We start from the raw sequence: 131,289 nt of genomic DNA, 5'->3' as shown, positions 1-131,289 counted from the left end.
GTTAAGTATCAAAGTTATGCAATAATATTTATTTTCTCAGTCTTTTTCCGTTTAAATCATTGTGAAGATCAGGTAGTAAAAAGCACAAAGCATACGCACTGTGAAAAACAAGTAATTCATTGCACTGTCCAGCCACGATAGCATCAGCCCTGTGGGAGAAACAGCAGCTTGGTCCGGGCATGCTCAGAGCCAGGCTGCGCACTGGGCTCGGTGTCGGAGGGGAGAGTGAATTATCATGAGCAGAAATCCTGGTCCAGGTAGTGAGAGGGGTCAAAGCTGTGTGTGGGTGAGATGACGCACCTTCCTGGGCTAACACAGCCCTCTGCTGCCCCTTAGGGGTGAGACACGGTGCCGTGGGGTGCACAGTACAAATACCTTTTGGTTGTGTAAGAGATATAATTTGTGGCGACAGAGTTTAATATTTTGAGAGTTGAGTTGGTAGGATGTCATTCATAGAATAGGCAGAATGAATAATAGCAGAGGTGAATGTGTTAAATGTTTGACCGGTGAAGGAGAAGAAGAGGAAGTGAGGAAAAGGAGAGGGGGGCTTTTTGGAGGGAAAAGGAGGAGAGAAGGTTGTTCATAAAATGTCTGAAGAGAAGAAAAATATATGGATTGTTAAATGGAATCTACGTTCATTTTTTTTCTTTTAATAACACCCACTAGTGTTATAGGCTAGTTGAAATTGTAGAATTATTTTTGCACATAAGGTGTTCTGTTTTAGGCCTATCTTGAATACTGTAGGTAAACAGTAGACTGTAATTTATAATGTAATGTAGTATACTGATTATTTCAAATTGAAAGGTGTTTTTCCGTGTCAGAGTGAGAGAGCAGAGTGTCCCGGGTCACCGTGCCTGGTTCTAATCCCATTAGTCCTGCCGACCCTGAGGTCCAGACACCTGTGTCTCTATCAGACCCTCTGACCCTGCTCTACGTCTCACCTCACTCTGCTCTGTACTTTAGAAAGGAGGAGGTGAATTCGGGTGACAATATTATGTGATTATATCATACCTTCCCAAGCCACTGGGAGATGTGATTCTAAAGCACCTTCTTAAAGGCCTTTAATGGGCTGGTGAGTACTGGTCTTTGTTTGATTTAAGAAATCATGGTGTTGTGGACGAATCCATTGTGGCCAACACTGCCCCCAAGAGGAAATAGAGAATACTGCAGTTGGTTATCTACTGGTTAATGATAAGTGCAAGTAAAAAATGTACATCCATGATGATTCCTTTTATTTTGATAATTTCCTTTACTAGCTACCTCCTGTTTTGGGGTGGATGACCGCACGACCGCACGACACATCTGTCTATTTTACCTGGGTGGGGGGTGGAGTTCAGAAGGAAACGCTGAGTATAAATATACATGTATCTCAGATTTAGCTCAAGCTATCCTTTTACAGGGTGCTAGCCTGGTGCACTTAACCCCCCACCCCCTTCCCCCCCCCGGAACCTGGACTAGTGAGGCCACCTTGGTCTTATTACCTGTGAAATATGTCTCCTTGTTTCTCCTCTCATCTGGCTTCTCCTGGAGGTTGTCAAAGAGACAATGAGTTAGGAAGCAGGAGATTGAGTTGCCGGCCTCTTGTCTCTCTGCTGTGTTTATTTGCTGTGTCAGGGATTGAGAGATTACAGCGTTTCTTAGTGATAAGGCAGGAATCTGCACAAACGTCTCCTCAGGCTAAAACGCCACCTGAAGAGGATGGGGAAGGATTATTGACACTTGCATCAAGAATGAAAGTCCTGGCTTAGGTGGCCTTGAGTAAGTGCTGACCATCAATCTTCTACTCTGGGCAAGGGAAGAGGCATTCGGTCTGCGGGAGAGCGTGTCTTGAGAGGATATTCTCTCGGTAAACTTCATGAATAAAATGAAAATATTCCTCAATTCATAATTGCTTCCTTTAAACTAGTTTCATATACTGTATGCTATGTAGACTGATAAATATTGCTGTAAGCGTAAGCAAATCTGTTTAATTAAAGCATATATTTTTCCATTTCCATGTAAATACATTCAAATTGCAGTTTGAACGATAACTAAATAAAAAAACAACTTGAATACACAGTGATTCAGATATTTTGTAAAATGTAAAAACAAAAAAAAATCAATGCATGCATAATACAATTTAGCTAATGAATCAGTATGACTATAATTCTAGAAAAACAACATACTTTGTGAATAACTTCATATGCTGATTTTTCTACCTCATAAAATGTCCAACAGAGCCAGGATTTGTATCTCACTCAAATCATGTTTGTGAGGATGAAGTACAGAGACTCACTCATCATCAGCTGGGCCAGAGGAAACTCTACCCACATCCCCTGTCAGGGCTGTGTGATTGATCACTGGCAGATAAACATCTGATTGCTCAGAGAACAGAGCACATCGATCGTGGGAGCAGAGGAGTTGACTAGAGGCAGCCAGCATACACAAACCTCTCAGAAACATCTGTCAAAATACCACATGAAGACGCCCACAGAGAGCAGTGATACCGCGGTGACTAACAAACACACCAAACAGGTACACTTGTACATGAGAGAAAAACAAGTTTGTTTGCCTCAAAAAATTCAGCAATTTGAAATACCTGAGAACTCTAAAATAACTTGTACTAAGTTAAGTAAGCTCGTGAAGAACAAAAATCCTAATAAACAGCTTGCGATAGTTAACATCGACGTCAAATGCAATTTGAGAACGCTTCCTGTGGTACTGGAGGGGTTAACTCCTAGTGTCCTGGGGCACCACCAACACCAGCGCAGACAGGAAGTAAGCTACGCCCTGTCATTCCCTGACGACCATCCTCTACTGTCTGTCCGTCTGACGGCCAGAGATGAGGGCTGCTGTGGCAGATGTGAGAGATAGCAGGAACAAATGCGTGTGTGTTTACAAACAGTCAAACCTCACCGCTCGTCAGAGGAGGCCGCCTCACCTGGGTAGCTTTCTCATGCTGTTAGCCACAGGCTTGTGTGCAACGCCAGAAATGTGCCACCCCCTCATACACCAGTGAATAAAAGAAAATGAAAAGAAAATAGGTGTGAATGGGCAGTTTGACACAAAGAGGGCTGGGTCTCGCGTCGACGGGAACAAAAGCATTAGTGGCTTTTATGTGTAGGGCAGGGAGGCAGGGGGTTTCCGTCTGCTACACTGTTAGCGTAGCAACTTCCTCCTTTAATTAAACTAGTCACAAGTTTCATTGAGTGGGGAATCAAAGGTCAGCCACGGACTCAATGGTGTGTCTGTGTGCGTGTGTGTGTGTGTGTGTGTGTGTGTGCGTGTACTGTACATGTGCACGTGTGCATACGTGTGTGTGTGCACACGTGCATGCGTGTGTGTTTGGACTAAGAGGGTGAAACCTTGGGAATCCCTCCGGCTCCCAGAGAGAGGCAGGGGGATGAGAGGAAGTTAAGCCTCTGATATTCCCATGATCGGCGGATCAGAGCTGGCCGCTACCCCGCCGCTGGAGGTGGACACACTAATTAGGACTGGACCTGGGTGGAAACGTGACTAGGCCCCCCCCCCCCCCCCCCTGGGCTCTCACTCAGAGGAGTCATGATTTGGACAGTCTAACATGGCTGAGCAGCACGCACTAGCTGCTCCCCTTCATGTTTAATAATGAGACAAATTGCAGCGTGGCCCACCAGGACCACAGACAACAGAACGGCGCTCTCCAGTGTCCTAGCTCCAGCAGAGCTTCGCAGAGAGACAATAGCGTGGGGGGGGGGGGGGGGGGGACTCTCCCCCTGTAAGACAAAGTGACACCGCTGGCTCCACTTCAGCCGGCGTACGGGATCACCTCTCTGCGGCTTTTGTCATTCCGTACCAGGACTGTAATAGGTCAGGAGGAGATGACCGCTCTCTCCTGAAGGTCTAATGACCCGGGGCTATCCATGCCTTTTCACGCCGCCCGCTTGGCCGCACCGGGGCAAGCCCTCACCTCCTCTCCCCACGAACAACAACACCCCCCCCCCCCCCCCACACACACACACACACACCCACACACACACACACACACACACACTCCGCCCCATGAATTATACAGCAGCCTACGGTGGGACGATTAAAAATGCAACGTGCTTTTTATTTTATTTTCATTGGGGCTAAGAGAGCGGCCTGTCAGGGACCAGGGTGGGATCCCCCGCCTCTCCGGTTCCCTGGAGGAGAGAGCTGAAGAGAACGTAGATCCGTTACCGTGGACATGAATATTGCACGAGGAGGACAAACAATGGTTGAAATGACTAATCATAGTTCAGGCAACTCTAGAAGGCTGGCCTATCGGGGTGATTGGCAGGGTGGGGGTAGAGATAGGGTAACACCGGCCATATTAAAGACTGTTATTAGTGTTGGCAATGAGCTGACCTCAGCAGCTCCTCTGGCTGAAAGGAGGGGCACCGGAACACCCTGATATTGGCGTTAGCAGAGGAAAGACTGACGTCATCGTATTGTTACCGTCTGTGTGTGTGTGTGACCGGGTTTGTGTGTGTGTGTGTGACCGGGCCTGTGTGTGTGTGTGTGACCGGGTCTGTGTGTGTGTGTGTGACCGGGCCTGTGTGTGTGTGTGACCGGGTCTGTGTGTGTGTGTGACCGGGTTTGTGTGTGTGTGTGACCGGGTCTGTGTGTGTGTGTGACTGGGTCTGTGTGTGTGTGTGACCGGGCCTGTGTGTGTGTGACTGGGTCTGTGTGTGTGTGTGACCGGGTCTGTGTGTGTGTGTGACCGGGCCTGCGTGCGTGTGTGTGACCGGGCCTGCGTGTGTGTGTGTGACCGGGCCTGCGTGTGTGTGTGTGACCGGGTCTGTGTGTGTGTGTGTGACCGGGCCTGTGTGTGTGTGACCGAGTCTGTGTGTGTGTGACCGGGCCTGTGTGTGTGTGTGTGTGACCAGGCCTGTGTGTGTGTGTGTGTGTGACCAGGCCTGTGTGTGTGTGTGTGTGTGTGAGCGGGCCTGGTGACGGAAGCTGCTCGGCGGGTTTGGACCAGTGTACCAGCGAGGTGGGCTTGTGTTCCCTTCCCATGATGCCGTGTTGATAACAAACACACGAGCGGAGACATGGGAAAGCAACACCGCTGCTTCTCGTATTGTTGTGGTGTAGCTCGGGGGGATAGTAACCAATCTCTCTGTGGTCGCTATGAAAGTTTAATGGGTCAATGGTGCGTGAAGGTGTTGGTCATAGTGTGACTCTGTCTCTGACAAAGCTGACATTCCCTGTGTGAGTGCCCTGCTTAATCCCTAACGCTGGCACAGCCGGCCCAGCAGCCCGAGAGATAGCCGCTCCCCTGGACGTGGGAAACATTCATTAGGACTCTGTCGTCTTCACCGCTACGTCAGGGCCACAGACCAGCAGGGCCACAGACCAGCAGGGCCACAGACCAGCAGGGCCACAGACCAGCAGGCTACGTCCATCCACACAGTAAAGAGAGAATGGAGCAGGGTCCTTTTGCAATTTTACCTATTGACTTGTGTAAAACACACAAGCAAACACTCAAACACACACAAACACAGATACACACAAACACACACACACACACACACAGAAATAAACACTTATCATTGTCTACGTCCTGTGGTAGAATGGTGCCAATAAAAGAGTAACACAGTTAACAGTCACTCATTCACTCAATTTACAAGCGCATAAATAACCCCCATAATGTGGGTTTGTCTGTGAGGATCCCAGAGTCCTTAGGCTCTGTTGTCTCTCCTCACTTCTGTCACAATGATGAATGTCCCTCTGACAGGCTCTGTGATTGCACCTGACCCCATTGTATTCAAACAGCACAGGCCCCTCACACAGGAAGAGCCAGGGAACACAATAGTCCAGGTGAGTCTGGAGGCACCGCGCCCCCGAGGGACATTCACCTCAGGTTCGGGCAGAGGGGAGACCGCCGCAACAAAACGGTGCTTATTCCCATTCATTCATTCACTGGATGACAATGAAAACCAGTCACGACTCACTCCTGCGTTTGTATCTGATGACTTGTGGACTGGATCTTTATGAGTGCGTCCACCCCAGTAGCAATACCTCACCACTAGAGGGGGCCCCGCCTGTGTTCTACTAGTCTCCACTACTTACACTAGCGGCGTTCTGGCGAAATGGAAATGGTCGTAAGCAGTTTACACATACAGTATGCAGAGGAAGTGTTAAGCTGTCTCTGGATCTTCAGCATCTCTCTGCTCATCCTTCTGTTCGCTGCCACCCTTGCGCCCCCCCCCCCCCCACACACACACACACACACACACACACACACACACACACACACACACACTCATTATATCCAGAGCTGAGGTTATGTATGTGCTGTGGGACCCAGGGATTATTTTTTTCTCTAGCACCCTGGGTAATCAGACGGAGGGACTTGTGAAGGTCAAGCCAGTCTGTCATTATTTGGGGATTAGTGCTGGGCCTGCAGCCTCTTTGATGTGAAGATCCTCCACACATCCGTTCTGAGGAGCGTCGGGAGGCAGTGAGGGGGACAGAGACAGACTACAACACTCGTTTGTTTTCTGTTCCGTCTTCAGAACTGTAAGGAAGCTTCCTGTTAATGAGTTTGAGGAAACGCCAGGGTAATTATCGCTGCATATGTGAGCGCTCACCTGGACGACGCCTGACGCACGCACACGCACACACAAAAGACACACATACAAAAGAAAAACACACAAACACACATGAAACAGCAGGGAGAGTAGAGGATGAGTGATTCAAAGACTTGTGGGAAAAATTGTATGGTACACACTGCCCCCTGTGGGTCATGTGAGGCATTATAAACACATGCTGTACGCCTCACCAAGAAAACATCTTTAGGAAATCTTTTCTCCACTATTATCACCTCATTTTTTTGGTTTCTAATGATAATATCTCTAGCAACATTACATTACAAGAAACCGTTAGGTAAGCCCAAGTCTACATCAGTCACACAGTCCTCATGCAGGGTCCATTTGAACTGCACATAAGTGCGTCTATTCAATCCCATAGCCGGTCCATGGCTGAGTGGCCATCTTGGAAGGGCTAACAAGGCTTCTTTGAGCAGCGTGGCCCGGGAGACGTCAGAGGGCGCCCTGTGTTCTGACCCAACCACAGGATCTATTTACCTTCCAGTGAGAGAGGCCTTGCCAGAAAGAGAGGGAGTGTGTTAGAGGGGGAGAGAGGAACGGGGGGGAGGGTCGAGGGGGAGGCAGGGTGAAAGAGAGGGTCTCAGTGTTCCTATAGCCTAATCACATGTGGTTTATTTATCCGTGATGCCAACGAGGCCGCAGTTTAGTCCCAGTGTACACGCACGCGCACACACACACACGCACACACACACACACACACACACACAACCACACACACACACACACACACACACACACACATCAAAACTGAACAATACAGTGAGCATGAGGACTTCTTTGCAACAGTAACATCTCTTGCCAAACGTTAAGACAACCAACCCTCAAGTAAGTTAGCAGGAAGGCTAGAAATCCGCTGAGGGGGAGGAGCCAGAGAGGGAAGACGGCCGCTGAGGGGGAGGAGCCAGAGAGAGAAGACGGCCGCTGAGGGGGAGGAGAGCTTCAGAGTGAAGAGTGAAGAGTGAAGAGCACCTTGTGGAGGCGTCCCTGAGCAGGAGTTGAGACCAAAGTGTCGGGCAGGGCAGATAAGAGAGGAGGGGGGCGGGGGGAGGGTTTCCTGTTCCTCAGCTCTCTCCCCCTTCCCATACAAATCAGAGATTGTGTGTGTGTGTGTGTGTGTGTGTGTGTGTTTGTGTGAGTGCTTCACACATGACACAACCTCTCTTGGGCATTTGCAGTGAATAAACCACGTGTTCGCCATACAGTACATACAGTACATACAGTACAGTATAGAACTGAGGAGGACAGGAAGGGGATTCCAGCTCCGTCAGACGAGCAAAAATAGGAGACAGTTGACTGGAACCACAGCGACAGGACACAGGCCAGAGGAGACGAGGGCTACTGAGATAAGACATCAAGAAACTATGTCCCTCATTGGTCTATACAGGCAGACTTGATGGTCTATACCAGGGGTCGGCAACCTTTACTATCAAAAGAGCCATTTTTGGCCAAATAATTTATACAAAATCTGACTGGAGCCGCAAAACATATTTGAGCTTAAAATGAAGGTAGTGCTTCCCCTTAGATGTGTTTTCAGGCGTGGTGGTATATGCACCCAGGGGGGACACATAAAGGGGGGCGTCTGGGGGTCCAAGGGGGAAATTTTGAGCACCAAACACTACATTTCCTGCATTCTGGTGAATTTCTATGCAGTCTGCTGCTATCTAACCTGACGTGCCAGATAGTTTGCTTCACATAATCATCTGGGAAATCTCCTTTGGTATTGCTTGGAAAAGGGCAGACGCTTTCAAAATTAAATGGCAGGTGATTGGATGAACCATCTGTGTATCACCATCTATCACTTCAACTGCTCCTCACTGTCGTCACACTTAAACCCACCCTGCCTGTTTGTATTTCAAATTCCTCACAACCAACGCTGATTGGCGACATCGTTTTCTGATCTGGCACAAACGGATCTTTATGGAGAGTATCCAGACTGATTTGCGAAAGAAACACAATGTGAGATCACAAAATCAGGATGGTGTCACGAGGCTAGCTGCTATCTAGATAGTTAGCTAACTTGAATGCCAACATGACCCTTTATTTTAGTAATAAATAAATGTATTTAATAGTAATATATTTATTTAGTTATTAATTTCCATATAATGTTTGTCAAAGCCAGTGAGCCCCTGTAGAGGGGCTCCAGAGCTGCAGGTTGCACACCCCTGGTCTATACAGGCAGACTTGGTGGTCTATACAGGCAGAATTGATGGTCTATACAGGCAGACGTGATGGTCTATACAGGCAGACTTGACGGTATATACAGGCAGACATTGTGGTCTATACAGGCAGAATTGGTGGTCTATACTGGCAGACATTGTGGTCTATACAGGCAGACTTCATGGTCTATACAGGCAGAATTGATGGTCTATACAGGCAGACTTGATGGTCTATACAGGCAGATGTGATCGTCTATACAGGCAGACTTGATGGTATATACAGGCAGACCTGATGGTGTATACAGGCAGACCTGATGGTCTATACAGGCAGACTTGATGGTCTATACAGGCAGACTGATGGTCTATACAGGCAGACATTGTGGTCTATACAGGCAGACTGATGGTCTATACAGGCAGACTTGATGGTCTATACAGGCAGACGTGATGGTCTATACAGGCAGACCTGGTGGTCTATACAGGCAGACTTGATGGTCTATACAGGCAGACTTGGTGGTCTATACAGGCAGACTTGATGGTCTATACAGGCAGACTTGATGGTCTATACAGGCAGACTTGGTGGTCTATACTGGCAGACATTGTGGTCTATACAGGCAGATGTGATCGTCTATACAGGCAGAATTGATGGTCTATACAGGCAGATGTGATGGTCTATACAGGCAGACTTGGTGGTCTATACAGGCAGACATATGATGGGGGTGTACTTCACAAAAAAGCATGTGGAATCTAGTGGATAAGATATTGCGCTATAGTCTCCTGACTATCTCCTTGTTAAGGAACGCTAAGAATGACGACCTTCCTCAGGTCCTGCAGTCAGAGAGGAAGGAGGAGTGTGAGTTAAGTTACAAGGTAAAGATGCCTCCCCCTTGGGTCTCCTGACTCGGCCTGTCTGTCCCCTTGCCCAGAAATTAACCCTGACGATGACTTACAAGTGCACTGTATTTCAAATGCACAATCTTCTTGTGGAACAGAACTTCAAGGAGGCCAAATACGTCGAATCATCACTTTATTGAGCAAGCCTTTTACACAGGGTCGAATCTTTAGGCAAATACTACTTTCTCATACGAGGTGGCGAGCTTATATCCTGGCTTCAGACCACGAATCACATGACAAACAAATTTGCATACAAGGAATACAAATATGGTCACAAACGGTCAACTAGTATTCTAAATGGTCAGTGTGTCAGCTGGTCTTTGCATCAGCTGAGCTCTTGCCCCCCTTCCTCGGACAATGGGGCTGGTTGGGTTCTTCCTGTGTCCTCCTAGGATCATGTTACAAACTATAGGTTACTGACTTCAGAGGTCAACTTTAGGTCACGCTGACCCAGAGACAGGAATGCTGACTCAGGACAGGACATCTGTTGTAACTAACCTGTTAAACTCCTTAAGTTAACACAGTTCCACCTAAAGTGAAGTTTATTCATTCTTCTTAATAAAACGATTACTACATGAGAGTAATACAAATGTATTGATGTAATACAGTATAATACAGTATAAAAATATACTACACAAGTGCTGGTGCATGTGTGCCCAGCCTGTAGCCATGCTGCTAGACTGGAAGGTACGAACTGTACTCAGGTACATACTGGAAACAGTGAATGACTGATCTTGTGTGGCGCTTAGAGCACTTTTGAGTGTGTAAATGATTTTGTGTGTGTGTGCGAGTGTGTGTTTGTGTGTGTGCATGAGAGAGAGAAGGAGAGGGAGAGAGAAAGAGAGAGTGTGTGTGTGTGTGTGTGTGTGTTTGTGTGTGTGTGTGTGTGTGTGTGTTTGTGTGTGTGTGTGTGTGTGTGTGTGTGTGTGTGTGTGTGTGTGTGTGTGTGTGTGTGTGTGTGTGTGTGTGTGTGTGTATGGGGTAGATACTGAGTGTGGGATGAGAGGGTGAATGGTTGTACAGGGAAAAGGGACACGCTGAGGATTCTGGGTGAGCTGGATTGAGATGATCCGTTTTATCCACTACTCGTGGGTCTGATTCTGGGTTTACACTTCAACGTGGCGTCTTTGGCACCTGGCCTTGTTAGCAATTAGCATTCATCTGTGCATTCTTAAGAATCCTAGCAAAGTTCAGCTTCCTAAAAATACAATTTGGAGCTGAAGAAAGAGATTTTGTCTGAGTACCACTTATCACAATGCAAAGCATAGATCTGACCGCCCAATCACAGAGCACTGAGTACCATGTGTTTCCATGGTGATGGTGTGCAACAAGGAAGTGGTCTGTGGGCAAGTGACTAGTTACGACCTGCAGCTGTGAACTCTGGCCGCTGGGGCGTTAAGCTGGGATGCAGCCCAGACTCCCTGTTACTCACTGGCTCGCTGTTCTAGTCATTCCCACTCAACCCTCTGGGATTCCTAGCAACCCACTGTAATGTAACATGTGCTGTATAGTCACTCAAGAGGAATGCGACAGGACAAACAATCAATCAATCAGATAGGCTGTAAATTGGTTGTTTCCCCATGGCTGACTGGCTTTCAGAAAACCACATACTACAGAGGGGATGCTAAACCCACGCTTGAAAAGAACATTCCAAGAATACTATGAGCTTGTCGCAATATAGTGAGTCAAGAGGAGAGCTATAGGACACGCAGTTTCAGAAGCAAAACCCACACTGTGGAGGAGTATTATGAGTCAGTCTGAGGAGAACGCATGTGGGGTGGAGAGAGAGACCAAGACATATCCTGAGATACTGCAACAGCTCAGCGCTGCTACTCATTCTACTTTCATTTACTGGGATGCACTTTAGCTCTTACTAACAGCTTCTCCTCCTGGGGTCCACAAAAAAACTATATACAAACAAACACAGAACGTAAAATACATGAAAAGATACTGGAAGATATGATGAGGGGAGCAGACAGTACTCTCACTGAGTCTTCTGGTCATAGTCAGATGGTCTGTGACTTGTTTAGCTTGCGTTTATTAGGATCCCCATTACCTGACGCCAAAGTGACTCTTCCATCCTAAATGATGTACGGTATGCGTTTCTGAATAGTTCTGGTTATGCACACACACAGGCAATATTTCAGTTGACTGAATTCTGTTACAGTAATGCAAATACCATGCCTCTGTTTTCCCCAGGGCTCCGAGATCCAGCTGTGAACATAATGTAGTCACAAACGCTTCCCCCACATGCCGCTGTTCCTGACTCCACCAGGAGGAGGCGTCCACAGATTCACTCTTTGTTCTCTCTTTAAACGCTGAGTGAAGTCTGCTTCAGATGACCCAGACGGCTCACTACAGAGGACAGTATCTCCAGAACCCAGACGACAGTAGATCCAAGTTAAGCTGCGCTGTCGAATCATCAAACACAGCTGATCGGACCTCCTCATTTCATAGCAGGACTCCACGGTCCTCCGCAGCGCTCGGGCATCGTCTAACCCTGACAGCAGAGCTAGTCATACTTTCAAAGCAGCTCAGGGCAGGCGGCCATGTTGGGCGAGGAGAGAAGGTGTTAGTCACAGAATGTTTGTCCAGAGGAAACAAGCCGGTCATTAAGATGGATAACCTGTGCTGAGGCACTGTAAACACGCTTTCAGGGATGAAGGAGCCTGAAACGCTTGTGTCATAGAGGTTATATATATATATATCTATATATCTATATATATATTTTATCTTCCTTGGTCATAGGTGAAATTAACACTCTTATCCTGAACCAGATTTCTTAGCAGCACAAGAATTAGAATGGCAAGAATGGCGAGAATGACACTGCCCTCTGACATCACCCTTTACCTGGAGACAGATAGTGACCAGCCAAGAGACTAGAGAGGGGAAAGATGGACATGATGTTCAGAGAGAGAGAGAGAGAGGAGAGGGAGAACAAGAGAGAGGAAGAGAGAGTGGGGGGGGTGAGAGAGAGAGGAAGAGATAGAGGGAGAGAGAGGAGGGGAGAGAGAGAGAGGAAGAGATAGAGGGAGAGAGAGGGGGGGAGAGAGAGAGAGGGATACCAGCTGAATTATTCTATAATGTGATACCCTTCCCATGTTACAACCACCATGACGGAGAGACCAGCGTGGTGATCTCAGGCCGCTGGACCAGTCCCATGTCAGAGTATTTACCACTTCACAATTTCCACGGCCATTACATTATAACAGTGTTACCATCACACAAAACCAACAGCTATATATGAACCCATAACTAATATATTTTTTGAAGGGTGTGGGCCGTTTCAACTGCGCTTCAGCTACTGCAGTATAATGCAGTCATTGTACTGGAGGCACAGTGCCTACCTTCATATTCCTTGAGGGGTCATGGCGTGGCTGGATGCCATTTCCCACTCTCAAGGCTACATTTTCCAGGAGCTGATTTTAAGCTGCTGTAAATTCACCAGCAGAACCATCTCTGTTCATCCAAGATACTCATCTTAATGTTCCAGACTGAGAATATCAAAACACACTTGATTCAATGATACCAGACGAACAGTTTTAATTTGATACGTGTTCCCTTTTGATGCTACATAGGAATGGCACAAGATAAATAGGGTAACTTTACATGACTTTCAGTTAATGACAACCAGAGCCCTTTACTTTCTCACAAGATCCTTTTAGGTACAGTTAAAATATGGCCTCAGACATCACCTCCAAATGTTCACATTCACTTCACCTGAGTAGAACATGTACAGTTAAGCCCTGTCAAGGCAAACTCGACTAAACTAAACATAGATTACATGTGCTTTCTGTCAACTACGGAAATTAGTGCACATCTAGCTACAGACGATACAGAACTGATTCAACAAGCTAGCGTTATGCCAAAAAGACACGCTCGTACACACACATACTGTACACACAGATAAAACACACAGCAAAACATAAAACATCAATCTCAAGGTATCATGGTTTAGCCCTGGTATTTTAATCTGAAGGCCAACTATAGATATAATCTATAGAATACTCATACTAAATATAATAATATAAATCAAAGCTTGCCATCCAGGCGTCTTTTAATCCTAAGAAATATATAACATTGTTAACAAACAATTTGCCAGCAAATAAATATTTCTTACAAGTGATGTTTGATATGAAAATGTTTGAATGAATTCAGCATGGTATATTTTCCCTTTAATCTCCTGAAAATGGTGCTGACAGGTCCAGGTACATCCGAGTGAGGCCCAGAGGACCGCCTACAGCATGTCCCCTTCACCAGAAACACTGAGACAACACCTTTGGCAAAGCCCACCAGTATATTCCATTGGCATATTCAGCTTTGGTCATTTTGATGCAACCACATCGTCATCGTCCAAAGCTTCAACTAAAGGTCTCCTAGAAGCGAAACTGCTTCTCCTCCAGTAAGCTGACTGACTTGTTCTGCAGTGTGAGTTCGTCGTCCACAAACCTGTACCCAAACAGCTTCATGGTGGGCCCGCACACCCTCTGCACCACCTGTGCCAGTTTGAAGGGTATACTGTACCTCCACTTCTCCGCCTGCTGCGAGGAGTTCTTCTGGGTGGAGTACACCCCGCTGGCCCCCTCGGTGGTCTGGGTGTTCCTCAGGATCCACTCCCGGGCCTGGGGGCTGAACGGTATCCCGGTGAACCTGTACATCTCCTCCGCCTTCTGCATGGGGTAGCGGGCGATGTCCTCGTACCGCACCAGCATGTACCGCCTCCTCAGCCACCTGGGCCGCCTCAGGCCCGCCTCCGCCGACATCCTCACGTGGTCGCAGTTCCCCTTCAGCCGCTTGACCTCCTCGTCGTCCTCGGGCACCTCGCCGTCCTGCGCCCAGGTCTTCCACGTCTGGTACTTGGAGGAGAAGGCCACCATGCGCGACGCCAGGATGGCGCGGGGGTCCCTGACCAGCTGGATCACCCGGAGGTCCAGGCGGGGGTCCTCCACCAGGGGGCGCAGCGTGTCCAGCTGGCGGACGCGCACCGTCTTGATGGCGCGGTGCTCCTTGGTCAGGCAGGACTCGGACGCCATGGTCAGGTTGAGAGGGCCGCAGCGGCGCGTTTTGCAGTGGTACCTGGGAGGGGAGAAGGACACAGCGGCAACAACGTTTACAGCACCTGAAGACGGGGAGCGACAAAGCTGCGTCCAACAGGACCCGGCGTCTCGCTCTACCTCTCGAAGACGTCCCTGTTCACGGGGGAGCAGACGGGCTCGTCACACAGCGAGAGGCTGGACTCCCGGCGGAACAGGGCCGGGGTCACGTGCTCCAGCGGCGCCGGGGAGATGTACTTCTCCAGCGGGGTGAAGTCACACAGGAACAGCCCCTGGAGGACGTCCCTGTAGGCCACCCCGGACACGGACCCGTTGGTGCCGCCGGAGGCCAGCGTCAGCATGCGCTCCACGTGCCACAGCGGCTCGAACAGGTAGAACATGTTCTCGCCGCCGTGCTGGTTGAAGAACTCCCCGACGAACGAGGAGCCCGTGCGAGTGGTAGCCATGAGCAGGATGTGCTTGTGGCCTGTGCTGTAGTTGTAGCCGTAGGCCTCCGTGTCGTCGTCGTCGTCGTAGTCGTCCTCCTCGTCCTCCGGCCCCTGGGAGGAATCCGAGTAGTTCAGCCTCATGCCGGTCAGCGCGGAGAGCAGCTGAGTGAGCATGGACAGGCTGCCATTTTGTGTCAAGGGAATGGGGATGGAGGCGTTGCTGTAGTCCAGCGGAGTCTGTGTGCTCTGCTGTGGGGTCTGTCTCTGGATCAGCTTGTCAGAGACCCTGAGGAGAAATTAAGACTTGGATCATTCCGCCCATCGTATCTTTGCACACGCACTTTGCACATCGGTCAAAGCACCTGAATGTGTCTAAACGTTGAGAATATCTGGACTACTATTGTATTTATTGAGTGTTTGAATATCTGTGCTTATATAGACATACATGTTGTTATTTGGGTTTTAATGTATTTGGCTGTTTTGACGATTGAATTTCCCTTCGGGGATCAATAAAGTCAACTATATTTATCTATCTATTACAGTAAAATTACCTCAGGTCTTCCCATACCTTGATAGGATGTTGCTTTCCTTTTCGATGATGACCAGTGCCACAATACAGATGAAGATTATCGCATACTTGGTCCTCATTCTCGACTGCGGAGCTGTGAGGAGACCCTTTGCACTGGCTGTGTGTTGGTCAACGGTGCCCGTTTGAGGAGGTCGCTGGTCATCGCATGTCCTGGGGAGGATGCAGCCTCATTCTGTGAAAGCAAAGGATGGTTAACTGAGAAAACTTTACGGAGGAAGAGAGCACTCTATTTCAGAGGATCAGAAGAGAGAAAAGTGAGGAGATGAAGAAAGGGAGGAGAGATCTATATAGAAGAGAAAGGGGTGATTATTGACTCTGATATGCTGATCAAGCCAGAAGGAAAATTCAAGATGATAGAATAACACCTATATTCACATATCTTGCCGATGATGTTATTACATCTCCTTATCTTCCTCCCACAAAGTAGACAGACAAACAGACAGACAGACCGACAGACAGACAGACAGACAGACAGATAGATAGATAGATAGATAGATAGATAGATAGATAGATAGATAGATAGATAGATAGATAGATAGATAGATAGATAGATAGATAGATAGAAAGATAGATAGATTGATAGAGATGGACTTTATTTATCCCTTAAAGGAAATTCACTGTGTTGCAGTGAAGTGGAAGCTGAAATGAGTAAGTAAAATGATGAGTGGAAACATTAATTCAACCACATATGCAGTCAGGCGCTACAAAGAAAATCCTCATGACTTGTTTTTGGATTGCATGTGCTCAGTTGTGAGATTCGAGTTTCAACCAATGTAGGCCGAGACATCAGCCTGACTATTAGACATCAGATTATGATCTTATATGTTGCGACATATCTTCCTTCACAAATACCTATCACGAGAACCAACGTGTGAGATACCTTTGAGCCAAGTAATATTTTGATGTCTGTCTTATTAAGGAAGTGTTGGGTGTTTCTATACTGGCAGAGAAAACATGGGCCTGTGTGGACTTGGTGAATCCAGGGCAACATCTCAGCTGTATCACTCTACCCTGCCAACATACTTCACTCTGGATGGTCTGGTTTATCTTTGGTTATGCAGGCAGGGCATGTTCCAAAGAGCACATCAGGCTGAGGCCAGGGTTACCTGAATCCATCAAGGCTGCGCCGGCTAACATCTGGTGAATCAATCATCATCCCTGAGTGCTGAACTGAGTCCAAGCTGCTCACCACACCAGCTACAGCAGCCAGACAATGTTTTTCTTTGCCACAACGGTGCCACATAGCGCCTCCCTAAGAATCTTGAATACCTGTGCAAACCACGTTTACTTTTCTCTCATTCCTTGGCTTTCTCAAATTAAAATGCAACTCAATCTAGTGAGACAGAGGAGAAATTAATATTTCTGAAAAATGTTGCCTGTGCCCTTAGGTTCTTTTTCCCACTTTTTCTTCAATATTCCCTCATTTGGACCTGTCAAGAAAATGAATCATCTGTACAAAGCATATCATTATGGAAAAGCACACTTTTCTAGTGGTCTCAGAATGATCGTGTGCTCTGGAAGTAAATATCAACCAATTATCTGAGCTTATTATGCCATAGCTGTCAAACTGTCAGGATAACTGTCAGGACTGAGCAGAGCTTTTTACATATTCAAGAGTCACTGAGGCGTTTGACAAATCTGACTATCTGCTCAAGCAGAAATGCACATCATTCTGTTTATCATCTCACAACAAATTACATTAATGGCTGCCCTCAAAAGCCTGCATATGTCTCCTGCAGGCTAAATATCCCAGGAAGGCTGTGTGGTATGTGCATTGATCCACTGAGTCAAAATGTTTTAAAACTAATGTGATCTGTACTCATAGCAAATATTGTAAAATGTAGTATAGCTCTTCATGTGGCACTCGTTGGTATTTCAAATGCCTTGCCTTTAATTCACAAACACCCCTGGGGAAAAGAGAGAGATCTGTGTGAGAGGATTATGTGTGAGTGTGTCAGAGAGGAAGAGTTGCTCCAGTGTGTGGGTGGGGTGGAGAAGAGTGGGGTTACAAAATTGTCCAGGCGGCCTGGTGGAATAAAGAGACTACTCATACTACTCATACCACTCAACTGATGAGAAATCAAACACATCGTCATTAGACTACCTCTATGTTCCTTATGAAACCTGCCGAGAGAAACCACGACATCAAATTAGAAGAATATAGCCTAAATCAAACATTCAGCATTTCATGATTCACAAACACCAAGAACCTATAGGGAATGGGAAAGCAATACAGCTATGTTATTGATTAGTGGTGTTCAGAGAGCACATATCTACAAAAAGAACCCTGTATATTCGCTAGTAGCCGAGTTAATAGTCAATATCAACCGTTACAGTACATTCATGGTGTAGGCCTAACAAATACCCGATCTATCCATGCATTAGAGATCAATTCTTTATTATGGCAGATCTCGACACCATCACTGATTTTCGAGCACAAGGCTGCGTCTCCCGATGTAAAGAACATGCTGGTCAACATGGTCTCTTCTACCCGACGCTCACATCAACAGCATCCTTCAAGAGAGAAGAAACCAGGACAAAACACAGACACGGCGCTGCGTAACGAACACAAACCTTTCAGCGCGTTTTCTCCTCGATATTCAGCCTCAGGTCGGGTTAATACACACACACTCGTAGCATCGGTCATTGTCCTGTGCCAGCACACACTGCTTCACACACTGCTTCACACACTGCTTCATTGTGTCCACGGATACAAGTTCCCCTCCACCAAATGAATGAAACGCATCCGCAGAAAGCGAGGGTTACTAGAGGGTTTGCTAGGGTAAAAAATGCATTTCTACAAAAAATGAAGCTGAAGTCCTAGTCCAACACGACTAGGATAAGCAAGAAATAAAAGATAAACATCAAATTGTGAAAATAAAAAATATTTTTGGTGTAGGCTATTCAAGCCGTATATTCCACCATAATGTATTTTAATCCGGATTCAGCATTGTAAATAAGGATATTTCAGTTTCTAAACTTTCCTCAACTTTCTCTTTGTTCACCTCCACTGAGCATGTGGGTCTGAGCGCTCATCAGTCTGCCCTCCTTGCGTGGGACATCCTGCAGACCAGGTCACGTGGTCCTGGAGAGCCCAATCTCACAAGGACCTGACTGTTCAGGACGGAGTGTCCCAGGAGAGATGCTTAATGAGAACTATTCACACCAAACTTCTCGTGTTTACACTCTAGGTCAATATATGCGTTTTAGGCTACCTGTCACTTTAGCTATACGTAGGCTAATTAACATGGTAGGCCCAGTTTGATTTAAAGTTCTGGGAGTGTCCTAGACTAAACATGAGATTAGATTAGTTTATAAACTTTGTTACTGAGATTGTACATGATAGGGCCTACTCTGCCCTCTGCTGAATACAATCTGGTCACAGAGATCTCATTTACAAATAGTAATAGGCTCTGTAGGGATATAGGGATAAAATAATGATGACGCTGATGATGAAGATGATGATACAACAATAACAACAATAATAATAACAATCATTATTGTGTATTAACTATATATATATACTGCTAAAATGAGGCTAAGGGAACATACTCACACTTAATTACAGCCAGCCCTAAATGGGTTAAGGATTTTGGTTTCCATTGACCGTCATTTTGTTCTCGTCTTGGTCTTGGTAAACTTTTATATATAAACAAATACATTTTGTTCATGTTCTGTAGATCCGCGATGATTGACGACTGGCGTTCCCCTAATTTCTTTGAGCAGTGTATAGAGATAGATAGATTTTTTCGTTTTTAAGTATTAGAATTGGTTCAGGTCTTGTCTGCATTTATGTATGATTGATGTGGATCATTTACTGTAGGTGAACTGTCTTTATTTATTTTATTTCGTGCTAATGACACTTTTAGTAGGCATATGTGTAGTGAAGGGAATCAATGCTGTTCATAAAGTCCACTACCCATTTATGACCACATGGGGGCAGCAGCGTAAAAGGTTTCGATGCAAGCAGGCTACATTATTTATAGGCTCAATTGGTCGCTTTGATAGAAAACCTCGCAGAGTAACTGAAGACTGGTACATGTGCTATCTTTGTTTTGCTTTCAAACATAATGCAGACCTCGACTTCCTATTCCTGAATCTTATTTTTAAAATAGGCTGTACTTCAGGAATAGGAAATCGAGGTTGGTGTATGTTTTAAATAATGTTGACAGTGTATTTGAATGTATTAATGTGATTGGTGATTATATGTTATTTTATATTGTTTATGATTCTGCATGCTGTGTGGCCAGGGCTCCATTGTAAATGAGAGTGGTATCAACGGGCTCCCTTGGCTAAATAAAAAAACAAAAGTAACAACAACAACAAATCTTCGTGTCTTGGTATTTTCTGTTCAGTACCATTTCTTTTTAAACTCTCAGGGGGAAATGGCTCTATCATACTAGTGCAATACCTTAACTAAACACCAGGATGAAGTATAATTGTGGTTGCATCACCTCACCCATGAGCAGCACCACAAAAACAGCTTTCATTTTCAAGTGTTAATACTTTACGTTGATTTTAAACCAATTGTCATGTTGAGATTGGGATCCATGTATGTCCTGACCATGGCAGGACCATGACTGACCCAGGGCAGTGTGTGAGATTAGATATCCAACAGTCAGGTCAGCAGCGGGTTCCTGTTAAAGAGAATATTTATGATACAACACCAATCCTATTTAACCAAGGGTTCTCATTGTCTTTTTCGGTGCATAATCCGCATCTCATGATGTACGCAGCCATGGGCTGACGCATCGGGCGTCTTCCTGAACATTTCCCCTGGGACGTCTGCTGGTTGTGTGGCTGGGAGGAGATACGCGGTCTACCTCTGAGGCTGCGCTTGAACTCGCAGGATCAGAAACTCAGGAGATGACTGCTGTTGAGCTGAGGGGCCTCTGAGCGTTTCATATTGCACTCGGATGGTTATTCAGTTTGGAAAAGTGGAGCCAAAGGCTCACACGCCCAGCAAAGCTGTGTGAGTGGCAAGGAAGCCTACTGCATCTATAGATCAAGATTGAATTCTTCATTGCTTCAGTGAGTTCAAACCAAGGGCCTCAGATCGACTGATGTGCAGAATACAGACGTCCTGCTAATTGAGCCTGAGTAAATGGTAAATGGACTGCACTTTTATAGCGCTTTTCCACCTTAACGGCACTCAAAGTGCTTTACAATGGCCTCTCATTCACCCATACACACACACATTCACACACCAATGGCGGTAGCTGCCATGCAAGGTGCTAACCTGCTCATTGGGAGCAATTGGGGGTTAGGTGTCTTGATCAAGGACACTTCGACATGTGGACAGTCGGAGCTGGGATTCGAACCGATGACCCTTCGATCACTGAACGACCCGCTCTACCAACTGAGCAACAGCCGCCCAGAGTGTCTGATGGTCTCCCCATAGGCAGGCCTGGTGCACGATGAGGAGGGATGAGAGTACGGTGGGTTAATCTGTAGGGCCTGTCTGCCATCTGCCCTGCTCCACTAGAGCAGAGAGCAGGCCTGGGCAGTGACCTGGTTCAGGATGCGGAGGCCTGTGGGTAGAAGCTCCTCCTGCACCTCTCTGACTGGGCCTTCTGCTTCCCAACCAGATGATAGGAGAGGCCATAGTCCGCGTGGTTGGGGATCCTTCATGATTCTCCTGTCCTTGGTCTTGCACTGTGTGTGTGTGTGTGTGCGTGTGTGTGTGTGTGTGCGTGTGTGTGTGTGTGTGTGTGTGTGTGCGCGTGCTTGTGTGCGTGCGTGCGTGCGTGCGTGCGTGCGTGCGTGTGTGTGTGTATGTGTGTGTGCGTGCTTGCGTGCGTGTGTGTGTGTGTGTGTGCGTGTGTGTATGTGTCCTCTAGACTGACAGCTGATTATGTGGAACATGTACAGTATGCTGGACAATGGGCAAATACTGATCAGTCTATAAAGGAACTGTTTTGCGCACTTTTAGATTTAGAGTCCATTGAGGTAAGGTTCCAGGTAGAGAACTTAAGTCCATTTCAACATACAGATGTATCACATACTCACACCCCAACAGGCTGCAGTTGGTTGCAAACCCAGCAGTTCAGATGACCTAGCGAGCACACATTGAGGTCATATAGGCTACATTTGACTAACAGCCTACAGTACCACTCGGATTATGTATTGTAGATTTAATTTCAATATATGAAAAAGCACTAGAGAAGGTTTATTCCTGTGTGTAAGTAAATCCATTTGCACGCAGCATGTTTGCATTAACCATCCAACAATTGCACTGCAGCTTAAATCCTTTGCATTGTTGGTACTGCATACACTTCACTAATGTAGCCTTGAGCAGTGTTGTCCGTTCCTTTAAAAACCAATTGTTGCACTGAGCCAAATAAGTTGTGTTTAGTGGTAGGCCTACTTACAGTGAGTGAGATTTGTCTCATTTTTTCAGACATGCTTTGCTTACAGATGTTTATCAAATAAAATGTTGCATACTGCTGTGCGGTATCCACATTTCTTCTTTTTTTTTTAAAGTGAGTGACGCACCAGCCACTAGGGGGCATCGTTGAGCACCTGGCAAACTGCGGTGTGTGACGACCTATCCGATATTATATATATATATATATATATATATATATATATATATATATAATTATGGCTTGGAAAATCACTCTTTGATAAATTGAGTGATTTTCCAAGCCATAACTACGTAGGCCTAGCCTGGGCTCATCAGGAACACTTCTCTTGAGGTTAGGTCAGGACCTACTGACCAGCTAGCCATGTAATGTACAGCCTAGTGTGTGAATACTAGCTACTGCTCTACATACAGCACAGCGTTGCGTTAGGTGGTTGAAGGTTTTGTGGTAGCTGCCAGGATATGTCCTCTAGGTCACACGGTCACACCTGACAGGAACCAGTGCTGTGACCCTCCAGAGTGGTTCATTTCCAGGTCACTGTCCCTGTCCACCTCACACTCAAGGAAAAAAGATCAAAGGGGTAATATTATATAACCACTGCCTGCTAGAGTACCTCCTAGAGGAAAATAGGATTATCAATCAAGTAGATTAGCTCAGTCGCCCAAAATACCCTACGATTCACAAAGTCCTGGAAAGACTCATTTTATCTGAGTAGTTAGATGAGCTAATTTTATTTGAGTTGAGATGAGATGATTACAGTACGGTTTATCTAATATCTATAATAATATAATATAATAATATAATTACATCAATCGTTTGATTTATTCAGCCCTGTTAACAAGTGTAACCAAGTGAAACATGGAGTAGCTGGTGAGACTCACTCCTCAAAGGAGCGCTGACAGTCCCTCCAAGAGGGACGTCCCTATTGGTGCAACTGTCAGTGTGTCCGCCTTACAATTGGGGAAGCTTGTGGAACATGGGTTTGAATCCCGCCCTGCATGGGCAAGCCCTAATATGTTAAACACAATGCAGAAGAGAGAACGAAGGTTATACACGCGTGAGCACGCACACACACACACACACCCACACATACACACACACACATGTTAAATGGAGGCATGTTTTAAGAGAAGGGAGTTTACAGAGGGTGAATGTCTAGACATGAGATTTACATCAGCTCTCCTCACACAGACATTTAATAGTGGATTAATTAACAGACATACTGTACTTCACTCTCCATTGCACCCAAACAAACAGATCTAACAGATTATTCACTGCATATCTCTGCTTTATCCCCTGTAGTGTTTAATCCATTGATTCTAACAGCTCTCTGTGTTTTGTTTGGCCTGTGGGAAAGAGGAGGCCACATGTCCAATCAAGTTCAAGTTCAACTTGATTGTCATGTGTATGAGGAATATGATAACATGCTCCAGTGCTCTGTCTCTCTCCGCCTGACTGCCTGTGGAAAGAAACTGTTTCAAAATGAAATCTTCAACACGTGTCTCTGTGGAGGGGGTGGGTCCTGGGTCCTGGTCTGGACCCCACAAAGCAGGTGTAAAGGCTCTGTGGAGGGGTGGGTCCTGGGTCCTGGTCTGGACCCCACAAAGCAGGTTGAAGGGCTCTGTGGAGGGGGTGGGTCCTGGGTCTGGGCCCCACAAAGCAGGTTGAAAGGCTCTGTGGAGGGGGTGGGTCCTGGGTCCTGGTCTGGTCCCCACAAAGCAGGTTGAAAGGCTAAGTCGGCAGGTATAGCTCTGCTGCCGTACTTCCACAGAGAAAATAGATCCGCATAAATTAAAGGATTTGACGATAGTTTTACTTTTTTTATGCTATGAACACTCAAATTAACCCTGATAGACTGTCGTCGTAATTTATTTGCTTTGGGTGCACTGGGGAGTGTTTAAGCTAGTTTGGTAGTGGATGATACCCGGTACCATTGCGTTGAGCATGGTATGCATTAGCAAAATGTGTTTTCTCACGAGAAGGACAGAATCACCTGAACATTAAAAAGAAGAAGTCCAAGTAAATACAAGTAAATATAAAATATAAAAAACAAATGCACAATATGCAAGAATGGGATGAGGTGAACTAATGAAGAATAAAAATATGAAGATAATAGGCTAATTTACAGTCGAGTTAAATAGATAAGTATAGGCTATGTATTATATGGGAATATATGCAGGTATGTATATTATGTATGGTATATATAGCCTACTTGCATGTTCACAGATATTATATGTATATTCTACCGAGTAATCTGTCATAAATAAAATGTGCTGTAGTGCTGACTATAGTACTGAGTTCAGTAGGCCCACAATAGAGTGTGTGTGGGGGGGGGGGGGGTGAGGGTAGTGTGTGTGTGTGTGTGTTTGAGGGGGGCTCCTGAGATACGGCCCTTCAAGACTCTCCTGGCCTTGGTCTTGCTCCGCCTAGATGTCCCCCCCCCCAACGTGATGATACCAAAATGCAAAAAATTGCAAAATTACAACGCATTTTGGGGCATAATTATTACACGCTTTTAATCGAGAATTGATCGATGTCACCATGGGCCACATACAGTAGGCCTACACTGTAAAAAAAAAGAAAAAAAAGAAGTAACTTTCAAAAGGGCACTTGCCTTGTCCAGAGGGCAAAGGGCAGGTGCTCTAGCATCACCTCGTGTCTATCTGTGCATGTCCCTGGTGATGATTGATAGATCAGTCCATGCTTATACATTCCTGAATGGTTATCCTATTAATGGATGAATGAAAATATTGGTTCATAATTATGACATGTGAGAATTAAAAATGTGAAATAATCCAAAACAGTTATTAAACAACCATTTACCCTGCTGGCCGATGTTCGTCTTCCTCTGTCCTGCCTCTTTCTCAGTGACAACACTCACAGCTCCATCAGCCCCCTCTCCTGTGGGGGTTAATTGTCATAAATGACCTGGTAGGAGCAGAGAGCTCCAGTCTCTCTCCAGGCTTAAGACATATCATTGGATTAGCATGGGAGAGCATCTGCCTTCCCCCAGTTGGCCTGCCTCACACACCTTGAGAAGGACAGCTAGCTAGCGTAGCCTACCCCTCCGCACTGTACCGCTCTCTTCATGGTGCACCCGCATGGCTTGGCAGGATGAAGAATGTCAAGAAACTACACTTTCCGCTGGTTCTTGTTTTAGCCCATCTCTGTTTGGGTAAGTCTGGTTTCTGCTCATGTCTTTAAGCTCACTGTGTCTGATTAGCCTTCGTGGCTTTCCTCTCGTGGATTGTCAATGCTTTTCAGAGCATCCAAGATGGTGGTTGTTGGTAAATATTAACATTTATAGTGCTTACAATTTTCTGTTGTAACCGCACATCCTGTTTCTGTTTATAATTCATGCCTTTCTTTGCTTCACCTGCTTGCCTGCTCACATAGTTGCATCATGTGAGTCCATACTTTAAATGAAGAAGCTTGGCCATACATATGTTTACTTCAAAGGCCTGAATGTTTTTGTGGTGTGTGACGGATCATACTGTAGTGTGGGTTAGGTTGGGTTATAGGCATTGCAACTACAGTAATGATTTAAAGGGCTCGAGATCACTAGGCTATAGATTAAGAGTGTGGTGGGTATTTTTGGCCTTGTTGACTTAACCTCACCAGTAATCCTAGTCAAGGGGATTGAGAAAGTAGGGGAGCTTCGTACAATATGCTCAGTTTGTGTCACTGGTCAGTGAAATAATGTTACAATATAACAACAAACATTTGCACGCTGGAGTGAATACATAAAGATGCTAAATCGTTGTTGTTCCATCTCTCGTAGCACAAGCTGACTACGCTCCACATTTCTTTGACAATGGGCCCTACAGTAACCACGGAAACCTGGCTCTCTTCAGCCTATCAGAGGACACCCCTGTCGGTGAGATCCACCACCGGAACATGACACAGGACCCAATCAGTCTTAACTGCTAATATACAACGTGTGATAAAACAACTACAGGACACAATGGCCCATTTGTTAAAGTTACAGTAATCTATATCTACAAGATGAACAGTATCCTGGTGCAGGAGGCTTAAATCCTGTTGACTGTGTGGATATTTACTGACTGTGAGGAACGTTAGCTACAGCTGTCCTTTTCTCCACACTTTCCATCAGACAAAGCCTTGCCATCTGTTTACCTTACTGTAGGATGCACAGCTGGTGCCACAACAGTGTCAGTCAGACTCAACCTCATACTGTAGTACAGTACGTCATGCTGTAACTGCTACCCTGCGGGGACTGATAGTTAAGATGGGTCATTGCGCCTAAATCATCACTCACTGGTCCACAGCACAATGGCCTCCCTTGACTTGTCCACTCAACTAAACTAAAGTAAGATTATCAGTTGTTAAATGCCGGTTATCCCCTTTCAGGCACACATATCTACACTCTCAATGGCACTGACCCAGAAGGCCAGGAAGTGAGGTACGGGTTGGCCTTTGAACCAAGATCCAGAGAGTACTTCGGAGTAGATCCCAAATCTGGCAAAATTACCCTGGTGGAGCAACTGGACAGAGAGGTAACCCTTACACTGGCAACACGTTCCAGTCTTCTGTTCTTTAACTTCAATTTGAAATCAAACTTTATTTAACCTGGAAATTGTATGCACTGGATATTTAGAGTCTCTTTTCTGTCGCATCTGTCACACAGAACCAAGATTCAATTGAAGTTTATGTCAGTATCACAGATGGACGAAACAAGGTGCAGTATGTGTACACATCAGAATGACACTTTTATAGTTCCTAGTTATCAACACTTTTTTTTTTACACATACAGGAATTTAAAGAACACATACACATAAGTAAAGCTGGACTGCTGTGAAGCCATAACTGGGACAGTATAATTTGATAATCTGCGTGCCCTCTTGTTTTTGTAGGTCACTGAAAAAGTCACAGTGTTTGTAATGGACACCAACGATGAAAGACCAGAGTTCCAGAACATGCCGTCCATCGTAGATGTCCCAGAGGTAAGTCCCATGACATTCCTCTCTCAGGCTGTAGTGAACCATTCACACAGTGTAAACATGCTTAAATCACACGTGCCCACGAGATGCTTTTACCACAAAACAAATGGATAAACTGAGACTACAACGCAACGGTAGATCAAGTGCAGCAAAATAGGACACTAGGTCCTTATAGGACAATAGGTCCTAATATGTTTCCTCAGGCTTTTCCAGTCTGCCCTAGAAGCAGTGTTTCATACGTTCTCTGTGTGCGTCTCTCCCCAGACTGCGGAGTCCGGTAGCAGCGTCTATCAAGTGCAGGCTGTGGACCGGGACACGGGCTCCGGAGGGTCCGTCACCTACTACCTCCAGGTAATGACCGGCAGGGCTTCAGCCCCACGGCTCAACCCGACCCCGGCTCCAGAGAAGCGCTGCGCTGAGTGGTCATATGACTGAAAAAAAGGACACTTTGCGAAAATCCCAGTAAAAAAAAAAGGGCCAGGTTGCAAGGTTAATCTGGACATGATGGGGGAAAATAAAAGGGATAAAAGTCATGAAAGTGACACCAGTGTCATTTAGAATTCAGTCGGTGTGGTGTGTGTGGGTACTCATTTTACTATACTTGTGAGGACCCCATAAGTATCCCCACAAGAACAGTAAAACAAGGACAATGCTCACTTGTGTGTTTGCGTGTCTGTGCGCACACGTAAACACACACGTAAACACGAGTCTACGTGTGAGAGTGGTTATGGGGCAGGGGATTAAATCACAATTACATTTGTATGAGGTATTGGAGGCTTAGAGGGCTGCTTTGGCGATGGGGTGTGGGCAATATTAGTTTGCACTTTGGGCTATTAGGCACAAGGAACATCTGGGCCAGAGTGAGCCTGATGCACATCTGGACACGAGGGCTTTGACCTCTGCCTGCATGCGGACGCTGCTGTAGGACATGAGGTCTTTACAGCCGCCCAGACATGTATGTCCTACGCTATAGATGCCCTGATTGGGATGACAGCAGAGTGGTGTTAGTGTATCCGTCTGACCGTGAGCGTGTCATCTCTGAGCGTGTTCACGTGAGCGGCCGCCTCACATGATGGGGCGAGGTGACCTCGCTGTGTCTGTGTTTAGTGGTGCTTTGAAAACGTCGCCTTTTGTCGCCTGTTGCAGCAGAGCACCCAGGACAGTAAGTTCGCCGTAGACAGACACAGCGGCGTCCTCCGGATCAAGCCCGGGGAGAACCTGGACTACGAGAAGTCCAGGACCCACTTTGTGACCGTGGTGGCCAAGGTAAAGGTCACAGACTTACTCCTGTCCGCTTATTTACTCTCAGTAATTACTCCTCCACTCAACTCAGTAATCACCAGTCCTTTATCACCAGTCCTTAATCACCAGTCCAGGCTTCCTTGTAGATTCACTCCATAAACAACCTGTAAAACAACACCCACCACTAAAGCACTCACAGAAGGGGGTTGCATCTCAGAAACCAAGATGTTTCGCCTCGTAAACCCCCTTGTAAACCCATTGTAAACCCATCGTAAACCCATTGTAAACCCATTTTAACCCATTGTAAACCCATTGTAAACCCCTTTTAAACCCCTTGTGACTGTTACTAACTACCCTGGGGTCCAACCAGAAGGAGGCCTGTCTGGAGAGTACAGGCTCTTACAGGTCAACACCATCCCTAAACACGCTCTCGTTCGCCTCAGGACGGTGGCGGGAATTTCAACGGAAAGGAGCAGGTGCTGTCGTCCTCAGCCACCCTGACGATCAATGTGATCGATATCCAGGACACGCCGCCCACCTTCATCGGGACGCCATATTTTGCCTTCGTCTACGAAGTCTCTGTGCCAGTGAGTAGGCCTACATCTGCAGCTCTCAGTGACTGACTGATGTCACAAACTCTCTTTATATACATACTTAAGAAGGATATTCATGTACTATGTTAATGTCTGTATCCTGAGATAGCCATACAGTACTTCCCACATAGGAGCATACCGGCAGTACAGTTTTTTAGTTTATATGTTCAGTTGCAAACAGACTTTTAGTTCTAAATCCAAATTTGAGACACTGGGTTTATCTTTTTGTTCAATTTCCGTTGAAAATCTCTGTCTTTGATTCATGACTTATGGGAAGCATGAGTTATGCGCGCGTGTTTCTCACGTCAGGGTTAGGGTTAGGGTTCTGTGTGCGCAGGCTGACCCAGGACTGTTCAACTCCTGGGTCGTTTGATGATGGGTGATTGGCTGGAATGCTGCTGATCTCTTTTCCTCATTCTCCGGAGTGTCCTCTCTCCGCGGGGCTGAAAAGCCCATCCTAAGATCAGTGGATCTGCACAGATGCCCCATTGTTCCATCGCAGAGTGGAACAGCCTGAATTACAAGATGTGATTATGGAGCGCAGAGTGATGCTGCATCTGTGGCAAGAACACACAGAATGAACAGTAGAGACTTATAGTACTCTATTCATGGTTTATTAACCGCACATCCTGTTCACTATAGCCCTGTGGTTAACTTGTTTCTGCCTGGGCCAGCTGTATTTACCCTGGCCGCCCCTAATGCTTCTAAAGCTGATTACCCATCCCGTTTCACCACTTACATTGATTTGCTTAATGGCTCAACCAATCATGACGAAAGTTATGATGTGTTCTCAGGGAACTGAAATATACACGGTCGTGGCCCAAGACGGGGATGTGGGGAACCCCAACCCCATCCAGTACTCCATCGAAAGTGGTAAGCATGATGTCAACCCGCGTTACCCACAAGGCTTTGCTGCTTGTTTACCCGCGTCACCCACAAGGCTTTGCTGTGTGTTTGTTCTTTTGAAGGTAGTGCTTACAGAGCTCTGTGTGGTTCCCTCTGCAGGTGCAGACGGCGTTTTTGGCATCAACAAAACCAGCGGGTGTGTGCGCCTGCTTACTCACCCAGACAATCTGAGGAGAGAGATATTCAACATCAAAGTCAAGGTAGGACCACATTCTCCCAGGCATAGCTGCACAGTCTGCTTGCACCTTCCATATACGGAGGTGTATGTATTTGACCTTTAAAGCGGGTCGTGGATATTTCCCCACAGTAGCAGCGCTGAAAGATTGAAAGTTCATGTCAGTTCATGTGAGTCAGTGCTACTTTTCCTATAAGGGAATGAAGCTCTATGATCCTCACTACACACACAAGAAAACTCTGTGTCCAGTACTTGTTTGACCTTACAAGGTGTTGCGGTCGAATGCAATGGATGGTTTATTCTCTTTAAGAGCATTGCTTTTAGGGTTGAATCTTTGAACCAACACATTGCTGTGAGTCTTTCTCTTTCTGAACAGGCCTCGGAGGTGGGCCCTGATGGACAGCTCATGGACTTCGGGCTGACCACGGTTGTGATCCGTGTGGTCGACCTCAACAACCATCCCCCCACATTCTTCGGAGAGAATGGACCCCAGAACATGTTTGAGATGACCATGTATGAACACCCGCCAGAGGGCGAGATCCTGAGGGGTCTGAAGATCACCGTCAATGACTCAGACCAGGTGTGGCGAGCTGTCATGGTGGGCTAGCTGTAGACCGTCAATGACTCAGACCAGGTGTGGCTAGCTGTCATGGTGGGCTGCTGTAGACCGTCAATGACTCAGACCAGGTGTGGCTGGCTAGCTGTCATGGTGGGCTAGCTGTAGACCGTCAATGACTCAGACCAGGTGTGGCTCGCTGTCATGGTGGGCTAGCTGTAGACCGTCAATGACTCAGACCAGGTGTGGCTAGCTGTCATGGTGGGCTACTGTAGACCGTCAATGACTCAGACCAGGTGTGGCTAGCTGTCATGGTGGGCTACTGTAGACCGTCAATGACTCAGACCAGGTGTGGCTAGCTGTCATGGTGGGCTACTCAGACCAGGTGTGGCTAGCTGTCATGGTGGGCTACTCAGACCAGGTGTGGCTAGCTGTCATGGTGGGCTACTCAGACCAGGTGTGGCTAGCTGTCATGGTGGGCTACTGTAGACCTCTCACCAGGCAGGCAAAAAAAACACATGTACTTCCTCATCTCTACAGAGATACACAACACTAATCTGTGTTTGAAAGCTCTTCAACTGAGATCTGATTGCTTATTATGTAATATAATTTATCTAATGTGTTGTTTACGCTTTCTATTTGAACATTTGAATTATATGATTGTGCAACAAGCAATTTCCCTTCCCTGAATAGGATCAAAAGAGCAGATATTGGCTGAGTGCCTGGCTTACTGCCTGCACGGTGATATAAAACCTCCAGCCATTATTACAAATGCTTATTGATATTACATAAACCAGCCCAAATAACCGGGTTTCCCTCCACAAGCTGTTTGTCAGATTACGCAAGCCTTTTGTGTTCCAAATCTGACGTCAGTTAAATGGAGCAATAGTACAAATTCACCTCATACGAACCCCCTGTTATAACACTGGAGCCTGTTACAAAATATGTGTGTGCTTCCAGGATGTTATGTTAGAGCATAAATAAAGGTTTGAAATTAAATTAAATATACCAGGTGAGTTTCGAGTATACAGTCATACCTACGGAAGAGCATAAGGGCCAACAACTGAGTTTATTATTTTTTTAAGCTTCTGAGTTTAAAGTCAGAATTTCTGACTTTAAAGTCAGAATTTCTGAGAAAAAAGTCAGAAATAACTTCTGAGATTAAAGTCAGAATTTCTGAGAAAAAAGTCAGAAATAACTTCTGAGAAAAAAGTCAGAATTTCTGACTTTAAACTCAGAAGCTTAAAAAAAAAAAACTCAGTTGTTGGCCCCAATGCTCTTCCGTACATACCAGACTCATGGGAAACATCACATGCAAATAAATGACATATAAACGTGCTGTGTTAGATGTGGGTCTGTCTCTTAGCGGTGAAGAGAGCGTATTATCCTGTGTGTGCTGCAGGGGTCGAATGCTAAGTTCAACCTGAGACTGATCGGCCCGGGCAGAATGTTACGAGTGGTCCCTCAAACAGTCCTCAACGAAGCCCAGGTCACCATCCTAGTGGAGGACTCTGCTGCTATGGACTACGAGAAGAACCAGTTCCTCACCTACAAGGTCAGCACATGGCACTCTTCCCTCACTCTCACTCACACACTAGTCATGTGGTGAGACATGAATGATACCAATATGAGGGTACAGGCTACGTTTATGTTAGGGTTACGGCTATTATTTGACTACTATTTGACTAACTCTTTTTCCTGACTTCATCCCGTCAGCTCCTTGCTGTGGAGATCGATACCCCTGAGAGATTCAGTGCCACCGCCGACATCGTCATTCACCTGCTGGACACCAACGACAACGCGCCCAAGTTCTCCTCTGACTACTACATAGCCAGGATCCCCGAAAACTCCCCGGGCGGCTCCAATGTGGTGTCAGTGACGGTGAGTCTGCATGTTCATCCCTCACTAAAAATACATCCCAAAGCCAAAGCAGGCTACGTCATCCACTCTGGGTTAAGAGGTATGATGATTTTAATAGAATGCTGATGCTGTGAGCCATTAATTCCCTAAATGTGTGTGTGTGTGGGGGGGGGGGGGATAAATATGTAAAAACATGTTGATAAAAGCTAGAGAAGGTAAGCTGCCAGATGGCTATCACTTTCATTTTGTTGTGTAGCTCCAAATTCCCAGATTTTTTTTTCTTCTCCCGTTATGTTGCACATGCAGCTGCAATCCAGAGAAATGTGCATAGAATCTACTTTCACATTTTATTTCAATGGCAGTAATCAGGGAGAATGCTGTTGTGAGTGGGTTTAGGCTGTATTGTAGGATCATGTATGGATGCGTAGCTTACCTTTGTATCGCTAAGAGAGCAGAGAGCATTATACTCTCCATCTACAATATCATCTATGTAATCTATCTCACATAGAGAAACTATAAGATTTGAATTGTATGCTAGTTCTCTACCACTGTACCCTGTATGAGCTGGGAGCCACACCTACAGTATGGATGGGGACTGTACCCTGTATGAGCTGGGAGCCACACCTACAGTATGGATGGGGACTGTACCCTGTATGAGCTGGGAGCCACACCTACAGTATGGATGGGGACTGTACCCTGTATGAGCTGGGAGCCACACCTACAGTATGGATGAGGACTGTACAGGACCTCTTCTCTAAGATCACAAAGTACATCTATTATTATGCACCTCCTTGATGAGCATAGCACAGAGCAGGCTAGGTCAGGAGAGGGTAGAGCAGGCTAGGACAGGACAGAGGGGTTAGGACAGGACATAGGGGCTAGGACAGGACAGAGGGGCTAGGACAGGACAGAGGGGCTAGGTCAGGAGAGGGTAGAGCAGGCTAGGACAGGAGAGGGTAGAGCAGGCTAGGACAGGACAGAGGGGCTAGGACAGGACAGAGAGGGTAGAGCAGGTTAGGACAGGACAGAGGGGCTAGGACAGGACAGAGGGGCTAGGACAGGACAGAGAGGGTAGAGCAGGTTAGGACAGGACAGAGGGGCTAGGACAGGACAGAGGGGCTAGGACAGGACAGAGGGGCTAGGACAGGACAGAGAGGGTATAGCAGGCTAGGACAGGACAGAGGGGCTAGGACAGGACAGAGAGGGTATAGCAGGGTAGGACAGGACAGAGGGGCTAGGACAGGACAGAGAGGGCAGAGCAGGCTGGGACAGGCCAGAGGGGCTAGGACAGGACAGAGAGGGTAGAGCAGGCTAGGACAGGTGTGACCACCCGTGGCATCTCTGTTTGTGGCTGACTTCAGCAGTTGTGCTGGACTGAGAGCAGCGGGGCTCAGGGGGGCTCTGTTTTAACCCCCCCCCCCCCCTCCCCTCCTAGGATGTTATTGTGACCTCAAGAGACATGCTTTCATTCATTCATTCAACTCAGTCAATTCAGTAAAGGAATTGATGTTGACATGAATAATTAAACCCTCCTGTAAACAGAGTGTAGATACTACCTGTCGGGGAGTTCTAACTAACTCTGATTTTATCGTTGCCGTGGTGACCAAACCAACTGTTTTTATTACGCTCCCTCTTTTTCTCCGTCTCCCAGGCGACAGATCCAGACTCTGGGCTTTGGGGTGAAGTCAAATACTCCATCTACGGTTCTGGGGCTGACCTGTGAGTATCCGCCTGCTTCTCCTGCATCACACACCTCTCCCTCCCAGCCACCACCTCCCTCTCCTCTCCTCTCCTCTCCTCTCCTCTCCTCTCCTCTCCTCTCCTCTCCTCTCCTCTCCTCTCCTCTCCTCTCCTCTCCTCTCCTCTCCTCTCCTCTCCTACCCAGCCACCATCCTCTCCTCTCCTCTCCTCTCCTCTCCTCTCCTCTCCTCTCCTCTCCTCTCCTCTCCTCTCCTCTCCTCTCCTCTCCTCTCCTCTCCTCTCCTCTCCCTCCCAGCCATCATCCTCTAACCCCATCTCCCTCTCCTCTCCTCTCCTCTCCCTCCCAGCCACCATCTCCCTCTCCTCTCCTCTCCCTCCCAGCCACCATCCTCTAACCCCATCTCCCTCTCCTCTCCTCTCCTCTCCTAACTAGCCATCATCCTCTAACCCCATCTCCCTCTCCTCTCCTCTCCTCTCCTCTCCTCTCCTCTCCTCTCCTCTCCTCTCCTCTCCTCTCCCTCCCAGCCACCATCCTCTAACCCCATCTCCCTCTCCTCTCCTCTCCTCTCCTCTCCTCTCCTCTCCTCTCCTCTCCTCTCCTCTCCTCTCCTCTCCTAACCAGCCATCATCCTCTCCTCTCCTCTCCTCTCCTCTCCTCTCCTCTCCTCTCCTCTCCTCTCCTCTCCTCTCCTCTCCTCTCCTCTCCTCTCCTCCCTGCTCTGTTTCTCTGTATACTATGTGTGACAGGGTCTAGTGAAACGTGACCCACGTCGGGGTCAGCTACTGTACTTGCTGCAGCTAGTTTTTTATGTTTTTTTAATGGGTTTTCGCTGCATAAGGCTGCATAACATAAGGCCCAAACACATTACATTACATTACAATCATTTAGAAGATGGTTTTATCTATAACAACTTAATAATTGCATTCAAGAGTAGCAATATATAAATACAACAGGTGAACTCCAGTCCCTGTCACATATCCCATCCATCCCTCCCTCCCTCCATCCCTCCCTCCCTCCCTCCCTCCCTCCCTCCCTCCCTCCCTCCCTCCCTCCATCCCTCCATCCCTCCCTCCTTCCCTCCCTCCATCCATCCCTCTATCCCTCCCTCCCTCCATCCATCCCTCCCTCCCTCCATCCCTCCATCCCTCCATCCCTCCCTCCCTCCCTCCCTCCCTCCATCCATCCCTCCCTCCCTCCCTCCCTCGCTCCCTCCCTCCCTCCCTCCCTCCCTCCCTCCCTCCCTCCCTCCCTCCATCCCTCCATCCATCCCTATATCCCTCCCTCCCTCCATCCCTCCCCCCTCCCTCCCTCCCTCCCTCTATCCCTCCATCCATCCCTATATCCCTCCCTCCCTCCATCCCTCCCCCCTCCCTCCCTCCCTCCCTCCCTCCCTCCCTCCCTCTATCCCTCCCTCCCTCTGCCAGGCCAGGTGGTCTGTGTGAGTTGGGGTGACTGGAGTGGAGCAGTACTTTCTACTGTTATTTTCTATTTACAAATAAAGTATGACTGTGTAGAATCAAATTAGTCACATTTATTTAATGTTTTTTTTGTTTTTTTTTAACTAAGAAGGATGTATAGGTTGCTATGCTGGTTAACTGTGTGAGGGCACAACAACACAATGTACAATATAAGGTAAATCAAGCAAACACAAATCTTAGAGAGGCCCAGTTCACTTGGCGGGCAGCCCAAACCCATCCAGCCTGGTAGAGATACTATCTACCTCCCTGTAAGCTGGGAGAAATATAACAGCATGGGATTTCCATCATACCGTTTTTATACTACTGTAATTCTTGTTCTGTCATTTCGTCCTTTTTACGGATTTGCCGGCATTTTCTTTCAACTATCTTTTATTGGATTTAAAATGGATAGGAGTGCAGTAATACCTCAAATATTCTAAAACAGGGTCATGCCACTTTGGGGAAAAACAGACTCACATTTCTGTCATTCCTCTCCATCGGGAGGCCAACGAAACCTCTTTCTGTCCTCAAACAGCCCTTAACCCTCTCTCAAAACCTCTTTCTGTCCTCAAACAGCCCTCAACCCTCTCTCAAAACCTCTTTCTGTCCTCAAACAGCCCTCAACCCTCTCTCAAAACCTCCTTCTGTCCTCAAACAGCCCTCAACCCTCTCTCAAAACCTCTTTCTGTCCTCAAACAGCCCTCAACCCTCTCTCAAAACCTCCTTCTGTCCTCAAACAGCCCTCAACCCTCTCTCAAAACCTCCTTCTGTCCTCAAACAGCCCTCAACCCTCTCTCAAAACCTCTTTCTGTCCTCAAACAGCCCTCAACCCTCTCTCAAAACCTCTCTCTGTCCTCAAACAGCCCTCAACCCTCTCTCAAAACCTCTTTCTGTCCTCAAACAGCCCTCAACCTTCTCTCAAAACCTCTTTCTGTCCTCAAACAGCCCTCAACCCTCTTTCAAAACCTCTTTCTGTCCTCAAACAGCCCTCAACCTTCTCTCAAAACCTCTTTCTGTCCTCAAACAGCCCTCAACCCTCTCTCAAAACCTCTTTCTGTCCTCAAACAGCCCTCAACCCTCTCTCAAAATGTTGCACCGTGCTCTTTATGTTCCAGCTCAGCACTGACTGGATAGGAAGAGGGTCATACAGTATAACTCAAAACCTCTCATCCAATCCCATAGTGTTACAATACACACCCTACTGTACCAGCACAGTCTGTGGTCGTGAGGTGCTGTGCTCTAGTTAGAGCTGTTGGTTAGAGCACGCATGCTAAATCTGTCTACCAAGTCCCTTTCACAGCAACACTGCTGCTTTCAGTCGAAGACCCACTTGGTGCCAAGGGCATTGTGGGTGGATTTTGAGTATTTGCGGATATCCTGCTTCCAGATGTGGAGCATTGCAGTTGATCTTAGGCAGGAATGTATGGTATTTGACCAAAAGATGGAGAGTGTGAGAAGTAAAATAAACCACAGAGGGAAAGGTTGGGAATGTGTATGTTATTATTTACCTCAGAGTGATGCTTTACGTAACTATATTACACATGCAAGACATACCTGTACAAACAAAATCAGAAAATCATCAATTTGGCTGATGGGTTTTCTTGTATCTCCTATAATCATCAGTGCTTCCTCATTAATACTGTACATTATAACATAGCTACTCTATTTGATAAAAAGCACCAGACAATCACGGTTTTCCTAAGACCCTAACTAGACATCTCTAATGGTCTCACATAGAAACATTGCCCCCTCCACTACTGTAAGTCTTCTCTGTGTGGATTAACAGAACATGTTCAAACTTTTTCACCCAACTAAACACACCCATTTCCCCTGTGTTGAAAAGTTCAAACTTGCTTTATTTTCTGGTCCCATCTTCACCCCTTCTACAGGTTAATCCCTCCTCACTGTACAGTAGGCTGCTGTGTTGTGTGGTGTTGTATGTATGTTTTCTGTGTTGTATATCCACGGCAGCTAATCCTATCATGAGATTTGGTCGAGGAAATAGACTGTCCTTTACTTCCTGAAGCACCAACCAATTATTTCACGTGACACAATGACAGCAGGGTAGTTCCTGGTTCAGAAACATCCGATTGGATCCAGGCTTTATGAGTGCAAATGTTTTAACTGATTTACTTTATTGTCAATTCTACTGTATGTTATGTATTTGTGTCTATGAAACTGTATGTGCTGCCTTTCTTGGCCAGGTCTCCCTTGCAAAAGAGATCTTTGATCTAAATGAGACAAACCTGGTTAAACAATGGTTAAATAAAAATAAATCTCACATTGTTGTGTTGGTACTGTTTAGATTAGAATAACCCAGGAGGCCAGATTGTGTGACCAGAATGTATGTATTGTAATACACACTCATTTTGTGGAAAGCAGCAAAGGACAGTACTAGCCTACTGTACTTGGCACTACTCTAAAGCAGAGGATCAAGATTTAGAGGGTGAAAAATTGAAAGGTTGAAAAATGATAAAAGGGCTGTTATTCTGGGATTGAGGACTGTGTATAAAACACCACCGCTTTTCCACGGAAAAAGCCCAGCATGGATTTTCAAAGAATCATGGTTTTATACAGAATAATCTTTCCCAGAACCCTAAGCTAGTTAAAGAAGACGTTTTCTTCCCCATATACCTACTGTAAGTGATTGTACATGTGTCAAAACACCACTTCTTCAACACACTATGCTTGGTGTGTCCTTCAGTTGTATTGTGATGAAAGACTGTGATGCAACACTAATTGCCTCTCTGGGGACATACAAGTTTTCTAAGTTCCTATCTCATGTTATTAAGATTTGATTTCTTTGAATTTGAATACTTCTTCTCTAAATTAGAATCAATGGATACAGCACAGATTAACAATACAGTCCTATATAAACCATATAGACGTAAAACAACAACAACAACACTGTCAAATATGTTTTTCCCCAGGTTCCTGATCCAGCCCGGCTCTGGGATCATCTACACCCAGCCGTGGGCCAGCCTGGACGCAGAGGTCAAGTCCAAATACAACTTCTACGTCAAGGCTGAGGACACGGAGGGGAAGTACAGCCTGGCTGAGGTGTTCGTCACCATACTGGACCTCAATGACCACCCCCCAGAGTTCAACGACAACTTCCTGGAAAAGACCATGGTCATCGGAGCACCAGTGAAGATCGAGGTCTGCGCTGACACCTGGTTCATGAGACATTATATCTTGTCATCTAAAACTTTTGTTTGTACGTCACCTGTGGATATATCTTAAATGCGATCCAGAATAATATATGTGTGAGGTGTTGGATAATGTCGTCCTTGTGTCTGGCCTCCGCAGGCAGTGGACGATGACGCAGAGGAACCTAACAACGTCATCGAGTACTCCATCATGAAGGCCGAGCCGGACAACATCTTTGACATCAACGCGGACACGGGCGAGATCAAGCTCAAGCCCTACATCAAGTCCATGGACATCGTCCAGAACATCACCAAGCAGAAGGACTGCACCTGGTCCGTCGTGGTCCAGGCCCGGGACCGCGGCTCGCCATCCTTCAGCACCACTGCCGTGGTCAAGATTGACATCACGGAGGCGGTAAGAGAGAGAGAGAGAGTGTGTGTGTGTGTGTGTGTGTGTGTGTGTGTGTGTGTGTGTGTGTGTGTGTGTGTGCGTGTGTGTGGCTGTATCCCCAATGAAAACACCCAGTATAGTATATTTCCTTTAACTATACAGTAGGTAGAAATAGTCCACTCCGGGGGAATAGGGCACTATGTAGCATCAGTCCTGTCTGTTAGCATCAGTCCTGTCTGTTAGCATCGGTCCTGTCTGTTAGCATCAGTCCTGTCTGTTAGCATCAGTCCTGTCTGTTAGCATCAGTCCTGTCTGTTAGCATCAGTCCTGTCTGTTAGCATCAGTCCTGTCTGTTAGCATCAGTCCTGTCTGTTAGCATCATTCCTGTCTGTTAGCATCAGTCCTGTCTGTTAGCATCAGTCCTGTCTGTTAGCATCAGTCCTGTCTGTTAGCATCAGTCCTGTCTGTTAGCATCAGTCCTGTCTGTTAGCATCAGTCCTGTCTGTTAGCATCAGTTCTGTCTGTAAGCATCAGTCCTGTCTGTTAGCATCAGTCCTGTCTGTTAGCATCAGTCCTGTCTGTTAGCATCAGTCCTGTCTGTTAGCATCAGTCCTGTCTGTTAGCATCAGTCCTGTCTGTTAGCATCAGTCCTGTCTGTTAGCATCAGTTCTGTCTGTTAGCATCAGTCCTTTCTGTTAGCATCAGTCCTGTCTGTTAGCATCAGTCCTGTCTGTTAGCATCAGTCCTGTCTGTTAGCATCAGTCCTGTCTGTTAGCATCAGTCCTGTCTGTTAGCATCAGTCCTGTCTGTTAGCATCAGTCCTGTCTGTTAGCATCAGTCCTGTCTGTTAGCATCAGTCCTGTCTGTTAGCATCAGTCCTGTCTGTTAGCATCAGTCCTGTCTGTTAGCATCAGTCCTGTCTGTTAGCATCAGTCCTGTCTGTTAGCCCCTTGTGTGTCTATAAGATTATCTCAATGTTCAACTTTTTTTTTATCATGATCAAATGCCAAAACTGTATCAACAACAAAGACATGAGCATTGGACTTAAACTTAACATTGGCCTTAACAACTGGTAGCTGTAGTCATGGAGTCTTGTTTGATCAGACACCCTTGTCCCTAGCCTACTCTCTAGCTAGTTTACACTAGCTTTGTAGTGAATGTCCGCCGTATGGTGTTGTCACAGTCGTGTGCTCATCACTGGTCACAATCTCTGGGTAGAGCAGTCCCTTCTCCCTGGTCAAGTAGTAGTAAGTAGTTGTAAGACTAAATCCTAGATTTCACTCTGGTTGTCTGGTTCATAGATTAGAACAACCACAGCCCCAAATGATCCAATCTCATCGCAATGTTGTGTTTTCAGATCAGATCCAGAGTACTCTCATACTTCATGGGCCTCAGGAAGCGCCCGTGGGCTGTTTTGGGGATATATTTGAGCGTAATCGGCGTTGCCATTTTACTGACAATCATCATTTCAACACTTATATACTGGAACTCTGTGAAAAAGATGCGTATCCAGCATCATGGCAAGATCAGAAAGATAACTCGGAGGGCTGTGCCCTAGACGATCATCCAACTCGTGTTTTCTCCGCATCTCCACATTGGGATTCACTGGCAATCATTGTATTTTGTTTTTGGAGAGACACTTCTATTTCTATGTGGTTGTATTAGGGCCAGATTTGTGTCTGTAAAAGAGTACGGGAGCACAATATACTGTAAACTGTCATTTATTTTTTATTTTTTTTAACAGTTAACCTTTTTCATGTTTATACACAAACTATCAGTAGGCTACCCATGATATGATGATGTATTTCGTTTTGCAAACAAAACCAATAGAAATTCATGGTTAAATGCATGAATGAATAGTGACGTCATGCCATTTCATTTGCACGTGCGATGCTGCATGGTCTCAGCCATGGGTGCCCCTCGAACCCTTCTGATCTTGTCTTGATTAGATAACAAAAGCAGTCTATTCAATTGTAATTAGCATTCAAAAAGGTATTCCTTTACCAGGATCACACAAGCAAAACATGATTAGGCTCATACAAATAGGCTACTCTCATCATGTCGTAAGCGGTGGTCACTTAACAGGTTTTCATACAGTGAAGTGTAATATTTACACACTGTAGTGGCAGTAACAGACACAGGGTGATCGTTTGGCTGGGGTCCCCTACTATAGCAGTGCAAATGTCTTGCAGTAGACTCAAATTATGTCAATAGCCAAATGATAACACATGCAGTACTACACGGCTGACGGTTGTCTGATTGGTTAGTAAGTGTGTGTACAGCAGTCTCTGATTGCTGTCCCATGACAGACTTCTCTCTCTTTTACAGACTCAACTCAGGGGGGGGCCTTTGGCGGCCTTTTTAATGCAGAGTAGAGACAACCCCTTGCAAATCCTATGCGCGATTGCCGGTGTCATTAGTGTCATGGTCGTAGTCACAGTCTTCATCTCCACCGTCATGTTCTTGCGCAACAAAAAGTCCAACAAGATCCTGCCCAGCCGCCGCGTCCGGAGGCGTCCTCCCCGGCAGCGCCAGTCCTGGACCTTCCAGAACCCCTTCAGGACCCGCCGGAGCCCCGGGGAGGCGTTCGCCCGCAAAGACGAGCCGGAGGCGGCGGAGAACGTCAACTGCAATAACAACGTGGTGGACGGCCACCGCCACCACTACCAGCCCCCGCCACCGCCGCCCTGCGCCCCCGCCCTCCCCCCTCCCGGCTACGGCTGCCCCAGGCCGGGGGACAGGTCGGGGGACAGGTCGCGGGCGGTGCCCTCCGTGTCGGCCGCGGTGGCCGCCAAGCCGAAGAGGAAGACCTTCAGGGACAGAGAGGACAGTCTGAACGTGGCGCTAGTGTCAGAGCTCAAAATGAGACTGGAGCAGAAGAGGATGCAAAACCGCTACTAGGGGTGTATTTGTCTTTCTGTCTGCGTGTGTGTGTGCGTGTGCGTGTGTGTCTTGGTTCGACTGTGTATAGTAATTGTAAAGCTTTGCAATGTATTGGGAGAACTCACCTCACCACTCATTTATTTTGCGTTAACATGTGTGACATGCATGCATATTCAGTATGTGTACGTGCTCGTATTGTTTAATGTATATTTTGTATTTGTTCCAATGTATGCTGATGTGTCATTCTGTGAATCCAACATTCTTTTGTTAATAGTTGTTTACAATCCCTCACCTGACACCTTTGTAGTTCATAAGATGAAGTCATGGACAACACCTTACCATCCAAGCTCCTTACAAGGGCTTAAACTGACTAAAGAGATCAAACTAGCAAGGTGGACTCAACTGATCACCTGACGAAGACTTAATCCTCCTGCTTTGGTGTGAGCCAACGTGCATGCTAGCACAGACACGCCAACAACTGCTAGAAATGTTTATTTAAATCATGTTTGACGTCAGTTGCCATCTCATGTATTTCACCCGTTTATGTAATACAGTACATCTGTTTCAAACTGGTAGATGAACAACAGGGTCAAGCTTTCAAAACTCTCGTTTTTAATACTGACAAGTAACAAGTGACAAATAAACTCACAGTGGACTTGTACAGAACAGTAGGTGAACTGATTACTTAAATCAGAGGAGTCTTGTACAGAAGCAAATCAAGCCAGGTCATACGGCCTTCATTCAGCCCTGTTATCCTCTCTAATAACACACAATATGTTCACACAGGATAGAGGGTTATGGGGGCTCACCTACTGTACTTAACCACAACCGCTCTGGAAAAAGGCATCCGCAGTACTGAGCATCTGAAATGTGAACACCTGTTTATTATCTAGTGGCCCAAAGCTTATCCAGGATTGATACTTTGCTGATCAGCCCATAACTGTGCTCTCCACTGCCCCCTGCTGGACAGGAGGGGGATGAATACTCCAGATAGTCCCACTGTTGGACTGGGACCAGGTAACCAAGGTCAGCGGTTCAGGGGTTGGCTCATGAAGACATCAATGGTTTATAATCTTGTCCGAGTTAGGGTTAGGATTTGTCCGAGTTCTGGTATGTTTGTGTTCATAAGATCTTTAATACAACCACAATGTTTCTGGTCTGGTTTTCATCTGACCTTAAAAATGAACCCCTTGTTATGAATATCGGTTAAGAAGCTACACCAGACCACCTGTTAGACATTACTGTACCCCTCAAGCCAATATGTCGGCTGCTCTGTAGATTGAGCACAAAAGCACATCCCCCTCTGTCTAGTTCAAGGAAAGACTTGTTTTTGTGCAGCACTGCATCAGTGGATAAACCAGAGCCATGTGTTTGATGTGTGTTCTAGCTTGGCCTGACAATATGGGAACAGCATGAAACAACCTGGCAACCGTACAGGTCCTCGTCTGGAACATTCTAGATGTCTGTGCAGAAATAGCAAATGCTTTTAGGATTTCAAGACTTGGTAGGCAGGTATATAGTCATGTACTGCCGATGTCTGATATACTAAGACATAGATAGTACTTCACATCACATGATATTCAATATCATAATTGTGTACCGTCTTGTTTGCAGTCACACTGCAAATCTGTCAGTGTGTGTTGACATCCTGTTCATTTTCAATTAGTGAATCAAGTCTCTCTTTCTTTCTCTCTCTCTATTCAGTAAATGATATGTTTAGACAGCTGGAGTCAAACGGTGTGAGGAACAGCCCAAAAGAGCATGCATTACAGTCTGTCATGTAAGAGGCAGAGGGGATTACCCGGCTCTGTGGGGGAGGATTACCCAGTTGCAAAGTGCATTGATGCACCAGGATAAAAGAAAACCATGCACAAAAAATCTAAACAAATATATGCATACATATGTATTTATTCAACAGTTTGCTTGTAACTAATTCTATGAGGTCAAATATAGTAAATAATTATAATAATAACATGATCTTAAAGGAATAGTGTGATATTTTGGACATTTAGCCCTATTTCCGATGTCTAACATCAAACATAGAGACCATGATTTCATTGATCCCTCAAGTATTGAGCTACAGTAGATCGAGATTTTCGTCTGACTCAAATTTCTTTCCAATGGAAGTGGGCAGGGCATGTTAATACGCATTGAAAAGCTCAAGCAAATCTAGTAGGAAGCTCAGTGTGTCATCTTACCTGTCTCAATATGCTGTACTGTGAAATGTATCACAATCCGTTGTGTTCAGCATTGCTCCAGCCTCGTTTTCACCGCCCCCATGGAGAGGTTCGGGGGACAGATGAGGCTGGAGCAGTATATCCAAGCCTTGCCATGCATGTAAACACAACGGATTGTGATACATTTCACAGTACAGCACACTGAGACGGGTAAGATCACACACTGAGCTTCGTGCTAGTTTTTCTTGAGTTCTTCAACGCATATTAACATGCCCTGCCCACTTCCATTGTAAAGAAATTTGAGTAAGACGAAAATCTCGATCTAGCTCAATATTCTAGCGATGAATGAAATGATGGTCTCTATGTTTCAGATTGATGTTAGACATATCATAAATGTCCAGAATAGCACGCTACCCCTTTAAAGCACCGCTGACTCTTTCATGCAACTCTCAATTGATTTCATTTGTATTTGCCCCCAACATCCCCCAGCCATGAGGATTTCATCTTTTACAGCCCAAAATGTCACACGGTAGGAAAACGGTCCATAAGCCTCATGTAAAATCAACAACATGCCTTCTAGAACATTCTGTTGACTGCTGAAGCACGTGAGGAATATTACACAGACTACAAGTGACAGACAGTAACTCAAAAAACGTTAGTCAGTACAAAAATGTACAGTATGTGGTCTTACGTCATACTCTAACGCTAAGGACTCAGACATCGGAAGGGAATTGCAAGACAACGCAGGCTCAGCCTGTCAGCTAAAGAGTAAAGAGACAAGACCAACATGAGCAAAGCGGATGCAGACAGATTTGTTTAATCTAAACCCAGTGGGAATGGCGGCAGATGACCTGATCTTCTTGCATCACAGTGGGCAGGGCAGGACCGTGGGGGGAGGGCGGTATGATTGTCAGGGAAGCGAGCATTAGAGGGACAGCCAGTGTTTGGGTATTATGTCAAATGGACAATGCTACTGGCCACCACAACAGAGCCATCTGTTTGTGTCATTCAGCCCCAGATCACGTCATGTGTGACGCAAGGCTGCTGACGGTCTCCGTCACTGGCGGCGCTGGAGCTGTGCCTCATTGCTGCTGCTGGGAGGTTTGGATCTGATGATGTGCACCAAAGGATCTTAATCTGCTTTTAAAACGTGCGTGCTTCAGTTTTGTTTGCATTTAAGCAAATGCACTGTTACGTAAAGGGTCCAAATTCCTGTTATTTTTGAATGGAAGCCAACCCAGAGTGGCAGATAGATGTAACTACTGTACTCTCAGAGGCCAACATCCTGGCATCTACAGTATGGCATTTGACAATCACACTAATCTACTGGTTTAGTTTAGTGCACTTTCTATGATTTAGGATACATTGCATCAGCATTCTCCTTTTGGGACCCTTAAAGTCTTAACAATATACACTCAAATGTTACATGACTACATGGACTAAAATGTAAAATAATTTTAAATGACTTTTCAGTGTCTTTCCATACATTTTGCATGCATTTTATTTTTCAGATATTGGCCATTATTTAACAAAAACAAATACACAACATATCTTGTATTATCTCATATTTGAACATCTGTAATTCACACGTGAGTTAATAGTAATGAAAATAATGTAAATGATAGACATATACAGTATGAACATATTGCACGTTTTAAGTCCTACAGTATAAAGTATCACCAAAAAACAGTTTTAAGTTGGATAAAAAGCACATATTCATGTAAGTATGTTCAAGGACACAATCTTAAAGTGCTCTGGTCACATTTAAGTCATACACTCTAGGTTATTTTATAAAAATAGAAGTAAAAGAAATCCTAACATAGATTTTCTCTATCTGGATCGTATCTGAATCTGGATAGTTGTGACTGTTAAAAGATAAAGACTGATTAGAACATTATTTTCTATCTATATATCAGTCAATGAGTCATCTGTAGTTCCCTTGCATTGAAGTCACCACATAAAACAGCACTGTGTGACAATAGCAGTAATTAAAAAGAGGATTAATCATCTTAATTGTATGTCTGAATCTAAATGCATAATCATTACAAGCATGTGCCCGTCAGGGGCTCTGTAATGGGGGAGGCGGGAGAACAATTCCAAGGGCCCTGCACTAACAGGGGCCCCCATAAACCACTGTTATTATTTTTATTATGATAAGGTCTAGGTTTGGGCGGCCCAATATGATTCTTTCATAGGGAAGTACTACAACAATCCTCCCTCCTAAGCACATATTGTATTTTATTTTATTGTATTGTATTGCACTGTACTTTAGATTGCTATTCCTGCACTTTGCCTTCAGCACTAGATTATGCTCTTAGTCACTTGTTTTAGAGAGAAGATGCACTTGTGAGTTCTGGCAAGTAGTAGTACATTGGCTTTTCCTACGTTAAATGCAATTATTGTTAGTCGCTTTGGATAAAAGCGTCTGCTAAATGACTGTAATGTAATGTAATGTAATGTAATGGACCAACAATAGGCTATGTTGTAACATAGCACAAAGTATGAAGAAGTTATAAAGCGGCAAAAAACTGAGGAGAATAGAAAGAAAGAAAGAAAGAAAGAAAGAAAGAAAGAAAGAAAGAAAGAAAGAAAGAAAGAAAGAAAGAAATAGTGGGAATATCACAAGTTGGGCTAGCTTCTACAAGCTAGCCCACCTAATTACTTCTGTAATGACTTGCCTGACGAAATAGAGGTTAAATAAAGATGGCCGTTCAGAACAGCACTGTTCAGTTAATAGAGTTCAGCTGTGATTATACTTTGGTCAGCTTTGGCCTTGTGTGATTTGTCGTCAGATCTCCTCCGGACCTTCTTGTTTTCACTGGAGTCCCTCACCAGCCCCTCGTCGCTGGCGGCCTGCAGGCTGTCGAAGGTGCACTGCCTGTCCCCCGGCCGGCCCAGCCCCTCCCCCTCGTCCCGCCTGCTCTTCCAGAACTTCATGAAGCGCTCTGGGCAGGAGAAGCTAGCATCTGTGGTGCAGGCGTACATGCCCACTGGTACAGCCAGCACCATGGCTAAAACTATCACAACGATGTGGATCAGCTTCTGCCGCTGCTCCAGCTCACTGATGTCACTTCCTGTCACAAAGACAATGCACTGGCCGGGTCGAGGTGCCTGGTTCTTCATGGTGACGCAGATCTCATATTTAGTGGCAGGCATCAGGTCAGAGACGGTGTAGGAGTTGATGCCTGGTCCGATGTAGATCAGCTCCTTCTTGGTGGAGCCGGCCAGCCCGAAGTGGACGGTGAACCAGGTCTCGGACGGACGGTCCATGACGGCGTACCACTCGATGCTGATGCCGTAGACCGTCTGCTTGGCGATGCGGATGTCGATGTAGATGTACTCCTCGGAGGCGACGGCGGGGGCCGGGAGGGCCGACCAGGAGCCGCCAGGAGAGCGGACGTCCAGGTGGACGCTGACGGACGAGTTGCCGATGAAGTTGGCGGCGGTGCAGGTGTAGACGCCGCGGTCGGCCGGCTGGAGGGAGGGGATCACCAGCTGGCTGCTGACGGTGTTATCGTCCACTCTCTCCAGCGATTCTGAGAGGAGCGAGTGACCCACACGTTACAGAACACAGCCTCCCAGTACGTATCGTGACTGTACGTCTACAACAGTCTGTGTGCTGTCATGTGGAGGGCCTGACAGGAGATGGGGAAATACTAAAGATAAGCTCCTTAACAACAAAAGGGGACATTTTACTGAAGTCCACTCTGGAGGCCTACATACATTCTTTGCCTGCATGTAACTGGTGGGGATCTAATCCCAGTCTCCTTTTTGCCAACTATTGGTTTTACAAGTCTCTGAAAGTGTGATGTCACAACCTCTGGAAGTTTTGATTTAGACTGTTACAAATGTTGAAAGCAACAGGCACATGGTCAGATTTTAAGTTCGGTATTTACTGTGTCTAGAAGAACATGCATAGAGATCAGAAAAAAATCTTACCACGATACCCTCTGATCATCTTTAGACCATAAGTCCACCAGACTGCCGGATCAGGCCTGCCCCAGGCTAAGCAGCGGAGAGTGACGTTCGTCCCTAGGGACATGTTGAGGTTAGTCGCTGGGGTGGTGGCAGCAGGCTTTATGCACGGTTGCAGCTTGACCTCATGGAAGAATTTGCCGGCCTTTAAATCAGGCCCTGCGCAGGTCAAGTAAGAGTTCATTAGAATAATGGGGGGGCTGAGAGATCTCACAAACTCTACAAAGCCCTTCAGGCGACAGTCACAAAGCCAGGCATTGTCGTGAAGCCCCAGGACAGCATTAGCTGTGAATCCCGCTATTTCCCGCTCGTCCCTGTTCTGTATCTTTTGGTAAAGAGGCCAATTTAGAAAGACATCCTTTGAAACTACCGTAAGCTGGTTGAAGGATAAGTCTAAGTAGGTGAGACCTGGCAAACATTTTAATGCGTATTCTGGAAGAACGTCAAGTCGGTTGTGCTTGAAGTCTAGAATCTTTAATGCCGGGGTGTCCTCGAACGCTGTCCACGGGACTGACCGGAGCTGGTTTCCTTGAAGCCGCAGCTCCGTGAGATTCCGCAAGCCCTCCAAACACTTCAGATTCAGAACAGTAATGTCATTGAAGTTCAGCCACAGACTTTCCAGTGAAACCAACTGTAAGAATGCACCATGAGGTATCTCTCTGAACAATGATTTCTCTATTCGAATTTTTGTCATATATTTGGGGATGTTTTCTGGTATGCGCTGGAATGCGTTCTCCATACATATCAGTGACCTATGGATGGAAAAGATAGCTGCTGTAAAAACTGACTGAGTGAAAAACAAAGCTGAAGTCATGGGATTTATTAATTAAATACAAGCTAGGGTTATATGATATTTCACACACAAAAAATTAACAACAATTTAATTTCAAATTGATAATTCAAAATTCTGTAAAATAAGGCTATTCCTAAAGGGAACCAAAACAGCTACAGCATAGGCTATAGTTTAACCTACTGACACATTGACAGCAACGTACGTAAATGCCTTTTGATTTGAATAATAAAGGCATGGCTTACCTTACATGTCGGTCTGACACACAGCTGCATCCAGGTAAACATTGTGGATATATTTCAAACGCCTGAATAATCACCAAAACTAAAAGTAAAATGTTACGAAATGTGTCCATAGCCATAAAGTCACAACATGGAGCCCCAGTGGGGTATAGGTGTTCAGGGCATCAAGTCGCGCAGACAAGCCTATTAGTGTTAATCCTTGACGTACTGCGTAAAACAGCACTGGCAGAGGGCGGAAGAACACGACACACATAATTAACACTCAGCAGTGCCAACAGGTGTAGGACAACTCCCATGAGGAGCCCTGGTACTGTAGGCTACAGTAATTAGGGCAGAAGCACACATTTCTATTATCTTCATAACTTTACTTCAGTCACACTGTAAATGGTAAAACTTCAAACTGGGTGAAACATGAATGAGTACAATATAAAAGTTTATTTCAATCTAATAAGATATATCATAAAAGGGAAAAAAAAGATATCCTACATAGGTGGATGATGCATTTAGGTGACACCACAAGTAAACATTTGGCAGGTGGTTTGTAGCAATACATTTCTCTGTCCAGGGAATACATACATACATTTCTCTGTCCAGGGAATATATACATACATTTTCAACATTTTTGCAGCGTTTCCATCATACAGTATTTACATGTTTGTGGCATACCTAAGTTAGTTCTGTACTTCTGTCCAGCTCCAGCATTCTCCTTTAATTGTAATGAACCATGTGTGCTGTATATCTCTTCCAGATATACTATAGAAATACACAGATCTGTAAATCATACAGAACAGTATTTACAAATTGTACAGATACATATCTGACCATGAAAAAGTAGCAACATGTTCACTGTAAAACATCCGAATGGGTCAGGTTCGAAGGGCTGTTGTTTGAGTTAAAATAGTCGTGAGGCAAGCTAATTAATTAAACCACCCAGTATGATTGCACCCTGCTTGTGCCAGCTAAATGTCCTCTATTAACTTCTTATCAGTTAATAAACTGTATTACAGTATCTGTATGACTATTCAGTTTCCCAAAGCCTGAAGTTATCTTGAAAACACACAGGAAGCATTCCTCAAACGTGTTCAAATGTCTATTGACTTTGCCATTAAAACATTTAATACGTTAAGGTATCTAGAAAATGCCTTTAAACAGATATTTCCATGATGGTGCAGCGTCCCAGAGCCCTGTAGATGCCTCGGCGTGGGGGTGGGGGCGGGGTCCACTGAGGGGGGGGGGGCTCGGGTATGTGTGCGCGTGTGTACGGGGCGGGGCTGAAGTGAGGAGGAGGAGGGTGAGGAGGGTAGAGGCATGGGTGAGGATAGGGGCGAGCGCGGGGGAGAGGGCGGGGGGGCGGGGGCGGGAGCTGGAGCTGGAGCGTGATGTCAGCAGAAGTACTCGTCGGGCTGTCCCTCGGTCTTAGCCGTGGCCTCAGATTCCAGGCTGGAGCGGGCCGACAGCAGTCTGTTGGACTCCTCCAGGTTCAGTCTGGTCAGGTACTCGCTCTCCAGGCCCCTGGCCTTGGTGCCCGGCGACAACGTCTCGAAGGTCACATACGAGTCCTGGATGTCCTTGGACTTCTTCCCCCAGTACTTCTTGATCCGCCTCTTCAGCGCCCCACAGCACACGATGACAGTGAGCGGGACGGCGATGACGCACGCCACCGCGATGACGATCACGTTGATGAGCTTCTGGGTGCCGGTGGCGCTGGCCGCCTCGTCGGTGGAAAATATCACACACTGCTCTTTCTTGGGGATCAGTCCCCTCACGCACACGCAGGCGATGTACTTGGTCTTGGGCACCAGACCGTTGATGTTGACGCGATTCTTGCCCGCCCCCACGTTGATCTTCCTCATGTCCCTCTCTCCGAACACGGCGTAGAGCACGCTGAAGGCCGTGGTGTTCTTGGCGGTGGGGGCCCTCCAGTTCAGGGAGATGGTGCTGTCCGTGTCCCCCACCACCTTCACCGAGCGGACCACCCTGTTGGGGTCCTGCTGCAGGGACGAGGTGTTGGCAGCCAGGCTGCTCAGGTTGGTCTTCTCCAGCAGGCCGTCGAGGTCGGGGGCCGTAGGGGGCCCGGACGTGGCTTTGTCCGCCACGCTGCGGCCGACCGCCCCGGGCCCAGCGCCGGGCTCCAGGGTGGGCGGGGTCGGAGGCCCCTGGGTGGGAGGAGCCACGTATCTGGCCACCAGCTTCTCCTGGTAAGCGGCCTTGACAGCCCCATTGGTCTTTTTGGCTTTGGGCTTCTTAGCGCCGGCCGCGCTGGTTTGGGTGGTCGGGGGTCTCGGCGAGTCAGAGACCACCAGAGAGACGACGGCCTCGGCGCTGCCGGCGTAGTTTGCCGCCTTGCAGACGTACTTCCCGGAATCGCGGAAGGACACGGCGGGGACACTCAGGATGGACCAGATGATCCCCTCCTTGGAGGTCTCCTGCTGGACTGTGAGAGACAGAGAGAGACAGAGAGAGAGAGAGAGACAGAGAAAAAGACAGAGAGAGACAGAGAAAAAGACAGAGAGAGACAGAGAGAGAGAGATACAGAGAGAGAGAGAGAGACAGAGAGAGAGAGAGAGAGACAGAGAGAGAGAGAGAGAGAGAGAGAGACAGAGAGAGAGAGAGAGACAGAGAGAGAGAGAGACAGAGAGAGACAGAGAGAGAGAGAGACAGAGAGAGAGAGAGACAGAGAGAGAGAGAGAGAGACAGAGAGAGAGAGAGACAGAGAGAGAGAGACAGAGAGAGAGAGAGAGAGAGACAGAGAGAGAGAGAGAGAGAGAGAGAGAGAGACACACAGAGAGAGAGAGAGAGAGAGAGAGACAGAGAGAGCGAGAGACAGAGAGAGAGAGAGACAGAGAGAGAGAGAGAGAGAGAGAGAGCAATCAGCTATTAGACTGTGTAAACATAAGTAATGGCAGGTTATAAATAGGATTATAGAGGATTAAAAAAGTAAAAACCATATGTTGGTCTTTGAGCCTATACTTATATCACATAGATGTACACTGACTCCCTGTTACTGCTTTATGATCATTGTATAAGTGATGTCATTTTTCCATTTCCTACATACAGAAAGGGAAACCAAACACAGGACTGACATGTGAAGCAAGGCTGCATGACACCTTCCACTGTGTTCCTCCCAGAGCTGTGGAGGGTCTTACAGTACATCCACACATCCTGTAGCACTCTCTGTAATTACCATCAGCATTACAGAGAACACTAAAACATCTTATCTCAATCACCCCCCACACATCCACACAAGATCAAACACACACACACACACACAGGCTACACACCGACCAACTCCGCCCCCCCCCCCCCCATACTCTTACTGACTCACCTGTCCCGTTCAGAGACTTCCCATCAGCCCTCCGCCAGGACAGATCGGGGATGGGGACGCCGGTGGCCCCGCAGCGCAACAGCACGTTATTCCCGACGGCGCTGCGAACGCGCGCCACCGCCGTGTGCACGCGCGGCGTCATGCACCGCCGCAGGTCGGCGTCGCTGAACAAGACGCCCGAGAGGCTGTCGGGGGCGGAGCACCGCAGCTGGATGTCGATGAACGCCAGCGACAGCGTCTGAGCCTTCTGGAACTGAACCAGGTCGTATAGCCGGCAGTCGCACACCCAGGGGTTGTCGTGGAGACCTAAAAGTAGACGCGGAGTATGATGACACTTCAGTGATTAGAGGAGGCAGTGACACACACCTGCACTCTGGCCAACAGATGTCTGGTGGGGATGTCTGTGATACAGTAAGTCATGTAAGAGGATTAACAATTCATTCATAAAGTCAGCCACAATGATGATGATAACGAAGATGATGAAGTTGAAGGTTGAATATTTCAGTAGGCTTTTCAATTTACATGAAAACACATGAATGACTCAGGCATCCAAACATCACTAATAAATTAACAATCTATTAGTTTGTCTAAACACATCTTCAAAACGTTATGAATAGATAAAAATAAAAAGGCCAGTGCCGTCTCCCTTACCAAGTATCATTTTGGAGCTGTCCGTGCCCTGCGCCGGTTTGACCGCTAGCCAGCTTGAAAGCAACTCTGGCGGGAGTGTCAGGAGGTTGTTACTGGACAAATCCAGGTAGGTGATGTTCTTGATATAGACCGTGGCCTCAGCTGGCATCGAGCTCAGCTGGTTGTTGTGCAAATCGAGCAGCCCGAGGCTGGGCATGTCCATGACAGACTCCCAGGGAAACGCTGTGAGCTCGTTCCCGTCCAGGCGCAGCTCCTCCAGGTTCGACAGTCCGCGGAAACTCTCCGGGTCCAGAGCGCTCAGCGCGTTGAAAGACATCCAGAGAAACTCCAGACTGGAGAGGTAGCTGAAGGCTTCACCTGGAATCCGCTGGATGGCCGTTTTCTCGATGCGTAACTTGGAAGTGTCCACGGGGAAACCCGCAGGCAAGAGGGAGATTTCAGGGTCATTGCAAATTACGCTCCTGAGGAGAAATCACAGGGTTAAGATGTTTAATACAATTCGTTCATTTCCATGCGTAAATTAAAGAAAATACACCTGGCGTGGAACTCAACTTAGTGTAAATTTTAAAAATAGAAAAGGGGTAAGATAACTGTATTTTCAAATTAAAACTATTCGTCAGATTCCATCCAAACACGCATAAACGGCACACCGATGGGTAGGTGACTTTGGGAGATAATCCCACATTAAATCAAATTGGACAAGCATGTACTCCCTGGATTAACTTGTGCACGCGTTAACCTACCGCTGCAAACATCTGTAATAATTGGGGTAGACTATTCAATCAAACGACAGGCGTAGCCTACATGTATACGCACGAGTGCGCAAATAGACACAAAAGGCGTTCCGGTTGAAACGTGCCCTGATCATTCGGTTTCCGTACCTGGCCTTCGATCCGTCGCTAAGGTTGTGATAAAAACAGCTGCACAGCGATGGGCAGGCGCTCACCGTGGAGGGAACAGCCCCCGTGGCCAGGTAGAGTCCCAGGATGAACACGAAGAACATTTTGGTCCGCACTTTTACGCGCACAGCTCGCCTACATGCGCCCAACAGTCTGCGCCCAGGCGCAGTCATACAGACCTGCTTTTCTTAATATCATCCGCATGGCTTTGTCCCACCGCTTCGCTGTCCCATAGTGACCAGACGGCTATGAGTCCAGAGATAAAAAAGGATGGACCAGGATTAGTGAAAGGAATGGCGTCCTTTTCATTTGGATGCTTATTGCATCCCGGAATCCGATAGGCTAGAGACGTCCGTATTTATTATCACAGAAGATACTTCCGAAATGGTCATAATCCAGTGTGATGTCAGGCTGTTTTCCCCTTTCAGCAGGTTGTTCATTTGAGCCCTAGCTGTCGTGACTGGTAATCTGCTGGAGGACAACGAAGCGTCCACGGCTCTTTGCTTGATTTTGAAATGCTTGACTGCCACAAAGTCAGGACATTATTCATTATTTCTTTCCTAGACTGACGGCTACACAACATCACCGAAGTAGTTGATTCTAGAAAAAAGTGACGCATGCCCTGCATTGTATATGATAATGATTTGAACAAAATCTCACACCAAAGTCTGAAGATTAACAAAGCAGTTGGTAATAATAAGATGAACTGAAGATTTTGATATCTGTAATATGTATTTTTGAAGTACAAAATATTGCTGACTGAGTGTAATGGTCCAATACTCGTTTCAAGTAAATTATGTTATCATGTTGCATAAACATAAGCATATGCTCACACAAGTCTACCGAATACAAATAAAGCATCATTCAGCAGAAGCAAAGTTCGCAAGTTCTAGGCTAATTGATGTAGACATATTTATCTACAATTGTGTTCATCTCCAACACGTTTTAGGACCTTTATCCATATCACATTTTAAAATATGCATATCGTCCACAATGTTAAATCCAGTGGCTACAGGGCTACAATGCCATAAGCTCTGCAAATCTATATGCATCAGTATTATATTATTGCATTCGTAATAGGCTGTATCCCAGGTATGCAGAACAAAGAGTAGGCCTGGTCTGCTTTAGAATATAACTAAAATGGCACTACTGTTGCCCTCAGTAACGTATGTGCATAGACGGATCACGAAAGAATGGGCCCCTGGGTCTGGACGTGTAGAGGGGCCCCCCTCCCTACCAACCCCCACCCCCCCACCCCCTACAGCCTCCCCCTCCCTACCAGCCCCCCCCCCCCCTCCCTACCAGCTCCCCTCCACCCCCCTCTACAGCCTCCCCCTCCCTACCAGCTCCCCCCCCACACTCCCTACCAGCTCCCCCCCCCCCCTCCCTACCAGCTCCCCCCACCCCCCTACAGCCTCCCCCTCCCTACCAGCTCCCCCCCCCCTACAGCCTCCCCCTCCCTACCAGCTCCCCCCCCCCCTACAGCCTCCCCCTCTCTACCAGCTCCCCCCCACCCCCCTACAGCCTCCCCCTCCCTACCAGCCCCTCTCACCCCCCCACAGCCTCCCCCTCCCTACCAGCTCCCCCCCCCCCCACAGCCTCCCCCTCCCTACCAGCTCCACCCCCCACCCCCCCTACAGCCTCCCCCTCCCTACCAGCTCCCCCCCCACCCCCCCTACAGCCTCCCCCTCCCTACCAGCTCCCCCCCCCACCCCCCCTACAGCCTCCCCCTCCCTACCAGCCCCCCCCCCCTACAGCCTCCCCCTCCCTACCAGCTCCACCCCCCACCCCCCCTACAGCCTCCCCCTCCCTACCAGCCCCCCCCCCTCCCTACCAGCTCCCCCCACCCACAGCCTCCGCCTCAACACTGTTGTTCTCAGTTTGTTTTCTTTAAAAAAAACTGGAAATGTGAGGAAACTGCTGTTAAGCATCTGACTGCCTTGACTCTTTTTTTGTTTTTCAAGATCAAACAGATGGAACCAATTGACCTTGTGACCTGATCTGTCTCGAGTTCACAAACTTAAATAGTGCCCTTTACAGACTAGTTTTATAACGTACTCATTTATCTATGGAAAGGTGGCCTACATTCCCACCCATTAGATGAACGAGTAGGCTATAGAAAATATGTAGCCCACACAAGCTTCTCTTTTTCTTTTTTTTTTAAAGATGTGGGCCCTTATAAACTGTTCAAAATATTCATATTTTTTATGTTTGTGTAAGGAATCTCACCCTACATTTCTATCTGTCCCTGCAACAAGAAATGCAAAGGGCCCCTGAGGTCTTGGGCCCCTGAGGTCTTGGGCCCCTGAGGTCTTGGGCCCCTGGGCCTGGGCCCGGTAGGTCTGGGGCCCCTGGGCCTGGGCCCGGTCGGCCCATTCAGTAATATGTATTTGCGTATGTGAACATAATCCCATTGACTTGGGAAAATAACCCAAACGTATCGGATTCTGTTTTGCAAGGTTTGTAATACGACATATTTTGCATCTTGGCCTCCCGTGTGCTTCCCCTGGTCTGAGCCATGATTAGAACAGGGTGGTGTTATTCTTGGCTCTTTCTTGGTTTGCAACACAAAGGTGTGTCGGTTCTTTGGTCTGGATTTTAAGGCTGAATACTCTGAACAGGAAGTACAGGATCAACACCTCCCTCTGCTACACTGTGTGCTGGCTTACATGTACATCAAATACAAATAATCAAGGGAGTAATTAAATGAACGAGTCCTTCGTGTGTGTGTGTGTGTGTGTGTGTGTGTGTGTGTGTGTGTGTGTTGGTGTGTGTGTGTGTGTGTGTGTGTGTGTGTGTGTGTGTGTGTGTGTGTGCGCGCGTGTCTGTGTGCATGTTCATGCTCCACTGAAATGGTCTGTCTTATAGCCTTTACACTCTTTAACCTTGCATGTATATCTTAACTCTTCAATTCACTTCTTCAACAATCTCTGAATACCACAGTGTTCCCTTTTGTTGAACATCTTAATCATTCTATTATCGTTCTGGGAGCAGTTCATCTAATTTGCCTGGAAAATGGTTAGACTCTGAGTTTAGCACTCCTATAGTTAATGCTTAGTAGTTCTATGGAACCTGATAGAGTAGTCTATGCACATTTTCCAGTACAAAATCAATAAGGGGGTAGAGACCTAAACGAAAGGGAAAATATGAATGCAATACGTTTAATTAAATATTTACCAGTCAGTTTAGGAGAATACTTTGAGGTTCAACCTCAAAAACATAGGCCTACCTAATGTCAGCCAGTGCAGAGGGTTTTTATTACTAGACAACTCAGAGCAATTGTGTAATCAGGTCACGTAGGCCTACTACAAGTGTGCCTGCCTTCACATCTGAGTCATGCCAGACGTTTAACTAATATTAAATATAATATAATTTAACAATATTTAATAAACACACACTTCACATCAACAATAACCTCTTATCTGAATATGTTTTTCTAACATACTAAAAATAGGGTGTATATAACTCCAAATTGGTTCTTTCAAAGTTCGAATTAAAACATTGCTAAGCCATCAGTGAGGATTCAGTCATATGACTTTGCACTTTCTGAAAATTCATGTTGTCGGTCATTTTTCCCAAGGTTCCCAATCGTATAATCTGGTGGCTGAAACATTGTGTAACAATTTGACCCTTGTTCCAGATTGAGCTCTTTGGTATGAAAAGCTGCTGTGTGTTCTGAGGAATGGATGTGGAGTATACATTATTCCAAATGGTGACAGCTTGCCTCTGAACTAACACCAAGACATTTTGAAGATCAAAGTAAAGAAACTCATTCAAAGAGAGGCAGTAGTGCACAGAACAGCACAACTGTGTAATCGTGTTCTTTGAGGTCAAATGTTTGTGTGAAAATGAATGATGTTGAGTAGGCTACAATACAAAGTGAGTGAAATATTGGTAACACTTCACAATAAGGTACACACAAAATGAGTAGTCACTCAATAACTAATGAGGAACCAATGATTAGTTAATGAGTAGTTACTAATTAACTCTGAGATTAGTTAATGATTAGTTACTGATGATTAGTTACTACTATAGTAGTTAGTGAGGAACTAGAGAACAGACTGGGGACTACTATAGTAGTTACTGAGGAACAAGTGATTAGTTAATGAGTACTTTCTGATTAACTCTGAATCCATGGCTGTATAGTAGATAATGATGGGTTACTAGAGAACAGACTGGGGATAGACTATAGTAGTGACCTTATTAGGGGTCAAGCACAGAAGGTGCATATAGAACCCTGTTGTAATTGTTGGTTGTCTCAGTATTTTCCTTGACGCCTTGAAGTTCTCAACCAAAAATGCTGTAACTTGGCATGTCGCAACTACAGACCATGAGTAACTACGCCACAAAGACTCACCATGATTCACCTATAGGTGACGCTATAATAAGCAATTTAGCGTACAATGCTCCCATGTCCACCCCAATAGACGAAAATGTATGAAACTTGGTAGACGTAAGTCATTCCTTATGAGGAACAACTTTGCAATTTAGACCTATGATCTCTGCCATGATGGATTTGGCTGCAGGTTAAAAATTTGGCTAAACCTACAAAAAGTTTCTTCTCATAAACCGTAAGTCCGATGGGTCTGAAATTTCACACGTATGTTTAGGGTGCATGTCTCCCCATGGCCGGATTATGGGGTGTGTGGGCCCCTGGGCCAGGCGTCCATGGGAATTTGATCTATTCTTAGCTGAACACCTTATTGCTGTGGTGGACAGTCTGGGGCTGGACCTGTCCAACTGTAGGGGCAGTCATATGATTATGCGAGTAACATGTCTGGAAAGTACAATGGGGTCCAAGCACATCTTAAACAAAAAAAAACACTGATCTATTATTACATTACATTACATTACAGTCATTTAGCAGACGCTTTTACCCAAAGCGACTAACAATAATTGCATTTAACGTAGGAAAAGCCGATGTAGGCCTACAGTAGCTACAGTAGGCTACATGGTCAGTAGGCCTAGCCTAAACGCGCTGGTGGTGGGGGTGCAGGCGGGACGGGAGTACATTATGCACTATGTGCAAAGCTATGCCCATCACGCTTTCGTTATATTTTCATGGATGTTATAACTCAAATGTGCTGTAATAGTAGGCTAGGGCCTTTTGATGGGCTTGTTGCTGCGCTCGCTCGTTGCTGGGTGCTCATCTGCAGGGTGCTCATCTGCAGGGTGCTCATTGCAGGGTGGTCATTGCAGGGTGCTCATTGCAGGGCGGTCATTGCAGGGTGCTCATTGCAGGGTGCTCATTGCAGGGTGGTCGCTTGAAGCTTGACCACGAATAATTGTAAATTGTTACCGAAATATAATTGTTTTTGTTGATAGGCCTGCCTCTGCCTTACCTCCGGCGGTGGATAGCTCTCTTTCTTTTCTGTAGGCCTGTTTGTTTATTTTCCCTGAGGAGAATATGTGACACCCCTACATAACTTGAGACATTGTATGTCTCACGATCGCCTGTTCGCTGCGATTCAAGGTTCTCTTCTCACTATCACTCACTGTTATTCAATTATGTTGGAGTCTATGGTAAATGTAGTTTGCTTTTCGTTGCTATTATAACTACAGTAAGCCTATAGTCTAAAGTCTACATGTCGGGAATCGATAAAATACATGCTGTTTTTCTTTTTAAGTACAAAGGGAAACTGACAGTGACAGTCATGTGTGAATAAGAATTGAAGTCATACAATATAGCCCAAAATGTAATAGCTGTGCATAATGCATCAAGGAAAGACATCGGACACCTGTTGTTTATTCACAACAATATCACACATCAAACGCGGCGCCCTGTTGACATCACGGAAATCCTTTTTAGGATTGGGGTAGTAGCAGAGAGACACAAAGGCTTGTTGTGTAACTCACGGTGTAAATAGGCTAATTGAGTTGGGTAAATACTAGGCTACGTATGGGGGCAGTGGCCTGTGATATGTTCATTAAGACATTCTTGAACGGATTGAGGCAAAAGAGAGGGGCTTTCCATATTACGGGTGCCTTTTCATGCGAAATGCCCCTTTAAAAGCAGCCTTCGTTCAGGTCGTATTCAGGCACAACGTCAGTGAGCAGAGTGAGTGAGTGGTCTGTGATTTCTGCACTTTATAGTGTGAAATCGCATTCAAAATGGTGTCTTCATATCCTTTACCGGAGGGCTTTACCGACTTCGACGTGTTCTCCCTGGGATCTTGTCTGCTGGTGGAGGGTGAGTGTTTTGTTTTAGGGAACAGAACCTGCGTATGTTCCCCATGCCATAGCCTATTTGACTACTCCGTAGTCGTGGGTGGATATTTGGCGAGCAGGTTGAATAGAACACGGGGGACCAGTTGACTATAGATCAAATATTGGATTTGAACATAGTCTGGAACTTATCCTACTATTATGTGAAAATACAGATGTATAAAACACATGCGTTGGTGCAGGACCGGAGATTTTGCGCATTGCATTTATTCATACGTTACTTCTCTAAGGTCTTCTTGGGTTCTTCCTGAACGCTGTGACAGTCGCTGCGTTCCTCAATGTGAAACAACTGAGAACCCCCGGGAATTTCCTCGTCTTTAGTTTGGCATTGGCTGATATGGGAATCTCCTCCAACGCCACTATTGCCGCTTTCTCCAGCTTCTTGAGGTGAGTAGCAGACAAAATCTACCCATACCTGTAAACCCATCATCACTTGAACAAATGCAGTTTCTACTAGGTCAGTAGGCTATGTCGGTGCGCTGCCATCGCTTTCAGATTGAAATAGTCCACTATTAAAGAGCAGTTTCGCCCTGTTATAAGGTTATTTACGAGCATATAGCCCATATAAACATGTTGACACACTCTTGAGACATCAGTGCTCGTTGCTCACATCTGTTACACATCTATTGTGTACATAGCCTAATGGATGTGCGCATTTATTGTGTTAGTACACAATGGAATGTGCCCTTAGAGATCCATTTTGTAACCTACTTAGCTGTGACATGAGCAATGAGCACTGATATCTCAAGAATACAAAGTCTTTCAGAATGTTTATATGGACTGTTGTATATGATCATAAATAACCTTATAACAGGGCTGATGTTAATAACTCATTGTGTTATGCAAGCGGTATGAGTTTGTCACTGTAGACCTATTGATTGTTCTCAGAAACAACAAACCCAGTACCCTGTCGACTCGGCTGTCGATCACCTCCAGCATGATTAGGCCCAGGTGAACAGTAGACTAGCAGTTTTATAGGTGATAATGGTGATCACCTCCAGCATGATTAGGCCCAGGTGAACAGTAGACTAGCAGTTTTATAGGTGATAATGGTGTTGCATCAGAGACAACATCAGAGGGCGAAGCCTGTGTTGTGATGCGTAAGACAGGATTGAGGGTTGATAATCGGGTATGCGAGAATTCATTCACCTCCTAATCTAATGAGTACAGGTAAGCACTAACAGATGAACTGTAAACAGATCAGACAAAAGGTCTGAATCAATCAAGGGCAGGACGTGTGGTACATCAACAAGGCTTGTGTCCCCCTCTGACCCCCCCCCAAAAGGTCTGAATCAAGGGCAGGGCGTGTGGTACATCAACAAGGCTTGTGTCCCCCTCTGACCCCCCCCCCAAAAGGTCTGAATCAAGCAAGGGCAGGGTGTGTGGTACATCAAGCAAGGGCAGGGTGTGTGGTACATCAAGCAAGGGCAGGGTGTGTGGTACATCAAGCAAGGGCAGGGTGTGTGGTACATCAAGCAAGGGCAGGGTGTGTGGTACATGTGTAGTGACGTGTGGTACATGTGTAGTGACGTGTGGTACATGTGTAGTGACGTGTGGTACATGTGTAGTGACGTGTGGTACATGTGTAGTGACGTGTGGTACATGTGTAGTGACGTGTGGTACATGTGTAGTGACGTGTGGTTCATGTGTAGTGACGTGTGGTACATGTGTAGTGAGGTTTTATGGTGCACCCCTCCAGGTACTGGCCCTACGGCTCTGATGGGTGCCAGACGCACGGTTTCCAGGGTTTCATGACGGCTCTCGCCAGCCTCAACTTCATCGCTGCCATTGCATGGGACAGATACCACCAGTACTGCACCAGTAAGTGACCTGGGTCTCACCCCCCCCCCCCCCCAACTCTAACCCACACACTACACACACTACACACAGAGACTAAAGAGCGAGACTAGGTCCTATAGCATTTCAGAAAACCCTGTCTCTTTGGGCAGCACCAGCCTCTGACAGAAAGCCATCTTTTGGATTGCAGTATTTCAGCATAGAAAACAAACTTGTTTGACTAAATGGATCAGTTACACACTTTCGGATACTCTCCTCGCCCCCCACCCCGAGTTCCCTCCTCCCCCTCTCATGGCTTATCCTCTCTGTCTCTCATAGCAGTTGTGTTTCATCCCTTTATTTTGGTAAAAACAGATAAACAGCGCACTCTGTCTCTAGATGGAAGTGATTTCACTTCACTTGCATCCCTGAGAAAACACACCGTAGGCTTTCTCTGCTCTGCAAACCAGCCCTTTATTTGACCTTTTATTTGACCTCTCTGACCTCTCTGATCAACATATCCAAGGAGAAGGGGAAATGTTTCCATTCATTGTGTTTTCGCCCCTGTAATAACCATGTACTTACTCTCTGGTTGAATCCAGATGCACTTAGTAGCCTAATCTCATCCTTACCTCATTTTTATTATTTTTATTATTAACAGTATATTGTAATTTGTACATTGCAGTCTTGTCCTGTCCTACACCGTCTTGTGTCATCTACAACGGCGTATGCCTGACCCCTAGTCAAATTCCTAGTATGTGTGAATCATATACAGTAGGACCCCACTTATCCGAACCCAACGGGACCGAAGGTCGTTCGTATCTCTGAAATGTCCGGATGACTGAAACATATGTTAAAATGCACCAAATTCAATAAGAGGTATACTTGTTTCATATAGACTCATAATAGACCGATAAATACCCTTAATTACTTGTGAAAATGCATCAAAATTGCAATCAAATAGCCAACTAAACTCATATAGCCTAGCCTATAATAGACCTACAGTAGCCTATAATAAGATAAGATAAACAAATTTCCACTTGAGTGTGTGCTTTGATCAAATACAGTACTTTATTCTCAAATGAGGCCTACGCTGCATCGATAGGCTACTGTATTTGCAGAACAAAATGGTATAGCCTAAAAACAAACCAACATTAGAAGCAAAATATAATCAATAAATAAATAAATGAAATGACAGACAAGTTGCCGTGAAAAAAATGACTCGATGCTCCTCTGCTTCAGGTTGCTGACGCGCTTTCTGGCTGCCAAGGAATGCAGCTCTCGCAGCAGACTCGTTTGCATTTTGCGCTCGACATTAGAGCAAAGAAATGAAACGTGACAGTAGGCTACAGCCTACAGGCAACATGTAGGTCTACATACAGTTCTGTTTTTATTCACAGTAGGATACAGTACTGTAATGAAAATCCCACCAGTAACCAGATAGCAGGCTCAAAAAAGTTTCTTAAGCCTGTCCGGTAGACCGGGAGGTTCGGATCTCTGAAGTTCGGATGAGTGGGGTCCTACTGTACATGGCAATAAACAGATCTTGAGTCTTGAGTCTTACCGGTCACATTACTGTCTGGTGCTCCTCTCTGTTGCTGACGGTGATTGCCGGGCGGCTGTGGCTCTGGAGGTAGAGCGGGTCGTCCAATGATCGCAGGGTCGGTGGTTCGAATCCTGCCTCCTCCTGTCCACATGTCGAAGTGTCCTTGGACAAGACATTGAATAGCAAACTTCATTGTAAAGCGCTTTGGATAAACCATTTACCGTGTGAATCTCTGTGGTCTCTGTGTGTGTGAATGTCTGTGTGAATGTCTGTGCTCGTCTGTGTGAATGTCTGTGCTCGTCTGTGAATGTCTGTGCTCGTCTGTGTGAATGTCTGTGCTTGTCTGTGCTCATCTGTGCTTGTCTGTGTGAATGTCTGTGCTTGTCTGTGCTCGTCAGGGACAAAGCTGCAGTGGAGCAGCGTCATCTCCCTGGCGCTGTTCATCTGGCTCTTCAGCGCCTTCTGGGCCGCCATGCCCCTCCTTGGCTGGGGGGAGTACGACTACGAGCCCCTCAGGACCTGCTGCACCCTGGACTACAGCAAGGGAGACAGGTAACACACACACACACACACACAGAGACACACACACATTCTCTCCTCCCCCTTGCTCTATCTTTCTCTTTCTCTCTCCATCTTGGGTGACCACAGATCCTGCTTACATAAAGTGTGTTCTCCTCTCTGGACAGGAACTACGTTTCCTACCTGATCCCCATGAGTATCTTCAACATGGCCGTCCAGACCTTGGTTGTCTTGTCCTCCTACCAGTCCATCGGAAAGAAATTCAAGAAGACTGGCGACCCCAGGGTAAGGAGCCTGCTTATATAGGGCTACAGTGCTTATATAGGACTACAGTGCTTATATAGGGCTACAGTGCTTATATAGGACTACAGTGCTTATATAGGGCTACAGTGCTTATATAGGGCTACAGTGCTTATATAGGACTACAGTGCTTATATAGGGCTACAGTGCTTATATAGGACTACAGTGCTTATATAGGGCTACAGTGCTTATATAGGACTACAGTGCTTATATAGGACTACAGTGCTTATATAGGGCTACAGTGCTTATATAGGACTACAGTGCTTATATAGGACTACAGTGCTTATATAGGACTACAGTGCTCATATAGGACTACAGTGCTTATATAGGGCTACAGTGCTTATATAGGACTACAGTGCTTATATAGGGCTACAGTGCTTATATAGGACTACAGTGCTTATATAGGGCTACAGTGCTTATATAGGACTACAGTGCTTATATAGGGCTACAGTGCTTATATAGGGCTACAGTGCTTATATAGGGCTACAGTGCTTATATAGGACTACAGTGCTTATATAGGGCTACAGTGGTCCCCTAGGATTTTTTTCAGGTGTGGTGGTAGGCCCCCCGAAACTACTAGTGCTGTCACGGGGTGGGCGTGTCACGGATACACGGTGTCGACAGTTACATCACATTACAGTCATTTAGCAGACACTTTTATCAAAAGGGACTAACAATAATTGCATTTAACGTAGGAAAAGCCAATTTACTACTACTTGCCAGAACTCACAAGTGCATCTTCTCTCTAAAACAAGTGACTAAGAGCATAATCTAGTGCTGGAGGCAAAGTGCAAGAATAGCAATCTAAAATAAAATACAATACAATACAATATGTGCTTAGGAGGGAGGATTGTTGTAGTACTTCTTGAAGAGATGAGTTTTGAGACTGCGACGAAAGATGGGCAGCGACTCTGCTGTCCTGACATCAGTGGGCAGTTCATTCCACCACTGCGGGGCCAGGACAGAGAAGAGCCGTGACCGTGTCGATCGACCGCAGGGGCCTCGGAGTGACGGGGCAGCCAGTCGCCCCAAGGTAGCAGAGCGTAGCGGTCGGGAGGGGGGAGCAGCAGCTCAGTCTTGTCCAGATTGAGCTTGAAGTGATGTGTTGTCATCCACTCCGAGATGTCAGCCAAGCACCCAGCTATGTGTGTCTCCACTTGTGTATCAGAAGGGGGAAATGACAGGGCCAGTTGGGTGTCATCAGCATAGCAGTGATAGGAGAAGCCATGCAAGCAAATGACAGAGCCCAGAGATGTAGTGTAGAGGGAAAACAGGAGAGGACCCAGGACAGACCCTTGTGGAACCCCCATAGTCAGACTACGCGGTTCCGACATCGACCGTCTCCATGTCACCTGGTAGGAGCGGCCCGTCAGGTAGGATGCAAACAGGGAGTGTGCAGAGCCAGCGACGCCCTTCTCCTCGAGGGTGGAGAGGAGGATCTGGTGGTCTACCAGTGTCGTCATAGTAACGTGTTTATCTGTGCATTTCTCTACACAGAGCTGAAATAAAACGAGTGCACATAACCTAGGTAAATAAATACTAACAATGTTGATTTACAAAAAAAATAAAAACATATTACTAGAACCAGGCCAGGTCCAGCCTGGCTTATGTGTGTGGCTGGCTTGTTTCTGTTCAGGACTGGTAGGACGGAAGCTAGTCACGCCACTGAAATAGCTGTGAATTGAAATGACATGAAATAAGGTTTAATAAATTAAAGGACAATGCTCGTTTTTGACAACCTGGACCTTATTTACGACATATTATAAGACGTTTGACTCACCGAGATCACTTTGGTGTAGTTCGGCATGTAGAAGAAATGTAAAATCCAGCTTGAGCCAAGTATATCCATGTAATGGCGGTGGTCGGGGCACTTAGAATGCAGTTTCTAAAAATCTATTTTCTGCCGCGAAACGGTTGTTTTCATCAATCTGTCTTGATGAATCGCTAGTTGTGCTTACATAGAGCATAGGCCTGTTGTGGTTTTTCACATGCCTCTGTAATATGATCTTTAGAAACGTCTTTAGACACGAAATAGCTTCTTCACTTGCTCAAGCACGCATGCGCACAGCTCGTTTGAACCCACGAGCTTTGAACTCACAACAATCAGCATGGGAGACAAGCTCCTTAACCACTAGGCCACCGGTACTCTTGAAAATCTATCGTGTCATAGTCTTTTGTTTGATGTTCTGGGACCACTGCTTCTTGTGGTAGCAACATAGAACTGCAGGTCAACAAGGGAAGGGAGCCAGGGAGGGACAACCCGACATTTGTTATTCATGGTGCGCTGGCTTACAGCCACACACAAAAATAACATTTCCTGCAGAAAATGTGTGTGAATGCTGGACAACTGAAATGAAATTGCAAAAGCATTGCTGAGAATGCATAGTCTAAATGGGGAAAATGAACTAGCCCATTTAGTCCACAAGACAGCTAATGTTAGCCTACAATATGCCCTACTGTAGTTACTAACATCAGAAGACATAGACTAAACCAGGGGTTCTCAACCTTTTGTAACGGCCCACTTTTGGGCCTTAAAGCAATACATAGCGTTTTCTCAAGTTTTCTCGGAACAGCGCCCCCACAGGCTCTGCGAGTAAGTGCACTGTCGTAACGTTATCAGATTGTCTTTTTTTTTCTGGCTTCCTCCGTGATGTTTCGCTTCGGTTTTCTCACCTCCGCCATGATATCATTGAGCTAAAAAACGCATGATATCCATAGACGCCGGAATAGTTAGCTAATACTGTGTTGTTTAAGCACAACGTTGCGCATGCGCACTTCGACTGAATGCTGCGTCCCGGGGGCGCGAGTTTTAAAAGGTAATAAATGTCAATGTATTATCTTTCTGAGTAGACTGTTTGGAAGATTCATCTTACTTTTAGTAAATCTAATTGGAGAATTAGCACCAGACATGTTTGTAAAGGTCCAAATATTGTGATGTATTGCTTTAAGTGAATTCTTGAGTACATTTATGTATAAAAATAACTAGCTTTGTATTTATTTTTTTCGAACCATTTGGCAGTTGGCTACTGCATCTGCGGCCCACTTGATGGCGCTCTGCTCGACCAGCAGTGGGCCGCGGACCACTGGTTGAGAATGGCTGGACTAAACTGTGGTTATATAACTTACTGTATGTAGCTAGCTACATCAACAGAAAATATTGTCATTTCATCCCTACTAACACATTACGTAAAGCTGACGTGGCACATTGGTCATGTGTTTGGTAAATTGCGACGTTGTGACAACAGGCCTATATGGTCGCAAAATAATCTATCCTCATGGAGACTGTACAGCAATATTGCTGTAACGTTGTAGAAATATGTAACTACGATGTAATTAAATAACGTGACAATAATGTTATATTACAGTCCTCATCCTTACTTTATTGGAAACATACATTTCTAGCATTGCTGGTGAGTTGTCATAACGTTTGTAAATTACGTACTGTAGTACAACGTAATAAATAACTTGTTCAATGTAATAAAAACTGAAGTCGTACAATTAGTACAGAAGCAATGGCATTAGGTAGGATAATATCAACATCAATTCATTTACACCAAAGTAGGAAGTAAACGGTCAGTTAGCGTAAATGGAAGTTATATTGGGGTGATGATGTTCTAACAAACCGACCAATAGGTGGCCCATTTCAAACCTGTAACGTCTTTCGAACGGAAGATAGAGTGGAGGGGGGAGCAGACAAGAGGAAACAGCAGCCTGCTCAGTAGGTTAAGGATAGGACACGTCTGAACAGTACACTATTCATGATAGGGAAACATCCAACAGGGAGAGGTGCCAAGGACCAGAGACGGTGGAGCATGTGATGATCAGATGTGGGAAATGCAACATAGAGAGAGGTGGAATGATGGAGGGAATGAGGAGAGCAGGAGACGCCACACTGAATCATCATCTCTCACTCCCAGTCACAAAATGTCCGCTAGCCGCAATGCTTAATTTTCACCATGTTAAACTCCATTGACGTATGCTAAACATGTTAGCGATCTAAAAGTCTGCTTTTTTTTTTTGCTTTTTGGGTCTTTCAGGAGGGGCATGGGGTCCCGTTGGGTGGGCGGACCGCCCCCCCCCCCCCCCAAGGCAATGTTAGGGGAAACACTGCGGCTAGATCTGGTTCAATTGTTTTCAAGATACAATCTTTCCACTTCACATACTTGGAATATTCACTGAACTCAAAAGCTAGACCAACGTTACCTCATTTTCACCTCTAAATTACTGAAGCAATTGATGGGCTTGGAGGGGCCATCGCAATAATGCCAAGCCGGCGCCTCCAGATCTGAAACAAAAGATTGGGTCACGAGGGCTGGAGGGCAAGTGTTTTGGTTTGGAATGCGGCCACTCTGATATTGAATAGATGCATTAGTGTCAGCTTCATCCCTAGAGGTATTAGCTTCCCTCTCTGTATTTTGCATAAGCCCATTACTCACAGTAGTCTGGGCAGGAATGAGGAGACCCTGCTTGCCCCCACAGACAACACAGCTGACACTGTAGCCAGCAACTAGAATAATTCACAATATTACAGCGAGACATGACACCAGGCCTTTAGAAGTAGGGTAAAAGTCTAAAAGACTTCTCCTCAGATGCCCCTGAGCTAAAATGATACCAACACGCAGAGGTGTAGCTGTGCATTGGGGGACCCTGAAAAACACTGTCTGGTTTGTGAAGTATGGGATTGCAGCAAACAGCTCTACTCTGTTTTTATGCATGAGTTTGTTTTAATTATTGAGTTTAGTTGATTAAGAAATGATCTTAAGGCAGATATTGTTTTGATCCCAGACATTATGCCAGGCTTATGACTAGCACGTCACATGCATGCTAGCCTCATGACTGAGACTTTCCTTCATCCAGACCTCCCCTTTATCCAGACCTCCCCTTTATCCAGACTTGGATGGTCTAGCAGTAACAACTCCTTCATTTCCTCTGCTCTTTCATGTCATCTGCTCTCTACCCCCCCCCCCCCCCCCCTCTCTCTACTGTATCTCTCTCTCTCTCTCTCTCTCTCTCTCTCTCAGTTCAACGCTAGCACTCCTCTGAAGGCCCTGCTGTTCTGCTGGGGTCCCTATGGAATCCTGGCTTACTATGCTGCTGTGCAGAACGCCAACCTGGTTTCACCCAAGCTGAGGATGGTGCGGACAACACACACACACACACACAAACACACATCTGGATCTCACTTCAAATGTATACATATTACACTGATGCATACATAAAATTTCAGTGAAATTGTCAGTTTTCAGTCATGGTCATATTGATGACCTTCTTTTTCTCCTCCCCGTCTCTCCAGATCGCTCCTATCCTGGCTAAGACCTCTCCCACCTTCAACGTGTTCCTGTACGCACTGGGAAATGAGAACTACAGGGGAGGCATCTGGCAGTTCCTCACCGGGGAAAAGATTGAAGTGCCTCCGATTGAGAACAAGAACAAGTCCAAAATAAACTAATAATCACACACCCTTACTGTTCTTGGTGGTTTCTCACAGGTACAACATCGTAGGTCCACGGACCTTGTGTGTGTTACATGTCAGTGTGTTGTGCAGGTGAATGTGATTGGTACGTTTCAGTGGAGGTCAGCATGGAGATCAGTATTGTGTTTGCTGTGACACTGGGATATTATCCTGTATTTTTGGGATATTATGCTGTGTTTTGGGGATATTATGTTGTTTTGGGGATATTATGCTGTATTTTGGAGATGTTATCCTGTATTTTGGGGATATTATGTTGTATTTTGACTTGAGGATTCCACTTGTTTGCCATAGACACACATACTTCCACATCCCATGTAGTCAATGTGTTCTTGTAGAGTTTTGAGGCGACTGTTGAGCTGAGTGAAAAGAATACACCCGTTCACACTGTGGTGTACGTCTCTATAGACCCGTTCACACTGTGATGTACGTCTCTATAGACCCATTCACACTTTGGTGTACGTCTCTATAGACCCGTTCACACTGTGGTGTACGTCTCTATAGACCCGTTCACACTGTGGTGTACGTCTCTATAGACCCGTTCACACTGTGGTGTACGTCTCTATAGACCCGCTCACACTGTGGTGTACGTCTCTATAGACCCGTTCACACTGTGGTGTACATCTCTATAGACCCGTTCACACTGTGGTGTACGTCTCTATAGACCCATTCACACTGTGGTGTACGTCTCTATAGACCCGTTCACACTGTGGTGTACGTCTCTATAGACCCGTTCACACTGGTGTACGTCTCTATAGACCCGTTCACACTGGTGTACGTCTCTATAGACCCGTTCACACTGTGGTGTACGTCTCTATAGACCCATTCACACTGGTGTACGTCTCTATAGACCCGTTCACACTGTGGTGTACGTCTCTATAGACCCGTTCACACTGTGGTGTACGTCTCAATAGACCCGTTCACACTGTGGTGTACGTCTCTATAGACCCGTTCACACTGTGGTGTACGTCTCTATAGACCCGTTCACACTGTGGTGTACGTCTCTATAGACCCATTCACACTGTGGTGTACGTCTCTATAGATCCGTTCACACTGTGGTGTACGTCTCTATAGACCCATTCACACTGTGGTGTACGTCTTGGTCATTTTCGCCCCACAATCGTATGTTTTCCATCAAAACATCACAACAGTAAAATGTGTCCTAGTTTCATATGTCAATCAGTTAATCCTTTCCACATGCAATTATTTCTTCAAAGCCGATTGGTTGAATGTACAGTATGGTTAATAACTCGAATGTAATAATGCAGTAGAAATGCTATCTGTCTATAGAGGAGACCATATGGCTCCAGACTGTCTACGGTATCTTACCTTCTATGGTGGAAGGTCTGGCCTGAGCTGTGTAAAGGTCTTGGTTGAGCCAGCAAACAGAGCAATGCTGGTGCTGCATAATCCTACAAACACGAGGGCTTTTCATGAAAACACTCTGGCTCCTCCCCTCCAGACCTGGGTCTTGAGATTAGTACAGATCTCGCCACCAGATCTCACTTTAAAGTCTGAAAATTGTGCCCCCCCATCCCCCCAACGCTAGATGCGTGTCTTCAACCTGGTATGGAGAATGCATCAGTTTACATGTACTGCCTTTAAAACATATTACCTCAAAAAATAGTGCAGAGTAGGCGATTTCAGTTTTACTCACTGAAAGTCATCAATGTTGGACCCTAAGGCCTTATGACCGTAACATAACAGAGAGCTGGTTATCATATAATCAATACTTTAAACAAACTCAGCTAGCATTTTGGGACAACTTGACAAATACCAATCTATTTGGCATTGTCAAATGGATGTCATTAGTGACATCACAATATGTTCTGAATGCAAACCGATGCCCATTCACATTCATCTGTAACCCCTACAAACACCTGAGATTTTGCACAAGATCAGAATTCCTAAACAACAAACTCTATTTAAGTAAACACAACAGTGGTGTTAATACACAGCTAGATGAATGCAGAGGTTCAGCTTCTGCAGATAATGTCCAAAACATGCATTTAAACTCGAAGGTTAATCTGTGATATTGTGGATCATATTAATATTAAAAAAGCACACTTTGTATATGTCATTTTAGATCTATGAGAAGTACTTTAGAATATAAACAAGCAGAATGTAGTGATTTGTTCTTTTGCCAGTGAAAAGTGATTTGTGTGAAGCAAAGAAAATTGTAATGTTTTAAATGTGAGAAACATGTTGATTGTCAACCTCTTGCCTTGTGAAGAACCACTGGTTTTGTATTTGACAATAAATCAATCAAAACACCCAAGAACCAAGTTGTTCTTCCCACTCCTCCTAAGACTCTTATGTTTTCTTTTTCTCTCAATTAACAATCTTCTGGTTCTGGTAACAGGCCCCACATTCTGAGAAACCAGCTTGACTCGTGCCATGTGTGGAATCTCACCCACTGCCGCTGAAAAGACTGTCTCAGTCTCTGTAATCTCAATCAATCAATCAATCAAAGCTTTATTTGTATAGCGCATTTCATACCCAGAGGCAACACAATGCGCTTTACAGAGAACAAGGGAGGTGGGCATACGACCCACCCCTACATATTCCAGAGGGAAGAAAAAAAAAACAGTATCACCCGGGGGCCAGATAAGTGAGCTGTAAAAAATTCTTCCCTGACCCCTCTCAACAAGGCGATCGAGCAAGCTCCTGGAGTATGTTTGTCTACCGGCTAAGAACATTTATAAAGCAATAAATAACATTGAATTACATTTCAGAGTAAGAGAGGCTAATAACATCATAGGAGAGACATGGCAAACACTGGTGTATGTCTGTGTGTGTGTGAATGTGCCTGGGCCCAGATAGAGTCAGGGGTAGGGAGGGGGTAGGACAAGGATATGGACCCGGGTTAGGGTGAGGGGAAGGGGATCTGAGCCCAGGACTGGTGTATGTCTGTGTGTGTGTGAGTGTGCCTGGGTCCAGGTAGAGGCAGGGGTCAGGGGTAGGGTGGGGGTAGGAAGAGGATACGGACCCGGGTGAGGGGAAGGGGGTACTGGGCCCAGGCCTAAAGCCGGAAGTGGACTGGTGTATGTCTGTGTGTAAGTGTGTGTGTGTTAACTAATTGCTACGACATCTACAGCAGACACGGGGGTATCTATCGGACTCAGGGTGGTCTGCGGGTGACAGTGGGGCATCCACTGGACCTGGTTAGAAGATAGGAGGGAGAGAGAGAGGCACTAGGGAGAGGGAAAGCAGAACAGGATTAGTAGCACACAGAGCCATATATAGAGCAATAAATTACGTCAAATTACATTTTCAGAGCAAGAAAGGCTAAGAGCATCATGGGAGAGGTGCGGCAAACACTGTAACTTATCACTCTGTCACTTGTCAATGAGCAAGTCCACTAGTTTCAAGGCACTCCAATCTGAAGTGTCCCTCAGTAGAATAGACTATACTTTTACTGAAATACATAGCATTCTAGTTTCAAAGTAGTCTTCAAATCTTAATGTACTGGCAATGGGAAAAACAACTTATAACGAGTACTATTATGTGAGCTCTTACCAGCTCATGTGGTTGATGATACTGGTCAAGCTAAAAAGGCCCCTGGGTAGACTGGACTGTGGGTACACTGAAACACTTACAGCTTTTGTGTAGAAAGCAACGACGGACGAGCGCCATTTTAATAGCTAAAAATTCCATGCACCTGTATGGTCAAAAGTCCCATAATGGATGTTGAAATACAAACATATCTGGCGCTACTAATGTCACATCATGTGTATCAATGATTGACCAAAGTAAGCTCTCTACAAACCCTGGGAGAGTGAGTAAGAGGACAATAACGTCTCCATCTAGTGGGCAAACAAGTCCATGCACCTGTATGGTCTAAAGCAGGGGTCTGCAACCTGGATCTGGAGCCCCTCTACAGGGGCTCACTGGCTTTGACAAACATTATATGGAAATGAATAACTAAATAAATATATTACTATTAAATACATTTATTTATTACTAAAATAAATGGTCATGTTGGCATTCAAATTAGCTAACTAGCTAGATAGCAGCTAGCCTCGTGAGACCATCCTGATTTTGTGAGCTCACATTGTGTTTCTTTCGCAAAACAGTCTGGATACTCTCCATAAAGATCCGTTTGTGCCAGATCAGAAAACGATCTCGCCAATCAGCGTTGGTTGTGAGGAATTTGAAATACAAACAGGCAGGGTGGGTTTAAGTGTGACGACAGTGAGGAGCAGTTGAAGTGATAGATGGTGATACACAGATGGTTCATCCAATCACCTGCCAAGTAATTTTGAAAGTGTCTGCCCTTTTCCAAACAATACCAAAGGAGATTTCCCAGATGATTATGTGAAGCAAACTATCTGGCACATCAGGTTAGATAGCAGCAGACTGCATAGAAATTAACCAGAATGCAGGAAATGTAGTGTTTGGTGCTCAAAATTTCCTCCTTGGACCCCCAGACACCCCTGCCCCCCTTTATGTGTCCCCCCTGGGTGCATATACCACCACGCCTGAAAATAAATTTAAGGGGAAGCATTACCTTCATTTTAAGCTCAAATATGTTTTGCTCCAGACAGATTCATTCATTTTTGGCCAAAAATGGCTCTTTTTATAGTAAAGGTTGCCGACCCCTGGTCTAAAGTCTTATAATGAATGTTGAAATACAGACATATCTAGCTCTACTAAACACCTCAAGCTCTACTCTCTGAGGATGTAGAAAGTACATGGTTTCCTGAGTAAACTTGTCTGAGACTATACTGAGACACCAAGCATAGGTTTTGATGTAAAAATCTAAATGTACTTGTCAATGGAAAAATGCATTGGAAGGGCGCCCCTTTTGTGGTGGGTTCTGGTAGTACGGGGGGAACAGGAAACAAACAAATAACATCCAGGAGATAGCACAGGGTACCCTGCAAGTGTGAGTGCAAACCCAGCTGTGAATCTCATCCATTGTGGAGACATTGCTCTGAGAAACACAACTGGGGGGAATGTTAATCTGACCAATCTGGTGGATGTCCCTTCTGATCTCCTCTGGCTGAGCAATGTAGGCAACACAATGGCCTGGTTACTAGCATTGAGATACTGGAGCTGAGCAGTTTGTAACCGGTGGGGGGAAACGTGGTGTCCTCTGGGCTCTCCCCCCCCTCTCACACCCCAGTCCAACCTCCTTGTCTCTATCACACAGGTAGCTGGCTTCATTCTTAGTTTGGTTTTCATTTTGTGTAATACTAGTCCAAAAAATGACTGGAGGTGAATGGGTGGCACCCCTCCACCGCGTTTCATAAAAATCAGTTGGTAGTTTTTGAGTAATTATAGTCCAAAAAATTAATGGAGGTGAATGGGCAGTCAAACAAAGGCATGCACGCACCCACACACCCACCTACACTCACTTCCTGCGCTGTCGCTGGGGTGGAGGTAATAATGATTCATCCATTTGCCTCTGTACACACAGCCATGTATTCACGGCTAATGATTTATCAGAACAGTGCTTAGAAAAATGTAAACATGACAAAACTGAAAATGATTCAAAGATTTGTTCCATGAAAAAAGAAAGCAATAGGACACACTTGTATTTGTACTAAATCACAGGATTACTTTCCCAGCGAAGCTTATTTTACTGTTGCCATTGCAGTGACTAAGCCTTGAGATCAGCCCCAACCATCCGGGTGAAAGGTCAAGTGGTTGTCCAGGCTCTCTCTCTCTCTCTCTCTCTGTCACACACATACACACACAATAATAATCATAATCATAATAATAACAATTCTATGCTTTACATAAAAAAGAACAAACAAAAATATATAAATTAACTATCATATAGCAAGGTAAAAAATAACAGCAGAAAAATATGATAAAAGCATGATCAGGTAAGAGCAATAAAAGAGATAAAAGCAAGATCAAGTAAAATGAAAAGCAACACAACATAAAACAACATTAAGATAGAAACGTGATCAAATAAGAGCAACAAAACAACACTGAAATCTCTCTCACACACACTCTCTCACACACACACACAATTTCTCAAACACACACTCTCACTTTCTTTCTCTCTCTCCCTCACTCTCTCTCTCACACACACACTCTCACTATATATTAATATTATTATATTATAATATTTCAGATTGTGTTTTTAAGTGGTGCTGCCACTTCTATATGTGACGTGTGTCCGTGTGTATCTGTGCATCCATTTGTAGAATGGGATTTAGACCAATCAGGAGTCACCAATACCATTGCACACCAGCACTAGAGGGCAGGCATGATGAAAGCATGGCTGGCTTCAGATGAACATGAACATTTTGACCTATAATATATCCGTGTAGCTTAAAAACTGTAGGCGTGCCGACGGGTATTAATTTAAAATTAGCAACTCAAAGCTAGAATGGAGCACAATCAGTTTCAATGGTGAGCATGCTTGTCAAATAAATGGTCATAACGTGAAAACTATACATCACACAGCTTAGATAATTACATTGTACGGATCAGCGGAATCACAAAAAACACAACTCATAACGTTCAGGCTGTAGGTACTGTACCTAAAACATTGCCTGACACATTAAAGGTGCCATGAAAACAAAACGTTTTTTTCTACTCCCGCCCCCCCCCCCAAAGTCAATGTCATTTTATTTCTATTGCACCATTCATACATGTCAATGTAGCACATAGTGCTTTAGATAAAAAGAGATAAAAACATAAATAATGTAAACACAGCAAGAACATATTTAAAAGAATCAATACAATTAAAATAATTTTAAAAATAAAAAATTATATAAAATAGAATAAAAAATAGAATTACAGCTGTTGCACTGGATTGGGGATGGGCGTTTTGAGGAGGAAGAGGAATTATTTAAAAATGTAAAAATATTCAAAATCATGTGTCTGAAATCCAAACAGTACAATGCCTGAGTAGGCAAGCATGTTTATTCTGCATATTTTGCATCACCCGGGGCTTGAACTCACATATCAAAAAAATATCAAAAAAATCAAAAAGATTCCAACATTCCAACACTTCCTGAAAACTGAGAAATTGTGCTTTCTAGTAATATAGGCAAAATCCAATTAATATTCTGATTGTTGACCGTGTACTTTCAGGGTTAATAGGCCTACATACTGAGATGAGATTGATTGATTGATTGATTGATTGATTGATTGATTGATTGATTGATTGATTGATTGATTGATTGATTGATTGATTGATTGATTGATTGATTGATTGATTGATTGATTGATTGATTGATTGCTCGAATGATCGATTGATTGATTGATTGAGTGATTGATTGATTGATTGATTGATTGATTGATTGGTTGATTGGTTGATTGGTTGATTGGTTGGTTGTTTGGTTGTTTGGTTGATTGGTTGATTGATTGATTGATTGATTGATTGATTGATTGATTGATTGATTGATTGATTGATTGATTGATTGATTGGATTGAACACAGGTGGGACTGATTGAGATGTACAGTAAGCAGACAAAAGACTGGTCAGAGAAGAAATGTAAACAAGATGAAGAAACAGTAACAGCTACACATTAAAAATATAATTTAAAAAATCATGTCACACATGGCTGAGTATGCGTTAGCATTTTTATTTTGCATTCCCCTTGAACTCTTGTTGAGTTACCTGCCATGTGAGAAGCCATAGACGGTTTCACACTTACTTAAACATCACAATCACAAGGGTTGCAAGTAAATGTCACAGGTGCATGTAACATCGAGATTTCAGCAGTTTCCACAAAATGTTTTTTTAAATAAAGGCACCACGAGGGGCAGAAACCAAAACCAAAGATTAACCAATAAAACAAAAGATACACTCAACAAGTGGAGAACAAAAGACAAAGCTTACAAGCTTATAGATTTACAAGCGCACAACTACAGCAAATAATGAACAAAGAAGAAAAGCGGAGCTACATGTAGGCTGGCTATATACTGTACACACACAGACGAACAAAACAGGTGGAAACCAATCCAACAATCAGTGGCACATGTCTCCTCTGAAGCAGAGTCAATTTAGCCAGTTGTAGTCCTAGGTAGTACTAAAAGTTATGAAAATGTTGTCATTTTTTTCATGAACATTGGAGATTTATAGAGCAAGTATTTGCAGTAGCTGCATACAGTACTGTTTACAGTCAAACATTTTGATGCACTGTAGGCTCAGTTTTTGATATTTCAAAAATCTGTGAAGATCGTTTGTGGAGGACAGTCTGAAGATGCAGTGTAGCAATTGGGGTGTCAATTGTCCAAAAAATGTGGGAGTAGGGTTTGATAGTTTTACAGTTTTTGAGACAGTGATGGGCTTCATAATTCCTGCCAGCTCAAATCATATGGAAGTTTCTACTGATTGAGATGTAAGCAGACAAAATACTGGTCAGATTGAGATGTAAGCAGACAAAATACTGGTCAGATTGAGATGTAAGCAGACAAAATACTGGTCAGATGAAGAAATGCAAACAATGCAACAGTAACAGCTATAAATTAAAAAATATTGTTTAAAAAATCCTGTCACACAGCACAATGCCTGAGTATGCATTAGCATTTTTACTCTGCATATCCCTGGGCTTCAAATCTGGTTGAGCTACCTGCCATGTGAGCACTAGGACTTGGGTGCTCAGCGAGCACAGCCCAGATAGCAAGCGGATGTGTAATGATTCTGGGCCATATATGGGCCGGCACTAAGCCACAAGGGCCAGATCTGGCCTGTGTATGGCCCATATCCGCTTGCTATCTGGGAGGGCTCTGCCCATTAATGCATTTTGTTGGTGTAATCGAGTTGAAATGGTTGAACTCACTCCTCAGTATAAATAAACCATTGAAGGTATTGATGGTGTAGAGCTTTTTGGTGGTGTAACTGATTGTGGTGTTTATGAGAGGTGGTCATGTATGGACACAACTGAACATACTTGTGTACTTGTGTATTTTTTTTAAATCAGCCATTATAGACAATAACAGAAGACATAATTTACAAAACTATATACAGAAATTAAGTCCAGTCTTCATTCCTCACGGGGGTAAAAAGGACGGTCACTAGCCCAGTGTCCATGCCTCTGGGAGGGGTAGGGCACTAGCCCAATATACATGTCTCTGGGAGGGGTAGAAGGGCACTAGCCCAATATACATGCCTCTGGGAGGGGTAGAGGGGCACTAGCCCAGTGTCCATGTCTCTGGGAGGGGTAGAGGGGCACTAGCCCAATATACATGTCTCTGGGAGGGGTAGAGGGGCACTAGCCCAGTGTCCATGCCTCTGGGAGGGGTAGGGCACTAGCCCAGTGTCCATGTCTCTGGGAGGGGTAGGGCACTAGCCCAGTGTCCATGCCTCTGGGAGGGGTAGGGCACTAGCCCAGTGTCCATGTCTCTGGGAGGGGTAGAGGGGCACTAGCCCAGTGTCCATGTCTCTGGGAGGGGTAGAGGGGCACTAGCCCAGTGTCCATGTCTCTGGGAGGGGTAGGGCACTAGCCCAGTGTCCATGCCTCTGGGAGGGGTAGGGCACTAGCCCAGTGTCCATGTCTCTGGGATGGGTTCTAAGTTGGCTTATGCTCCACCCCTCCATCGAGTTTCATGAAAATCGTTCTGGTAGTTTTTGTGTAATCCTCAGATATTATTTTGTTTTACATGCATAGAAACATAAGATAATAGTGGTTGCTTAAACAGCAAATAAATAAAGTTGTTATCTAAGATGATATCTACAGCTGACTTGATTCGTCATTGAAACAAAGAGCCAACGTTCTCTAAAGAAAAGAAATTCATCATCATCGCGGCTTGAACCCGCAACGGAAACCATGAGACTAATGGCGCGTTCCAGGCAACCCGTAACTCGTGTTTTTCCGACCTCCTACACGTGAAAATGCTCTTGAATGGCAGTCAAACCCGTAACTTCCCACCCGGCAACTGGGAGTACATCGATCTGTACGAGTTCACGGGTGGGAAGTTACGGGTTTGACTGCCATTCCAGAGCATTTTCACGTGTAGGAGGTCAGAAAAACACGAGTTACGGGTTGCCTGGAACGCGCCATAACGCCTTAACCCCTCGGCCACCAGACGATGCATAAGCAAGACAGAAGAAGTAAAGACCCAGCTGGCATTTCAACGTTGATTAACAGGTGAATCAACGTTGGATTAGGTTTAGATTTTGAAAGGTGAATTAACGTTGATATCGCGACGTTGTTACAACATCTTACTCTTCAACATGGGTGAATTAAGGTCTTACAATCACTGTTGAATATGTGTTGAATTTGAAATGTGAATCAACTTTGAAATCCCAACTTTGTTTCAACGGCTTATTCAGTCGAGATCACTTTTGTCAAATTTGAACATTTATTATACAAGCGGCATAATATATAGCATATGAAATTTTGGCGGTGTGCTCTGTCCGGGGGGGCCCCCTGCCTTCCACCGGCGTGGAAAGCGCGTTAGCAGGGGGAAGCAATCTAGGTGTTCCCCCCCTCTGGGCCAAGCCCTTGGCCCAGAGAGCCAGGAAGGGGGAACGGCATCTAGCCCCCTGCCTCAATGACGATCAGAGTGGGCCGCGATCGGGAAGACGCTCGGAGGTAACTCAGCCCACTAAGACCGTCAAAGAGTGCCACAGGAGGACTGCTGTACATTATAGTCCCTGGTCCCCACGGGCCGACGCTTCGTGGGTTCCGCGGGAGATACAGCCTAGTGTCTCTGCGTCCATGGCGCCCGGAGGGACCGCTGGATGGCCATTCGGAGACGTAGCGGCCCACGTTCGCCACGGAAAGCCACAGAGACCAGCTAGCGGCTACTCTGGCATCCACTAGCCGACGCTAGTGGAATGCTGCTGTACATTACAGTCCCTGGTCCCCACGGGCCGACGCTTCGTGGGTTCCGCGGGAGATACAGCCTAGTGTCTCTGCGTCCATGGCGCCCGGAGGGACCGCTGGGTGGCCATGCGGAGACGTAGCGGCCCACGTTCGCCACGGAAAGCCACAGAGACCAGCTAGCGGCTACTCTGGCATCCACTAGCCGACGCTAGTGGAATATCTGACAGACTACCCCGGACAGAGAGCAACGATGACAACAGACGACATACACAGGAGGAGCAGGGGAGGAGGTGGGGCGAGCATGCAATGCACAACAGCAGTAATGGCAAGCGCGAACAATGACATGTTTTGACAGCTTAAATACATGCGCTCTAGTGAGCTGACCAATGTTATGGCAGCTACAGTCAGCTGGTGCTGGCGTCATGCGTGACTGATTAACCTCAGCTGACCACCCCGGGCGTGACGTACGTGTCCTCGCCTGAATTTGCGTCGGAGACTTCATTTCAGTCGAGATCACTTTTGTCAAATTTGAACATTTATTATACAAGCGGCATAATATATAGCATATGAAATTTTGGCGGTGTGCTCTGTCCGGGGGGGCCCCCTGCCTTCCACCGGCGTGGAAAGCGCGTTAGCAGGGGGAAGCAATCTAGGTGTTCCCCCCCTCTGGGCCAAGCCCTTGGCCCAGAGAGCCAGGAAGGGGGAACGGCATCTAGCCCCCTGCCTCAATGACGATCAGAGTGGGCCGCGATCGGGAAGACGCTCGGAGGTAACTCAGCCCACTAAGACCGTCAAAGAGTGCCACAGGAGGACTGCTGTACATTATAGTCCCTGGTCCCCACGGGCCGACGCTTCGTGGGTTCCGCGGGAGATACAGCCTAGTGTCTCTGCGTCCATGGCGCCCGGAGGGACCGCTGGATGGCCATTCGGAGACGTAGCGGCCCACGTTCGCCACGGAAAGCCACAGAGACCAGCTAGCGGCTACTCTGGCATCCACTAGCCGACGCTAGTGGAATGCTGCTGTACATTACAGTCCCTGGTCCCCACGGGCCGACGCTTCGTGGGTTCCGCGGGAGATACAGCCTAGTGTCTCTGCGTCCATGGCGCCCGGAGGGACCGCTGGGTGGCCATGCGGAGACGTAGCGGCCCACGTTCGCCACGGAAAGCCACAGAGACCAGCTAGCGGCTACTCTGGCATCCACTAGCCGAAGCTAGTGGAATATCTGACAGACTACCCCCCAAAAGAACACACCAGCAACGCCGCGGCCCGCATGCGCAGAAGGGTTGACGGAGAGCGCTCTGACTGATGAACTGATGACTGAGGTACCCCCCAACCCAATGTCACAGTCCACTCATAGCTCTTTGGGCATCCAGAATGTCCTGGACTCCGGGCCGTAGGTAGCGTTCATAAGCAGACGAAGACCATCGGCCCATGGACATCAGGGTAGACACCGGGCGATGGCGGCGGCGGTGGTTGCCGCTCCTATGCGGAGGGAGTGTGCAGTGAAGACCATCGGCCCATGGACTTCGGGGTAGACACCGGGGCGATGCGGCGGCGGTGGTTGCCGCTCCTATGCGGAGGGAGTGCACAGTGTACCGGTCCGGTGGGAGCCCACACGCCAGGCAGAGGGTGCGGAGTCCGGCGGCGAACCAGGCTCAGGTCATGGGCTTTGCCTCTCTCGTCATGAAGAGGGGCTCCCCCTCACTGGCCTGGGGCCAGCTCGTCAGGTAGGAACTCATTGAGGAGAGGACAAAACAAGGTGTTAGTGCCTGATAAGGAAACGTTCACGCCGGCACCGGCTCAGTCCGCCTTTGAATGCTGCAGGTGCAGGACGAATAGAGCGCGTGCAACGTGACATCTGCCCGAGTGAGGTCGTGCGCGGGGTTGAATGACAATGTGCGTGTAGAATATTCACCGACCTTAAGGAACCCATAGAAAGCTGTGAGAATGACTGTTTCTAACATTAAATCCGAGTGACCACCAAAACACCCCTGCCTCAACCGTGCGATTAACCGATGAACGAGCGAAGGAGTGAAGGGAAGACGTATAACCATGCCTTGGGGATGCTCTTCGTGATGCCACTAAGGAGGAGCTGGACGGATCGGTTCCCCAGCAGAGAAACGGTGGAGGGGTCCAGGCATTGCATGTGGAATGAACACCTGCAACAATACTCTTAACCGACTGAGGCCGCAGCCGCCTAGACACGACACAATGAACTATGAATGCAGATAGTATTGAATATTCACAGGCATGACGTTTACATTGAATATGGAGCAGGACGTAGTGGACGCCGGGCCCCAGGTAGCGTTCGTATGCCGATGAAGGGGTCCAGCAGCGCATGCGAATTTGTACGCCTGCTACGACACGTTCGACCGGTCGAGGCCGCAGCCGTCTGGATCCAACACGATGGACAATAAATGCTGATAAACCGAAACGCTAGCGGGCACGAAGGTTCATCAAATGTGGAGCAGAATGCAGCGAAAAGAGACCATGCAGTCGCATTGGTCAATGCAGTCCGGGCCAGACCAGCTCTCATGCATCGGGCAGCGGATACAGTAGGGCACGAGCATCGCTTGGTCCAGAACCATCTGCTGAAGAGGCAGACCAGGCCGGACAGGGCCGCCCGCAGCCGGGCACAGTCTGCAGAACTCTGTAAAACAAACAGGGAAGCAAGTCTGCGATTCGATCGTTGAGGCCGGGGACGAGTATGCGTGGAAAAGAATTTCCCCCTGCCCGGACAGCCATGCGAGCAGCGCATGAATTATTGACTAACGGAATGTACGAACGATCATAGTCGATAAATACACGGTGCACCGTTATGCAGAAGAGAAGCGTTTCCTAGATCACTGAGGGGCCCCGCAAAATATTAGCGACGATAGAGAACGCACGTCGCGCATAACGCCCTATCCATCGTCCAGTCGACAAACCGATATGTCATGCACGCAGCATTATAATCAGGTGATTAGTCTTTGAAATAAAGCAGAGGGCTAAATGCGAAGAGCAATGCAGGATACCAACGCAGCGTAAAATGACACATCCGACATTGAAGCGTGACCAGCGCAGCATACATCCCTTTTACATTTAGAAATAAAAGCCCGTAAACCCTGCCCCCAAACACCGCGGAGGTGCAGGCGACGAACGGAAATGGTGGAAGGAACAAGCACCGCGTTAAACCAAAACAGCCAGGATAGTCGCGCACACGCAGCAGATTGCAGAGCATAATGGCTTGTATCAATTGATGACAATGCACAATTTACGGTACGTTGCCCTAAGGAACCATGCAGTAGCCCGATGCCACTGACCCGAACTATTTATAAAGCCAATAAACTGCAATAATTGGTAAGGCATCATCGCCGTCGTTGTCCCCGAACGAGGTTTGGAAATGCCTAAGCAATCGGCCATACAAGCCAGGCCTACCAGACAGGCGAGACAGCCTTAATATTATTATAATACGTATCGTTCCTTTACCTCTTTACTTACATACATTTATTTATTCTCATTTATTTTTACATTGTTGTAGCTCCGGAAGCAATTTCGACGCGATCATGAACGTCAGGTCCCTACCAGAATTCCTCTCGTCTTAGTAGGGGTGGGACGTATACCCACCTCCCATGTCCTCAGGAAAGTGCACTGAGCCGCCTCAGGGCATGAAATGCGCTATCAACAAGCTTAGATTGATTGATGGGGACACAGCTAGCATTAGCCACACCGAACGGCTAACGCTAGCTGTGTGGCGGCACTCGCAATATGGGTGCTAGCGAGTAGAGAGCAGTTAAGCTGGAACCCTCGGGCTGCAACAATGAACGCGAGAATCATGAGCTAGTATTAGCAATCTAACATAATGAATCATGAGCTAGTATTAGCAATCTAACATAATGAATCATGAGCTAGTATTAGCAATCTAACATAATGAATCATGAGCTAGTATTAGCAATCTAACATAATGAATCATGAGCTAGCATTAGCAATCTAACATGATGAATCATGAGCTAGTATTAGCAAACTAACATAATGACGCCCCGACGTGCAACACGGGAACCTTGACGAACGCCAGCTAGTGAGCAACGAGCAGTATAGCCTGTCATGCAGCCAGCGAATCCACGAACGAGCCGCGAGGGGAGGACTTAGATGAACCAAATACATAGAGAATCCACATAGCACGTCCACGCACGAAACCGCAAACATTTCAATGGTGAACGCACCCGGCGCACATCGACAGTGAGGAATGCGGCAGACGAGCACGGACAACCTCCGACATAGCGGCTCATGAATGAAACCCAGTGACCGGCGCGTAGCAATGCCTAAACGGACTCCAACGCAAGCTATGCGAGCAACCATACGCAAGTATGGCACGACGGTGCTACAGGGAGACGGGCACCTCGGCCTCGGAAGCCGGCGCTCCACGACGCCACTAAACGGACACCCAACCCATGGACCGGAGAGACGACGCGGGCAGAGAGGAACGCAAGAGCAGAGACGCGGAAGCAGCGAGGACACCGCGGGCAGTAGATAGCAAACGCACCAAATCACAATATGAGCACGGAACGCGAGCAAGACGCGGAGCAGCGAGCGCGCAGAGCAATAGCAGAAATAGCAGGAATGGCAGCGGACGCCAGAGCAGAGAACGCGGAAGCAGCGAGCATGCAATGCACAACAGCAGTAATGGCAAGCGCGAACAATGACATGTTTTGACAGCTTAAATACATGCGCTCTAGTGAGCTGACCAATGTTATGGCAGCTACAGTCAGCTGGTGCTGGCGTCATGCGTGACTGATTAACCTCAGCTGACCACCCCGGGCGTGACGTACGTGTCCTCGCCTGAATTTGCGTCGGAGACTTCATTTTTTCAACATGGGTAAATTAAGGTCTTTGAATCAACTTTGCATCACTGTTGAAACTGCAACTTTGTTTCAACTTATTACTTTTCAATCATGTAGCCATGGAGAAGAAAGGCGTGAACTTTTTAAAATTTTATTTTACATTAGAATCAAGATGCACATAGGCCTACAACAGCAGTGAATGGGGTTGCAACACTGACAACTGTGCAAATAGCAACAACATCGATCCAACAATAATGTGAAAAATAAGTGTTTGTGGCACTGGCATGCACACACACAAACACACATTTTGTGACATACTACAGCAATGCTACAGAAAAAGGCATTCACAGTCAATCTGCCGGCTGGTAACAGCTTTTAGCTTTCTAAACATATAACCTCTGCAGCACAATACGACCCAGGATGTAGCCTATGTTAAAACGCGAAAGCAAAACCAACAAGCTAAACAATATATTAACCTTTCCATCTACAAGTAGCGGCAAAAGTTGAACAACAAGGGAATGACTGGCACATTGCTCAGCTTGTATAGAAGTAGATACTAGCTACGTCCAGCTAGTGCGAGACAAACAATCCATGGAGACAAACATTACACACGATACATACACCGCACCAACATTGCCAAAGAAACTACGGTGTCCATAATATGACATCCTCGGATGTCCATGAAAGGAAATTTGAATCTCATTCTTTGTGCAAGCGCAAAATAAGGATTTGTGACCAACAAGATTAATTTATTGCAAAGATATATAAAGCAAAACCTTCGTTGGGCCACTTTTTACCCATATTGTGCGTTAAAGGGCTATCAGGTTGAAGACATCATGTTGATGTTGATGTACATCGACGTACAGATCTTCAACACAATTTCAACATTGATTTATAAGTATTTTATCAACCTTTTTCAACCATTGAGCATTCAATATTGTTTCAAGGTTGAAACGATGACTGACATTAATCCAACTATATTTCAATGTTGAAGGTCGGTGTTGATAAAAATTAATAGATAAGAAAGCAGCACGGTTTGACTGTCATAACAGAACTTCAAGGAGGCCAAAACCGTTGAATCAACAATTTATTGAGCATGCCTAACACACGGCAGAATCTCTAGGCCATACTGACGTTCTCAGTGTCGTGACTTCAGCTTTTCAACTGGCTTCAAGCCAGGAATCACATGACAAACACATTTGCATACAAGGAATGTTTATTACCACAGATATGGTCAACTAGTCTTCTGAATGGTCAATGGGTCAGCTGAGCTCTCCCTACGAGCACAGTACGTAAAGCCGACGGGACACATTGGTCGTAGTTTGATACATTTGCGACGGTACCAACAGCGGACCTAGCTGACACCTAGCTGACACGTGACTATACAGTCGCGAAATAACCAAAATAACCGACCTCAGGGAGACTGTACGGCAACGTAGCCGTCACTGCTGCTGAAATACATAACTACGCTGTGATTAAATGACGTGACAATGCTGTTACATTACAGTCCCACCCTGACTTTATTGGAAATGTAGGCTACATTTGTCACAGTGGTCAGAACATTTGTAAATTACTTAGGTTTTAAAATAAAGTCATAGTTACAGAATTTTAATAATGAGAAGCAATCCTGCATGTCTGTTTTGTGTGTAATTTCTAATTTACAGTTAATATTAACACTAAAGATTTACATTTGCATTACATCTTAAATGGTGTTGAGAGACTCGCGTTGAGGTATCTGATTAGCGGGACAACAATACGCTGAATTATTAACTATGGCAAATGTTAAAATTTAAAACGTAAATGAAACATGTAAATAATGTAATGTAATGCATCATCCCCAACATGGGCGGCAGCAGTGAGTAGGCTAAACAAAGCAGAGAGCGCCGAATCGCCGGTAGAAGAAGACAGTCGATGCGCTGTGGATATTAGCCATTTAAGTGTACAAATTTGCCTTTTATTTGAAAGGTGGGGGACTACAAACTGTAGCGACCTCGGAGAAAAGACTTTCATCTTTCCAACGATGTGTTTACTTTGGTGATTAACGAAACGGTTTTGTCTGCAGACTCGGACGAGCGGGCTGAGGAAGCGCATTCATAGGTCAATTGCATTGAGAGTAACGACGTTATCTGTAGGATATCGCCCTGGACCAGGTCTATGGGGAGCCTACCTACGCCCTAGCAGCACATCTCAATAAAGACTTTTTAACTTTTGGCAGTTGCTTTATTTTGAACGAGAGAATATTATTATAATATTAACGCCAAATCCAGGATAGGCCTACTCGTGAAGGCGCCTGCGTTGTTATGAACGGAACGCTGGGCTGCTAGAATAAGCCAGCTAATATGGCAACAAAGCCTTATTGAGATATGCCGCTATAGCGTGGGTAAGCTCCACAGCTCAGTCTTTTGTTGTTCCGACCATGGTTTAATTTGCAATAGCACCTTCATCACACCTGTCTGAAAATGCCAATCAAGTGATTTACAGTGATTTTAGAACTCTCTGACTCACAAAGTTGGTGGTTTTGTCAAAAGAGCCTTGCAAACCGTGACGTCACAGAGCGCCCTTGTGACGTGGGCCAGGAGGAGTATAAAAGCCAGAGAGCGACAGAGGAGGAGCAGCCAGAGAGAGAGAGAGGGGGGCATCTCCCTCTCCCTCTCTCTCCCTGGCTCTCTCTCGTGGGCCAGAGAGAGAGAGAGAGGAGGAGGAGATGTCAGATTAATATCTCCTCCTCTCTCTCTCTCTCTCCGTCTCTGGCCAGAGAGGGGGGGAGGAGGAGATGTCAAGATGGTATCTCCTTCTCCTCTCTCTCTCTCTCTGGACCACTGAGAGAGAGTCAGGGAGAGAGAGAGAGATGTCCTCTTCTCTCTCTCTCCTCTTCCCTGGCTCGGAGGAGGAGGCGGTGGTGGTGGCAAATTATAAAAATTAAATAAAAATTTTTTTTTTATAATAAAAACTGATTCTGATTCTGATTCTAATTGTAAGCTATAGTGATAAGATAAGATAAGATATCCATGTTAGCATATAGGAGTACTGTTACTATAGTTACTGTTAGCACTTCAAACTTCCACTGTCATCAGCTGCTGGCCCCTCTTCCCAGAGCAAGGGAGGCGCCGAGGTGGCGTAGGTTAATGGGACAAAACAAGGCCACAGAAGAGACCAGAGAGACAGTCTTATCGGAGAAGAGACGAGGGAGGGGGGGGACACTCAAACCACATAAGAACGTTGCAACGAGACCAATGCTTTGATTTGGGTCCAGACAGCATACAGAGGTCAACCGTACATTAGGCCATGCCATCGTCTTTTGTATGTCAAACCTTCTGGAATAAACCGCTTTTGCTTGAGGCTCAAATCCCGTGTTGGAGAGATTCATTTGGGATACACCTGAAAAGGAGACACTGGACTGTGTGAGATTGGGGGCCGTCTTTTATTGAAATCAAAACAACGCAGAGCTGAAATAAGGACAATAATAAAAGACAAGGAAAGTCATCAGTAGCATGCTGCACGTCCTCTGTCCTACTTCGCTGGCTCCATTAATGGAATTGTATTCCCCCGTATGATGTAATCCTTAATGGTTCATTCAGCCCTACGGATTAGACATCTTTTTCAATCAACTTTCACATATTTTCAATGTCAGATTATTCTCTTTATTCCAGTTACTATGTGGGTATACAGAGCTCAGCTCAGCATGTTCTGGATGCTAAAGTGCACTGCTATGAGCCACCCTGCTACTGCTCCACATCCCACTGCTGGTTCAGGTAATATAAGGAAGCCCCAGGGACGCCCTCCTCCTCCCTATAGTAGGTCTGTTTCTGTTGGTTTCTAAGAGGTGATCTGTGGGATTTTAGTCTCACATCTACTGCATATAACTAGATCTATGGGATCTAGAACTGGTCATAAGGTTGTACACATTTATACAGTACTACTGGTAGGAGAAATTGTGGAGAAATAACAGTAATTCCTATGACAGACTTACTGTATGTCCTCTGGTAGTATTACTGGACCAACACTGGACATTGGTAGATGAGTAACAGCTACCTAAAGGTGACAGAATGGTTTGGTGAACTCATCCATGAATCAGTAAGTTTCTAGAAAAAATACCACACCTTCTACAATTTTTTTTAAAGGCCACCCAAGCCTTACTTACTAGTTTACTCAAGCCTGTGACATTTTGGCTGCAGTCCCTTGGGGATTTTGTCATCTGAAATTACTGGAATACTTTGGTCAATGTACAACATTACATGGTGATCTTACGTTTCCAAAGCTTGGTTTAAGATCAAATCAGAGCAGAAAAAACAGCAAACATGTTGATCCTCTGACTCAACCAATCCTGTTAGAATGGGCGGTCTAGGCTCCACCCCCAAACGCATGCCACCATGACGACAGAGAGATGAGACAGGACAGAGAAAAGGGCATCATTTCCCCTGGATAAAAGACTGACTGGAGGCAACAGAGAAAGGATAGATAGAGAAGGGAGAGAGAGAAAGGGAAAAGGGAGAGTGATGGAGAGAGGTGGAGACAGAGAAGGACAGTGAGACAGTCCCAGGAGTAATTCAGAAGCCTTGGCTCTGATTTTTACACACACACACACACACATCCCGATTACACACTATAATTGAATTACTGAAGGAAATTAGAGCGGCTTTTTCATACAAACATGATATAATAATTTATGTAGAAATTAGAATGTCTGCCAACAAGCAAATATCTTGTGTGGGCCCAATTATACCCTTTTTTCTACTTTAGATCCTTGTGTTTGGCAAAGACGCGGGCTAGTTATTAGACTAAATTATGGTTATTTTAGGTTTACATTGTTATGTCTGTATTCTGTCTCTTTATTAATATTTCCCTTTTTTTCTTCTTGGTATTTTTTCAAATGACAGTCATCACAACAGGTCCCTGTCCATTAATGCTGGGAGGGTCTTTATATTAAATGTATATGTCTTTGAGGACACCTAGTGGCCAATAGGGGAAAGGGGCTACCCATGAGATAATTTCCCAAATTCCCCTGGGATCATTAAAGTCATGTTTTATCTTTTGGAAACTCAGTAGATAGGGTTAGAGGAATGACGCTGGACACAGTGAATATCTGTGAACATCCAGGCACATGTGAGGATAGATAGATAGATAGATAGATAGATAGATAGATAGATAGATAGATAGATAGATAGATAGATAGATAGATAGATAGATAGATAGATAGATAGATAGATAGATAGATAGATAGATAGATAGATAGATAGATAGATAGATAGATAGTGAATATCTGTGACCATCTAGGCACATGTGACGACAGACAGACAGACAGACAGACAGACAGACAGACAGACAGACAGACAGATAGATAGATAGATAGATAGATAGATAGATAGATAGATTGATTGATTGATTGATTGATTGATTGACCACCGTAAGCAAAGCAAAGTCTGCCAACTGAGTGCCCCCACCCGGGATGGTGTTCGTCTGCCACAGGCGGGGAGAGCAGCCGGCTCCCAACCCAGAATTCTGCAGCTGAACATCGAAGGGCTCACCCCCAGTAAGACCAACGTCATTGAGCCCCTGGCCTGCACCACCAAGGCCCTTATCATCCTCCTCCAGGAGACTCTCTGTGTAACAGCAGATAAGGTAGTTCTTTCAACTTTCGCTCTAGCTGGGTCTATCCTAAGCAGGAAGCATGGCCTTGTTACTTGTTAGTTAGTTTGTTTTTTAAACAGTGTAGGCCTACTGTATGTGGCCCATGGTGACATCGATCGATTCTCAATTAAAAGCGTGTAATAATAAAGCCCCAAAATGCGTTATAATTTTGCTACCCCCCCCCCCCCCCACACACACACACACCGTGGCCCTTCCCCTCCCTCTCTTCCTTTGTCAACGGTAGTCTAAACGCGAAAAGCGACACAAGCTTCTCGACCCAAGCGGTGGCGCTGCTCCTCCACTGCCCTTTCCCCATCCAGAGTGCCCGAGTGATGACAGCTACCCAGCCAGGTAACACATAAACCAAACGAGTGTATTGTTTGCCCCCTAAGCTTCAGTTGCAAAACTATAACTTGCATTTATTTGTCTCTGTTGTTAAGTAAGTCTCATACAGCGCCAAACAGCTGAGCATAAATTAGCCGACTGCCCACCTGCTTAACTAACTAGACGCTAGGATTTAAATTGATTTACCGTAATGATGACCACCACGTGACCAATGTCGGTCGAATTTGTTGTTGGTACAGCATGTGAAGCTATCAGTATACTTAAAGGAATAGTAAAGGGAAAATGCATGTTTAGCCCTGTTTTAAGGTTACTTATGATCATATACAATGGTTCAGATCAAAACGTTGACAAAACTATCATTTTCGATTAAGTTGATAATTTCTCTACCACCGTTTTGATCATACAGTACAATGGACGTTGGTGGGCATCTTGAAAAATAATTCAAAAACATGTTAAACTCTCGATTTCAAAGACAAGAAGCTCGCCGAGGGGGTAATTGGTGTCCGTTGGTGTTCTGACATCAAATTCGCCGCAAAGTATGAATCCTGTAGGGTTTTATTTATCGTTTTATGAAATCCATTGACTTGCATTGACGCGACCGTTGTAGATGTGTAGATCAATCCGCAGAGGTGATTCTACTTACGGTAGCCTAGCTATTGTTTTTGTTAGCTAGGCTAGCTAGTTTGCTCACTGCTCACGCTACTCTTTCGCTCACAGACAAGGAAGCCCTGGGCTACAGTTCAGAAAACGCCTGGCTGATCTAGAAGAGTATGAATTTGATCGCGAGGAATTAGACTTTGACGGCAGCGCTTATCGTTTCGACCCTGAATATAGTGAGGAGGAACTACAGCAAATGGAAGAGATGGAGGCTCGCCGAACCACAGAGAGAGACGGTCGATGAAGCTGTCGCTATACCACGAACCACGGGTGTTTGGTGGTGTGCTTGCAAACATTGCCGACAGATGCCCACCGAAGAGGAAAGTTTGTGCTGTACCGAGTGGGACCTGTTGCTAACAGCTGATATGGCAAACCTTTCGGTCCATTAGTCTGACTCCTTGCCTGTTGAAAGTGAGTCCTGTTTTTACCACTAGTATTTATGTCCGAGCGAATAAATCTACAGTTTTGATCATTTCATGCGGTAAGACCACTTCTTACAATTCTATTTTTCTAAAGTTAGTCTTAGCAAAGGAATTATTATTATTATTATGCTTCAACACACACTCACAGGCGCGCACACACACACACACACACACACAGCTGGCAATAAGAACTTACCTCAAGTTCTTCCACTCGTTCGTCTTCTGTCGTTCCTCTATGTAAAGTCGGAACAGCATCACGTTTGAGGAAGACCCTTTTGGGAGATTTCTTTGAGAATAGCCTAGGCTTATAACATTTGTCCTCAAAATGCAAAGCGCACACACGGTGATCGAAGATCCACAGGTGTGTTTACGTCCAAGTAAAGAGATTCTAGCCACAACTTCAATCTTGCGGGATCGTTGTAGGGAAGTCTATGACAAGTTACAGATGAACGGATGTTGCCACAATAGCTTGTCATTGTAGAGATCCCAAACAAATGCTTAGCACGAGCCTGTCTTGTTGTTGCGGCTAGCTTTTCAAATAAGGAACTTGAGCGGAATCCATGGACGTCGCCTACCGCGAGATCAAGGCATTGTCGGAATCAGTTAAAGCGGAAGTTTACACACGTATGTGCTGCGACTAAATAGTTTGATGCTAAATATTTTTAAAAAGTCTTTCCAGATGAACTAGAATCTTACTTTATGGCGAATTATATACCAGAACGCCAACTAACACCTAGATGAGTTTCTTGTCTTTGAAATCGAGAGTTTAACATGTTTTTGAATGATTTTTCAAGATGCCCATCCACATCCATTGTATGACCAAAACGGTGGTGATCTACACATCTACAACGGTCGCGTCAATGCAAGTCAATGGATTTCATAAAACGATAAATAAAACCCTACAGGATTCATACTTTGCGGCGAATTTGATGTCAGAACACCAACGGACACCAATTACCCCCTCGGCGAGCTTCTTGTCTTTGAAATCGAGAGTTTAACATGTTTTTGAATGATTTTTCAAGATGCCCATCCACATCCATTGTATGACCAAAACGGTGGTATAGCAATTATCATCTTTCTCGAAAATGCTAGCTTTGTCCACGTTTTGATCTGAACCATTGTATATGATCACAAGTAACCTTAAAACAGGGCTAAACATGCATTTTCCCTTTACTACTCCTTTAAGCTCGCGCGACAATAAACCCCCCCCCCCCCCCCCCCCCCCCCCCGTCTACAACTCACGCGATCAAAATAGGCCTACAAATTATCTGTCAGCACCCCCCCCCTCCCCCCGTCAATATCTCGCCGCGCAAGGTGCCATATTTTTTCAATGAGTCTGTGTCTGTGCACGCCACTGGCTGGCAAAGAGCAGCACCTGAACCGCTCAGTTTTGCACCTGGGTGGGAGGAGCCTGTGGCTGAAGGTGCTCCCCATCTGCCACCACTCGTCATAAAGGGGATGGGAGGGGGTGTTGAGGATGGACTTCAGTTAGTCCCTCATCCTCCTCTCCACCACTTCCAGACTGTCCAGTTGTTGCCCCCCAACAGAGCTGGCCCACCTCACCAGCTTGTTCAGTTCGTTTGTCTCCCCAGACCTGGTGCTGCCTCCCCAGAAGGCAACGGCGGCTGCAATCAACAGTTTTCTAGATGATGATTTTGAAATAATCCAAGACCAACCCACAGCATTTAGGAAACTATGTAAAACGAGGAAATGTTTTTATGCAGTCTTTGCCGAGGGTTATCGTTATGATGCTGACACTCAGGTGCCAGCAATTCAATCAACCGCCACAAGGTGTCCTTACCGCTCGCATAACCTCATGGTTGCAGCAGTGAGCCGATGGGTAAAACACCGGCCCGTCTTGGACTGAGGTAGTCCACCAAATAGTGTTTTAGCGCCGTTTCGTCAGCAGGTGGCAGCATCCCTCTATCAACGACCAAGTGACAGTCGACAGTATATTTTATTTTATATTTTATATTTTTTACTCGACAGGTCTACAGTGCTCACTGCTCCACTTCGCAACCACAATGGAAGCATCCACTGGTACAGGCCTACTGTTTAATAGCTGTAGGCCTCAACCAGAGTGACATAGGCTAATGGATTAGCTCGTGGTCTTATTCATAAGGACACTCAACAGAGCGTCTGGTGTGTCTACATGTGACAAAAAGTAGGGTAAAAAAAAATAAACGTAACTAAATCATCCTCGGCCGATGTAGGCTACACCACCATGTTAATCTCGCTAGATTAAGCGCGGCCAGTGTTGCGGGTTTCATGCTCAGGAGCTGTCCATAGCAGAGTGGTGCTGAAATGTAGTAGCGCCAGTTTTTCTCTTGGTTATATTGTTTCTTTGATTTGAAGTGATGCACAGTATTTTGAAACACATAGAATTATGACATTTTGACATGGAGTATTTCCCAATGAAGTTCATCACAGTAGCCTACTGTCCGTGCGTAAAACGACCAGGGAGCCCAGAGAGAGATGAGCAGACGCGCTATTCTCATTTACATCACTCAGTGTCATATACAATATCAAAAGCATCAGGAAAACTTAATCTGCACAAATCCATAATCGAATTGCAGATTCTGAAATTCCCTATGATTATGAAATGTATGTATCCACCTCCAATGGACCACATTATGCAGAGATCTAACCAAGAAAGCGCACAATAGTGAGATCAAATAGAAGATAGGAAACTGGTAGAGCTTTTGTCACGGGCTTATGTGTGGAATTAACATAAAAGACGCACATAATATGAGGACAGGAACCACTGGGGGGCAAGCAAGAATTGCGTCACGGCCCTTGGAAGGGGGGGGGGGAGTCACCTCAAGAGTCAACAAACACGAGAGTGTATGACTACCTCGGCCAACAAAACCAGTCTAGCTTATCTGAGATGATGACACATACCTCGCAGCGTTACAGGTGGCTGAAGACGTGAGTGTGGGCGGCGAGGCGCACTGGAGACTGAGAGGGCACCGCCAGGCTGGGACGGACACTGCGCCGGAGCAAGCAAGCTGCAGGTGAAACCTTAACCTGAGAGGAAGGGTGTCTGGGACCCGCACGTCACCTGAATGACGGGATAAGAGACAATGAGGCAAGCGAAGACGACCAGGATACAACGAGGAGAAGGCACTCGAATTGAAACGCGGTTACAATGACAGACTACGCGAGGGAGAGGTAAAGCGAGGAAAGTTAATTACGCTCATTAGGGCTCCGCGTGCTGAATGAGGGAACAAGGCAGAGGAACAAACAAATGTTCGCAGAGAGCGTTGTCTGAGAAGTATAGCACTCGGGTGTCACGTATTTATTTTTGAAGAGAGAAACAGTGATAGACAGGGGAACCATGGAGCCGGACGCTACCACGGAGGGAGCCACAGGCTTGGCACATTCTGCGGCCATGAAACTGTCCGAGATGGGCGAAAGAACCAAACAGTTAGGTACCGCGATACAAACCCCTGACCGGCAGAGACGGATTATTCTAGTGATTGTGTGTATAGCTCTCCTGTTAGACAACATGCTTTACATGGTTATTGTGCCAATCATACCAGATTACTTGGTAGATTTACAACACGAGGCAGATCACGCCCGTGCACTTCTAATACACACGAATTCATCCAACAGCACCATGACTAAAGTAACCAAAGGAAACTTTGACTTGCAAATAGGTGTACTTTTCGCCTCCAAAGCTATACTACAGCTTTTGATCAACCCATTGAGTGGTACGTTCATAGACCGGGTTGGCTACGATATTCCGCTTTTCATCGGACTGAATGTCATGTTTCTGTCCACCCTGATATTCGCCTTCGCTGAAAACTACTGGACTCTGTTCTTGGCGCGCAGCATGCAGGGCCTGGGATCGGCGTTCGCGGACACCTCTGGCCTCGCCTTGATCGCGGACAAGTACACCGAGGAGCGGGAGCGGAGCAGAGCCCTGGGCGTCGCCTTGGCGTTCATCTCATTCGGAAGCCTGGTGGCGCCTCCCTTCGGGGGTGTCCTTTACGAGTTCGCGGGGAAGCGGGTGCCCTTCCTGGTCTTAGCTGCCATCTGTTTAGTGGACGGGATTCTGTGCCTGACTGTGCTAAAGCCATTTTCTAGCAGCAGTAGACAGAACATGCCCGTGGGCACCCCAATGCACCGACTCATGATTGACCCCTACATAGCCGTGGTGGCGGGCGCCCTGACCACCTGTAACATCCCGCTGGCCTTCCTAGAGCCCACCATCGCCAACTGGATGGAGGATAACATGGACGCCACCCAGTGGCAGATCGGCCTCACCTGGCTGCCCGCCTTCTTCCCGCACATCCTGGGTGTGTATGTGACCGTCAAGCTGGCTGACAAGTATCCTCACCTGCAGTGGTTCTACGGAGCTATAGGTATGGTATGCATCGGCGCGAGCTCATGCACCGTCCCCGCGTGTAAGACCTTCGGGCAGCTGATGATCCCGCTGTGCGGCATCTGCTTCGGCATCGCCTTAGTGGACACGGCGCTGCTGCCCACGCTTGCATTCCTAGTGGATGTGCGCCATGTGTCGGTGTACGGCAGCGTTTACGCCATAGCAGACATCTCCTACTGTGTGGCCTACGCCCTGGGTCCCGTGGTGGCGGGACAGATAGTGCACGACCTGGGCTTTGTTCAGCTTAACCTGGGCATGGGCCTGGCCAACGTGCTTTACGCACCGGCACTCCTCTTACTAAGGAACGTAAGCATGATGAAACCGTCTTATTCGGAGAGAGATAATCTACTAGAGGACGCCCCCACCGGACTCTACGATGCTATTAAGATGCAGGACCGCGAGAGGAAAAGGAAGGGGTTAAGTACTGCTGTTGACGAGAACGGCATCGACACCTTTGCCCACCGGTCCTACTCCGAGGAGGAGTCCTCGGGAGCAGACTATGCGTGAACTGTTGAATAAAACTGTCAGAAACTGAAAGTAACAAAGTGCCCATACAGCGATGTAGCTAGCCTACTCTCAAAGTCATACTCCAGTGATCCAACCACTTACATCATCGAATACGGATTGTGTAATAAGATAACTCCAGAACAATTCCCCTGCCTTTGAAGACCAATTCCTTCGGACGTTGTCATCTCAAGTACCATTCACAGTGGACTGCGCTAACCACTGAAATAGTTATTCATCTCAGCGTAAAAGTGTCGTAAAAAGATTTGTCAACGCTAAAAGTCTGTTCATAATCAGTGTATCAAAAATGGATTCCATATCATATTCAGGGATTCTGTGTGAATTATACATAGGCTATTTTATCAAGAAAATAACATGAAATGTATGTCTGTCAGTATGATCTAGCCTGTTTACTTTGCCAAGATTTGTGCTGCTAAAATCAATATGCAATATGTCACAAGACACTTTGATGGGGATGAAAATAGATGGAACTTTAATTTTCCTGCGTCTTATCGTCTGTATTTTCCATTTATCTTGGATGACGTGTTTCTGGAATGCATAGCCTAAATGTATCATATTAAATCTCAAGTGTACACATGTATATTTACTGTACATAATTAAATCAAGAGTATGTGAAACTGTCAAGTGCTGTGTGTGTGTAGCCTACTTTTCTCCTTAGCCCACTTTAGCATTTCCATCGTCCTTCTCGCTGCTTTGGTAACCAGAGAGTTTGGTGGCGAGGATACAAGAGTTGTCAGGGTATAAATAAGCAAACAGCACAATATTAACAATGAATTTGGGCCATATAAACGCAACACGATATGAAAACATTAATTGCATACAATATAGAAAATATTACGGCTAATTCACTGTTTGCAGAATATTGTGCTCATTCACTGAACAATCGAATGACGATTGAAACACAATTTCCTACAACTAAATATCAAAGTAAAGATGGCGTAATTACAGGGTTATTGCTGATCGCATTAAGAGAGATTTGCCCCACAATCACATACAGTAGGCCTAATTTACATATCCCATGGTCAGCTTAATGTTAAGAAATGTGACATATATTTTTAATTAGGATGCGCCTTCTGGAAAATAAGATACAAATAAACAAATTAGTTTTAGCAGAATTTACAATATTTACACGTCAGTATTCGGACCCTCCATTTGATTTGTGCATTTCCTAAACGAGGAATAGCCTATAGAGTCCCTCGACCAGGTCACTGCCAAACAGAACCGTGTGTACGTTCCCACGCGCGTAAACCCAAATGACCAAGAAAGAGACGCACAGAGGAGCGCGCGGCATTTTCCAGGAGCCCAAGGGATAAGTCAAAACTTCATAGACCATAAACTAACTGTAAGTTGTGCGCGTCCTGCGCACAGTCTGAGTCTAAATATAAAGGTGGGCTGAAGACGCAAACTTCTCCGCGAATGGCTTGTAATGGGAGGAGTCTTGCTGTCAACAGGGCTACAGTAGGTAGGTAACTTCAGCGTCTTTCCTCGCCTAACGGAGAGACCGTGCGCTTGCCGCGCCGAAGGATTCTCAGAAAAGTGGTGCGGTTTTGTGGACATCTGGAAGTGCAAACAGTATCTATACGAAAGGATTTGATTCAAAATGACCATACCTGAACTTCTTCAGCATCCCGAAGAATCCAGACGTTTATCTTCCTGGTGAGTGAGAAGAAATTAATTCAATGCATTTCCAATGTTTAAAAGTCAATTTAAGTCTTTCTACCACTCAACTACGTATAGTAAGCATGCTTATAGTGCTATTATCAGTTTTGCATGTTTTACCTTTCTTATATTCAGCTTTAGAAGCATACAGCTTTAGAGGCGTATTTGTTATTGATGAGTAGGCTAGTAAACAGAACAAAAAAACATATTGCTAAGACCAATTAAGTAATATCAGTAGTTCAAGCAAATTGCCTTCAGGAAGACAGCTTATACCAGTGAAATCACAATTACTTGTCAGTTCCTTTTAATGAGACATTGCAGGAGGAATCTTCAAATGAGAGCAATATCCGAAAACATGTCATATTTATTCCATTCATACATAATGCAGAGAGGAACGCTGCCTTCAAAGGAGTTTTCCTTGCTTGACTGGGCGTCCAAACTTCCAGCATGCCGGTTCTAGAGCGAGACCGACTGAAGGACCCCGAGGACAGCGATGTAAATACAAAACATCCTCTTATCTGACACCCGTTGGGATGTGTTCATTTAGCCTATTATCCTTTTCATAGGAGCTATCAGTATTGGCCAGGACCCGACATCTTAACATCCTAAATAATTGATGATTATATATTTTGAATTTTGGTTGAAAGAGGGCCTGTTTTGAGAATTGTTGCGCCTACACAACCAACATGCAATTAAGCAACTCTGGCTATCAAATGAAGTGTAGCTTTGTAGAAAATGTAGTTTTCTGGCAACAAAAAGCTTTCTGGGTCAATAATATTCCAAGTCCTTGGAAATCTATTCCTCATGTGTCTTAAAGCATTTTACACACATAATTAACAGACTCCCAGAATAAACTCAGTGAAATCAACACTAAAGGCACTGGCCACGGGACACCAGAGATAACTGATGTTTTTGAGGTAGATGTAGGATATGTGTTTAAATATTGATGAAAAACACACAACATTCTGCTGATATTATTTTGTCTAAAATGTGTCCAGGGCCTGCCCAAGCTGCCGGTGCCGGCTCTCAGTGACACCTTAGACACGTATCTGAGGTGTGTGAGACACCTGGTCACAGAGGAGCAGTTCAGGAGGACCCAAGGCATCGTGGAGAAGTTTGGTGCCTCTGGTGGCGTGGGGGAACAACTGCAGAACAAACTAATGGAGCGGAGGGAACGCAAAGCCAACTGGGTACATTTGATTTGTAAAGATGAAGACGTTTTTCTCCATATTTTCTTCAGTTGAATTGTACACCCAAGTACCTCACACATGACTTGATGACAACATTGTTATTACCTCCACCCCATAGCGCAGGATGAGAGGTCATGTTTTCGTTGGCATGTGTTTATTGGGTGGTTTATTTATTTATTGGTTGTTAGCAGGATTACGCAAAAACTACAACACAGATTTTCATGAAACCTGGTGGAGGGGTGTATGGGCCAACTTAGAACCCATTATATATCACGGGGCGGGTCCACGAGCTGTCCAAACACGGCCGCCCATTCACCTCCATTAAGTTTTTGGACTTAAAAATTCAGTCGACATGGGAAGGTCACAGAGACGAGGGGTTTGGACTGGCATAAAACTCTCGACCTAACAAATGCAGCAATACCAACCATGTCCTGCTCACACGCACGTGTGCGCTCACAGAGCCATGAAATGCATTCATGGGTGGAGGTCTGTGCTGTCCAAGCATCAGGAGTCATGCCTTTGTTACTTTTAAATGCAAATAGTGAAAAAGGGCTCACAGCTCTGGTTCTGCTCCCAAAAGTATTTTATTTAAAAACAAAGATCTTTGCCCATGAATGCATTTCATGGTTCTGTGCGCGCATGTGCATGTAAGCAGGACATGTTTGGTATTGCTGCATTTGTTAGGCTAAGATATTTATGCCAGTCCAAACCCTGTGTCTCTGTGACCCTCCCACATCCAGATATGGCCATTTTAAATCTCAAATGGGGACTCCTGAGCCTAAATCCAAAAAATTAGTGTTTCAATTTGTGGATCTGCCCCATGATTCGGATGTGCTCCAAAATGTAATTGTTTCTAAATTGCCCTATGCTACACCCTTCCACGAAGTTTCATGAAAATAACAAACAAACGAACCAAGAAAACGCTTGTGGATCCGTCCTGTGAATCAGATCCACTCCAAAATATAATGGTTTGTAATTTGGCCCATGCTACACCCCTCCGCAGAGTCTTTACATAATCCTGCTACTAACCAAGAAACGGACGGACAGACGAACAAACACAACGGCGAAAACATTACCTCTCATCCTGTGCTATCGCTGGGGCGGAGGTAATAAAAATATGCCGCCAAAAACATCACCTTTCGCCCTGTAGGAGACAGGGAAGAATATAGGTTGAACAAGAACAACAACAACACAGTCACGCAAATGTGTTTCTGAAATAATTCACCTCAAATTTGGCAAATATCACCTGGACAGTCCACCATCCCTGATGCTGGTTTGAGCTCATCATGAATGTTGTCTAGGTGGGGTCCATATTGATGAAGTATGGGCCTCAATCCCCTCCATTCATATTGTAGGTGTATGACTACTGGCTGGAGGACATGTACCTGAACAACCGCCTGGCTCTGCCTGTCAACTCCAGTCCTGTAATGGTCTTCCCAAAGCAGAACTTCAAGGCTCCCATAGACTCTCTAAGGTATTGGAAACTGCACACTGACTATAAGCCTACACACCATGTGCTGTAGTATAGGTGAAGATAAGCTTCTCTGACCAATCAGACATGAGTTTAAAACACTAAACAACAGTGATTCAACAGGTAGCCCCATTCTTAATCGTTCAATCGCTCTGTTGAGTATTCATAGCCTGACCGTATAAAATGTATGTACACAACCAAGCAGCTTTTGTTGATGATAATTTACCTTAATTGAACATTTCCTGGCAATATCAATGTATTAACATTGACAGATATTACCATTACCCAGGGAGCCAAGAGACCAGAGAGGCCGAGCCGCTGATCGGTGGTCTGGGTTAATGGACATCGAGGGCTCTGGTTTGGCTAAGCTATCGATCCAAAGCCTGGTTCCTAACCAGATGATTTAAATAAACCATTTACGTCGCTACCTCTTATTCAGAGCCATCGTTAATCACACGGCCCCACACTGAGCACTGGTACACTCCTGCAGAGGTACAGAGAGAACGAGGGCTGATAAGAGAGTGTGTGGACTTTAAAAGAGACACTTTTAGGCAACAATTATGTTTTTTTTAACAAAATACACAGATGTGGTTAAGTTTGAATACATTTTCATCTTTCATTCCCGCCAGATTTGCTGCCCATCTTATTTCAGGAGTTCTGGAATACAAGACTCTTCTAGATGCGTAAGTAAATGCAGATTAGGTTACGAATTAGATTAGACTACGAAAATCAGAAGTGAATGCAGATTAGCACGTGTATGTGACTTGCTGTGCGTGTGTACAGGCACACCTTGCCTGTGGACTATGCCCGGGGTCAGCTGGCTGGGACCCCCCTGTGCATGAAGCAGTACTACAGGCTGTTCACCTCCTACCGCCTGCCAGGCACGGAGAGGGACACGCTGGTGGCCCAGGAGAGCTGCGTGATGCCAGAGCCCGAACACATCATCGTTGCCTGCAAGAACCAGGTCAGGACCTCGTCAGACGCCAGCGGAGATGCTGCTATGGTGCACTTATGGTTCTGTGTGGATAAAGGCTAGGCGCTATCTAGCGTCAGCTTCAGGGCTTCAAGGCGGTCACCAAAGGGGCCATCAATCGCACTGCATGAGCAATAAAAACACAAAAATAAGAAAGGCATCCATAGGATGACGGACCCGATGCACTTGGAGGTGGGGCAGCTCCAAAACCTTCGCCAGGGGGATCTAAATTGCTATCGTCCGAGCCTGGTTACTGTAGCTTCAGTAGGTAGGTTTCAAACACTGACCCAGGATCTGGCTGAAACATGTCTGTTTGTTGACCTGCTGCTGATTATGACTTATTAAAACTCCCCCCAAAATATTTAAGCTTCATTAAGTAGAACAAAATTGAGTTCACAACCAGAATTTACAAGGTGTTTAGTAGGCAATGTCTGAAAGTGACATGCTTTGCCTTTAACATTAATACAACACCAAAACATAATCACACATCTCTTTTTCATGTAATTAAGGATCATCCCTGACTGATCCTGGGTTTTTGCGCGCAAATTGTTTACCTCAATTTTCTTTTTCTTTTTTTTTCTCACTTAATTGTGATGAACAACCATAACCCAGTGACAGGAGCTCTCTGTTAAATTAATTGGGTAGAGCATGTATGACATTTTCCTAATATCATACTGCACAACCTCAGCCTTCAATTTTGTCATTAAACTAGAATTTATAGAACTCACTGGAACAATGCTCTCATGACAAACTGATGGGTTTCTAGAAGTAAGCCGCTAATTAGCTGTTGCAACATTATTTCATTGATGGATCTATTACACACAGACATGGTGTTAAGACCAGCCCCTCTACGAAGAGAAATTAAGGGAATTAGCTCCTCCTCTACTGCTGTCAGATATTTGGTCAGGGACAGACTGAGCAGTATTGTCACTGTAGACCCTAAGCCTAACCCATGACACCACAGACATATAAACATGTGCTTACTTAAAGGTGAGAAAAGCATCTGTATACTGTAGATCACAACAGACTCCACTAATAATCGCCCGTTCCTGTTTGGTGAGTATGCTCTTCGTAGCTACAGGTCTGTAAATGTCTGATACAGTGAAGGATAAGATGGCGTTAATAATCTTCAGCCGCACGGCTTTCACCGAGCCTGATATCAGACAGAATGTCAACTTGTTACACTCTGATCTTCAAGAAACAGTGAACTTCGGTGGAGTGGGCGGGTTGGAATGTCAGAACCCAGGCTAGCTTTCACCTTCAGGAAAATAAGACGCTTTCCTCCCTCTCCAGTTCTTTGTGTTGGACGTGGTGATCAACTTCCGTCGGCTGAATGAGAGAGACCTGCTGACTCAGCTGGAGAAGATCGTCAAGATGGCCGACAGCGAGGATGAACGGCTGCCTCCCATTGGCCTGCTCACCTCAAACGGAAGGACAGAGTGGGCGGAGTCTCGCAGTGTCCTGATGAAAGGTTGGTAAAAAGAGGGAAAGCAACTTGATTGGTTGATCCCAGTTGTAGGGCCTGGATGGTTCTACAGTGGACACCTACAGCAGGTCAGGTGTTGGGGACAGCGGAAAGAATGACGCTTTCTGAATGTGACGTTTTGGGTTTAGATTCTACAAACAGAGACTCTCTGGACATGATAGAGCGATGTCTGTGCCTGGTGTGTCTGGACGGGGCCAGTGGGGCGGACATGACTGACACGGCCCGCGCCATGCTGATGCTGCACGCTGGAGGAGCAGCCAAGAACGCAGGCAACCGCTGGTACGACAAGCCCATGCAGGTAAGGCTGGCTACCGGCCAGAGAGTCTTTCTGCCCTCAAATCCTACTTGGAACCATCTTTCTTTCAGCACTTTGAGATTGTCTAATGAAAAATGCTTTGTAAATAACATTTATTTTTTATTTTTTCATGATTGAGGATTCCTTATTGCGTTCCAAATTAATTAGGATTACTATGGAAGAGCATTCCCCTTAGATTACATGAATAATCACGCCTGCTCCTGGGAATGTCATCACTCTGCTCTTTGATGAGAATGTTTTGATGAAGAATTTAGATCTTCTTTGATTGGGATTAAATCATTCATTATTTGAAGATCCCACATGACGACTTCTCAAACCTGCTGAGACATTTCCTTGTCATCAGCCATAATACGCTGAATCCGTAAGGATCTTTGGTTAACCCTCATAAAACATCAGAGAGGAAATAAAGTTATATGTCATAGATGCAAAACGGATAGTGACCAAAGCACTCTGGTAGTGGAAAAGCCGTTATTAAAAGGCAAATGCATAGCAAAGATGAATAAAAACACTCGCTACATCACACAAGACTTCATAAAGGTGTCTAACCAGTCAAGAAGAACAAACACCAGCCCGTAGAGATGTTGGGAGATGAAGAGAAACTGAAGAGAATCCTGAAGTGTTTAAACCGTCCGTTCATTCATGCAACCTTTATTATCCAGGAAGTCTCATTGAGATTAAAATATCTTTTTCAAGAGAGACCTTGCCAGGGTAGCAGCAGTAGACCTAGACAATAGTTACAAACAATACAACAGTCAACAATACATAAACAATACACAGAGACACAGTACATGTATCTATCACAGTAATGAGCCTATGATGTAATTTCCCCAAATATCTACATAAATGGTGTCTGTGGTTAGTCACCCCGAGGAAGGCCTGTATACCGCAATGCGTGCATTTTTAATCTCTGCTTTGCATTAGCCATTCAATAAAGGCTTTTTACTTTTCCACTACAAGAGTGCCTTAGTTGCTATTCCTTTTGTCATCACCCGTGTATCAAAGAGCATCTTGTTTTTAGATTTGACTTATTCCATCAAAGGTGCACTCCACTCTCTCTTTTTCTGAGTTCTATGTCATGTGAAGTAAGTGAAATGCTAAATACATACACACATTTGAAACTGAATTCCGGCAGATTCCATTAATTCACATGAAAAGAACTATGTGATTAGTTGTTGTGCTCTTGCGTCTCAGTTTGTGATAGGTTCTGACGGTTGCTGTGGTGTGGTGTGTGAGCACTCCCCGTTTGAAGGGATTGTCCTGGTGCAGTGCACGGAGTATCTGCTCAAATACATGCAAGTTCTCCAGCTCGAAACTATTTTACATACATAAGAAATGTCTTCACGATCAAGTAAGTTGGTGTGATCTAGGCCTACATGTTTTCAGTCTGGTGGTGTGATACGGCCCCTGCTACTGCTCTGCCTCCGCAGGATAGGGAGTCCCTCCAAGCTGGTGAGGTCAGCCAGTGTGAGCGAGCTGCCTGCCCCACGAGGACTGCGCTGGAAAGGTTCTCCAGAGATCCACAGACTCCTCTCGTCCTCTGCCGACAAACTGCAAAAGTACAGAAAGAAGGCACACCAAACACGCACACACACACACACACACACACACACACACACACACACACACACACACACACACACACACACACACACACACACAGCTCTAACATCAAAGTACCAACATGATCTTTACTGTGATATGTGATCTTACTTCTTTCAGGCTTGTGAGAAATCTAGACATGAAAGTCCACAGATTCTACGAATATGGGAAAGAGTTTATCAAGAAGCAGAAGATGAGTCCAGATGCGTACATCCAGGTGGCCCTGCAGCTGGCCTACTACAGGTACGACCTTCTGACTTCTGACAGGCTGACAAAATTCTACCTATAGGACCCTTGCTATCAGTCATAAGTGCTAGAACTAAACGCAAACTAAAGACTCGACACAACTTGACTCGACAACCTTAATGGTCAACCCACTCACAACGCTGCAGGTGTCATGGGAGACCCGTGTCAACCTATGAGAGTGCTTCCATCCGTCGCTTCCAGGAAGGACGGGTCGACAACATCCGCTCAGCCACTCCCGAAGCCCTGGCCTTCGCCAAAGCAATGACTGATGGGAAATCAACCCTCAGTGTAAGTTCTGTTGTTTGATACCATCAGAGTTTGTCTGGTAAGTGACTTACAGGATATTTGCAGGTCCTTAAAAAAGTCTTAAATTAATTTATCTAAATAAAAGGCCTCAATACGTCTTAGTTTCTCTTAAATTCATTACTCAAAGGTCTTTAAAAATTGCTTAGCAGAGGACTATTTCTTATGTCAACTCAAAACAAACCGGTTCTATGGAAAGTGTCCTTTCTATGGAATACCTCCAGATACCTTGAATCACTAACGTTCTACTATCTCATACACCACTCTAGGACACAGAGAAGATGGAGAAGTTACGAGGAGCCATATCTGCGCAGACCAAATACACAATCCTAGTAAGACTGAGTTTGTCATCTGTCAGTGACCACAACTTACAATGCCACTGACTGTCCAGAACTTGCATTAGACAGCGCTGTCTATAATGCATCTTGTTTCTGTAGGCAATTACAGGGATGGCGATAGATAATCACTTATTAGGACTACAAAAGATTGCACAGGAGCTGAAGATAGAGAAACCGGAGATATTCACAGACGAGACCTATTTCATCAGTAACCAGTTTATTCTATCCACCAGTCAGGTATACTGTACCATCAGAGCTCCAATTCCATAATGTGGGCCGAGCGTTCCCCCTTCACACCAAACTAAAGTATCTCTGATCCCAGGTCCCGACTACCGTTGAGATGTTCTGCTGCTACGGGCCAGTGGTTCCCAACGGTTACGGCGCCTGCTACAACCCCCAGTCGGACTACATCCTCTTCTGCGTGTCCAGTTTCCGGGAGAGCCCCGAGACGAGCTCCGCGGCGCTGGTCAAAGCCCTGGAGGAGGCGCTGGTGGACATGAGCGATCTGTGCAACAACTGCAATACCAAGCCAGCAGAGCCGCCCACGGTCCAGACGCTGGAGTCACACGCCCAGACAGACACAAACTGGCAAAACAAAACACAGGAGAAGCTGGCTGACCTCGGCGCAAAGCCGATGCAGCCACAGGTCCAGGCGAGGCCGTCCGACCAGACCAGGGTGGAGGCCCAGACTCAGACGCCTACAAAGGCAGAGTCCAGAGCCGTGAAGAAGGGAGGAAAACCATAGAGCGGGGCCGTGGCTTGATCACACCACTGATCTGCTCTGCTGCTGGAGGCCATCTGGGATCCTCAGTGTAGTGAGTGTTACTGTGCCGTTTACCACCGTTAACTGTCATTTACTGACAAACATAACAAAAACATTGCACTATCAAACTATGAATATAAGATCTGTGAACTGTGTTTTGTGTTTTAATATGTATATTCAGGACCCTCAAAGTAAGATGTTGATAATAACTGTATTTGGTGAGAATATTTAATACGTGTGTAACATAGTCATACATTTGGCTACCAAAGAAGAACATATAGTAAAGTAAAGGTTGTGCTTAAGGGTACAATTACCCAAAGTGACAGCTACTGTACCAAGTCTGACACACTGCCAATGTTTCATAGTTGTCTGTGTGGTAGAGTCAGTGCATAGGGATATCTCATCATAAAGTAGATCTCTATTGATCAGTGGCTTGTTTGATTACATTATGGGCAGTCAGTCAATGCAGTTACATGTTCAGTGTTTCTGTTCTGCTGAGGTACCGTGTGTGAGGTGAAATCAGTAGATCCATGGCAACAGTAAGAGCCAAACGCCCTGGTGACGTGTGGGTTGAGTGTGCAAGTGATGTGGAAGCTGACAGGTTGCATGCTGCTCTCTGAAGATGTTTGTACTGCACAACCAACATCGTCTATGCAATTGTAAGTCAGAAAGTCTTGAGTTGTTTGCCAATCAAAATTGTCACTGTGGATATCTGTGCCAAATTGTCCTTTGTCTTTGCAAATGTGACAGTACTGTAAGTAATAATGTGGCAGTACTGTAAGTAAGACATGTAACGGTCTTTGTTAGAAGCTATGTGCCCAGTATATACTGTACAACACATTGATGTTGACTAGTAGTTGATTATACTGCTTGATTGTCCCAATGAACCTTGTCATATACAGTAGTTCAATCAAAATGATCATAAAGCTTAATACTGGAGGCTATGATGTTAAATGTCATTTGTATTGTAAGAAACCATCATAGTTTTGTGTAGTGTGCTGTTGTAAATTAATTGAGCCCAACCCCCCCCAAAAAAAAAATATATATATATTGGCTAAAATGGGGGATTAGAATGATGTTCAAAAAGGCAATAGCCCTTGCAAGAAGCTAAAAGGCTAGTTTTGAGGTTCTCAAAGAATGTAGATCACTAAATGTGCAATCGTATGAGCAAAAGACAATATAACTGGCATAAAATAAATTATTTATTTTTGTATTGATGCAATGTTAATGGAAAAATGAAACTGATCCAAAAGTGGTCATTGTGTGGATATGATTATTGTAATGTATTTAAATTAATGTATGTAAATTGAAATGTCTATCAGGAAATAAATATCTATACATGTGAACTCAGGAGCTCACTGTCATTACCACGCCTGCTGATCTTGATCGGCAGAATACAACCGATGGGCTGTTCCCAAAAATGCAAATCCCGCCCACCTGATACTCCAGGTAGACACAGCAAATTATAAATTGAAAGGATTCAAAACAGTATTTCAACTCAGGTGGCCTGTTTGTTAAACTCAGTGGTACTAAGTGGATCGTTCTCTAACTGGCTTACTGGCTTGTTCACTAATCCAACAAAGATAATCCAACAGAAAGAGAGGTGTTTTGGAACCCCCACAATGTCCACATAATGTCATATTTTGCTTTTGCCTCACCAGCACAAGTCCAAAATCTTTCCTCTCAAGGTAGCCACAAGCATATTTATGTCAAGACATAATCTAAAAAACAATACAGTAGATTGCTTACAGTTCTAGGGTACACAGTACGGTACTGTATTAGACAAAGTGATAAGTTCTAAAAGACTTCAAATACTTCCCATTCTACAACGGAGAGTTTGGATACTTGATTCTGATTGGCTAGCAGCCGTGGTAAAAATGAAGTCTCCGACGCAAATTCAGCCAAGGCACGTACGTCACGGCCGGGGGGGTCAGCAGAGGTTAATCAGTCACGCATGACGCAGCACCAGCTGACTGTAGCTGTCATAGCATTGGTCAGCTCACTAGAGCGCATGTATTTAAGCTGTCAAAACATGTCATTGTTCGTGCTTGCCTTTACTGCTGGTTGTGCATTGCATGCTCGCTGCTTCCGCGTTCTCTGCGCTGGCGTCCGCTGCCATTCCTGCTATTACTGCATTCCTGCTCTTACTGCTATTACTGCCATTCCTGCTATTGCTCGTGTCTGCGCGCTCGCTGCTCCGTGTCTTGCTCGCGTTCCGTGCTCATATTGTGATTTGGTGCGTTTGCTGCCTGCTGCCCGCGGTGTCCTCGCTGCTTCCGCGTTCTCTGCTCTTGCGTTCCTCTCTGCCCGCGTCGTCTCTCCGGTCCGTGGTTTGGGGGTCCGTTTAGTGGCGTCGTGGAGCGCCGGCTTCCGAGGCCGAGGTGCCCGTCCCTCTGTAGCAACGTCGTGCCATACTTGCGTATGGTTCAGTTGCTCGCATAGCTTGCGTTGGAGTCCGTTTAGGCATTGCTACGCGCCGGTCACTGGGTTTCATTCATGAGCCGCTGATGTCGGAGGTTGTCCGTGCCTTGTCTGCCGCATTACTCAACTGTCGATGTGCGCCGGGTGCGTTCACCATTGAAATGTTTGCAGTTTCGGGCGTGGACGTGCTATGTGGATTCTCTATGTATTTGGTTCATCTAAGTCCTCCCCTCGCGGCTCGTTCGTGGATTCGCTGGCTGCATGACAGGCTATACTACTCGTTGCTAACTAGCTGGCGTTCGTCAAGGTTCCCGTGTTGCACGTCGGGGCGTCATTATGTTGGATTGCTAATACTAGCTCATGATTCATTATGTTAGATTGCTAATACTAGCTCATGATTCATTATGTTGGATTGCTAATACTAGCTCATGATTCATTATGTTGGATTGCTAATACTAGCTCATGATTCATTATGTTGGATTGCTAATACTAGCTCATGATTCATTATGTTAGATTGCTAATACTAGCTCATGATTCATTATGTTAGATTGCTAATACTAGCTCATGATTCATTATGTTGGATTGCTAATACTAGCTCTTGATTCATTATGTTAGATTGCTGATACTAGCTCATGATTCATTATGTTAGATTGCTAATACTAGCTCATGATTCATTATGTTGGATTGCTAATACTAGCTCTTGATTCATTATGTTAGATTGCTAATACTAGCTCATGATTCATTATGTTAGATTGCTAATACTAGCTCATGATTCATTATGTTAGATTGCTAATACTAGCTCATGATTCATTATGTTAGATTGCTAATACTAGCTCATGATTCTCGCGTTCAATTGTTGCAGCCCGAGGGTTCCAGCTGACCTGCTCTCTACTCGCTAGCACCCATGATTGCGAGTGCCTCCACGCAGCTAGCATTAGCCGTTCGGTGTGGCTAATGCTAGCTGTGTCCCCATCAATCAATCTAAGCGGGAATTGCTCTCACTGCTCGGGCATCTGAACTTCGCGATGCGCGTCATCCCGCAGGGCCGCTCATTCGTTTCCCGGCTGCTCGAGCTGGCCCGGTCCGTCGTGCGGTTGCAGGACCCGGTCTGCTTAGACGAGGGCTGTCGTTTGGACCTCCGGTTTTGGTCCCAGTTGTGCGACGGGTGGAACGGCGTTTCATTTTTCTACAACGACGGCTATGACTCTTCGGCGTCCCTCCGGCTGTTTACTGATGCTGCGCCTTCGGTGGGTTTTGGGGGTATATTCGGTATTAACTGGTTTTCTAGCGCTTGGCCTACCGAACTGACCTCACAAACTAACCAAGCCAGCTCCACGGCGCTCATGGAGCTGTATCCCATCGTAGTCGCTACAATATTGTGGGGACCTCAGTGGTCTAGAAAACGTATTTTATTCTTCTGCGACAACGAGGCCACAGTTACAATAATCAACAATGCTCCACGTTCTGGATGCCCAGAGAGCTATGAGTGGACTGTGACATTGGGTTGGGGGGGGTACTGCGTATTCAGGTGGTCATGTGGCTGGTGCACTATTAAATGTTGTCTGGCTCATCAGTCAGAGCGCTCCGTCAACCCTTCTGCGCATGCGGGCCGCGGAGTTGCTGGTGTGTTCTTTTGGGGGGTAGTTTGCAGGTATTCCACCTGCGTCGGCCGGTGGATGCCAGAGTAGCCGCTAGCTGGTCTCTGTGGCTTTCCGTGGCGGGCGCCATGGACGCAGAGACACTAGGCTGTATCTCCCGCGGAACCCACAAAGCGTCGGCCCGTGGGGAACAGGGACTATAATGTACAGCAGTCCTCCTGTGGCACTCTTTGACGGTCTTAGTGGGCTGAGTTACCTCCGAGCGTCTTCCCGATCGCGGCCCACTCTGATCGTCATTGAGGCAGGGGGCTAGATGCCGTTCCCCCTTCCTGGCTCTCTGGGCCAAGGGCTTGGCCCAGAGGGGGGGAACACCTAGATTGCCTCCCCCTGCTAACGCGCTCCACGCCGGTGGAAGGCAGGGGGCTAGATGCCGTTCCCCCTTCCTGGCTCTCTGGGCCAAGGGCTTGGCCCAGAGGGGGGGAAAACCTAGATTGCTCCCCCTGCTAACGCGCTCCACGCCGGTGGAGCGCTTTCCACGCCGGTGGAAGGCAGGGGGCCCCCGGACAGAGCACACCGCCAAAAATTCATATGCATGTATTATGCCGCTTGTATATAAATGTTCAAATTTGACAAAAGTGATCTCGACTGAATACTCTGTAACCCACGGCTGCGACCGCATAACAATTAGTATTAATGCGCCGTCAATCTCATTGACGAGGCCATGGATAAGATCAAGCGGTAGGCTATGTTTTGCGTAGCAACCACTCGCAGCAACCTCGCCTTTTTCGTATCCTATTACAGTAACGCATTCATCAGTTCGACTCCAACACTTCCACACCCCTACCAGCAAAAACGAGTGCTCTGGAGAACTGTTTTAATAACTGCACCATGGCTGGAAATATTCAAATAAACGTGAACCATCTGAATTATGCCTTATGGTTTATGTGAACAAGGCCAACCCAACTAGGCGAGATAGCCTATGTTGCCTGGCAACCATTTAATTCAGAACTAGCCTATCGCGGAAGATTTTGTAAATACTAAAATGATAAGAATGATCAGTAAATAAATGATTGAATGTTACTACTGAGTGTTTTTGTGAATATATATATGTAGTAACCGTTGTAGAAAAGCAATTGACCTCCGCTATCGCGTCGGGCCTAACAACGCCCCGTAGCTGTGGTAAAATCCCCTGTAACCCACTGCCTCGAGTGGTCAATTGCTTAATTATACAACGGCTTGTGTGAATACTCGATTGTGATTGGCCAAGACGCATTCGAGAGGCATACATTATTTCTCCACAACGCCCAGTATATACGCCCGGCATCACACATGTTCTAAATCAATGCGCGGTTCAACTGACCCAAACAAGAGACGTAGCATCCCAAACATAGTGGTTGCTATAGAAACTGACTAAATTATATGCTGCGACTTTATCGGAGTTCCCTGTCTAGCAGAGTCTGGGCCTGTCTGTCTAGCAGAGTCTGAGCCTGTCTGGTCCTCTTCAGCCCTGTCTAGCAGAGTCTGAGCTGTCTGGTCCTCTTCAGCCCTGTCTAGCAGAGTCTGAGCTGTCTGGTCCCCTTCAGCCCTGTCTAGCAGAGTCTGACCTGTCTGGTCCACTCAGCCCTGTCTAGCAGAGTCTGAGCCTGTCTGTCTAGCAGAGTCTGAGCCTGTCTGTCTAGCAGAGTCTGAACCTGTCTGGTCCACTCAGCCCTGTCTAGCAGAGTCTGATCTGTCTGGTCCACTCAGCCCTGTCTAGCAGAGTCTGAGCCTGTCTGGTCCACTCAGCCCTGTCTAGCAGAGTCTGAGCCTGTCTGGTCCACTCAGCCCTGTCTAGCAGAGTCTGAGCCTGTCTGGTCCACTTCAGCCCTGTCTAGCAGAGTCTGATCTGTCTGGATGTATAATAGATGTATTTTGTTCTCAGAATTATATTTTCTGTTGAAAGGCCGTTGTATAAGCGGGATAATGAACTCGGGGCGGGTCTTTGTGCTGTTTAAATGACCTTCGGCTACGCCTCGGGCAATTCACTACCTCCGCGTCGGTCATTTAAACAGCACAAAGACCCGCCCTCGTTCATTATCCCTTACTTATATTCCTATTAAATATGTATTTTGTGTATCATTCCCTGGACTCTGAATGGGTACAGTGATGTGGGGAAGGAGTGATGTGCACAGGCTGCCGTTTCTATGGGGCCACATGGGGTGAGAGAGAGAGAGAGAGAGAGATAGAGGCAGATGGAGAGAAAGATAGAGTGAATTGCTGACATTTTTAAGTTCAAATCTTTGCTTTTTAGGACTACTTCACAGACACAAAATGTGCATTTTACCGCAGAGATGAAAATATAGCCCAAAGCATCACTTTCCATTAATTCAACTTCATTCGTGAGGCTGACTCCCTTGTGCATAATTTATGAGGCTGTATCAGGGTTATTTTAACACTGCAGTTATGTCTGAAGAGAATCTTGAAGTGTTGAAATGAAATGTAGGCACATTAATAACTGGACATGCCACCTATGCCATACAGGTAGGCTATACGGGTCTACGACATCAGATTCTCTACCTGGATATCAATAATTTAATGGACCTGTGTGGACATCATGATATTCGTTGCTATTTAGTCCTTACAGCGGAGAGAGCAGTGGGAGAAAGTATGCTTGCCTGCCAACACAAACATGGCCTGGGGACCTTTCAAGAGTATTCGTTGAATTTGAATGTGCAGCTACTGTAATGGATCATCTACAATGAAGTATATGGTTATCTTAAAATAAGGCACTTTGTGGAGGTGTATAACAGCGTAGGACAAAGCTGACACAGACATGCACACGCCACACGCAAGCACAGACACACACACACAATTTCACACCCTATAGTAAATTTCACAGTGATAGGCTACTGTTCATATGAGTACAGTACGACCCATCTAGTCTACTAGCATGACCTGGCTCCAGGATAAAGACACGGACCAGCACATGGCCAATGGCAAGCCATAGACAGGCCCTCTCCCAAAGCCATAGACAGGCCCTCTCCCCAAGTCATAGACAGGCCCTCTCCCCAAGTCAAGTCATAGACAGGCCCTCTCCCCAAGTCAAGCCATAGACAGGCCCTCTCCCCAAGCCATAGACAGGCCCTCTCCCCAAGCCATAGACAGGCCCTCTCCCCAAGCCATAGACAGGCCCTCTCCCCAAGCCATAGACAGGCCCTCTCCCCAAGCCATAGACCGGCCCTCTCCCCAAGTCAAGCCATAGACAGGCCCTCTCCCCAAGTCAAGCCATAGACAGGCCCTCTCCCCAAGCCATAGACAGGCCCTCTCCCCAAGCCATAGACAGGCCCTCTCCCCAAGCCATAGACAGGCCCTCTCCCCAAGCCATAGACAGGTCCTCTCCCCAAGCCATAGACGGGCCCTCTCCCCAAGTCAAGCCATAGACAGGCCCTCTCCCCAAGTCAAGAGATCCAACGCATTACATCACATTGATCCTTACTTTTGTCACTGAGACCTGTCATCGTTTTCTGAGTTCTATACCTGTAAGGTCATCATTATCTTACCAGCTGGTAGATTGTTATACTAAAATGTATTTTAGAATTAACTATACCAAGTTAATTAGTTAGTTTAAAGTTTCAAATCTGGATTAGACAGGGGCAATAGACTGTCCAACAAAACTTTACCATTGAAGTTTTAAATTGTAATTTATATCGATACAGTTAGAAAGGCTAGACCAAACAGATGAATGAATGGAGGGAGAGAGAGAAATTGTGAGAAACCACTGTGACATTTTTATTAAAATCTGAGAATATTTATGCCTGAGACAAACAATCATTAGCTAGCTTGTAGAAGCTAGCCCAACTTGTGATATTCCCACTATTTCTTTCTTTATTATTATTATTATTATTATTATTATTATTATTATTATTATTATTATTATTATTATTATTATTATTATTATAGTTCTCCACAGTTTTTTTTAACCTTAACTAGTTCTTCATACTTTGTGCTAGAAACTTCCATTCAAACTTTAAAATGTTCATGATGTTTAGCTCTTTCAGGGATCTGTTCAGATTTTTGCTGTTTTTGTGCGTGGCTAGCTAGCGCACCAATGATAGCAAATATCCGGTTGTCACTCCCTCCTTCCTTCCCTCCCTCCTTCCTTGGCTTCCTCCATCGTGTTGTTGACCTGCAGATCGATGTTGCTACCACAAGAGGAAGTGGTCCCAGAACATCAAAACAAAAACACTATGACACCACACATTGTCCAGATCCTCAGTGGTCTAGTGGATAGGGCGTCCGCCTCCCATGCCGAAGGTCGCAGGTCCAAGCCTCGGGTCCAAGCCTCGGGTCCAAGCCTCAGGTCCAAGCCTCGGGTCCAAGCCTCGGGTCCAAGCCTCGGGTTCAAGCCTTGTGGGTCCAAGCCTTGGGTCCAAGCCTCAGGTCCAAGCCTCGGGTTCAAGCCTCGGGTTCAAGCCTCGGGTCCAAGCCTCTCGGGTCCAAGCCTCGCGGGTCCAAGCCTTGCGGGTCCAAGCCTCGGGTCCAAGCCTCGGTGTGGACAATATGTTGTCACTGGATGTTATAGAAGCTGTAAAAATGCCAGTGCCAATGCAGGTTACCTGGTGGTGCTATGTCCGTTATTGAATTTATGTGCAGTAATTGAACATTTGAGGGCGGGCAGGGGAAGGTTGCTGGGCAGTGTCGACAACAAAAGAGAAAGATGGCATCGCCCTATGTTTTTCATCCCGTTTCTGACCCTAATAGTAGCGAAAACGAAGAAGAGTAGCAAGAAAGAGCCCAAGCTCCAAGTAGAATCCAGCAGGACCCTTCCGAATGGTTAGCTAAGTATTTATTGCACCTTGTTTTCAATTGTTATAACGTTGTCGGTCTCTGTTTATGGTGAGGTAGCTAGCAATAGCCTAAGTTGCTATATGTCAACTGCTATCTATGTAACTATCTCAACTAACATTACTTATCTCCAACCTGTAAACTATTTTCGGGTAGCGTAAGTTGTAGCTATAACGTAGTATTGATAAATCATTTGTTTTTCTTTAGGTGCACATGTGGGAATTGTGAAATAATGCCTACAGAGTGCGAGAACCTGTTTTGCAAGGAAGTTCGGCAGGTAAACCTAGTGCTAACGTTATTTTGATCTCCGACTTCTGTCGTGATGAGTCTGTATTGTAGAGAATAGGAGTAGTAGTTGATAACTTGTCACACTTCCGGAAACTTACCCTTTTCAATTTTGCGATAGGTCACATCACTGATGGAAGAGGAAGATGTTGCATGCATGACATATCACCCAGGTTTAGAACCTGTATGTTTGAATGAGCACAGCTTGTGGGTACATGCAAAGATGTACCGTTTTGATTACGGCCGCATACGCCTTCGAACAGTACACAGGTACGTGCTTCTAAATATTTATCATTATGATGAAAAATAAGCTTTCAGGCTATCGGGGCATTACTTCTGTGGGGATGACTTTTCAATTCTTTCAACAGGTGTAGGCTCCATTACACACATTACAATATAGTAACAGTTAGAAAATATCTCAGTTTATAACATAACTTTCTCTGGACAATTATTATTATATTTTCATCTGCAGAGACAAATCATGAAACATTTCACAGAGAGAAAATGATTTATTGTCACATTAGCAAATATTGCATTGTTCATACCCTAAACAGCATTTTTTTGGTTCTATTCAGGCGTAACAGATTCCTGTCCTATCGGGCCTTTGTGTGGTGAAGCTGGGGTCGTCTCGGAAGCAAAGTTAGAGTGGTCATTCCAGCAATGTTTATGTGTGCGCGCAGTTGCTTTGTATAGTTGTTGGATGCAAGGAGCTGTGGCTTGGTAGTCTACTGATCTGTAGTTTTCCTAATCTACGTTCGGTTCTGAACAAACTGTTATCTGGCCCTGTTTTGTTCCTAAATGCTACAGTATATTATTAGCAGTGATGCTGCAAGAGTGCAAGCACACACTTTGGTCGCACCCCTCCCCCTCCTCACTCAGCTTTTTTGCTAATGGCGGCGGACGGGGCACTGAGAATGCAGCTTCTAAAAAAATATATTTTCTGCCGCGAAACGGTTGTTTTCATCAATCTGTCTTTGTGCTTACATAGAGCGAGGGCTTGTTGTGGTTTTTCACATGCCTCTGTAATATGATCTTGAGAAACGTCTTTCTTTGTTGTTTGTCTTTCTTTGTTGTTTGTCTTTCTTTGTTGGTGGACACAGCCTAAGATGTGACATTTATACTTTTTGAGATACAGCTGTCTAAAGCTGGTCATGTTTTCCCATGCCATGCAAACAATTGATGGAATGTTCAGAGTGGCAGTTGGGATATTAATTTGGGTGCAGCCTCTCTTGAAGGTACAGACACCCTTTTATGATTACATTTATTTTACTACCTTCAGAAAAAGTGATATAGTCTGGTGGGTCCTGGTACCAGGTATGCCAGGGCCAGTGTGTGAAACGTTGCCATCGCTCACACAGCCGAGGATCCGTTAATGTAAACCTCCCATCATTTCATGAGTCAGCTGTGTTACAGTAACAACTCGTAATTAATCAGCCACCCCATAGACGGATCATGAAAGAATGGGCCCCTGGGTCTGGACGTATAGAGGGGCCCCCTCCCTACCAGCTCCCCCCCCCCCCTACAGCCTCCCCCTCCCTACCAGCTCCCCCCCCCCTACACCCTTCCCCTCCCTACCAGCTCCACCCCCCTACAGCTTCCCCCTCCCTACCAGCTCCCCCCCCCTACAGCCTCCCCCTCCCTACCAGCTCCCCCCCCCTACAGCTTCCCCCTCCCTACCAGCCCCCCCCCCCTACAGCTTCCCCCTCCCTACCAGCTCCCCCCCCCCCTACAGCTTCCCCCTCCCTACCAGCTCCCCCCCCCTACAGCCTCCCCCACCCTACCAGCTCCCCTCCACCCCCCTACAGCCTCCCCCTCCCTACCAGCTCCCCCCACCCCCCTACAGCCTCCCCCTCCCTACCAGCTCCCCCCACCCCCCTACAGCCTCCCCCTCCCTACCAGCTCCCCCCCCTACAGCCTCCCCCTCCCTACCAGCTCCCCCCCCTACAGCCCCCCCCACTACCAACTCCCCCCACCCCCCACCAGCCTCCCCCTCCCTACCAGCTCCACCCACCCCCCTACAGCCTCCCCCTCCCTACCAGCTCCCCTCACCCCCCTACAGCCTCCCCCTCCCTACCAGCTCCCCTCACCCCCCTACAGCCTCCCCCTCCCTACCAGCCCCCCCCCTCCCTACAGCCTCCCCCTCCCTACCAGCTCCCCCCACCCCCCCCTACAGCCTCCCCCTCCCTACCAGCCCCCCCCCCTCCCTACAGCCTCCCCCTCCCTACCAGCTCCCCCCACCCCCCCTACAGCCTCCCCCTCCCTACCAGCCCCCCCCCCTCCCTACAGCCTCCCCCTCCCTACCAGCTCCCCCCCCCCCACAGCCTCCCCCTCCCTACCAGCCCCCCCCCCCTACAGCCTCCCCCTCCCTACCAGCTCCCCCCACCCCCTACAGCCTCCCCCTCCCTACCAGCTCCCCCCCCCCCCTACAGCCTCCCCCTCCCTACCAGCTCCCCCCCCCCCCTACAGCCTCCCCCTCCCTACCAGCTCCCCACCCCCTACAGCCTCCCCCTCCCTACCAGCTCCCCACCCCCTACAGCCTCCCCCACCCTACCAGCTCCCCCCCCACCCCCCTACAGCCTCCCCCTCCCTACCAGCCCCCCCCCCTCCCTACAGCCTCCCCCTCCCTACCAGCTCCCCCCCCCCTACAGCCTCCCCCTCCCTACCAGCCCCCCCCCCCCCTACAGCCTCCCCCTCCCTACCAGCTCCCCCAAATACAGATCAAACAGATTGAACCAATTGACCTTGTGACCTGATCTGTCTCGAGTTCACAAACTTTAATAGTGCTCTCTACAGACTAGTTTTATAGCCTACTAATTTATCTATGGAAAGGCGGCCTACATTCCCACCCATTAGATCAACGAGTAGGCTATAGAAAATATGTAGCCCACACAAGCTTCTCTCTTTTTTTTAAAGACGTGGGCCCCTATAAACTGTTCAAAATATTAATGTTTGTTTTATGTTTGTGTAAGGAATCTCACCCTACATTTCTATCTGTCCCTGCAACAAGAAATGCAAAGGGCCCCTGAGGTCTTGGGCCCTTAGGCCCGTTCAGTAATATGTCTTTGAGCCGCCCTGTGTAGGCACTTGACTATCTTCATAGCATGCAGCAGCAGTAGTAGTAGTAAGTAGTAGTAAGTAGTCTACAGCCTTCTCCCCTCTCTTCTCCAGCGCTAACCCAACAATCTGGCTTGGATAGACGGAAGGAGAGAGAGATGATTACAATCAATTATATCATATCTCAATTACCATCGCTAAAATAAGCAATAAGCAAAACAGCTCTCTATGGTTGTTTGTCCCAGAGCATGCTAGTGATACACAGCCTGCTCTAAGCCCAGGGATACATTTTGTTTGTTTACTATTCATGATCATTTTAATTATTATAAATTATATTGGTTTGTTTTGATCAATAAGGCAGATAAAGTCTGGTGGAAAAAAGCTTTTTTTCTCAGCATGGGTGTCATGAACAAGAGAAATACAATAAAATGTATGCCAAGCACATCCACCACGCTGGTGCAGGACAAAATGACATCTGATAAAGTAAGGTTGAGGTCCGCACACAGCTACTCCACAGGGCTATTTATTGGGTAAAAGGTGACAACGTTTCGACCCGTGTGGGTCTTCGTCAGGTGATGTTTGTCACTGCCCCAGCCCCTTAAATAGGGTTCCCCTAATTGACACGTGTTTTCAAGGTCACCCCTAGGGGTCAAAGTTCATAGTGCAACTATGTACACACTTTGAATGGTTCAGTGTGCAAACATTTAGGACTGGTGTATGCATTAGTTAACAGTACAGATAAGGTTGTCTATACACTTCACAAGGTAATGTGAGAAATGACTCATATTAGTAAATCACATTCACAATCGGCCATGCTGTTCCTCTATTCACATTCACTATAAGTGGTCATGCTGTTCGCCTGGAGGTCCAGAGACTTGTTGTTCTTCATCGCCTGTTTTATGGAGCACACGAGAAGATAGAGGGGTTAGTTCTAGAGGAAGGGAACTACATCATACAGAAGATAGAGGGGTTAGTTCTAGAGGAAGGGAACTACATCATAATCCTCATTGAGGCCTCCAGGTTGGCGAGTGCGGAGGGTGTAGATCCAAAATGTCTCCCGCTGTAGTGTACTTTATGATGAATTATATGTCAGAACGCCAACTAACACCTAGGTGAGTTTCTTGTCTTTGAAATCGAGAGTTTAACATGTTTTTGAATGATTTTTCAAGATGCCCACCCACATCCATTGTATGACCTAAACGGTGGTAGAGCAATTATCAGACTTTCTCAAAAGTGCTAGTTTTGTCAACGTTTTGATCTGAATCATTGTATATGATCATAAGTAACCTTAAAACAGGGCTAAACATGCATTTTCCCTTTACTACTCCTTTAATTCCCAACCGTTTTGCTTTCGCAAGTGAATGGTAATTAAAAATTACAGTTTTCACTCTGTATTCTTTTTGGTAGGGACAATTCGTGTTTCCGTGGCTTTGGTATGGACATGTCCATAGCGTCCATACCTAAAACTACGCCTATATATGTGCAATATGATTTTGGAGAAATACCTTCACACTCTCTGCTACAACTGAACAAATTATCAAAATGTGTGTTTTGTGACACGGTGATGTTGTAAATGCATTTTAGCTGGTAGTAACTTCAAGCTTCAAATGCTTCAGAGTTCTGCTGCAGACAGTCAATAAAGACGAGTTTAAGTGAAGTCCCATAATAATAAAGCGCTATCCTGACGCGCGCCAGAGAAGTGGAGTTAAACAACGTGATCTCGCGAGACCAGGATGGTCTCACGGTAATCCCGTGATGCAGAGACACTAGTGTCCGCACTTCGACTTCAATGACGCTGACTATACAAACCAGGTGCAAGTACGTGTGGACAGGACGACCTCCGTCAACCTTTTAAATTCCTTCCTTAACCCCATTGTCCTTCAAGGCATTCTGGCTTGTTCTGAGGCATTATTACAGGAATCAGGCTACGTCAGCCAGGGACTTCCTTGGAGATGACGCTTAACGTCGTCGTTATGACACTGCGCGCTATTGAGGCCAGTGAAAGTTGACACTGTTCAATGGTCGCCTACAATATTTGCAAGCATAAGCAGCCTATATAAAATAATGCCTCTGAATGCAACAGTGACTGTGCGCTACGGGCCATACGAGTCATGTGGCATCGTGGAGCACAAAACGTTTCGTTTGGAAGGTCTCCAAGGTAGGCTGTCCTATCCTACCTGATCCATGCGCATGATGTCACACGAGAAGTGAGAATTTGGTGACTATAAACATTAAGATGAAGTTCTTCCCTGATTCTGTAGCTGCATTGAAGGACTGTGGGAATCAGTGCGTCCTGGAGGAATCGTGTGACTGGAACACAGTGGAGCTGGTGGTCACCGGGGAGCGCGTCTACACATGCGCCATTACGCAGCTTGAGTTCGGTGAGTTTGGGTGGAGATAATCAAGTGGCACAATTGACTACTTCCTTTTCTCTGCTCGAAATCGGCTGTTTATGTTGATGTTGACCTCTAAAATAGCCTATATCTCTGTTTGATTACGACATCGAGGTAAACTGCAAAAGTGTGTCTATTGTATTTGATGTAACAATGCCATGTAAATGATCACTTAGTGGTTATTGAGTCACAGGAGTGTAAAGACCCTACAATCCTCTCTGTTTCTCTACTTCAGGAGGAGATGGGAAACTGGACCCCCTTTGCAAGGAGGCAATCATTGCTGTGAAGAATGCATACTAAGAGATTCAAAGCGCTCAATTCGAGCAGTACATGTAAGATTAAATAAACAAATAACAGTCTAATTGAAATTTTATTTGTAATTATAACAAAGTACAATATAATTTTCCAGCAGTGAGTCATAGTGCTATTTCTGCAGTAGATTAAATCATGTCATATACATTATTGCACTACAGTGCATACTGTATACAGTTACATTTGCTACATTGATTCCTCGGCAAAAACATTCATCATAAAATCAACTGAATTATTCTTACAGGCATAATGAATTAAGTCCAAAAAACAGTTATCAACCAAGCATAGTATAAACTAAAATGTCTCATTATTGCTTACTCATTTATCTTCTACCTACTGTGTGGTGGATTATTATTCCTGTGCAAACTAAAGCTTGGCATGTTCACAGTCAGACATTCATACATAGTCCCTGTATAATAATAAGTGCATATATTCACCAGTGAGACCTGCGTCATGAGGACTGCTGTCAGGTTGTTGTCACGTCAGTAGCGTTACTGTACCTGTAGAGGTACTTCCCATGTTTAAAAACGCGCTTGTTTGGCTCAATCACCCAGGTGCAGCATAAAGAGTAATCATGTGACAGCTCACCTAACAGAAACCACGCAGCCATGGAGTATCTGCATCATTGTCCAAAGAAAGCTTTAAACACTATAGTATGACAACTACAGTCATACATCAGCAGCGTTTCATTTCAGTCCCTGTGTAAGTTAATTGCTACGGGGTTTCAGCGTCAGTCAAACATCAGAATAACTCTTTTACCCAAATGTTTCAAAGGTTCTACTGTGTTTCTGTGTGTGTGTGTGTGAGAGAGAGAGAGTGTGTGTGATCTCTCGGACTCCGCGGGACAGGCTGGCTGAGGGTTCTGCTTGCTGAGAGCATGACTGCTCATCTGTCTCTTCGCCAGCTGGCTGATCAAGCCAGGTGTGACAACACTTACTTACTCAGTCATTCACTAACAGCCAGGAGACACCCAGATTATTACAGTCATTCACTAACAGCCAGGAGACACCCAGATTATTACTCAGTCATTCACTAACAGCCAGGAGACACCCAGATTATTACTCAGTCATTCACTAACAGCCAGGAGACACCCAGATTATTACACACATTCACTAACAGCCAGGAGACACCCAGATTATTACTCAGTCATTCACTAACAGCCAGGAGACACCCAGATTATTACTCAGTCATTCACTAACAGCCAGGAGACACCCAGATTATTACACACATTCACTAACAGCCAGGAGACACCCAGATTATTACTCAGTCATTCACTAACAGCCAGGACACACCCAGATTATTACACACATTCACTAACAGCCAGGAGACACCCAGATTATTACACAGTCATTCACTAACAGATACCCGGATTATTACACAGTCATTCACTAACAGCCAGGAGACACCCAGATTATTACACAGTCATTCACTAACAGCCAGGAGACACCCAGATTATTACAGTCATTCACTAACAGCCAGGAGACACCCAGATTATTACACACATTCACTAACAGATACCCGGATTATTACACAGTCATTTACTAACAGATACCCGGATTATTACAGTCATTTACTAACAGATACCCGGATTATTACACAGTCATTTACTAACAGACAGGAGACACACAGATATCCTAAGCCTAGTGATTCAACTGTATTGCGAATTAGTAATATGTATGATTCTCATTCATTATAAGTGGGTTGCTACAGAAGGTGTGTCTTACTGTATAGCAGAGAGTACTAATCTATAAAAACAGTCCTCAAGTATCTTTGAAGCTGCATTAGTACTACACTATTACTGCACTATTACTGCACTTTTACTACACTATTTCATCTTTACAGCTGCTGCAGTACTACACTATTACAGGTGCTGAAGCACTACACTATTACAGCTGCATAAGTACTACACGAGTACAGCTGCTAAAGTACTACACCATGGGTTCCCAAACTGTGAGGCGGGCCTCCCCTGGGGGGGCCCAAAGAAATTCAGGGGACGCGTGGAGGGATGGTTAGAAAAAAAAGGAGGAAAAACATGTTTTTTTTTTTTTTAAATGTCTATGGTTTTTATGAATGAAAAAGGTCAGAAGATCAAAATAAATGATGAGAGATGTATCCTAAATTTGTGGATACTGATAGAGAGAGCCTCCCCTCGCAGGCATGAATGTATTGTGCGAAAACGTCATAACGTTAACTAGCAACATGTGCCACCGAGCTAACTTAGCTGTGTAACGTTATGGGCTAGCTGACTTGCGTGAACGCTGCCTTGCAAAATGGACAAATTTGGGGGGTTGGGGGGGGGCGCGGGTGTGTCACTGTTTTCAGAAGGGGGAATTTGGGAACCCATGTACTACACTATTCCAGCTGGGTACTGTACATGTAAATACTACACTATTACAGCTGCTGAAATACTACACTACTACAGCAAACATTCAGGAACCTAATTGTTATAGCGGATTTACATGTAATAAAACCAATCTCATGTTCAGCAGGGATTGTCAGGACTTTGGTGCGATTCTTTAGTGGCAAAAACTACAAAACCATTCCAGACTTAGCTCTGCTTGCATGACAGGTGATCAGATACTAGACTAGGGTGCAGAAATGAAGCCGGCTGCTACACAGCATGGCCAGAGGGCCTGGCTCAGGACCGCCGGCTGCAACCCACACATTTACCATGCGTCTGCCTGACTGGACATCTGGACTGGGCTTCAGAAACTCCGCCCCTGGAAGGAGCTCAGATTGAAGGCCAAGTCCATGAACCTCTTCAGCTCAGTCAGGTGGGTGAACTTGTTCCCAGTGGCAGGGGCCGCCGCTGGGTCTCGACCCACGTACCTGGAACACACAGGTCTGTTTAGGGAGCACTGAAGGAACATAGAAAAGAAAGAAAGTGTTGCACACTCCAGGCTCCATATGCATACGTAGTGACCCAGGTGTGTAGAAGTTGTTTATGATGACTCCTTTAAGAGCTGATGTTTTAACTTCTCTGAATATCTATTAGTAACCTCATGTAATTTATGATATAACATGTTTTCTTTTTTTACTTGTATAATATAATTGTATTGATTGGCTGGAGCAGCCTTCCTATTTGTGTGTGGTTTGATTGGCTGTAGTAGCCTTCCTGTTTGTTATTAGTGAGATTGATTGCTATCACTAGCAGGTGTGCCACTAGTTAGGCCCATATAGGCCAGCTCCTGGGTCACTACTGTTTGAATCTAAAGAAGGCCACACGGCCGAAACGTCACTCTCATTAAAACGTATGCATATGGAGCCTGGGGTGTGCGACACTTTCTATCTTTTATAGTTAACAGTTCCAGTAATCAGCACCTCATGGAAGTATAATTGGTGTGCGTTACCTTCTCTATTAGAACCACTGAAGGAACAGCTTCAAAACCTCCTCCATCTCCTCACACTCACCATAAGGGTTTCCTATTGGCCACGACGGTGAGGAAGCGTGGCCGGACGTAGTCATAGTAACCCATGTTCTTGTGCTCCTCCTGGCACCAGACCAGCTCGGCGTCTCTGTACTTGTCCAGCTCCGCCCTGACCAGGTCGAAGGGGAACGGGGAGATCTGGGGAGACGGGCACCCCAGTGAGAGGCCTGTAACGATAGCCCCGGGGGGCGACTAGCGACTACCTCTTCATTAGAAAAGGCTTCCGTTACTTTTTCACTAACATTATACAAAAGAGGAGTAGAACGTAGTGCATGAGACGAGAGGGCTGCTCACCTGCTCCAGCCGGACGATGGCGACGTCACTCTCCAGGTTGTGCGCCTTCCTCTCCTTGGCCAGTTCATAGTAGACCTTCCCAGTGCAGAAGATCACCCTCCTCACATGACCCCCGCTAACGCTGCCGGCCGGACCCTGGTCAGGAATCAGCCTTCGGAACTTAGTACCTGCGACAGATCAGTGGGGTCTCACATCGCTGCGTCTGAATTTAATCGGAGGTGATTCTAAAGTTGTGTCTGTCACAAAAGAGGCCGGGTCACCTGTGGCGAGGTCATCAAAGCTGGACCTGGCATCGGGGTGCCTCAGAAGAGATTTAGGAGTGAAAATAATCAACTGTACGGATAAAAATAAAAAAGACAGACTTTAATTCCTGTTATAATGATGAGTTGTAAACGACAGATTGATTCTGTCAACCGTATCTTCATTACGTGCTTGGGGACACTCCAGAGATGAAGTTTTATATTTTTCATATATCATTCACTATAAAAACATTGGGGAAAACAAACATTTTTTAAATAATCAAATAAATAATGCCCTCTGTTATTCAACCAACCGCGTCCATAATTTTAAGACTACTTTCACCAAAAACAAACAACATTATTCCCCATTGGTTCCCTCTCTAATTTGCTCAGGAAGCAACTTTTTCATGCTCCGCAAAGCATCACATTTATCTGCGACAGGGGATCCATTCAGACAGTCACTGTCGCTGCAAACGGTGAGAGAGGAGAGACGAGCAACGGTGAGAGAGGAGAGATGAGCAACGGTGAGAGGCAGGAGGAGAGACGAGCAACGGTGAGAGCCAGGAGGAGAGATGAGCAACGGTGAGAGCCAGGAGGAGAGACGAGCAACGGTGAGAGAGGAGAGACGAGCAACGGTGAGAGCCAGGAGGAGAGACGAGCAACGGTGAGAGAGGAGAGATGAGCAACGGTGAGAGCCAGGAGGAGAGACGAGCAACGGTGAGAGAGGAGAGACGAGCAACGGTGAGAGCCAGGAGGAGAGACGAGCAACGGTGAGAGCCAGGAGGAGAGACGCGCGAACACTGGGAGGGATGTGAGGGAGAAAACTCACACGCAAACACACCACACACACACTGTACCCACACACAAACACACCACACACACACTGTACCCACACACAAACACACCACACACACACTGTACCCACACACAAACACACCACACACACACTGTACCGTACACAGCCTTACCAAACTAACCCAAAACATCCGAAACCAACACTGCGCCGTCTTCCCAGACAGGGCGGTTAAGTTAAGACCGCTCAACTTCACGACGGGGTCATCGGTGGTGGGTAATGTACAGTACAGTAGGTTGACTGTGAAGGAATGGAGCACAGCTACTTCATCTGAGGGAGGAGACTCTGTAAGCGCGGTGATTCTGGGGCTGGGGTCGGGCGACCGGGAGCTCCTGCTTACCGGTTTCCTGAAGGGCAGCAGGACCTGTCTCCTCAGGACGTGACAGTAGTTGGCAGGCGTGGAGACGTTGACCACGATCCAGTTACAGTCGTTCAGCTGCTGGACCTCAAAGTCTCCACTGTATTCCTACATCACAAGGGAAACGTGCTTATTACCGTTGTCCATTTGACTCCATCAAACCTATTATGTGCTGGGAAGAAAATATAATATTATACTGTACAGCCAAGAAATAAATTACTTATTTGGACATGGGTTTGCTATGATGGATGGTAGTGTTCTCTCGCAACACAAATACACACATGTATGTGTCACACACACTCTCAAACACACACACACACAACCCCCGACACACACGCACACACACTGTAGAGAAATGTTAATCCTGTGTATGCTCTCTGATAGTTTGATCAATATCCCATTAGGAGATGAGTGTTCCAGTATAGTGCTGATGTGGTCTGAGATGGTGGCTGCTCTGTGTGTGTGTGTGTGTGTGTGTGTGTGTGTGTGTGTGTGTGTGTGTGTGTGTGTGTATCCTGGCTCTGCGGCTCACCCTGGGGCCCTGACTGACCGGTCCTGGGCCTCAAAGCCTGTAATGAGGCCTCAGCTCTGACCAAACCATAGGCCTGTGTCCCATTGAGGGGGAGTGGTTAAATATGCACCATGTGTGCCTAGGGTGACGTGTTCTCATGACCGCAATCATTCATACTAAAGATGAGCACTACGGTCGATTAGACCCGGTGGAAAGTACGGTCCGTACCGGGAAGCGATCAGGGTCGTCCTTACTCATCTGGAGGAAGCGTTCGGGTCGGGCTGACGAGTGTTCTGGACCCTGGGGATCAGACCGGGGGGGGGGGGGGGGGACAGTGACAGAGGGAGATGAAAGGGTGAACATTCCTGGTGTCAACCTCTACCAACATGCCCAGAATATTCCGGAGAGGCCTTCCGGACGATAACTGGAGGGGAGCGTGTGACTTCCCCATTTAATGTTCAGGACTGCAGAGATCGACTGACAGTATCTCTCTGAAAGCACGTTCTAGCCTGAGGTACGCCAGAGCTAGTCTGTCTCTTGTCTCTGTCCTCACCATGCCCTCCATGCCATGCGGCAGTGCTAGTCCGTCTCTCGTCTCTGTCCTCACCATGCCCTCCATGCCATGCGGCAGTGCTAGTCTGAGTCCTCTGTCTCTCGTCTCTGTCCTCACCATGCCCTCCATGCCGTGCGGCAGTGCTAGTCTGAGTCCTCTGTCTCTCGTCTCTGTCCTCACCATGCCCTCCATGCCGTGCGGCAGTGCTAGTCTGAGTCCTCTGTCTCTCGTCTCTGTCCTCACCATGCCCTCCATGCCGTGCGGCAGCAGCAGGACGATGCCGTTGTTGCGGACCCACTTGGCCTGACCCGGGCAGATGAACTGGTCGATGATGCACTGCGCAGTGTTGTGAAAGTCTCCGAACTGGGCCTCCCACAGGACCAGAGCGTTGGGACAGGCCATGGCGAACCCCAGCTCGAAACCTGTGGAGGGAGGGGGAGGGGGGGGGGGGGGGTGACATCATCACTGTCAGTCGCTGTACGCCAAACGCCCCGTTCGTGACATGACGACGGCGGCGTCCCGCAGGCCGGAGAGCTTTACTACTCCTTAATTAGGACGCGGTGGCGTCGGGATGACATCACTGCGCCAGTCTTACCCAGGACCCCGTACTCCGACAGCGAGCTGTTGCAGACGGTGTACGGCGCCTGGTTCGCCCACAGGTGGTTCATGGGAACGCAGAAGCGCTTGTCCACTTCCTGGTCGTGCAGAACATGGTGACGGTGACTGGAGATGGACAGCGACAGGTAGAAAAGAGGGAGGAGTTAAAGAAAGAAGGACCTTTCTCTTTCTGAGCATTCATAAAAAGCACTGTATGAATTCAATCTATATTACTGTCACATCGGAACATTCCAGTAAATAGTAACTTAAACATTTCACACAGTACAAAAGAGAAACAAAATATTGAAATCTAACCAAAACCACTGTGACAAAAACAAGACTACGTCATTAGTCTTGAGTAGTGAGTAGGAAACGGGGGCTTTTCCAAGGCAGAGAGGCTTCTGGGAGAAGCCTGAACAGCAGAGCAGGACTCTGTCCCAAGGGGGGGCTGAGCATGGGCAGCCTGCCTGGCCTCGGAGTGAGGGTCTGGAGGACACAGACAGGCTGTCTGGTCTAGGACTGGAGGGTCTGGAGGACACAGAGCTGTCCTATGTTTTTTTTTTTTTTAAGACATAACATTAACCACATACAATTACAACATGTATTACAGTCAGACAACATTTTACACACAACACAAAGACAAGACAAGACAAAACAACAAAGGCAGGATTAGGGAGGGGAACGGGGAGGTGAGGTCTTGTTCCCACTTCATCTGTGTCTGGAAATGAGTAGTAGAGCTGTCCTATGTGATGATGGTGCAAACAAGAGGCTAACAGAGGCAAGGGGGGGGATCTGTCAAAGGGTCCTCACTCAGCAGGAGGCATCCATGCGCATGCACACACAACACACACACACACACACACACACACACACACACACACACGCACAACACACACACGCCACAGGCCAGCCGATGTCACGGAAAGCCGGTCCGTGAGGAATGTAGTGCAGCGCTCTCCTCTCCTGCTGGTCTGTGGCCAGCCTGTGAGGAATAGCGAGGAGCAGGAGGCGATGGGGGAGAAGAGCCTGTGAGGAGCAGCGAGGAAGAGGAGGCGATGGGGGAGAGGAGCCTGTGAGGAGCAGCGAGGAGCAGGAGGCGATGGGGGAGGAGAGCCTGTGAGGAGCAGCGAGGAACAGGAGGCGATGGGGGAGAAGAGCCTGTGAGGAGCAGCGAGGAGGCGATGGGGGAGAAGAGCCTGTGAGGAGCAGCGAGGAGCAGGAGGCGATGGGGGAGGAGAGCCTGTGAGGAGCAGCGAGGAGCAGGAGGCGATGGGGGAGGAGAGCCTGTGAGGAGCAGCGAGGAGCAGGAGGCGAAGGGGGAGCAGCGCTGTCAGCCTCGCTCACCTCCCATGTACGAGTCAGCCGTCAGCACGATCAGACAATCACTTAAAACTCCTCTAACATCATTCTAATGATGTCCCCTGCTCACACACACACACACACACACACACACTAGCACACACACACACACACACACACACACACACACACACACACACACACACACACAGTCATAAACCCATGTGGGCCTGAGATGAGGTTGTGTAATGCTCAAACGTAACGCAGTTGGAGTGTGAGGGAACGAGCAGGATTCACAGCGCTCACACCGCGTCTCATTTCTGTTTCTGACTTCTATCTGAAATCAATTACGGGGAGAGAATGAGGCACTAGCAAGCCCAGATACAATAGCGCTGTTCTGACAGACCCCCGCTCAACCCCCCAAGCCCCCCTCTCAGGGCAGAGCCCTGCTCAACCCCCCAAGCCCCCCTCTCAGGGCAGACCCCTGCTCAACCCCCCAAGCCCCCCTCTCAGGGAAGACCCCTGCTCAACCCCCCAAGCCCCCCTCTCAGGGCAG

At 46.2% G+C, this 131,289-nt stretch overlaps 9 protein-coding genes across 9 annotated transcripts in view; 5 read left to right on the top strand and 4 right to left on the bottom strand.

Moving 5' to 3' along the window:
• Positions 1-14,016: 14,016 nt before the first annotated feature.
• chst3a (carbohydrate (chondroitin 6) sulfotransferase 3a) lies at positions 14,017-15,770 on the bottom strand (the record flags this gene model as incomplete). Its single annotated transcript, XM_084458736.1, has 3 exons — positions 14,017-14,716; positions 14,815-15,408; positions 15,691-15,770. 3 exons carry the CDS (start codon positions 15,768-15,770, stop codon positions 14,017-14,019), a joined length of 1,374 nt encoding a protein of 457 aa, XP_084314862.1.
• Positions 15,771-21,128: 5,358 nt separating this feature from the next.
• cdhr1a (cadherin-related family member 1a) lies at positions 21,129-41,969 on the top strand (the record flags this gene model as incomplete). The annotated part of the gene is made up of 17 exons (XM_084458734.1): positions 21,129-21,144; positions 25,858-25,953; positions 26,448-26,593; positions 26,725-26,775; positions 26,951-27,040; positions 27,302-27,388; positions 28,187-28,303; positions 28,723-28,866; positions 29,667-29,745; positions 29,878-29,978; positions 30,330-30,533; positions 31,912-32,064; positions 32,226-32,390; positions 34,021-34,088; positions 38,459-38,687; positions 38,838-39,092; positions 41,397-41,969. The coding sequence occupies 17 exons, from the start codon at positions 21,129-21,131 to the stop codon at positions 41,967-41,969; spliced, it is 2,574 nt and encodes an 857-aa protein (XP_084314860.1).
• Positions 41,970-46,858: 4,889 nt separating this feature from the next.
• lrit2 (leucine-rich repeat, immunoglobulin-like and transmembrane domains 2) lies at positions 46,859-49,200 on the bottom strand (the record flags this gene model as incomplete). The annotated part of the gene is made up of 3 exons (XM_084458685.1): positions 49,139-49,200; positions 48,068-48,855; positions 46,859-47,664 (listed from the first exon to the last, which is right to left on the bottom strand). Exons 2-3 carry the CDS (start codon positions 48,840-48,842, stop codon positions 46,859-46,861), a joined length of 1,581 nt encoding a protein of 526 aa, XP_084314811.1. The 5' UTR covers positions 48,843-48,855; positions 49,139-49,200.
• A 1,317-nt stretch (positions 49,201-50,517) lies between these two features.
• On the bottom strand, positions 50,518-54,114 carry lrit1a (leucine-rich repeat, immunoglobulin-like and transmembrane domains 1a; the record flags this gene model as incomplete). Its single annotated transcript, XM_084458682.1, has 4 exons — positions 50,518-51,569; positions 52,461-52,766; positions 53,112-53,572; positions 53,993-54,114. 4 exons carry the CDS (start codon positions 54,112-54,114, stop codon positions 50,518-50,520), a joined length of 1,941 nt encoding a protein of 646 aa, XP_084314808.1.
• Positions 54,115-59,852: 5,738 nt separating this feature from the next.
• On the top strand, positions 59,853-70,326 carry rgra (retinal G protein coupled receptor a). Its single transcript, XM_084458686.1, has 7 exons — positions 59,853-60,200; positions 60,466-60,622; positions 61,935-62,056; positions 63,956-64,109; positions 64,244-64,361; positions 69,398-69,511; positions 69,670-70,326. The coding sequence occupies exons 1-7, from the start codon at positions 60,122-60,124 to the stop codon at positions 69,823-69,825; spliced, it is 900 nt and encodes a 299-aa protein (XP_084314812.1). The 5' UTR covers positions 59,853-60,121; the 3' UTR covers positions 69,826-70,326.
• Positions 70,327-95,795: 25,469 nt separating this feature from the next.
• slc18a3a (solute carrier family 18 member 3a) lies at positions 95,796-97,352 on the top strand (the record flags this gene model as incomplete). The annotated part of the gene is made up of 1 exon (XM_084458683.1): positions 95,796-97,352. One exon carries the CDS (start codon positions 95,796-95,798, stop codon positions 97,350-97,352), a length of 1,557 nt encoding a protein of 518 aa, XP_084314809.1.
• A 2,124-nt stretch (positions 97,353-99,476) lies between these two features.
• chata (choline O-acetyltransferase a) lies at positions 99,477-107,696 on the top strand (the record flags this gene model as incomplete). Its single annotated transcript, XM_084458733.1, has 14 exons — positions 99,477-99,524; positions 100,028-100,219; positions 101,575-101,693; positions 102,320-102,373; positions 102,474-102,654; positions 103,957-104,134; positions 104,278-104,447; positions 105,657-105,757; positions 105,893-106,021; positions 106,185-106,307; positions 106,457-106,598; positions 106,883-106,945; positions 107,051-107,188; positions 107,274-107,696. 14 exons carry the CDS (start codon positions 99,477-99,479, stop codon positions 107,694-107,696), a joined length of 2,061 nt encoding a protein of 686 aa, XP_084314859.1.
• Positions 107,697-121,960: 14,264 nt separating this feature from the next.
• cUnh10orf53 (chromosome Un C10orf53 homolog) lies at positions 121,961-122,589 on the top strand (the record flags this gene model as incomplete). The annotated part of the gene is made up of 3 exons (XM_084458687.1): positions 121,961-122,054; positions 122,158-122,277; positions 122,525-122,589. 3 exons carry the CDS (start codon positions 121,961-121,963, stop codon positions 122,587-122,589), a joined length of 279 nt encoding a protein of 92 aa, XP_084314813.1.
• Positions 122,590-124,827: 2,238 nt separating this feature from the next.
• Positions 124,828-131,289, bottom strand: part of ogdhl (oxoglutarate dehydrogenase L) — a 22,964-nt gene continuing 16,502 nt past the window's right edge. Inside the window, exons 16-23 of the mRNA XM_084458675.1 lie at positions 129,433-129,560; positions 129,081-129,259; positions 128,513-128,584; positions 127,756-127,881; positions 126,584-126,656; positions 126,324-126,490; positions 126,013-126,167; positions 124,828-125,430 (exon numbers count right to left, since the gene is read on the bottom strand). Of these exons, the coding sequence (XP_084314801.1) occupies positions 125,307-125,430; positions 126,013-126,167; positions 126,324-126,490; positions 126,584-126,656; positions 127,756-127,881; positions 128,513-128,584; positions 129,081-129,259; positions 129,433-129,560 (1,024 nt within the window). The 3' untranslated portion in view covers positions 124,828-125,306. The remainder of the gene's footprint in view (positions 125,431-126,012; positions 126,168-126,323; positions 126,491-126,583; positions 126,657-127,755; positions 127,882-128,512; positions 128,585-129,080; positions 129,260-129,432; positions 129,561-131,289) is intronic.

The sequence above is a fragment of the Borostomias antarcticus genome, assembly GCF_949987555.1.
Source record: "Borostomias antarcticus genome assembly, chromosome: 25".
NCBI classification, from domain to species: Eukaryota; Metazoa; Chordata; class Actinopteri; order Stomiiformes; family Stomiidae; genus Borostomias; species Borostomias antarcticus.
The sequence above is the reverse complement of the archived record's forward strand: the minus strand, read 5'-3'. Positions and strand labels throughout refer to the sequence as shown.

What these genes read in the sequence shown, in the direction of transcription:
- rgra (XM_084458686.1), top strand. Translation starts at nt 60,122, where the DNA reads ATGGTGTCTTCATATCCTTTACCGGAGGGCTTTACCGACTTCGACGTG. An exon ending in AGAAGACTGGCGACCCCAGG is followed by an intron (nt 64,362 to 69,397) that starts GTAAGGAGCCTG and finishes TCTCTCTCTCAG; the next exon opens with TTCAACGCTAGCACTCCTCT. An exon ending in TTTCACCCAAGCTGAGGATG is followed by an intron (nt 69,512 to 69,669) that starts GTGCGGACAACA and finishes CCGTCTCTCCAG; the next exon opens with ATCGCTCCTATCCTGGCTAA.